At 38.3% G+C, this 111,401-nt stretch overlaps 1 protein-coding gene and 3 long non-coding RNA genes across 6 annotated transcripts in view; 2 read left to right on the forward strand and 2 right to left on the reverse strand.

Annotated features, from left to right (window-relative positions):
• Window positions 1-1,132: 1,132 nt before the first annotated feature.
• LOC111554744 lies at window positions 1,133-1,842 on the reverse strand. Its single transcript, XR_002735330.1, has 2 exons — window positions 1,762-1,842; window positions 1,133-1,428 (listed from the first exon to the last, which is right to left on the reverse strand). It is a non-coding gene; the product is annotated as an uncharacterized LOC111554744 (long non-coding RNA).
• Window positions 1,843-26,260: 24,418 nt separating this feature from the next.
• On the reverse strand, window positions 26,261-76,218 carry PPM1A (protein phosphatase, Mg2+/Mn2+ dependent 1A). 3 transcript variants are annotated; one of them, XM_023231782.3, is made up of 7 exons: window positions 75,760-75,827; window positions 74,959-75,023; window positions 41,455-42,308; window positions 39,565-39,682; window positions 35,391-35,499; window positions 33,855-33,912; window positions 26,261-32,847 (listed from the first exon to the last, which is right to left on the reverse strand). In XM_023231782.3, the coding sequence occupies exons 3-7, from the start codon at window positions 42,286-42,288 to the stop codon at window positions 32,818-32,820; spliced, it is 1,149 nt and encodes a 382-aa protein (XP_023087550.1). In that variant the 5' UTR covers window positions 42,289-42,308; window positions 74,959-75,023; window positions 75,760-75,827; the 3' UTR covers window positions 26,261-32,817. The 3 variants fall into 3 exon arrangements, with proteins under 3 accessions (XP_023087550.1, XP_023087540.1, XP_023087532.1); XM_023231772.2 differs by lacking the exon at window positions 74,959-75,023 and adding an exon at window positions 47,914-47,966 and having other exon boundaries at window positions 75,760-75,821; XM_023231764.3 differs by lacking the exon at window positions 74,959-75,023 and having other exon boundaries at window positions 75,760-76,218.
• Window positions 76,219-79,435: 3,217 nt separating this feature from the next.
• Window positions 79,436-85,262, forward strand: LOC111555563. Its single transcript, XR_002735565.2, has 2 exons — window positions 79,436-79,684; window positions 82,512-85,262. It is a non-coding gene; the product is annotated as an uncharacterized LOC111555563 (long non-coding RNA).
• A 25,515-nt stretch (window positions 85,263-110,777) lies between these two features.
• The window catches only part of LOC111554442, a 29,553-nt gene continuing 28,929 nt past the window's right edge, over window positions 110,778-111,401 (forward strand). Inside the window, exon 1 of the long non-coding RNA XR_002735252.2 lies at window positions 110,778-111,023. This is a non-coding gene — a long non-coding RNA (uncharacterized LOC111554442). The remainder of the gene's footprint in view (window positions 111,024-111,401) is intronic.

Raw genomic sequence — 111,401 nt, forward strand, 5'->3', positions numbered from 1 at the left:
AGGAAAGGAAAGGAAAAAAGAAAAGAAAGAAGAAAAGAAAAGGAAAGAAGACAGAAGAAGAGAAAAAGAAAAAGTAAGCCAGGGTGAGGAACACTGCTTTGGATGAAAATATTTAACAATAAACAGTATCTCCTTGAATTGGAAAGTATTTATAGGAGAACTTAAAAGACAGAACTTTTTCCGGACAACATTACCATCCCTATTCTCACAATTCCATTTCTTCAAGATAGCTTTAGTATTGAACAGAGTTGTCATATGTGTAGTGGGGCAGATGATCCAGTGCAGTGGCAGCTGGGATGTTAGCAGTGGCAGCTGGGGTGTTAGTGCTGCTACATCTATGCTAGTAACATTCGGTCCAAAGTAGAGCCATCTCAGAACCTGGAGGTTTCTCTGAACTCTGGATATAGTGAGAACCAGCCACTTTGTCAAGAGATTCCATTCGGCTGTCAACATGATGGGACAAGTCGGTAAAGCAAAATTAAAAAATGTTTAGACTTGAAAATGTCCACAGTAATATTTATAGTTAGCCTAAATGAAAAGGCTTTATATGTACTATCTCGTTTAATCCTTGCACTAACCTTATAGATAATTACTATTATTATCTCTATTTTACAAATAAGACAACAGAGCTCAGAGAGGGCAAGACGCTTGCCTATGTCTAGTTTGAAACTAGATTAAACTAGAAACTAATGTTTCTAGAAACTAGAAAGTGGCAGAGCCAGGATTGGAACCCATTCATTTGATTCCAGAATCCCCACATTAAGTTCAACAGTGTGATAACAAAGCTAGTTTGCCATTGGGGGTTTTCTGTCGATATTCCTGTTGCTATAAGCAGTGTGTTCATGTTTTCCTTAGTCTTTGGTCTAAATATTTTTCAAAAGCAGTCTTTTAATTTTTTAATTAGCTTGGTTCCCCAACGATAAAGCTCTTTAAAGGTCAGATGTTAACTTAATCCTCTTTGGGTTATCGTTGAAAAAGATCAGCCGAATTGACCTTGACAAAACTGTCTCCAAGACTTGGGGACAGACAGTCTCTTTGATATCAGTGAACACAGTTAACTGCTGTCATGGTAAGGGGCATTTTCTATGCCTTTGATAGCAGGCAGATTTGTTTTTCTTGACAAGACCCCGAGTAAAAGGACTTAATATCCATCTTTAATGTGAATCGAATCATGCCTTGTTGACATTAGGTCCTCAGCCCCAAGGAACACCAGGCTGGCCGCTGAGGGGCTGCATTAGGCTGATTCAATGGCCAAGAGCATGACAGGAACCAAATTGTACGGCCAGCAAGGGCGGGCTCATCACATGCTCATCTGCCGGCCTCCACGCAGAGCCAACCCAATGAAGAAGACAGCCAGGCCTATGGCTCACATGCTCTTCCGTGAGGACAGCAAGGACTGCCAAGGCAGCAACCTAAACCGCAATTTGCCTAAGAACAGAAATGTATCAGCTTTGACTCAACACTGTAACAATTAACTTTATACATAACAACCATAAAAAGGCATTGCGGTCCTGGGCCTGTACTGAGATAAAGATGAGGGTGTGCAGAACCAACCCCAGGGGAAATGCTGAGGTGAAGGGCACTCGCTGACTGATAGCTGTGCCTACGGCCTCTGGTCCAACGGGGTAGGGCAATAACAGCCACCGCCCCATCCCTCAGCCTGGCTCCCATTGGCTGGGTATATACATGACTACAGCAGAGCCAATCAGAGCCCTTCCCTAGAATTTTTAAAACTGGAAGTGAAAAAGGAATCTGTTTTACCAGGGGCAAGGGTGAAGGGATTGAGGCTTTGGAGCTGTCAGCAGCCATTTTCCCTCCCATGTGGAAGAAGCTGATCTGTACAGTGTGGCAGAAAGGAAGGACAGGGAGAGGACGGAGAGCACTCAGATGCCAGGCTCCAGTCGTTTCTGAGGCCCAGCCACATTCCTCACCAGCCACAATTTAGTTGTTCAGCCTTAGATACTCCAAACTAATAAATTCCCCGTTTACCTAACCTAATTTGAGTTAAATTTCTATCACTTGTAACCAAGAAAGTCATACAGAGGAAGTGGGTGTAATTTTATTTTAGCCCCTCCCACTTCATATTTAGTGTCCTCTAAAGTGGAAAAGTAGTATTTTCTTATAGGAGACACTTTTCTCCCATTTTAAAAACTGACCCATGATGGCTCCCTCCCCTAGGATCTGGGCCCTGGATTTCTGTCACGTGGCTTTAAGAAACAGCAAAGAATTTTTAAAAAATTCTTCCTTGGGGAAAATCTGCATTTTTTCATAACAGTGGAAAAAGAAATGCATTTCATCTCAATAAGTTTGAGACAGAGTTGGTCTTCTAGCTGTTGCTTGAATGACATCAGTGTTGATCCTAGAGGTATAGGAATGCAAAGAGTGAGCATTTACTGAACATTCATTATGTGCCTGACAATGTGTGAGGCACAGTTTCCAAAATACTGATTTTCATTAATTCTCACCATCACAGTTTAATAAGAATTGCTAGTCTATAGTTGAGAAATACTATGATTTTAACTATATTCTAATTCTTTTATTTGCGTCCTTTCTGCTACCATTCAAACATCCATGGAGACTTTCTACATGCCCTCTCTTTAGGGCACCACTAATATGCCTAGAAGAAAGAAGAAAATTCTTGGTGTTTGAGTTCAACAGTAGACTTTAAAAATCTATAGCAGATTAAGCTGATTTTCACAGGCAGGAGCTTTCTATTTTAATTCTGAAAGCTTGTTTCTAAATACTAAGGGCAAAGAGAACCTGGATCCCAACTTTATACTATTAATATAAACCAGCGGTCAGCAAACTACAACCTTTGGAGGTAAGGTTTTTTTTGTAATTAAGTTTTACTGAAGCACAGCCATATCCATTTGGCTACCTATTGTCTATAGTTACTTTTGCACTTAGAACAGTGGGCTGAGTAGTTGTAACAGAGACCGTACAGCCTGCAAAACCTAAAATATTTGCTGTTTGGCGCTTTTCAGAGTTTGTGACCGCTGCATAGGGAACACAAGAAGAGAAGAGAGATGCTTTGTCTCCCTAAACGAAATAAGCATTTGACCTGCAGCAGATAGGGAGAAATGTAAGAATGCGTGACTAGAGCTTAAAGCTTTCTGGGCCCTAGAGAATGGGTGCAGAGACCACCATACTGAGCTGAGTCAAAGAGAGGGAGTGGAAAATAGAAACCACTGATTAATTTGAAGGGAATTAGAGAATGGGGGAACTTTAACTTGGAGGCAACTAGACAGAAGGATCTGAGACCTCAATGCAGAGTAGTCTGAAACCTCAATGCAGAGTAGTCTGCAGGTGTATCCAGAAACTTTTTCTGTTCCCTGAAAAGTGCCAGAGGTGACTAAAAGGGCCAGCAGACTGAATGAAGTCTCTTAGTTATATGACATGTCAATGCCATCAACAAGTAAGCTAGACCATACATGTCAGAGACCCCAGCTGGTCCAAGGACATCAGCAGAGATGAAACCAACATCAAATGCCTACAAGAACAGAGGATGTCACATGTCCCAGAAGCTTAACCCTCAATGCCAGGACAATTATTGGAGCCCCTATTTCACCCTCAGAACTTAGATTATCTTAGAGAGAGGAAATAGAAGACAGGATCATTCACTAAGTAGTTTCCAAAAAGTGTTGAGTGAGCTGCTTGGAGGGTTTTTATTTATCTTACTGTTAACTATGTCTTTTAAATATCCCTTAGAAGTTCTGCCTCAATGAAGTGTCATCAGCATTAAGATAACAATACTGGTGTCTGAGACAGCACTGTCTAGTAGAACTTTCAGCTGTAATGGAAATGTTCTAAAGAAATACCTGAGACTGGGTGATTTATAAAGAAAAGAGGTTAAATTGGCTCATGGTTTTGCAGGCTGTACAGTAAGCATAGTGGCTTCTGCTTCTGGGAGGCCTTGGGAAATTCACAATCATGGCAGAAAGCAAAGGGGAAGCAGGTACGTCTTACATGGCTGGAGAAGTAGAAGGGGAGCTGCCATACACTTTTAAATGATCAGATCTAATGAGAATTCACTCACTATCAGAAGAACAGCACCAGGGGGGAAATCTGCCCCCATGATCCAATCACCTCCCACCAGGCCCCACCTCCAACACTGAGGATTACAATTCAACATGAGATTTGGGCAGAGACACAGATCCAAACCATCTCATTCCACCCTGGCCCCTCCCAAATCTCATGTCATTCTCACATTGCAAAATACAATCATCCCTTCCCAACAGTCCCCAAAGTCTTAACTCATTCTAGCATTAACTAAAATTTCCAAAGTCCAAAGTCTCACCTAAGACAAGGCTAGCCCTTCTGCCTATGAACCTATAAAATAAAAAACAAGTTAGTTACTTCCAGAATACAATGGGAGATAGGTATTGGGTAAATACTCCCATTCAAAAAGGGAGAAATTGGCCAAAACAAAGGGACTACAGGCCTCATGCAAGTATAAAACCCAGCAGGGCAGTCATTAAACCTTAAAGCAACAAAATAATCTCCTTTGACCCCATGTCCCACATCCAGGACACACTGGTACAAGGGGTGGTCTCCCAAAGCTTTGGGCAGCTCTGCCCTTGTGGCTTTGCAGGGTTCAGCCCCCATCACTGCTCTCACAGGCTGGTGTTGAGTGCCAGAGACTTTTCAGGCTGAGGGTGCAAACTGTCATTCTGGGCTCTGGAGGAGGGTGGCCCTCTTCTCAAAGTTCCACTAGGCAGTGCCCTCAGTGGAGACTCTGTGTGGGAGCACGAACCCCACATTTCCCCTCCGCATTGCCCTAATTGAGGTTCTCCATGAGGACTCCACCCCTGCAGCAAGCTTCTGTCTGGACATCAAGGCTTTCCCATACATCCTCTGAAATCTAGGTGGAGGCTCTCAAGCCTCAACTCTTGCATTCTATGCACCTGCAGGCTTAACACCATGTGGAAGCCACCAAGGCTTATGGCTTGCACCCTCTGAAGCAGTGGCCTGAGCTGTACCTGGGCCCCTTTTAGCCGTGGCTACAGCTGAAGTGGCTGGGATGCAGGGAGCAGTGTACTGAGGCTGTGCAGAGCAGCAGAGTCCTGGTTGTGGCCAGGGCTTGTGATGGGAGGGGCTGCTGAGAAGGTCTCTGAAATGCCTTCAGGGCCTTTCTCCCATAGTCTTGGCTATTATCACTTGGATCCTCATTACTTATGCAAATTTCTGCAGCCTGCTTGAATTCTTCCCCTGAAAATGGGATTTTCTTTTCTACCACATGGCTGGGCTGCAAATTTTTTAAACTTTTAGGCTCTATTTCATCTTTAAATATAAGTTCCAGTTTCAGGTCATTTCTTTGCTCACACATATGACAGCATAGGCTGTTAAAAGCAGCAAGGCTACATCTTGAATGCTTTGCTAGTTAGAAATTTCTTTGGCCAGATACCCTAAATCATGACTCAAAGTTCCACAGATCCTCAGGCCAGGGGGCAAAATGCCTCCAAGTTCTTTGCTAATGCATAACAAAAGTGATCTTTAATGTAGTTCCCAATAAGTTCTTCATCTCCATCTGAAGTCTCCCCAGCCTGGGCTTCCCTGTCCATATCACTACCAGTATTTTAGTAATAAGTATTCAACAAGACTCTAGGAATTTCCAAACTTTTCATCATCTTCCTGTCTGTAGAGAGTGAGCTCTACACACTCTTCCAACCTCTGCCCACTCTCCAGTTCCAAAATCACTTCTGCATTTTCAGGTATCTTTATAGCAGTACCCGACTCTCAGTACCAATTTTCTGTATTAGTCTGTTCTTGCATCACTATAAAGAAATATCTGAGACTGGGTAATTTATAAAGGAAAGAGGTTTAACTGGCTCATGCTTCTGCAGGCTGTAGAGGAAGCATAGCGGCTTCTGCTTCTGGGAAGCCTCAGAAAACTTACAATCATGGCAGAAGGTCAGGGCAAGCAGGCACGTCTTAACGTGGCCAGAGATGTAGAGGGGCTAGTGAGGTGCTACACAGTTTTAAACGACCAGATCTCATGAGAACTTACTCATTATTAGGAGAACAAAGAGGGAAATTAGCACCAAGAGGGAAATCTGCCCCATGATCCAATCACCTCCCACCAGGTCCCACCTCCAACACTGGGGATTACAAGGGATCAACATGAGATTTGGGCTAGGACACAGATCCAAATCATATCATGTCTATATCTGCACTGTTCAGTATGATAGCTGCAAGCCACATGTGGCTATTGAGCACCTGAAGTATGACTAGTGCAAATGAGGAATGAAACTTTTTTTTTTTTTTTGAGACAGGGTCTTGCTCTGTTGCCCAGGCTGGAGTGCAGTGGCACGATCTCTGCTCACTGCAAGCTCTGCCTCCTGGGTTCACGCCGTTCTCCTGCCTTAGCCTCCCAAGTAGCTGGGACTACAGGTGCCCAGGACCACGCCTGGCTAATTTTTGTATTTTTAGTAGAGACAGGGTTTCACCGTGTTAGCCAGGATGATCTCTATCTCCTGACCTTGTGATCTGCCCGCCTTGGCCTCCCAAAGTGCTGGGATTACAGGCATGAGCCACTGCACCCGGCCTAAACTTTTAATTTTATCTGATGTTCATTCATTTTAATTATAATTTAAATAGCCACAGTGCAGTCCTGAGAGATCAGATTATTTTCCAAATAAAAAATATACTAATTTCACTTCAAAATTAAAAGGAGTAACTGAAGAAGTCTAGTTTAAGGGATAGTGGACATCATGACTTCTGTTTTCTAGGGTCCTTAGTTATTGTCTCTGGAGTAAATTCTTGGAGTGTTCTGGCAGGTTTTCAGACATAATACAGATCAGAGGACCCAACTGAAGAAGCAAAACACAGATTGATTTGAGGATGTCTCAAGAGCTTTTAGTTTGATCCTCACAGTTCATCTGGTGCTGTTATGGGAAGATGGACAAAGAGATCTTTGAGATCAGGAAAAACACAGATCAAAAAAAGAAAACCAAGGTAAGGAGCAGAAGGTGGGAGTGCAAGACTGGGGTGGGATGGAAGGAGATTAAAAGTACTTGCTCTATAACATCCTTCCGCTTCCTAGTCCTCTCAAATCCCCTCTGAGCCAGTCTCCTACACCCAGCTGTATTTGGCCTGCCTTCATCCCTTCTTTCCTCCTTCATTCAAGCCTGTAATTACGGACACCAGGTGCATTGCTTCCACTCTTCTCTTGTGACTTTATCATTCACCAAGCTGTGAATGGTAATTTGCCAACCTCCATCGAAGTTTCTTTTTAAAAGCAGGATATGCTTGGTGTAATGTTACATCACTAAGAAGCCTGAAACAATAGAAAAGGAAATGGAATTTACCCAAGGAACAAAAATGTCTGCAGTTCACTTCTCTGTAGCCCTAGATTACAGTGTAGAATTCGCTGCAGGGCTCTGGGGGAATAGAGGCCGTGCCTAGAACGGGGAAGGGGCTTCCTGCAGAAGCAGCCCATGGAGTAGGTGCTTAGTAGCTGTAAATAGGGCTTATATATTATATGCCAAATAGAGATTAAGATAAGGAAGCAAAAGGCTGTAATTCATCCATTCAACAGATTGTAACTGGGGACCATAGAGTGGTTAAGGCAGACTTTCTGGGTTCAAATCCTGCCTTAACCAGTTAGTGATGGCACACCCTTGGGCAGGTCATGCACCTTCTCTGAGCCTCAGTTTTTCATCTAAGTAATGCTGATGACAATGATGATGCCTACATTATGGCGTTATTTTGAAGACTTAAATGAGATGCTACATGGGAAGCACTTAGTGTAGTACCTAGCATGGGGTAAACACAGAGTGTCAACCATGTGGTAGTATTAGTTTTATTTCCTTTGCTTAGCCCTAGGCAAACTGGCTGTGGGAGAGAGTAGCCATGTTCTTCTGGGCATATCCCTCTAAGCCTGTTATGTTCTAAGTCCTGAAGAGAATGCTGCATCTGAGGCTGGTTTTACATGTCTCTTGTTTATATGGGCCTCCATGCAAGTCTCTAGGCTTAGGAACATGCACTAAAAAAGATTGCTTCCTCCTTTCTCATCCTTACCAAGCTCAGGAAACCTACTGGCCTCAGTTGAGAGGTTGGAAGGGCCCCTCCAGTGAATTAAAAGAGACAAAAAAGGGAATCATTAGTAAATAACTTTCATCTTGGATGACAGAGAAATGAATAAATTACCTATGGTGACTCCAACACAGGGAGCCCTAAGCTCTGTGTGTTCAGGTGGGCACAGAAGTCAGCCGGAGCAGCAAAAAATCCTGTTTCCCTGGCAGGAGAAGGGTGTCCTGTCCCTTTCAGGTCAATGTATTTTCTAAGAAGCCTGTGCTGGAGGATTTAGCAACCCTGTTATAGAAATCAAGTTTCCCTGCCACCCCTCCCCACCAGTTCTTCTGTGGCCTCCACTGGTCTGAAGAGCTGGTGGGAATGCTAGTTCCCTGGCTATGTTCGTTTCTCTCTCAGAGAAGGGGCTCAAGCCAAGGATTTAGGAATAAAGTGGAGTGGTAATGTGGGGCCCCTGGGAAGGAGAGGGGCCATGAAAGAGGATCGGACGCCTTCCCTCAGAGAAGGAGTATGATGCTCAGCCACAAGACCCTTCCTTGACCAGCCTCTGCAATGGATGAAAACAGCACCCCTCCTTGATTAACAAAATAAACAATCAGCCGTGGTTTGCAAGTTAGAAATCAGGCCAAATTTAGTCACAGGGATACAATTCATCTTCACATCCCTTGAAATGAACTCTCCTGGCCAGTAGGAAGCAATTCTGAGGACGGCCACCTCTATCTAGCTCCTGGCTCCATCAGGCCTGTAAGCAGCATCGCTGGTGGGCCTGGAGACCACAGTGCTGGCTTCTGTGCGCCCCAAAGGCTTAGAACCTGCCTGGATATATTTCCAAGGTGATTTTTCAGAAGTCATGGTGATCTTTTTTGCAGTGAAAAGATTAAGTGGCCAATTGGATGTTGAGACCCAAATGAACTTTAGGAGCAGTGTCTGCTGTGCTGCATGAAATATTCCTTGCTATTCATTCAACTCGACTCACACATATCTGGGGGGATTCACAATGTCTAAGAACAGAGGGTCACCCTGCCTGCAAAGCAGTGGGTGGGGACCCCAACATGAGCTCTCCTGCTGCTCATAATAATCACAAGGCCAGCTCTATAGGGGCTAGGGACAAAGCAAACAAAGCCACTTGCTGTTCAGGAAAAAGCACTGTGGTTTATGGCTTTGAAGAAGTTGAAGGTGCCACAAAGAAGTCAGCAAGAGTTCATCCGAATCCACAAATCCCAAGACTGCCATGTGAATCAGGCCCTGTTAAAGGATGGTGCCAGTTGGTTTTGCTGACACACCAAAGGACTGGGGGCACTGGAGACGTGAAACCACTCAAAGCTTCCCCGAGTTCTTGCTCCCAGGAAGAGAGGAGGGGTCCCAGGTTGAGCCTCCCCAGGCTGCTCAGGGAAGCCTTTCGGGGAATAATTAAGAACTGTTTGGAATGACAGCAGCCCCTGTGGACCTTCCCCCTGCCCTGCTCTTCCTAACTTTACAAAAGCAGTTGAACCACCATAGATTGGCTGTGCCGTGTGCCAACCCTTCTTGATTCCGCATAACTGGGTGGGACTCAAGAATATGCCTGGGAGGCTCTGGGATGGGGTTTATCTTCTGTCTCCATAGTAACAACTATCACTTCTGCACACTCACTGTGGACGGGCCCTGAGTTAAGCAATTGACCTGCATGTTTAACTCAGGGGGGAACTAACATTCCACATCGGCTAGCTCTGCCATTCTTCCACCCTGCCGTTCATTCCCTGGCTTGCCTCCTAGCTGTACAGCATCTATCACCGTTCCTCAAAGACATGACAGGAATCAAGTCTTTCCCATATCTTTATCTCCTAAAAAGATTAGCTCAGGGACTTGTTGAAAATGTTAAGTAAAATCTTCCACTTTGGTACTGGATGTGGGATACTGAGCGCCTGCCACACTCACAGCCTCTTTTGGTGGCCTGGATGGATGATCTTGCTTTTATCCCACACGACCTTGCTGTCACAGTTGGCACATGAGTGTAAGGTAGCTGTCTCACTGGCTGGCCCAACAAGTGCACTTGCTAATGGATGTTGACTAGCCAGCTGATCAGATCTCATCTCTTGGGGAATTTGGTTAAAGATCCATGGAGGGAATCCATCAGTTGGTGGCAACAAAATAGAATTAAGTCACAAACACGGTGGAATCTTGGAAGTGAGCAGCAAGAGATGCCCATGTGTAAGAGACTGGAGCTGTTATATCCTTGAATGATATAACCCCAAGGCTGTATTTGTCTAGCTAAAATTACATACAATATTCAGAAACACATTTACTCTTCTAACCATCATCCAAATGTATAAATACTGTAAAATAGTTTGAGAACAAACCAAAATGTAAAACAGCTAAACTGCTAGTTCTTAGTTGAGCCTATTGTTTTGAAATTCAGGATGAGATCAAACACTCCCCATGGCCCGAATCCTCCTTCTCCCCAACCCTTCTTCCTTATCTACCTCCATCTTCCATGGTCCCCATTGCTGAGTGTGGAATGGGATCTCTGACCACTATATCTTTTTATTTTTATTCTTTTTTTTTTTTTTTTTTTGAGACAGGGTCATGCTTTGTCACCCAGGCTGGAGTGGAGTGGCACAATCATAGCTCACTATAACCTTGACTTCTGGGCTCAAGTGATCCTCCTGCCTTAGCCTCCCGAGTAGCTGTGGCTACGGGTGTGCACCACCATGCCTGGCTAATTTTTTTAATTATCATTTTTGTTGAGATGGGGATCACTATGTTGCCCAGGCTGGCCTCAAACTCTTGGCCTCAAGTGATCCTCCCACCTTGGTCTCCAAGAGTGCTGGGATTACAGGCATGAGCCACTGTGCCTGGCCCACAATGTCTAGACTATAAGCCCCTGTTTTGTTTTCCAGATGGGCTGTTGGTTGAGAAATCAAGGTCTTTTTGGAGAAGTTTTATCTCTAGTTGCTCAGGGAGGAGCATGTGGTCTGTCTACTACCATGCAGTACCAAACAATAGATACGTTCCAATATGTAGGTTTTTTTTTTTTTTTTTTACTCCTACTAATTTTTTTTCCAAAATACATTATCTTTTTCTATTTTCACTAAAGTTTACTTATCCCCAGTTAATGGGAAGTTGAGTATACTCAGTGAATCCACATATATTCATATATAGCTATACAAGATGGAAATGTGTTTACCTGACAGGCATTGTCAACAAATGTGACATGACAATGAACAATAATGACTATATTCTAAAAAATAAGTCTTGGGTTCAGCTTATAACATGACCAGCCTGTACAAAATTTTCCTTTTCCAAATCATTGCAGATTTGAGGACATCCGTCCTGGGTGCAGTTAGAAGAAATAAAATGTCATTGAGCTTCTAAAATTACATGTTTATATAAATGCTGCCTGGAAGACACAATGGTTCCTAAAAGTTTCTGATCACAGATCAGTGCCTTCTGGAGGGCAGCCTTCAGAAATCCCTGGTGGTTCCAGGTGGGCTAGGACCCAAAGGTGTGGTGTTGTCCAGAAACAAGGGACTTCTAATGCCACTCAGGATGGAGTGTCAGGGACCAGATTAACACTTCCACATGAAGCAACTAAGGAAACACACAAAATCTATGAAACACAGGTTTTCAAGACATTGCACAATCAGGCAGTGAGGCACAGGGATGCCTTTGAGAAAGAAAGTGTAAGCCTGATGAGTGCTTTGCTTTCCTGCTGGGGAGATGTTCCAGGTGACCACGGCACAGTGGGAGGGAAACAGATAAAGCCTAGTGGTTTGTTGAAGAGACAGACTTGTGGGTCCAGGGAAGGCCGGGCCACTCAAGTTCTCAAAACAGAGTCCTTGAGAAAGCTGAAGAGGGAAAGAGCTGTGAAAATCTGCAGAGGTTCCTGCAAGTCCTCAGCTGAGTTCCAATCAGTATCAGAGGAAACTACTTTAACCTGGGATAGGACCACCCAACACCAGGTGATGATGGAAACATGCTGCAAGTGACTTCGGTTTAACTGGGGAATTTAAACAGTATCACTCTCTACTTGATGAATAAAGAAGATCAGTTAATGATAAAACTCTCTTTTGCACTGGCTGCTACAAAGACTGAAGCCAAACGAAACTCATGTGACATGCATTTTCTATACCACCCTTATTCCAGGCTTAATCTTACTTTTGCTATCCTTGTTTCCCTTAATTCTAGTCCTGTCTCATAACAAAATTACTAGATTGTATACATTTGAAAAGTACTTTTAGAATAAGGTATAAACAAAGAGTAAAATCAGGACTCATATTTTAGGAAGAAAAATCCCAGTTTTGACCTTTGGAAAAGCCAATGAGATGAAGATTAGGAATAGAAATTTGTCTAAACCTCTCAGAACTGATGAGAAATAGTAAAAATCTACAAGATGTAAAAGAGAGGATAAAATACCTACCAGGAGAGGAACATTAATGTAATGTTCTCTCAGAGATAAAATGCTTTCAGTAGTACATTACCAACATCCACACTATTATTCTCCAGGGCTCATTGTCCAGACTCAAAGCCAAAGACAGAGTGGGGTAGACAGAGACAGGAAATTCAGATGGGTGAAGCTCAGAGATGGAGTAGGAGTCAGAATGGGAAGGCAGTGATAAACATTATTAGTGATAAACAAAATTATCTGGAATGGGGACCAACATCAGGTTGAGGCTCAGGATAGAGGAAGCCCGGGATGAGCGAAAATATGTTAGGCACATATGTTAATTTTCAAAAAGCTAAAAGTGGGCAGGGCGTGGTGGTTCACACCTGTAATTCCAGCACTTTGGGAGGCTGAGGCTGAGGCTGAGGCAGGGGGATCAGTTGGGCTCAGGAGTTCGACATCAGTCTGGGCAACATAGACCCATCTCTACAAAAAATAACAAAAATTAGCCGCAGTGGTGGCACATGCCTGTAGTGCTAGCTACTTGGGAGACTGAGGTAGGAGGATCATTTGAGCCCAGGAGGTCGAGGCTGCAGTGGGCTGAGACCAACGCCACTGCACTCCAGCCTGGTTGACAGAGCAAGACCTTGTCTCAAAAAACAAAACAAAACAAAAAACCCCAAAATCTAAACTTTGGAGAGAAAAGAGAAAGCCCTTCTTTATAGTAGAATATGGAAAGAATGGAGTCAGAAAATAAACTGATGCTAAAACTGGTGGGTGAGAGTTTAATGAAGAAGGCTATTTACACAGTCTTGAATAATCTCCCCATTAATTACATATTAATTGTAAAGAGAAAAACATTGACTTCATAGTGGAGAGAACCGGTAGGCATCACCTTAACTGAGGAAGCAAAGATAACATCATCAGTAATGGGACAAATAGATAACATGTGCCTCCTGATGTAATGTATTAAGGATGTGACGTCAGTTCCACTGGGTTCCTGCCAACGCTGAATAATCTGAAACTAATCAGAGAAAGCACTAGACAAACCCCAACTGAGAGATATGCTCAGACTAACTGGCTTCTATACCTCAAAAATATTAAATTCAATAAAGACACAGGCAGGCTGAGGAACTGCTCCAGAGTAAAGAAACTATAGAGATATTACAACAGAATACATTTGCATAATCCCAGTTTGAACCGTGGAGTGGAAAAAAATAGCTACAATAAACATTTTGAGGTAATCGATAAAATTTGAATGGATTATGGATAAGGTAACAGTATTTTATCAATGTAATATTTACTGATTGTGATAATTACACTTTGATTTTTATGTAAGAAAACACCCTTGTTCTCAGGAAATATAAATGAAGTATATTGGGATAAAGAAGCATAATGTTTCCAACTTCTCCAGTGGTTCAGAAAATTGTACATGTGTGTGTATGTGTGTGTGTGTGTATGAGAGAGAGAGTATGGGAGAAAAATTTTTAAAATGAGACAAAATAAAAACAATTGGTAAATGTAGGTAAATGGTATTGGAAATTCACTGTACTATTCTTTCACCTTTTTTGGAGGGAGGTATAGGAAAACATTACCCAAGTTAAAAGTTGAATTGTTTTAAATTGTAAAAATAAGAGAGTTTGGTGTTAAGATGGCAACACCAAAGCTCATGTGCCCTTTAGGAATCTCCAGAGCCCTATCTCTTGACCAAGCTGTTTTCAGTTTCCTTGAGGAAAACTACATGCGCTATACTGTGTTAATGATTTGTGTGTTCTGTTAATGCCAGTGACGCTTAGAAACAGAGGCAAGAGGGGGTGAATGAACTTTGGTAGAGCAACAACAGAAGGCCTTGCAGGGCCCCAATATTCAATAGAGCTGAAGAATTAAGATCAGAGACATAGCCTTATCTACCTGACTTGGATGTTTTTATACAAGTCATTTATTAAGAACCCCCTCCCCAAAACACCTAGCTCTGAGTGGGGCCTAGGTTAAGAGAAAGCTAACTTTGCTACCTGGTCTCAGAACTCAGCAGAACTAATGGATTTGGAGTGTCTGAGATGGTCAGGGTTTTGCAGCAAAACCAAGCCCTCTTTGACAAGCATCTGCTCTCATGTTACAGCATAAAGATGAGCTAATGCTCTTGGATTCACTGGTTTTATCACACATCCATCACCCAGAAGCATCTAGCCTTACAGAAAAATTGATTGGCTTATTGAAGACCAGTCCCAGGAGCAGCTGTGAGGTAGTGAGGTAGGAGGTAGTAATTGACTCAGGAGGTGGGACTCGGACACAAGGCCAAATTGAGAACCAGCTAAAACAGGGACAGGGCAAAAGCAGCTTTCCATAAGACACAGCCACCAGCATGTCATATCAGTTACCACTGCCATGGCAACATCAACATTACCGCCCCTTTTCATGGCAACAACCTGATGACCCAGAAGTTACCACACTTTTTCTAGAAATGTCTGTATAACCACCCCTTAATTTGCATATAATTAAAGTGGGTATAAATAGAACTGCCTTTGAACTGCTACTCTGGGCACACTGCCTATGGGGTAGCCCTGCTCCATAAGGAGCAGTGCCTCTGCTGCTGTACACTGCATTGCTATCTAACACCAGCTTGCCCTTGAATTATCTCCTTGGTGAAGCCCCAGTTTTACGGTTTACCTGCCCTGCATCAGGAGTACCTTAAGAATATAGGATACTATCTTACAGGATTCTATTTTTGTTCTGAACCAGTGACTGAATATGCTGCTCTTTTTTCCAAAGCAGGATATGAGAGTCTAGAACTGTGCTGTCCAATATGGTAGCCACTAGCCACATCTACCTATTTGAAAACTAAAATAAAGTTAAAAATTCAGCTCCTCACATTAGCCACACTTTTAAGTGCTCAGTAGCCACATATGGCTAATGGTTACCATATTGGATAGTATTACAGAAATTTCTTTTTTTTTTTTTTTTATTATACTTTAAGTTCTAGGGTACATGTGCATAACGTGCAGGTTTGTTACATATGTATACATGTGCCATGTTGGTGTGCTGCACCCATCAACTCGTCAGCACCCATCAATTCATCATTTATATCAGGTATAACTCCCCAATGCAATCCCTCCCCCCTCCCCCCTCCCCATGATAGGCCCCACTGTGTGATGTTCCCCTTCCCGAGTCCAAGTGAGCTCATTGTTCAGTTCCCACCTATGAGACAGAACATGCGGTGTTTGGTTTTCTCTTCTTGAGATAGTTTGCTAAGAATGATGGTTTCCAGCTGCATCCATGTCCCTATTTCTATTGGACAGTATTGGTCTAGAATCAAAGTGGTAGGTCACTTGCAAAAATTTTGCTTTCCATTCTCATGACTGCTGGTTTAGAAGCTTTAGTAATCAAAGGAGGAATGCTTACACCAAGGTAAACATACCATAGTCCCACTAGGCTGGAAGTTGACACTGCCACCTGTTTGGAGCATCTTCTTCCAGTGTGCAAAATAGAAGGCTGGGGTGGGGGTATGTGTGATTATTGGCTGATGTATTAGTCAGTAAAGACTTAATTGTGCTTTGCCAAGTGCCTCCCAGCTTTCAGTGGTTAACAAAGGTTTATTTTTCATTCACACTATTTGTCAATCATGAATCAATAGCTGCAGCTCTGCCCATGTACTCTTCATTGTGGGACCCAGGACAATGGAATGTAGACCCTGTATGGAGCAGTACCAAGCTCAGAACCATATGATTAAAGTTTCCTCATAAAAGTCACTCACATTTAATTGGCTAGAGCAAACCACATGGCCAGCCTGATAGCAGTGGGATGGAGATATATAATCTTCCCAAGGAACTGTCCCATAGAAGTGTCCTTTGGGGACAGCCAAGGACTATTTTAAACAAAATGCCACAGCTAGGATGACTGACCTAGACCATTAAGGGGAAATCATATTGCTGATACAAATAGGGGGTGCACACATCTAAATTTTCAGATAATTTATCTTATCCCCCTTCCCAAACCCCACTTGTCCACAAGCAGGTTGTCGATGAAATTCACCATTTAGTATGTAAGTTGCTGAATGGCAAGATGGGACTGTGACAGGAATAGAGCAGACATCACAGAGATATAATGGACTGGGAACAGTAACTGACAACATTTTGTGTTGTCTTCCCCTGGGGATGGGCTAATGCATTTTTGAAAACTATATTATGTGAGGCAGAGGCATTTGGGAAAGTTCATGAGTGAAAAGGATGTGGATATGGATACTGGGAAACCAACGAGTTGAATTATAGCAGACAACTTGCCAGAAATCATTACCCAGCATTCATTCCCTCTTCCTAATTGCACTCTATTTTCTTTGGGAAGTCTCATATACAGCATTAAGCATTGTCTTGGTGTTTGGTGCTTCACTAAATTTTGGTGTCTGCCACACCACAGAAGCTAAGAAGATAGCTTCTTCCTCTAATTGCCTTGGCTCCTTCCCATTTTCAACCTGGTTTTCAAGACTTTTTATACATCTGTGAGCTCCTAATGGACTTGCTGTAAATTTCACTTTTTGCTTAAGTTAGTTAGAGTCCGTATCTATTGCCTGAAAACAGTGCCCTAACTGATCCATCCACTGTGTGGTAGGCACTGTGCTAGGTGTCTTGTATACTTCGTCTCAATATTTCTCACTACCTACCAGCCTTATGGGAAAGACAGGCACGCAAGAGGCCAATTGCTAGTAAACAAGAACCACAGAACTTCTTCCTCTTGGCTAGTTACTTTACATGGGGAGTGCAAGAACCATTATTACTGTAGGAATCAGGGTTGATCCTCACCAGCCAGGTAATAGGGAGGGGAAAGAAGCAGTTGGTAAGCTGTCTCCAACCTTTGCCCAGTGTTGTGAGGCAGAAAGAGAAAACCAACAACTCAATCTATCATCATAAGTAAAGCTAGTGATCTTTTCGACAAATGGTTCTGGGAAAACTGAGCATCCACATGTTAAAGTCTAAAGTTGATACCTTACATTTCACCACATACAAAAATCAACTAACAAATGAATCCGAAAATAAGGATCAAAGCCCTAAATTTAAGAGCTAAAATTGTGTCACTCTTAGAATAAAGTATAGGTGAAAACCTTCATGACCTTGGATTAGGCAATGATTTCCTAACTATGACACTGAAAGCACAGGCAAGAAAAAAACAGATAAATTGGACTTCACCAAAATTTAAAACTTTGTGCATAAACTGATACTATCAAGAGTACAATGGAGGCCAGGCATGGTGGTTCATTCCTATAATCCTAGCACTTTGGGAGGCTGAGGCAGGCAGACTGCTTGAGCTCAGGAGTTTGAGACCAGCCTGGGCAACATGGTGAAACCTCATCTCTACAAAAAGTAAAATTAGCCAGGCATGGTAGCATGTGCCAGTAGTCCCTGTTCCTTGGGAGGCTGAGGCAGAAGGATGGCTTGAGGCCGGGAGGTCGAGGCTACAGTGAGCTGTGATTACACCAGTGTACTCCAGCTTGGACAACGGAGCAAAACCTTGTCTGAAGAAAAAAAAAGAAAAAGAGTACAAAGGCAATCCACAGAATGAAAGAAAATATTTGCACATCACGTAACTGGTAAGGGATTAATATTCAGAATATATATGAAGAACTCACAACAACACACAAACAAAACCCCAATTCAATTCAAAAATGGGCAAAGAATTTAAATAGACATTTCCCCTAAAGAAGATATACAAATGGCCAATAATGAAAAGATGCTCAATATCATTAGTCATCTGGGAAAGGCAAATCAAAACCACAATGAAATACCACCGCACACCCATTAGAATGGCTATTACTAAACAAGCAAAAAATAAGTGTTGACAAGAATGTGGAGAAACTGAAATCCTCATGTATTGCTGGTGGAAATGTAAACCAGTGCAGCCACTGTGGAAAAGAGTTAGGCAGTTTCTCAGTTAAGTTGGACGTAGAATTACCATATGACTTGGCAATTCCACTCCTAGATAGATACCTCAAAAAACTGAAAACATGCTCAAACTTATACATCAATGTTCATGGCACCATTATTCACAATAGTCAAAAGGTAGAAGAAACTCAAGAGTTCATCAATGTACAAAATAGAGAAACAGATGTACATAGGATGGAACAGATGCACATAGGATGGAATATTATTCTGCCATAAAAATTAATGAAATTCTTATACATGCTACAACATGGATAAACTTTGAAAACATTATGCTAAGTGAAATAAGCCAGACACAAAAGACCAAACAGTATACAGCAGGTCCTTAAATAACACTGTCTTTTTCAATGTCATTTTGTTATAACGTTGGTAAGAAAAAAAATGGATTCCTTGGCTGGTGCCACTGCCTGCATGGATTGTCTCCAGGCACTCCAGTTTACTCCTACCTCCCAAAGATGCACACATTAGGTGAATGGGTGTGTCTACATGGTCTCAGTCTGGGTTAGTGCAGGTATGTGTGCCCTGAGATGGGATGGCATCCTGTCCAGGGTCAGTTCCCACTTTGAGCCCTGAGCTGCTGGGAGAGGCTGTGGCCACTGCAGCCCTGAACCAGAGTCACTGAGGATATCATTACCCTATTTGTTTTTATTAATCTTAAATGTATGTATAGCTGATATAGTTTGGCTGTGTCCCCACCCAAATCTCATCTTGAATTGTAGCTTCCATAATTCCCACGTGTTATGGGAAGGACCGGGTGGGAAGTAATTGAATCACAGGGGCAGGTCTTTTCCATGTTGTTCTCATGATAGTGAATAAGTCTCATGAGAGCTGATGGTTTTATAAAGGGGAGTTCCCCTGCACATGTTCTCTTGCCTGCCACCATGGAGGGCATGACTTTGCTACTCATTTGCCTTCCGCCATGATTGTGAGGCCTCCCCAGCTGTGTGGAACTGTGAGTCAATTAAACCTATTTCCTTTATAAATTACCCAGTCTCAGGTATCTTCATGAGCAGCATGAGAACAGACTAATACAATAGCTCACAGTTATTTCAATTTGTAATAGTATTACTGTTTGGGGTCTTTATTTACAAGTTTGATGATGTTTTTGTGACCAGAAATATGCCATAGGTTATATTATATATAACTGTTATTTATATCAATTAGCCTATAGTATAACAGGTTTCTTTATATGTTGCTTTGCTGAAAGTCACAGTTTCCAAGAACCCGTCGATGATGTTAAGAGGACTTGCTGTATTATTCCATTTGCAGGGGATATGTAGACTAGGGAAATTCCTTGGGACAGAAAGAAGAATAGAGGTTACCAAGTTCTGAGGATAGGGGAGAATAGGGAGTTGCTTCACGGGTACAGTTTCTGTTTGGGATGAAAAAGCTCTCTTTATAGATAGTGGTGATGGTTACACACATTGTGAATGTACTTAATGGCACTTAACTGTACATTTAAACATGGTTAAAATGGTAAATTTTGTTATGCATTCTTTACTACAATAAAAAACTATGTAAAAAAAAAAAAGATAAAGCTGGTGCGATCTTCCTTGAGAAGCTAATTCGGGTGGCTAATGCTGATCAAAGATGTTTGGAAAAAAGGTCCTCCCACTGCCAGCTTTTATATATATACATTTTGTACAGGTTATTTTCAATTATGATGGGAGATAAATCTAGCAAATTTAAATTAATCTTCATTTTATACAATATTCGGTATCACTGATTTTTTTGTTTTGAGACAGAGGCTCACTTTATCACCCAGACTGGAGCATGAACACGGTTCACTGTAGCCTCAACATCCCAGGTGCAAGCAATCTACCCACCTCAGCTTCCCAAGTAACAGGGACTACAGGTGTGTGCCACCAGCCCAGCTCATTTTTGTATTTTTTGTAGAGACAGAATTTTGCCATGTTTCCCAGGCTGGTCTCAAATGCCTGGGCTCAAGCCATCTGCCTGCCGCAGCCTCCCAAAGTGCTGGGATTAGAGGCGTGAGCCACTACGCCTGGCCCACTTACTTTTTGTCTTTCCCATGCATCACAAGAAAATGATTGGAAATACTGTCACCAAATTTGGAGGTTTAAGGTAGTCAAACTTAAACTATAGGCTCTGTGGTAAACATAAAATCCACAATCTACTGTGGTGGTACCAGAAGCACTTCAGAGATAAGGAGTCATTATCTAGAGATGAACCCAAGGCTTGTGCCTCGGCTGATGCACAGCAGAATGCAGTAGATACAGCCAAGTTCCCCAGATGAACTGCCTGCCAAGTCTAAAGGCAGAAACTCAAGAACTGCAGGTGTGGGTGGCAATGAGGCCTTGACAGGAGCAGCTTAGGCTGTAGCATGTTTCAGGGTTAGTGACAGCAGGGGTTTATTTAAGATTGGTTAATAATTCTCCCCAGCAGCTTTGGATCGGAGCTGGAGCAGTAGCAAGATGACGCATCTAGTAGGGAGCAGAGCCCGCTGGAATGGGTTTGGTTTTTGGTGCTTACTGCTTATATTCAGAAAATTTCTGCTCCAGACTTACAGTCAGCAAGAAGACATCACTGTTTTACCTCACGTCCTAGCCACACTGGTGTAGGTTACTGTTTTAGAATGGAAGAAAGGAGAGCACATGGGGTGGAGGGAAGCTTTCTGATAAAACTAACGGTTTGGCAATATTTTTGTCCAAATTACCATATTCTGAATGAATGGACTTTGTGTAACAGCTTCAGAAGTGGCTCAAAAATAGGCACACAGATGTCTTACAGTAGTTTCATCAGAAATAAATTACTGATAAATTGGAGGAATTCCTTTACAATGTTTTAAAAATTATAAAATGTCCATTGTGAAAAACTTGAAAAACATGGAATATGACAATACCAAGTTCTTGAATGTTTTTTGCTCTAATTCCACCTTCTGAACATTAATGTTATTTTGGAGGATGGGAGGATGGTGGTAGCGTGCAGCAGCAGCACTGAAGCAAGAGCAAACAGGAAGCCTCAAACAGCCTTATGTGGCCCCAGTCTCTCTGCTCCCACGCACGCTCTCAAAGTGCACCGTTAAAATTAAACCACTTCTCCTGGCACATGCTGGCCAGATGCTAGCCAGGCCAGCTACATGGTACTCAGCTATGGTAATGAAGAATGTTTCCTACTGTGGACTTCCAGGTCTGTCAGGACCACTGCCAAGTCTCTCTACAGCCCAGAACACTCCACTCAGGTGAATTTTCCTGACTGGACAATCAGCCAAAATCATTTAAAGGCTGCTAGGTTGGGGGCATCACTGTACTGGGTGAGAGAACAACTTCTCCATGTATTATTAAAATGCCACTGGAGAGTAAAACTGATTTGAGATAAGCAGCGTTTTTCGTAACTGGGATGCCTACAAACAGTGACAGCTCTTTTCAAAAAGCAAAGGACATAAAAAGCAGGCGTTTTCTTAGGGCTGTACTTTATCTAAACCTCTCTCTTGACACCCTTAGGGAATCTAAGTGCAGAAAGTTCCTGGCAAGAACATTATCATCACTGGCCTCTGCTGCCTCTCTACTTAATGCATACCTGTTTCCTATGCTGGAAAATTCTTTCTACTTAGCTCTGCCTATGCAAATTTAACCTTACCTTTAAAGCCGGGTGTTCCCACTCCCCCACAAATGCAGGAACATGAACCTCCTCCTAATTATGAGTCCTTATAATGAGACCATTTCATGTGGTCCCAGACTCTCTGGTACCAGCACTCATCTCAAATAGCCCAGTTCAAATAAGACTATGTCTCCTGGCAAAAATAGAATGCCAATCTCATCTTCTATAGACGCACACAGATGCACAATCTTCTTCAGTCATCAAATACACATTGCACACCACAGTAGAGACTAGGCTTGTTCACAAATATTCTGATTTGTTCTTTCAGGCCCTCCTGAACTGCCAATGTGACTTGCTTTGGCCAGTGAAACAATTCAGGTAGGGGGAACAGCTAGAGCCAAGTGCCTGTAAGACCCTAGGGCTTGAGTGGGACAGGCCTGTTCTGAGGTCAGCCATAAGACCAGTACATCTAAAGCAGACTGAGGAAGGTGAGTTCAAGAGGTCACAGGGACCAGATAAGATACGGGGCTTTGCAGGCCACTATAAGGACGCTGGCTTTCTCTGAGTGGCAGGGATTTGAACAGAGGAATGACATGATCTGAGCAGGGACAGGGAGGATGCAGGGATTCACTGAGGATGAGGGGAGGGGTAATTTTCAGCTGAACCTTCCAACTTAACCTTCACTGCCAAAGGATTTTTAAAGCTTCCCAGGTCACTCTACCTTGCTGGCAGGTTGAGAACCACTAGTTCAGAGAAGCCAGGGAACTGATAACAGAAGGGAAATCTGCAATCCTTTATTTTAAACCTAGTTTTAATCGCTTTGCTAATCAAACCTATGACAGTTGACAATCAAAGCTGCATTATTTCCTCCTCCCCCTAACTCACCCCCTCTGGAGGGTAGAGTTAAAAACATAATGGGGGAATGGGGAGTAGAGAAGAGACATGACTAATTTTCCAAGCATTAGAGACTGCTATAAAACATAAGGATGATTTATAAGGTGGCTAATTTTATAAAAATATGATTTTCCTAACTTTTAGAAAACATACCTTCTTTTTCACTTTTAACACTTCTTTCTTGCCCTTAGTATTTATCTCCTTTTCTTCCCCTCTTCCACCTTCCCTTTTCCTCTTCCTCCCTTGCCAAGCAGAAAAATGCCAACTTCATTAAATGACTTTGAGTTCAAGTCGAAGAAAATCACATATGCTAAGATTAAAAAGTACATTTTCACATATTCAAATTTTTATACCCAAAGGATTTTTGAACAAAAGTGACATTCAGTCCAAGAAACTAAAATATCAAAGATGGTTCCAAGAGATTCAGAGAACTGACCACATGATCTTCAAAAATTGCTACTGTATTCTTCCTTATCTCAAATTATGGAGACTTGCCCTCCAGGAAGTTTCCTTCTTGGAACCCTGCTCCTCTTGGGATGAAGCTTTTACTGACACTGCGGTCCTGTCAGATGCCAAATCCATCTGGTCGTGAAGCAGGGAAACCTCTGAAGGTCAAGTTGAACCAATAACACTACTGACAGTCACTGTAGAGTTGACCTTGAACAAGGATATTTATACATGCATATGTAATACACTTAAAACCAGACTGTCATTCAACAGTCTGGCTTATTTGATATGTTGCAAAAATCAGGAGAGAGCACATGGCAAACAAATCCTTTATGAAATTCGAGGAGGCAGAATTTCATGACTTACTTTCCTAAGAGTACTTACAGAAGCCCTAAAACAGAATGTGGCCTGGGGACCTATACATTTAAAACAAAAACAAAGAAGGCAACAACAAAAAGCAAGCATCCTGATTTCAGACGTGAAAGTAAATTCTAAGGAAGGATACCCAGGGAGTTTCTTTTCTGTGATCTAGGCACAAAAACAGTTTCACTGGCCTTACCAAATGCTAAGACCGCTTTCATTTTATTAAGGATCATTGCAGCAGGATATGTCTGTTAAAATACACCAGGAAAGGTGAACAGTTATAAAAGTCAAACTTATACCAAGTGCATGAAGACTTATTTGCTATGCCTAATAAGTTTAAAAAGCCACTTATGTGCCTCCACTGTATCCAATTACTAGAAAATTTTTTTGTTAGGACTGTTCTGGAAACTTTTAGTTAAAAAACCCTTTCAGCATTGTTAGTAGGCAGTTAAAAGTTCAATGGCTAAAATAATTGAGAATAGCTCTGCTCTTATGATATACAGTGAATCTTCACAAAAATATTTTCGTTAAATATTAATAGAATCAAATATACATTCAAGACTGTCACAGAGAATTAGAAGAACAATCCCTGAATGGTTTCAGTATGCTAATGTAAGGTACACATCTAATCCCTTTGACCCAGAACAGTTACACTCTTCTAGCAAATGCTTTGATTTTAATACTAGATAATTTTTAGCTGTTACCAAGACAAACACAAATAGTAAAATAAAATACAAAAAATATATTTAGTAAAGGTGCAGCATGGCCATAGCCTAAGTCAGAGTTTGAGTTGACACCGAGAACAAAGTTAGAGCCCTCAGTCACCTTTAACAAAGACTGCACTTTAAAGAACAATTATTTTCAGAGAGTTACTCACTGATGTCTCCAAGTCACAGACTAAATTGGATCCACATGTCAATACCCCAATAAAATATTAGAAGTAACTCTCTACTCACCTCAATTATGTAATTCAAAGTAAATCCTTAAAATCATTTCCCCCATCTTTAGTCTTTATCATATTCCTCCCTGAACACTTCATTTCAGCAACCTTTCCTTTCCCAGTCACTGCTGGAATAACATTTCTCATACTGATGTTGACCTAATGCTAGAGCATCTGTACACATTTGATTTGTGTATTTTCAAGCCTCACATTTGGAAATTTGTCCAAATATATACAGCTTTTCTTTAAACGTCTCATCCAGTTCTTAAAAGACTTAAAATAATGAGAGAAGTACCAAATACTGACTTGCAATCTGATCATTAAAGAATAACAACTAATTTCAGAAACAAATTAAATTAGATAAAACTGCCACTTTTGTAGATCAAAAGTCAAAATATTGTAAATATTGCTAGTTCATATTGATTTCTGGAAAAACTTTCTTGTAGCTAGAGAGAAGTGCTTTGGTATGGAAGACACAAGCCTATATCTAAACTATCACAGAAACATGTCTCTAAACTATGACAGAAACAGGTCGAATGTTTAGCTAATTCACTATTCAGGCACTCTGAATCACCTTAGATAGGGTATCAGAAGAAATACACACAATGCTCATGTAAACAACAGGCAGCCAGAAGAGCAAAATCTTTTACCAACATCTGGTAAGTTGTTGGTTTTGTGGCAAGTAAGCAAAGTTCTATAGAGGGCATGCAAACCAATTTCCCAGCGTAATTCATTAAAAAATATAGTACTTTTCAACTATAATAAAATCGGACTTGATGGGAAGTTTAATTTGAGCTATTAAGTGATGGGAAATTTAATTTGAACTATTCATTGATAAAAAGGAAAAAGAGAAGGGCACTCCAATATAAGTTTCTCAGTAATAAATTAAGAAAAAAGAAATAAAACAACTTAAAGTAGCTTCGACATTCAAAAGAAAAGCTCCAAAGCGGGGTGAAGGGGGAACCCAAGCCTAAAAAAACCCATGAACAAAACTGAATGATACAATTTGACGAGCGAAGAGGTTCCACTTACATTTAAATCAAATAAAACCTTATTTGCCTTACTTAATCTTACTAAGTTCTAAGACGTTTTACCTTTGGTTATGAAGCTTCATTACTGTTCTATTACACATTTTACAATAAACAAAATGAGCTCTTGTGGCTCACAGACTTTCACTTTAATTAACAGTTCAACTCTAAAAATTCTCTAATTATGGAAGCCATAACTAGAATCAATTAAACCTGTAAGTCACTTTCAGACATGAACACAGGATATAATATAGCCAATGATCAGAATTGGTAGAGGAAATAAACACCTCCTTTCTGCATCCTACAAACACACACATTAAAGTGCCATTTTGAAGCAGGCACTATACCACAGATACTAGGTGAGGAAGTCCTTTCCCAGACCACTCCCAATTCCCATTTTCAACTCTTCAAGGGAGTAATCATCTATTAGAAGACAGACAAATGGGAATGTTCTTACTAAAAATAAATTACCCTGGCTTCTTTATTTCTGGAATGTTTCATGACAATAACCATCAACTGAAACTTTTTGGCTTTCAGTAAACTTCCTAAAATCAGGAAGGAACAAATCTAGTTGAAATTCTATCAGATTTATCTCTCAGTTGAAAAAAAATCTTTTAAGGTCTTCCAATAACTAATTTCAAATTTTCCAGGTTTCTTAGAATAAAAATGCTGCTTGCAATATTAAACAACCATAAATACACACACATTATGCAATTGCCTGTTTATTTAGTGGCACCAGTTTTGCAAACTAGAAATTATTTCTACTTTTCATCTAACATACAATCTGCAACCATTAGCAGGCTGAATGCAATTTTTCAATGAACTTGAAAATAAACAGTACATTCTTCAAGTTAGAACTGAATTCACATATTTTCTTTGGACCAGGAAATAATACATAATACAAAATATACATTTATGGAATTTCTTTAAAAGTGTGGATCACATAAACTGCAAAGTGGGTGAGTTGCTATGAAGAATTTTGTTACACACTGTAGTTAAGAAAAATATTTCTGCAATTATATTAGTCTTAACATTTATAGAGTTTAAAAAATGAATCTCTATATAATGCAACATGCTTTTAACATGTACATATCTCTCCACTCATAACGTTTATACAAATTAAGTGATATAACTCATTTCAAGAGTGAAATCAATCAGTATTGGGGCATATCACTACAAACAAGGTACTTTCCTGCAGATATGCTATTAAGTTAGTCAAGGGAGAACCAGGTAAGACAATGGTTTCTATGTTCCAGAAGTCCCACAAATGGCAATAAGCTGTAATTAAACATCTGATTTTGGCAACAAATGCAAAATTCTATGTTTGTTACATTGTACTTAGTATATTTTAGGAATCTCATTAACTCTGTGCATTGGTGGTGGTTGTCCGTGTTGGATGTTATTTTAACATCCTGAATTAGTACGTAAATAACCTAATTCCTTAGAATACAAATTGAATTAAACATTTAATGAATTCTAATACTAGAAAGCTCAAAACATTAAAACCTGGAGATCTGACAGGTAAATGTATTACTTGTTAACATAGTATATCTGCATTATGAAGGCCAAAAATGTTCCAGATACATTAAATTTGTTTTATCTCTTTTCTATTGAATTTCTAAAGTGGCAAATCTTAGAGAAAGACATTAATGTCCAAAACTTCTGAATACTGTTTTTTTCACCTTTTAATCACTTTCCCCCCAAATATAGTATTTTTAAAAAGGTGCATTTTAATGTCAGATTCTAGCCAGGCCCCCCATCTACCTCTAGAGTGAAACAATTCCTTAAAATAGACTCAAGTTATTTTCATGCCCTTGAAATATTTTGGGCTTTGCAGGAAAAGGGATGATGCCCTACTGTACTTCAGAATGGGCTCTTAGCCATGGGGTCTCCATGAACCACTACAATATTGTAAACTTTAGGGAGATATGTATGTTATATATGCATTTTCCTGGGTAAAGGAGTCCCTGGGATTCATCAGTCATAAAAGGCCTGTGACCCCAAAAGGTTAAGCATTGCTAAAATGATTTTGTGTCATTCACTGTACCTAATTAGGATATAACTAATTTTGTTCCGCAGCTACCCAATCTCTTACATCAATCTAACTTACTTTAGATAGTACCATACAAATGCACGTTACTAAATAGTCTTATACTGGATCAGGAGGACCATATAAAAGAAAAAGAAAAACTCTAAACAATTTTTCTAAACATTTAGTTTAATGAGAAAACCATTAGTTGAAAACTGGGTTTTGGAGCAATGAAAAGAAATGAAGGGTTGGGTTTTCTAGTGAAGAAACACTGTATTAATTCTTCTCAGTTGTTTCTACGGCGAAGAATCAGTAACTCTCATTAATTTCCTTGCTGGAAAAATCAATTTTTCTGAAGCAGCAAAGGTTGATTCTTGTTGGTTTATGTGACACAATCGTTCTTATAAATTTACAGCCAGGTACAAAGAAGACTTTCCTATGGCTTTTAAAACAATTAAGAGTAATTCTTCCCTAGCTATCCCACTGCCATTTCCCCATTCCTCCATCTCCCAAGTTTTCTCATTTTCAGCCAGGTTTAACACAGTATTAGCTGGCCTTGATGAAGTAACACACTAAGCTTTCTTGCTCAAGAAAATGGAATTGTCCTGTTTCTGTTTGAAAAAAAGAGAAACACCAAGAGGAAAGTAGAGGAAACCAGGGCAAAATTTCGTGCAGGATAAGGAAGAAAAAAAGTCAACATTATCAACTTAAACAATCCTTTTTCTCCATCTCATAAAAATATAAGTTGTCAACTGCAATTTCAATACCATTATAAGTTTTTCTAATTAGCACTCCTATCTGCTAGTAATATAAATAGGAAAACAGTGAGAGCAGAAGCCACTATCTTAATATACAGAACAACTGAAAGGGAATCTGTGAACAAAATTACAAAATGTTCATTTGACAATGAATTGGAACCAATGCCTCTCATCATTTCTATTGAGCGTTTTGACTATCAGTAATAACTAACATTTAACTGAGACTTATCATTTTGATCAACAAAACAATACAGTATTATACATTTTGAAAATGTATTCTTAAATATTTCAAGCATATTCCAAGGTAATATACAATTTAAAACATATATAAACCAAAACACATGGCACATAACTGAAGGAAGTAACACCAAATTAGGCTTCCAAAATTTTGAACTCTTAAGAAGGCTTCCTAATGCCTAAAAGAAAAACTAGAAGACTAGATATTGAAAAAATGGTAATCTCACTAGCAGTATCTGTGAGCAAAAGTATATAAAACTCTTTAAGGTCCCTTAGAAGAAAAACCTCAAATGAGAAACAATTATATACTAAGATATTTACACATATTTTCTAATACAAAATCCTAATACTGTACAAACAGCCAAGTTTGAACTAAAAGTATATACCATGAAATTCAAAATTAAAATAAAACAAAAAATGGAGAAAAAAAGCAGTACCCAATTTCATCAGTTCTTTCAGAAACCAAAAGTTGAACTCCAAATGAGTTTGTCCAGTAAAGATGGGCAGTGAAATTATTTTAAAATATTAAAACATAGTAATAATTTGGCTAAAATTTGACAATAACACTGGCAGTGTGTTACAAAAACACAGAGTTCTACCTAAGATAAATTTAGCTAGAGATATTTACATTTTTAAATGCCTTAAACTCAAACCCCACCTACATTTCCATGGCTGGACAATTTTCAGAAATCTATTACCTATTCCTCTGAGTTACTGCTGTCAGCAGGAAGAATAAAGGCCATTCGATAAATGCAATCAAGCATACTGAATGGGCTTAAGCCTCTTCAGTCCAATTTTATTCTTATGCTAAGCAAAATTTTCTTCTGAATGATTTTTAACTTCGGAGAGAAGAAAATAAACTGGAGAAGAGTTTTCAGGTGAGTAAAGGAAGTTTATAAACAAGCTCTTTAGGGCAGGGACCTGCCTTGATTAGCTAAGTACCTGGTAGATAACGGGTGGGCAATAGCTTTTTTTTTTGATGAGTGATCCAGTTATAATACTAACATACACTAGATGATAAATTGTCCAAATGTAAACTTGAAGCCAAGGATCTACTCATTTCTTTACAGTCCCAAGGTGCTTAGCCTAGAACAGTGTTTTACCGATAATACTCGAAACATTTTGTAAAAAAAACTAAGTTATTAGTTGAGTTAATATATGGTCGTATGAATGATCACTAAAAGTACTGCTGTAATTCAGATTACTTGAATTACATACCTAATTTATTACTTCATCCAAATTTCTTAATGTTGAGATTAGTATAAAAAACTAAGTGGCTACAGCAGTTGCATTAAGTACTCTAGAAGCAAGTTAATGCACTATAAAGTAAGTGTTTGAGATACTTCCAAAGTTGAATTAAGTATCACTTTGATTTTTTAAAGTAAGCGCTAATATTGATAACTGCTTCTATTGTCTATAAAAGTATATTCCCAAGAAAGTGGAAATTAGGAGATTCTACCCTGTTAAAACAATGAAAGAAAGGTCAGTGAAATTTTTTAATATTAGGGTAAAACAAAGCCTGCTATACAAAATGTTATTTCCTATTCATAGCAGCAAATAAGACATTTAAGTGATAAAAGTATATTTTGAGTACTGTATTATCATCACACAAGAACTTTTTCCCTCCAAAGAACAGAACACATCAAACATTTTTGAGGCATTGCCCTGAGATGCTAATTAGCACAAAAAAAGGGGATGAGGGTGAAGAATTTAAGTGGTACAAGAATGAAGTGCACAGTAGAGGTGCAAAAGTGCCTTTAAAACGTACGGTTGGTTTCCCCCACTATTACCTCCAGGAATCAGGAACAGTCTGCTGTTATAATGTATACTTCCTTCCTGTATTTTTATAGTAAAAAAATTATTAGTATGGCAGTGCTGATTCATGTGGAAAAGATTTAGTCTTCTCAGATCACTCAAATACAGTTCTCTCTTGTTTCCAAGCCTAATTTCAATACTAATAATTTTGACAGGAATATTTTAATTTTCTCTTGTTTAAAGACTCAAAAAAAAAAAAAGGCCGTAAATATGCTGTTATGGTTTGAAATATAGCTTTCCATCACATACTCTACTTACTTGTGATTTAAGTTGTGCATCTCAAAAGATTACACAGTCCAGTTCAAAGTTTTGCAATTTCTGGAACTAAAACTGTCAGTCTACTTAAAATATTAAGGAACTGGCTTGTTATCATAGGGATTTAGCTTTCAGTACCAGCATGTCTGGTAATTAAGTCTATAATACAAGCACTGATATTCATTAAATGCACATTTAGATACTTGCAAGGCCATAACTTAGAACATTATCATACTTCGCACTCTACCACAGATTTAGACATTAAGTATTTATTGTAAGTATGGAATTGGTTCTGTAATTTCAACTGATATGAATTCCTAAATATAAATAGTACTTCAGTTTTTCTTCATTCATGCTGGAATAAGATATAAATTAAATACAATTAAGTTACATTTAATCACCTCACAAAATAAGAGGGATAATGAAAAAATTTTGCTGGTATTTAACTACTTAAATCTGAGACATTTCACATTACTTTCCCCACTACTCCCCTAACTTTACATTAATTTTAAGGCTATATATACAAATATGTATATTTCCAAGTTAGGGAAAAAACAAATATAACAAAATGGACTATAATGGTTTTTATACACAAAGTTTTGATTTTGTATTCAATGTTGTATTTTAGTCTTACATTTTAATAGTTTTCGAGTGGGAATCTGCCTACTGAATGATTACATGGTGATAAATACAATATTCAACCTAAAGAGACAAAAATACAGAAGGGCACGGAACAGTAATCTTTTCAATGTGACAGATTTTAAAACTTACTTTCACATGCTTAATCAGAGGAATTTAAGCCTAAATTAAATTAGGTTATTTTTACATCTACAATTCCTTAAGCTTTGAAAGTTATTTGTAAAGGCCAACGGCTAAATATTATCAACATGCTATATTTCAAATCACAAATACATCTTAACCACTTTGATTCTAAAGACATGGGCCAATTAAAAATCACGGGCAAACACACAAACACACACACACACCCCTACCATAGAGTGTTAAGATTGTCAAACTTTGACAATTATTTTAATTAAACTGAGGCTAATCCAAGCTGATACACATCTTAATGAAAAATAAGCAGCCTGAAAGAAACTATTTAAAAAACAGATTAAGGTACAACCAAAAATTAAATCTTTTAGTCTTTCTAATGGAAGGAAACACTTTCATCTATGCCTTGAGTAACAGTGTTGACCAATTAAAAGAGACTAACATCTTTCCCTATGAGAAACGTCTCATTACAATGGCACAGTGTTTTAAAAGGCCGGGGTAAAAGAGGAATTACACATACATGATTAAATTTCTTGTTTGTTAAATCAAGCTTTATTGATAAAATGGAATTCAGAATATCTTACTAGGAACAGCAGCAGGCCCAGCCAATCATGATAGCAAAAATGTGGCAGTTTCCTACTATATGTAGGAAGCTGCTGCTTATCAATTAGTAATTAAATGTAAGGACTTGTAAAAGAGGTGCAAAGAAACAAGGCATTTAGCCCCAAGATTGAGATTCTTACGAACACACTGTATTATTACCTGCAATACTCATGGAAACAACGAAGGAACATCCTGAAAGACAGTTAAATGAAGGGACTGGCTTTATCAACAATGCCAACTCCCCTACCAAGAACATTTAAGATAGTTTTCAATAACTCCTTGGATGTTCAGCTTTGTAAGATTTTGAGATTATTTTCCATAATCATCTGCACATTTGAGCGTCTAGCTGACATGGCTGCTGCTCTCCCTGTTCCAACTCCAAGTCCAAACACAACATGACTTGAAACGGCTATATATCTGTTGCATCACACAATAAGCCAAACATTTCTTGTAACTTTGATAGTGATTTAAAGCAGTTCATAATTAAATATGAGCATTTTGTACAAGGACAATTACACTTTACAAAAAAACAAAATCATACAACAAAAATTGCTGGAGTCTGATTTACAACATGAATTATGGTTTGAAATCACGTTTACATAAGTCTCAAATTTACAAAAAAAAAAAATCAGTTCTGGGCTAGCTGTTGTACTGCTGAAGTTCTCTGATGTAATCATTCTCACCCATGTCATATCCCCTTCCTTAAAGTTGAGGATGGATGTTAAAAGGTTCAACAAAGTTGAGCTGTACTCTCCTTTGGAGGTGAAGGTAAACTCCATGACTAGATGAGCAGTTTTACCACATATCATCTGTTGATGTAGAGTCCTTTATAAAAGGAAGCAAAACAAGGAACAACGTTAAAATTTAGCAGTGCCAAAATACACCATACTTTCTGAATAATGGAGAAAGATAATGTTCTGTAAAGATGACTTTTAGAATATAAATGTTTTTTAAAGTATATAAGTATATATGTGTATATATGAAATATCAATGTTTAATATGTTCAAAGAATTGTTAATCCTTTGTTTTGTTTTTGGAAAATATTTGAAATATGGTTTTATGGTGAGGCTGACCAAATGTATTACTAAATCAATAAATCTATTAAAAATAACTTTTTCTTTAGTGAAATCCAATACAGTTTTAGAATGCCACTTTTATAAACCTTTATTGCATCAGAAAAGATTAAGAACTCAAGATGAGATGTGAAGAAGCTTCATAATGCAATACATAAAATATTTCAGAGCTGTGCCCACATGATTTCTACGTTATCACTTTTCTATAAACATCATACAACAGAATTGCAATAGAACACTTAACTGGAGAGTATGGCATTCTAATGTTTATTTATGCAAACAATTCTGTAATATTTAAGTGAAGTGTATACTTCGGCATTCCTGACAAAGGTAATTCCAACCATATAAACTATTTAGTGGAGACAAACATTCTGAAGTTCTGCTGCAGCTGCTTACAAAACTCAGAATAAGATAAGATTCTGAGTAGAGACAGTCCCAACTTCGAAAAAAAAAAAAAAACCATTTAGTGGAGGCAAAGCAAACCTTCTGAAGTTGACTGCTTGTAAAGACTTAAAAAATCCAGAATAATTCAAAAGGACTTTCTTCTTTTTTGAGAGAAGTGGCCACTCACCATGATTATGTCCTCAATCACTAGAACTGTGGTGCAGGAGAGATCAGAGCAAGCAGAGTTCAAAGCAATCAATCAGGGGTGTGTGTAAGAGAATGGGTACAGTGAACAGCTCTGCAAAAACAGGTAGGAAGGATATGCATTTAGAGTGGAGGGGAAGGGAAAGCAAAGGGAGCTAAAATGCTACTTACAGTGTCATCATTTTTGTAAGGATTCAGTCTATTGTAAACGGCTTCAATAACATTCCTCCTAAGTGTAAAAAAATGCAGAAAATTAATTCTTCAGAAAGTAAAACACTGCTTAGTAACTCATAGCCAGGTGTTTATTAAAATTTCTAAGATAATCTTACACTCAGAAATTATTTTAGTTCTATTTCTTGCTGTCAACAGTGACCCTCACTTTAAGATATTTGGGCCCCTATGTTAAGTAGAGGTGAGTTCACTCTAAAACGTCTTATAACACTCTACCAACCCAGTTAATAGAAGGCTAAAAATTACACATTTTAAAAAAAAAGTCTATATAGTCTATCTCCATTTGAACTGGTTTAAATGGTTATGAGTCATCAATGGCAATGCCATTCTTAAGATATAATACTAACATAAGCTAGGTAAGAGTCACATTGTAGTTTTGAAGAATCAGAGTATACTTTATATTAAAGCTTCTACTTTTCTTAATGCCCTTTTTAATAGTTCTATTAAAACTGAAATGTCAAATAAGACATTTCCATGACAAGCCTGGGAATTCGTTTTGAGTAACACTTTATTAAAAATCTGTAGTGTATTTACAAGTTATAGTCTCCCTACTTCCAAAGTTGATTTGATGTAATTTGATAGATCGTTTCATAGAAAGCCATATGGAAAAAAAGTTTCCAAGAAATAAAAGCTTCAAACGGGAAGTTCTACAATCACTATTTAGTGATTACAAAGAACATGGTCACACTTGCAAAACACGGTAGAGAATCGAGAAAATTAGTCAATAATGTATCTTCACTGTAAGTACAAGAAGTCTTCACTTGTAGTTTTAGCACATTTACTCTATATCCAAATTCAAGCCAAAGGTATTTGCAAGTTTTATGTTTGTAAGTCAATTATATGGATATTTGAGGTAAAAATGTTTTAAGCCTTGGAACTGCTTGAATTTTCCACTTTATTATGTAAAGATGTAAGCTTAATATTTAACACAAAGTAGTCCAATTCTATGAACTGAAGTGGAAAGGGAAAAGAAAAGAAATATATTCTTCTTCCCTGACACATAAAACCAACTAACCAACAATCAACAACCAAAAACACTGGGAAAATCAGACATAGAAACATCGTCCATAAGAGGAAAAGGAATTTTCAGGGTGTTAAGTTACTCAGGGATTGACCAAATCAAATTATACTACTACTAACGATGACACTTAGAATTTTGTAAATTTTTAATGTAGTGCTATGTAATTTAGTTTAAGAATTCTTTCAGTATATTATCTTGTTTATGCTCTATGAGGAAATCAGTGCCAACCAAACTTCCAATAAAGACAACCCTCACTACAATTAGTTACAATGATACTGATATCTAAGTCTAAACAAGCTCTACATAGTCTAACACTAAAAAAAAATTGAAATCACAGGTTAAAACACAGATAAATGCATCACTTCAGAAATTAGGTAAACACACATTTTATCAATAAATACCTAACATTTTCATACACTGACATAAAGCGTAAGAGTGTACAGAATGTAACTTACTTGCTTGCCAATTCACCCCCTGGTGGGAGGCTGGGGATGTTCTCACTCGCTAATGTGCGCATCACATGGACTAAGTCGGGGACGCCTTCCCCCTGCTTCTTTATGATTTCTGGGAATCAGAAGTACTTTCTTTGTAAGTGTTATCCAAATTTAATTAAAAAGAAAACCGAAATAAAGATAACCTAGCTTTTTAAAGATGGCATTTACCACATCTGAGATATTTCTAATCTGGTATTATTAAAAAAAAAAAAAAAAATCAGGTTGACCTTTGAAGATTTATGACAAAAAATGCATAAAATGACACATAAGATTAACTTCAAATCAAAACTAAAATATGAAAAAATATTTCATGTTAAATCAGCATATTATATAATCAAGGATATGTGTGCACAAGTGAGAATATCTTTTCTTAAGATGTCAACTAGTTACTTCTTACATCACTTCTCTCTTTAGACTGGAAACATGTTTCCTGAACTTTGCCCTATATAATATACTGCGTGGAATTTTAAAAAACAAACAATTTCAAGATTTGAAAATAATAACCCTTAATTATAGGGGAATTTATAGATTATACACTAACTCAATTATTTTATGTATATATTTATATTTGTAAAATGATACTTAAATAGCATCCAGATTATGTACTTGAACATCACTGTCTCAGTTTAATTCTTCTCTAAAGTATCTTTAAACAATATACTGTATAGATATATAATACCATTTCCTTCATTGATTACTTGAACAAAGCCTTGAATAGAAAAGGCCTAAATTTCCTTACACAACACTTAAAAAGAGAACCATTTGATAAACCATACAACTGCATTTAAAACAATTTTAAAATATCCAGTTATTAAAAGGGCACAGCAATATGATCTGTAGTGCTGCTGTGCAGATGCATACTGTTATTCACATCACAGAATATAAAAAATTATGAACAAAGAACCTTACAAAGGACTCTAAAACTATTCCTCTAAGTATAAAAAGTCTTCACTTGCAGTTTTAGCACACATACTCCACATGCAAATTCAAGTCAGAACTATTTGTAAGTTATATGTTCAAGTTTTGTTGAGTTTTTGTTTTTCAATGTTTACAGTAAGAAATGGTATTTTCTTCGTCATTAGTGGAGCAAGAAATCATCATTCTGCTTCTCAATTTGTAAACACCTTTGAAAATAACAATGCATATAAAGATTCATCCTTCAATCAGGCCTCAAAATTTTTAAAGAAGACATGGCTACCCATAATATTTCTTTAAATGGTTCAAACTGTCCTTTTAGAATAAAGGCCAAATTTTTACCATCTATTACTTTTTTGCCTTAAAAAAAAAAAACAGTCTTAAATCTGAACAAAAAGCAAGGATCTCAGATTTGGTTTGCCAAGTTCCTTTATTGTGTAATCTTTAACATCTAGTATATTTGTTCTACATGGTTCTAATGCTGGAAATCTGCTGTACAAAAATAAAGGGATTTGATGTTTACCTAAACTGCACAATTTCACAATCTAAAACTAATACACTTAACATACAGTCTCCACTAAGCCAATACAATTATTTGGATAGATAACTAGATACAACAGAAATAAACACTGATGATAAGTTGAATCAATAATGGTTTCAGGTCTAAAAAAACATTACCTTGAATCATCTATACTTGATGTATCTTACATCTCTTTTGTTAAAATAGAAATTAGGATATTTTAACTGTGAAGAAAATTACAGGAAAACAAATTCTTGTAAAAAAATAATGTAAAGTTTTAAAAACAGTTAATATCTCCTATTCCACGTGGGACAACACATTTAAACTACCTGACCATTCATACTATACTAGCCTTGCTTCTGTCTGCTTTCAAAAAAGAAAAAGAAATGAATTTTAAGAAATATTCCTTTAATTTCTGTTATCTATACGTTTTACTTAGAATTGTAAAGACTGAACGCTTCTTCTAAAGAATATTTATGTATAGAAGATCCATGTTTCACATACATATACACAAACACATTCTGCTCCTTTCCACTCCCCTCCACCAAGCTTCAGGGATTCTATCAGTTATCTCCAAATTAGCAACTTTAAAGCTAAGGTAGTCAGTAGCAAAGATTTTGAAAATATATACATAAAAGTATAATTTTAAATTGGCTTAGAAGGACCACAAAATTAATAGTAGTATAAATTATGAGCTGAATCTTTTCACACCCCCAGAGAGTCAAGTATTTAGAAGGGAACAAATAAGAGAAAAGGAGAGCTGGAAGGCCTTTCCTTTTCTATATTGTGGACAGAGAAGCCAAAAATGTTCCAAGCAAATAAAATGAGGTTTAGTAGGTCACAGCAATCTAGTGAAGGCATGTATTTAAAGAAAGAGAGAGAGAGAAAAGAAAAAGGCATTCGGGTGCCTGCTTTGGAAGCTGAAGGCAGTATTTTTCACTGAGGACATACAACAACTTTTACAATACAAACAGTTACATTCTATGTTTTAAAATAGCAGCAATTTTAACGTAGTATTTAATCTCTAGTTGCAGTCTCATCAAATCTGAGTAAAAAATACCATATTTAATTTATGACAATCTCCAACTGAATGGTACAAGTATAATAACACTTTAACATATCAAAAATATTGAGTATCAATGTAAATTCTGTCCAGGTGGCAACTCTTGCTTGATAAGAAATATGAAACTTATTATTGTAACAAAATTACGTAAAGTATTTCATAATTCCATCTAAAACTTAAAGAGTACACATTAAAGAAAAAAGCAGCAATTCATTTCTAAAATTGGATCCCATTTCATAGTAAAAATATTAAAATACTTATTATTTCTTTAAACCAATAAGAAAACATATGTGCCCAAGTTAAAGTGCCAATACATTAAATATCAACTTATCCCTATACACATTATTCTTACGAATTTATATTTTCCCACTAATCAACAGTTTGAACCAATGATTGTAGCATTCTAAATATTTTAAAATGTTACTATAATACCTATAATTTATATTGAATGATTCAAAATATAAAAATTCCAAAACCCTTGGTAACAGTAAGGAGACAAATTCGTTGAACAGTACGTCCAATGAATGCAATACTAAATAGTACAAACACATACTAGATGTATGACTATCAAGTGGTGGACGGCAATAAAAACAAAATAGTAGCCCCTAGACAGTACTAAAGAACAAAACCAATCATGATTCTAGTATCAGACTGATTATGATTGGTATCAAACAGTAAAAAGGGAAAAAACAAAATTAAAGTGAATAGTAATTTTAATAATGCAGGCACAGTGGGATGTAGGTGTGGCAGGTCAATGTTTGCATGCGATTAGAGAGGTCTTTAATGTGCAAATTAACGACATTAGGAACCTAAAATGCATTTTAATGCTACTTTTTAAATTTAATTTTTTTCTTACTTTTTTCCTATCCCAGCTCACCAGCATTTTCACATTTTAACACTATAAAAGTCATGTCAAGTTTTTCTGCTTAGAGAAACTGCATAATATATACACTTACTGCATATATGCAATAAACTGGAAGTCTCTGCAGAATTATGAGAAATATACTGCAGAAATGCCCAACTTATTTCTTAATCTTTCTCGGCAGTTACTTTTCTGCCAGGTGGAGAAATATTATGTCTTTTATTGAGGTCTATCTTGTTTAGGTGAGACAGTTTATGACTTAGGTAAGAGGCTCTGAAACAGTTTAAAGCAAGTTTTTTAAAGTTGTGTATATAAAGTTGCTAATGACAAGTCTGTGATTTTCAAGTTATAGAAAAAAGGCCCTAGAGATTAAAAATTAATATACACAGCTTTTCATAGAAAGATGGTATTCAAATTATCACCATCACAATCTCTTTGTAATTAAATAAACCACAAATCAGATTTTCCTGGCATAAAATTACTCATGCCAGTGAATTAAGAATTTTAGAGCACATAAACATTTTAGCCTTTTAAAACAAAAATATCCTGAACAGAATGTAAGTTACTTTCCACGCTAGTTGTTATTTCTAATATAACTGTGATAGGACAACTGCATACATCTTAACAGTTACTACAGAAATGTCCTTTTCCACTTTCGTACACTAGACACTAGATGTCAAAGACACATAAAAATCTAAAAACTAAAATGTTAAAGTTTGATTGTGTTGAAGATTTTTCTTTAATAAAGCTACTTATTTTTTGTTAAATGATCCACCTTCTACTCTGCATTCCAGGTACTTGTCCAACTCTGCCTCCTTCTTCACTGCTTCTGGCGATACTTTGGGTGCATTTGGAAAACAGATCAAAATCACACTCATGTTGTCTCGACTTCCCTGGGAAGAAAAAAATTTGAGAAATCTGAGTTTTCTTTTTGCTCTTCAAAGCCTTGAGAACCTTTACAGCTGTGCCAATTAGCTATACTTGTTCTAGTGAAAATGTTACTTTTAGGGAGAAAAGTTATATATATGTACGTGCACGCGCACGCGTGTGTGTGTGTGCAATGACTCCCACTCCCCCGAACAGTATAGAGAGAATACAGTATAACCAATACTCCAAAAGACAGGAGAGAAACATTACAGGTTAATCACACTGTAATAATAATTTTTTATAATTCTATAAAACAATACTATTTGTAAACATTTACTGGTGACTTAATTTGAAGTGATACCTACTACAAACATACATGTACACACACATTCATTTCATACAACATGACAGAAAATTTTAACGGCATTGTTTACAATAGGATTTGACCTGCAGTTACACATACCTGATAAAATTACATTTAAAACAAATTATAAATTGTGGGGCTAATACATTTGCTTCATAAGTAGAAATATGAAGTAAGAGGTAAAACTACATATAAGGTTTATAAACTAGCTTTTAACTTGTATAATTAAAAAAACTGACAACTTTTAGGAACTACATTCATTTTTAAAGACATCTAAGTATTCAAATGCTGTAATTAAAATATTTGAGTATCAAATATATCTAAGAATTTTAAAAAGTCAACATTTGTTTCAAAAAAAATCAAAGAATAAGTTAATAAGCATTATTGACAAAACAGAAGAGAGTGTGGCAGAAAAAACACTGAATCCAAGTCAAGGGCTTGATTTTCTAGTCTTAATGCTGCTACCAATGTATAAAACCTTGTACAAGTCATTTATAATATCTCTAGGAAAGGGTGTAGCATGTATTATATGCTAAACTAGGCATTATATATATATATACACACACACACACATATATGCTTATTAATTCCTCAACAGTCCTATAAGATGCTATTATCTCCATTTTAAAGCTGAGAGAGATTGAACAATTTCTTCAGGAATGTAGAGTACAAAAGTAATAGAGGTAAGCTTTGGTCTCAAGTCTGTCTGACTCGTTAAAGTTTGTAGAACCTTCTCTGGCTTCAGCTTCCTCATTTGTAAAATAAAGGGGCTGAGCTAGCTCACCTATGAATATTATCCCATTTGATCCTCCTGACAACCCCATCAGACAACATAATAATGTCTTACCCTTTTTATGATGAAAAAAACTGATTATTCAGAGTTTAAATAGCTTACCTAAAACCATACATTCTCATATTAAGTTCTTCTGACTCCATGTACAAGGCTACTTCTATTACATCACATCTAATGATCACTACATTCCTCTTTTAAGTGCTACAGACCCATTAAACCTTAGTTTCAAAGTATTAGGATATCATAAATGTACTGAGATATCACATGGTCAAAATACTAAAACTCTAAAATGCTTTTCATTTATAGACACTGAGGCCTAACCCTCCCCACACTCTTTCTTTCAAAACATGCATTCTGATAAAATCTTTTTACCTTTGATAATCTTCCACATTATTACAAAGCTCAAGTAGTAAGACTAAACATTCAGCTTATAACTCTTGCAGATATGGTAACTGGGTAATTTATTTCTGCATAGTGTTCCTATGATATATTTTCGTAACTGGTGAACAGTATCCTACAGAATCCTACAATTGTGCCAAAAATTTAGTTTTCAGAATTATAGATTCTAAGATGATTAAATACTAGAGTAGTGATTAATATGACATAAAATCATTTTATGTTTTTTTAAAAAGTCTAGCTACCTTATACAAACAGGTGTCGACTACTTCATTGCAAACTTTCTCAAGGTCATCAGTGACTTCAAGTCTGGATCTTACAAAATCACAGAGCTCTTCATTTCCCATAACATCCCAGATACCATCACATGCAAGGATAATGAACTGATCATCTTCTTCAGATCTTTCAATATCATGGACTTCAGGCTCTGGTGAGACAAGCTGCTCGGTAGGACCTTTTCCATGGACACATTTGTAATCAAAATCCCCAAGGGCCCTTGATACAGCCAGAGAGCCATTCACACGCTGAATCATTACAGAGCCACCTGCATTTTGAATTCGTTCTTTTTCCAGCGGATTACTTGGTTTGTGATCTTGTGTGAAGAAATGAACTTTCCTGTTCCTACAAAGTAAACCTCTTGAGTCTCCACAGTTAATGAAATAAGTATGTTGGGGAGAAATTAAGACACCTACAGCTGTTGACCCACTTCTATCTGCACCATGTTTCTTCTCTGACATAACTCTCATGTGTTCATCAATCTCCAGAAAACCTGTTCTGATTCCATTCTTTACATTTTCCACAGAAGGTGCTCCTGCAGACCCTTTAAAATCCTGGTTATTGGTGATGTGATCTAACAAATGCTCACAGCAGTATTTGGCAACCTGAGAACCAGCATGCCCATCATACACAGCAAAGAATGACCACGATTCAAGTCCACTTGGCAAACCGATCACAGCCGTATGCGCATCCTCCATTTCAACACGCCAACCTTGCATGCTGCTTAGCCCATATCGCAACCCATTACCCTGCCCCTGGGCATTATGCTTTTCCATCTTTGGCTTGTCTAAAAATGCTCCCATTATGTCTTGATCCTCTAGGTCTGCAAAGGAAGAGAAACAGGAAAGTCAATAACTGTCTTATCAACAAAATATGTACCAAACAATCTTTTTAATAAGTGAAAGAGATATGCAGGAATTCAAAACTCTTGTATTAAGCAGACATTCATTGTATTGCCGACTTGGAATCTGGAGATTAACAAGGAAGAACTGGGGGAAAGCCTGATGAAGCACAGAGCACAACAAACAAAAAGGCAGAAAAAAACTAAAGCACTGGGATAAAGGGGAGAAGGCAGAAAGGAGACCTGGCAGTCGCCATCAACTTAAACGAACCAGGTCAAGTGTTTAAAGATACAATGAACATGTGTAAGCTAAGGATTAAGTTGTACATGTATCAATCAAGAGAAGCCAAACGAATTCATGACATACCCAAAAAACCTTCTAATTCAAATATCTTGGTTGAACATTCAGGGATTTTCAAGCTTGATTCCAAACTCCCTAGTTTTACTGTCACTGCATGAACTCTGAAAACCTAAAAAATAATCTACTCACAATACTCCAAATTTGCATGCTCCTTCAAGCCTTTGCTCATGTCAGTTTCCTTAACTGGAAACTCTTGCCTCATCCTTTCTATTTATAGAAAAAAGTACACCTATCCTTTTAAGTCTAGCTTACATTCTACCTTTTCCATGAGGTTTTTCAGTCTTTGATAAAGTCAGTAAGTTATTAAATTACTATAAATGCTCTAGCCTCAAATTTCAAGTTGCAAGCAATTATATATACAGATAACAAAGTGTACTATATACATATATAACACAATTACTACTAGTAATCTATTAATCAAATAGTAATAACATGTACCATTATTATTATACTCTATGACCATTAGGTATATAAAGAAAATCAAAGGGTCTAGTGACAGCCCTGCTGACAAGCCTGAAGGCTCAGCTAGCTAATCGAATCCTTTCCCAATACTCAAAATTTAACACTCCCTGGTCTAGAATGGGCCCACACAAGGCAAAAAGACAGCTGGTCAGAATTTACCTTGGCCCTTACCTGAACAATGGCTTAGAAATGTAGAGACCTGGGTTCAAACAATCAAGTAAGTCACAATTGAACTAAAGGCAATCCGAAAGAAGGATAGCATGACGAACAGAAATTTAATGGAGGTGAAGAGGAGTTAGGTAGTAGGGAATAATGGTGGAGAAAAGTATCTAGGTAAATCACTATGCAGCTTTGGGACTAGGGTATTGATGATGCCAATGATACTCAGCTCAGAGAGGAAACTTTGAGACAAAGGGCAAGAAGAAAATCCTCCTAGGAAGGAAAGAAAAACATTTGTTTTCCCCTTCATTTTCCGTGTAGGTCCAAACTGATACATAAGCAGAAAAGACTGGTTGATTGGTATGATAAAACCATCTGCCTCTGCCTCCTAGTACAGTTCAACTAATGGAAGGTAAGTAATGAAAACTAGCTATCATTCATCCTTTATGGTGATATTTATCAGATTATTTTTCTGACATCAAGTTGATACACATTGCAAAGGCAAGTATTTTGATTGGATAAAGGATAACGTAATAATGACACCTTATTAGCAGGCAATGTTTAAGAAGTAGTCTAAGTCCCTCTGGTAAGTGTTTTACAAGCATTACTTCATTTAATCTCTTCAACAACTCTCTAAGGTAGGTAATAATATTATCTCCAATTTACAGATGAAGAACCTTAGCCAAGAATAAATAACTTGGCCAAGATCACTCAATTAATAAGTTTAATGGCATCAGGGCTCTGCTTCAAGTCTGTGTGACTCTAAAGCATCATTAACCCCTAAGAAAATGGGTCTCTACCATGGCTGTGCAACAGAAAAATAAATATTTCCAAATCAGAATTTCCTGGGTACGGTTGGAACCTAGGTATCTATGATTTTTAAATTTCCATATGTGATTCTGAGACACAGTAAGACTGCAAACTGCTGGAAAAGATTAGATGCAATGCCTAAGGCAGAAGATGGGGGCACGTTAAGGGCCAACAAGAAATAATCAACCAAAATTGCAGTAATCAAGACCACTATCCTAGGTTACAAGACCACTATCCTAGACTAGAAACAAGGTGAAGCTTTACAGAGGAAAGACCCCACTATCTTGAGAAAAGGTAAGAAAAAAAGAGATGTGAGTGAAACCCAAAAACTTAAACACATTTAAGAGACAAACCAACAGAAGAGAACAGTAATGACAAACTTTCTTCCTCTAAGAATTCACCAATAGCATGAAGTACTGAAGAAAATAAGTTATAAAATTAGACTAACGTGAGTTTAAATTCTGGCTCTACTACTTAGTAATAGTGTGACTATTGAACCTTTCTGAATCTCTTTCTCCATCTGTTCCTCTATAAAATGTATATAAGAAGGTGGCCGGTTGTGGTGGCTCACGCCTGTAATCCCACCACTTTGGGAGGCCGAGGTGAGCAGATCACAAAGTCAGGAATTCTAGGCCAGCCTGGCCAATATGGTGAAGCCCCGTCTCTACTAAAAATACAAAAATTATCCAGGCATGGTGGCGCATGCCCGTAATGCCAGCTACCTGGGAGGCTGAGGCAGAAGAATGGCTTGAACCTGGGAGACAGAGGTTGCAGTGAGCCAAGCTGAAATCGCATCACTGCACTACCGCCCGGGTGACAGAGCGAGATTCCATCTCCAAAAACAAAAAATAGTATATAAGAAGGCACTAACCTTACAAGATTCTTATGAGGATTAAATGAAATAATGTATACAGTGCACAAATTATAGTGTCTAGCACATTATAAATAATATAGACATTATATGATTATTACACCATTTTTTCTGCCAGAGGAGGCAATCAATCACAACATTTCCTCCTTGCTGCCAGCTCTGATTACCATTAAATTAAACTTCTACATGATATACTTTAAAAGACACTTTAAACACTTCATTAGTAAATAGGGGAAGGCACATTTAAAACAAATGCCATTTCTCATCCATCTGGCAATATCAAGAGTTGATCAGAATGTGGAGAAACAGGAACTCTCCCCTAGAGTGCTGACAGGAGTTTAAATTGGTTCAACCACTCTGAAATGCAACTGGCAACAGCTAGTTGAAGAAGCTGAAGATACACTTAAGCAAATACTCAGCAATTCCACTTCTAATTGTAGATCTCAAAACAATGTTTTAAAAATAATGAACATGGGTGATAAAACCAGTTTAATCAGTATGAGTTACACACAACCCAATCAGTTGGGTTGCGTGTAAACTGCATTTTAAAAAGATAAAATAGGCCGGGCGCGGTGGCTCAAGCCTGTAATCCCAGCACTTTGGGAGGCCGAGACGGGCGGATCACGAGGTCAGGAGATCGAGACCATCCTGGCTAACACGGTGAAACCCCGTCTCTACTAAAAATACAAAAAAAAAAAACTAGCCGGGCGAGGTGGCGGGCGCCTGTAGTCCCAGCTACTCCGGAGGCTGAGGTAGGAGAATGGCGTAAACCTGGGAGGCGGAGCTTGCAGTGAGCTGAGATCCGGCCACTGCACTCCAGCCCGGGCAACAGAGCAAGACTCCGTCTCAAAAAAAAAAAAAAAAAAAGATAAAATAGGCCGGGCACTGTGGCTCACGCCTGTAATCTCAGCACTTTGGGAGGCTGAGGTGGGTGGATTAATTGAGGTCAGGAGTTTGAGACCAGCCTGGCCAACACGCTGAAACCCTGTCTCTACTAATACAAAAAATGAGCTGGGTGTGGTGGCAGACGCCTATAATCCCAACTACTCAGGAGGCTGAGGCAGGAGAACTGTTTGAACCTGGGAGGTAGAGGTTGCAGTGAGCCAAGATCATGCCATTGCACTCCAGCCTGAGCAGCAAGAGTGAAACAATGTCTCAAGAAAACAAAACAAAACAAAATAGAGTGCATCCCAGGTGATAAAAGTAAGTAAATACCGTTTCTCGAAGTCTTTTTCCAAGTGTATATTTGTATTTACTAAGCTGAGGTGTATATAATTCTTACTGTGGTCACAATAAAAAGTATGAAACATGCTGTCTTGAAGAAACTCTCCCATCCATCCATCCAAGGTGACATGTTCAATGATCTTTTTGGAGAACCATAATAGTCAATGCTGGAAATAACCTGACTGCTCATTAGAAGGTAGAATGAATAAATAACAGAATACAATTTATCAAAAACAGATCTAATTACATAAACATAGCTATTCCTAAAAAACAAAAGAAGACAATATGCTGAACAAGACAGCAGAACAATTCTATACACATATTTGGTGAAAGTATAAAAACAAGGATAGGACGAATACAGACAAACTTCAGAATACTGGCTGTAAGCTCCATGAGAGCAGGGACTTTTTGTTTTATTCACTGGTGTCTTCCCAGCACTTGGAGCACAGCCTAACTAACACACAGAAGAAGTTCAGTCTTTGTTGAATGACTAGTTTCTCTCTGGGAAGACAAAGAAAAGAGAATGGCTTCAGGAAAGGATCTAACACAACGGGATACAACTGTATCTGCAACTGGTGTTTCCCGGACTTTGAAGCAGTAACGGGGAATTTAGGAACACAGTATCTGCTTTAGTTTTTCTAAATTATCTCTGCTTTTAGCTTTTCTTTGGTTCATCTAAGGTAAGCTGAATTCCTTCAAAAGTTACCTGTACTAAGAAGTCAAAAAAAAAAAAAAGAAAAAAGAAAAGAAAAGAAAAAAAGAAACTGGGAGCCAAAGAAAAGCAGACCATGAAATCTTTTAAAAGCACATAGGATTGTCTTAACTAAGATTCACTTCTATATTAGATTAGGAGCCTGGCTTTCTTCCTTATTCTTTTCTATAGCCTACATTTTTATCTCTGAACAATTACATGAGATAACCGGTGGTCACAGGCTTAATAATAACATCTAACATTGATGGAGAGATTACTACTGGTCAAGCACTGTTCTAAAGTTTTGTATATCTATTAACTTATTTAATCTTCACACCAATCCTAAAAGATAGGTACCCTGTTTTACTCATGAAGAAACTGAGCCACAGATGAAACTGAGCCATCTGTTGAAGGTCAACAGCAAATTGCCTTATCTCTGTGTCTCAATTCCCTTAACTAGGATGAGGGAGGGAGGCTGAGGAGGGAGGTACTATGCTTCAGACACTTGACACCTACTAGTAAAGTATTCCTCAACTTCCTCATCTGTACAGTGGGCATATTAATACTTTCCTCTGAATGCTGCTGTAAGGTTTAAATGAGGCAATGCTTTGCAAGGCACCCATACAGAGCCTGGCAAAAATGAGGCATTCAGCAAACAGACACTGTTTAATTACTAATTCCTACATACACAGCCACATCTAGATTCCAACCTCAACTAGGGACCTTACTCTCACTTTTATAAAGAAGTACAGTAGTTATTTTTCAGATACACACAGGAAACTACCAAATGATTAAGTCTTTAAAGATAGAATATGCTTTCTAAAAGCAAACCCCAGACTTTAAAAAATATATACAGTATATTAGAATATAAAAATGTAACAAACCAAGTAACCATCTGATAAAATTTTACGTTTAGTTCCATAGCAACTGTAAAACATAGTCAAGGGTAAATTAATAGTTCTGTGGTTGGACTTTTACATACTGAAAATAGGCAATATAAAAATCTTACCTCCTTGGGTTCTGAATAATTTGTAGAGTCCTGGTGAAGCAGCCAACTATAAGCTACATGGATACAAGAGCTGATTATATAAATATGATACCAAAAAATACTTACTTGCAAATACTATGTTTACACAGTCATCTTCGTAAGTGGACTACTAAAGAATATTTTATTTAGTCCAATAATTAAATTGGCATATATCCATAAACAGTAAATCCCAAGGGAATTCAATTTGTCCATGAAAGTTTTTAGTTTCTGAGAGAAATTTTAGTTGTCACCTAGTCATAAATCTATTCTTGACTACAAGCTGAGTCTCATCACAGCACTACTATTATCGGTTGATCTGAACTTTTCAAAACAAAGTACTATGACAAAAAATAAGACTGAATTAATATTTGACATAATCAGAAAATTTCGTGAATATTTTGTGCCTTTTAAAACCAAACTAATCTCTAAATTGAAAAATTCTAAGGCTGGGCCAAGAAGTCATCAATTAATGTTCAGCTGCTGCCTTTTACTAAGCGAAGCTGAACTCATAGTAGAGTCTTGAACCTGGTCATTTGGTTTAATCCACTCAGAATTATAGTGAATAATAGTAATTTTTTAAATGCTCGATATATTTTGTTGTTAAAATCCCTAAACAACATGTTACCCCAAAGTAACAAGAGTTATTCAACAACAATTTGAGCAGAATCCTTAAAAAGTTGAGTAATAAAACCTACATTATATTTTTCTATTTACCTAGGGACACATAGCCTAATAGAGAACCCCTCCAGGCTCTATAAACAAAGGACATAGATACATAAAACGTGGAGAAAATTATATTCTCTTAGCAAATAATACCACAGTGATTCTTACTAATATAACAAAAGAACACTACTAAACAGGCATTCCAAGAAGGGTGGATGCTGGTAACTAGAGGACCTTAGATGACCACTGAGATAATAGGTTTGGTTTTAAACATTTGGGAGAAAAATCTAGAGTAGACTTGCATTAGAGGTAAGAAATCTAAAGGCTGAAGGGAAATCCAAAGAGAAAAAAATGTATAGTAAGAGACTACAAGCTCCTTGGGGAAGGTGGGGAAAAGGAACGTTAACAAACAGCACAGGTCACAGTGTATAATATGGCAATATTCAAATTATTTGCAGTGAGATGTAGAGCATAAACTCTCTACTGCTACCAAATCTTTATATTCTACATTGCTCACTAATGCTTACATATGTATGGACTTTGTCCTCAAAGATAAGGACAAATGGTCAGCTGATTTCTGGAATGCACATTTATTGAACAATAGAGTATTAAGCAATATACTGCATACCTGGGGTTCAAAGAAGAAATGCATAACCCTTGCAGCTACATCTCTATGAAGGAAAATTTAGGCTACATAAACTACACTTAATTTCCCAAGCTATGTGAAATAGTAATAAATTCTAGTTTGTAATCCAAGGCAGCCATCTCAAAGTTATCTATGGTAATGAGAAATAAGCACATTAACAAAACTGTAGAAAATCTGGGGGAAAAAAAGGCTAATCTTTGGAAATTTTTCTCCCATTTGGAGCTGAAATTTCCCACTGATTGTTGCTTTAAAAATGATTAGAACCATGGTGGCACATGCCTGCAGTACCAGTGCTTTGAGAGACTGAGGCGGGAGGACCACTTGAGGGCAGTTCAAGACCAGCCTGGCCAACACAGCGTGACCCTGTCTCTAAAAAAAATAATTTTAAAAAAGATAAGCAGGGCATAGTGCTGAATGCCTGTAGTCCTAGTTACTCAGAAGGCTAAGGAAGGAGGACTGCCTGGGCCCACAAATTTGAGGCTACAGTGATTTATAATGGTGCCACTACACTCCAGCCTGGGCAACAGAGTAAGACACCGTCTCTAAAAAATAAAAATAATAAAAAATTACTCATATATATAGTTACAAATTTGATTTTGATAATGTGTGTAATTAATCAGAGCCAAAATGTAGAAATAACTTGTCTAAACCTATTTTACAAATGAGAAGGTGCAGAGAAATAGAATAATTTCCCCAAGGTTACAAAGCTGGTTCAGCAGTAAGGTTAAGAATAAGACTTAGGTTTCTAGACTTAGAAGCCAATTCTCCTACATGTGCTATCCTGTATACTTGCAAATGAGATAATGAAAATCTAAATGTGTAGGCTTTTTAAAGACAATGTACAAGATAAGGAAGACTGTCACAGAACAAAACTAAAACTTCCCTCGGCGCCATATCTTCTTCTGCCTACAAGTCTATGTATTTTCTTTTCTAAATCTCTAACACTGCCAAAGATAAATGACCTTTAAAAAAAAAAAAAAAGGAAGAAGAGAAAAGAAATCTTAAAATTTTTCTTTTCTGTCTGGGACTGAAAGATAACAACAGTGAACTAATTACAATTTCTAGCAAAGCCAATTTCAGATACTTAGGCTAAATAAAGTGTAAAAATGAACAGAGAAAAATAAGATGACTTTTTTTTAATGCAGAAGTTAAAAAGAGGGAGACTCAGTATTCATTAGCTCAAAATTAGAAACTACCCACCAAGATATGAGATGACACTGAATGAATAAAACAATTGCAGACTGTCAATTAAAAAAGAGGCACTCTGAAAATAGTTTCATGGACATGAAAAGCAATTTACTGAATTGAAAATTGCAATAGAGACAATGAATGGCAGATTGGATGCTACAGGAAAAAAAAGGATCAATAAATGAGTGAATCATTTCAATGAATTCTTTCAGAACCCTCTCCTCCTACTTCTTCTGCTGTCATAGGACTCTCCTCTCAATGATGATAAATCCTCTACTAGACTACCGTTGGCGCCCATGTTTCAAAGGAGTCTTAAATGACTTACAGTTTTTTCAGGGATCTTACACTATTTTCCTTTTTCTCCTTTGTATCAACCTTTCTCAGCTGGAGTGTGACTTTTAAAGCCACAAGTGTCACCCATGTTACCCATTTAAAATAAGTTTTCATGTGACTTATTCCGCTCGAGCTACCCACCTGCCTCTCATCTCTTTACAGTTAAACTTCCTAAAAAAAATGTTGATGGTCCAAAAGGCTGTCTGGCCATTCTACCAAATCAAGTTCCTCCAAGTCACTTAATCTATGGGACACTTTTAGCCCTCCTCTAACTGGTTGCTCACAGAAGCATTCAACTTTAAACACTCCCTCCACAAACACTCTTCCCATTGGCCTTTCAAGATGCTACACACACTCCCAGCTTTCTTCCTACCCGTAAGCTTTTTTGTAGTCTCCTATGCAGGCTCTTTTTCATCTCCCAAGCCATTAAACATTGGCATTCCTCATGGCTTACATGTAGACCCTTTTCCCATTCTGTGCTGCCTCCCTGAGCACTCTCACATATCTGCAGCTTTTACCAGTGAATGGCACCATCATCCACCAAGGTGAATACAAACCAAGAACATTCACTGGGTGCGGTGTTGCATACTTGTAGTCCCAACTACTTGGAGGCTGGGGTGGGACGACTGATTGAATTCAGGAGTTCAAGACCAGCCTACGCAATATAGCAAGACCCCAATTCAGAAAAAGAAACAGAAACTAAGGATATATTTGATACCTCTCTCTACCTCATCTCCCATCTGTCCATCATCAAATCCCACGGGTTATATGCTTCCTAAACATTCTCAACTCTGTCTACTTTTTTTCTACCAATGCCCTGGTCTCAAGCTACCATCATTCTCACTGCAGAATACTAGCTTCTTTAGTCTCTTCACATGGATCTTGGCATCCCTCTAATTCATTCTCCAAACTGCAGCCTAAGGAAATCTTTCAAAATGCAAATTTCACCATATCACTTCTGTATTAAAAGTTTCTCCATGGCTTTCCACTGCTGGGGGTAGGAGGTGGATAAAGAACTGCTTAATATGGCTCACATGAAGGCCCTGGATAGTCAAGTCCCTACCTACCTTCTCCAGCCTCATCTCACTTCATACTATCCCTTCCCCTACATTCTCTACTCCAACCACAAGGGCTTTCTTACAGTACCTCGTACTCATCATACCTCCTTCCTCCAAATATATAAACAAATGCTACTTTCCCTACCTTAACAGCTATTCTCTCATGTCTTAGTTAATTCCTACTCATTCTTGAGATCTCAACTAAAGCATCAGTTCTTCAAAGGAGCCTCCTTTGAGTTCCCTAGGTCAACTCCCCTAGCACAGAGTATACAGTAGATTATTAATAAATATTTGCTGAATAAACTCAAAGAAAAATCAGATGCAAATAAAAATTCAGTAACAAGGAGAGTGCACCCAAAAAGTAAATATGCACATAAAAAACAAGACTTTCTGAAGGAGAAACAGAGAAGCTATCATCAAAGAAATGAGAAGAAAAGTGTTCCTCAGTTGAAGCCTTTTCAAAATTAACAAGCTCACTGAATTAACTGTTCAAAACCCACTCCTAGTTGTTCACAACTATAGAAATGCAAGGAAAAGAAAAAGAAATACTGCAATGCAAGGTTCTAGACAAAAACATGAGCAATCATAAAAGGAAAGAATATCAAATTGGTTTTATCAAATATCAAATTTTAGCCATCTCAACTGCAAAACTGAATCCAAAAGGTATTAGAGAATAAACCAAGTTCTAAGAGTAAAGGTTCATGAAACTAGAATAACATATCACCAAACTGATAATGGGTATGGATATAAAGAGCATATGAATGTATACTTTGTGTCCTCTGTGTCCTTTTTTTTTTTTTTTTTGAGACAGAGTCTCACTCTGTCGCCCAGGCTGGGGTGTGGCGGCACGATCTTGGCTCCTGGATTCAAGTGATTCTGTGCCTCAGCCTCCCAAGTACCTGCGATTACAGGCATGCGTCATCACGCCCAGTTAATTTTTTGTATTTTTAGCAGAGATGGGGATTCATCATGTTGGCCACGCTGGTCTCAAACTCCTGACCTCAAGTGATCCCCCTGCCTTGGCCTCTCAAAGTGCTGAAATTATAGGCATGAGCTACCACCGCCAGCCTCCTGTATGTCTTAAAATGTCTTCCACCCTCATCCCCCCAACACTCCCACTAGTGTACACACATTCCTGGATATAAAGTATACACTCATAACATCTTTACAAAAAATCTGTGAGAAAAAATTCCAGCCAAGCAAATATCTACTCATTGTATTTCAAAACCAATTTCATCTCTATATGACTTTTCATTAGTTTAACTCTAATAACATGATAAAAAAAGAAGAAACTTGAATTCATAAAAATAACACATCTAGAAAAACAAAATCATGAACATAAAGTAAAAAGAACTTAGACTTGCCCAATTATCCAATAATTGGGAGACACTTCATGTCACATGACACATCAACATCAAAACACATATGAAACATAAAAAAATGGAAATACCTGTCATCACAAGATTAAAGTTAAAAGTTATAGGTCTAACCAATATGTGATGCTGGACAAGTCCTTTGGCTTAATGTCTAACTTTCCTCATCAACAAATAAGCAACTTTGATTATCTGTCAATTACCTTGTTCTGAGAAATGTATAAAACGTTAAATGAGAAGACTAAAGTTCTAGGAACACCTAAGTAAACATCATTAGTAAAGTAATACTTTAAAATCATGTGGATGGAATTCCCATTAAAAAAACTCTTATTCTCAATATCAAGATTATAAGAGACACACAAAATTATTTCACTACAGCAAGACCAGCTTGTAAGAAATGCAAAGAAAAAAAAAGCAGCTACAAACTAGGACTACAAGCTGATAACCTGAATTTGACCTTCACATATTTCCTCTCCCCAGAACAACATGCATTCTCCATACTCCCTAGCACTCCTTATTGACCACATCCAATTCAATTCATGTACTTTTCCACCATGGCATCAGAGTTTGCATCATTCGGTAAAGAGGACAATATCTGTGATTCTAACAAACAGCAGAATCTATGAGGCTTTACTCTAATCCAATTTTTGACTAATATGTCTGCCTCACTCTAAAGTAGCAAAACAAAATGATACCTAGTAGGCTGAATAATGACTCCCAAAGATATCAGTCCTAATCCTATAAATGTTACCTTATTTGGAAAAAAAGGTCTTTGCAGATGTGATTAAGAATCTTGAGATGGAGAGAGAATCCTGGATTATCCAGAGACCTCTAAATGAACTCACATGTCCTTAGAAGAGAGAGTCAGGGGAAGATCTGAAACACACTGAGAAGGTGATGTGAAGACAGAACAGACAGAGATTTGAAGACGCTGGTCTTGAAGATTGGAGGGATGTGGCTACCAAGCAAGTGATGAGGCTGACAGCCACTGGAAAGTGAAAAAAAAGCAAGAAACAGATTCCTCCTTAAAGCCTCAGGAGTGAGCACATTCTTGGTGAGACCTTGATTTTGGCCCCGTGAAAATGATTTTGAACTTGTGGCCTCCAGAACTGTAAGAGAATAAATTTGTATTGTTTTAAGCCACCCAGTTGGTGATAATTTGTTATAGCAGCCATGGAAATTAGCACAATGCCCAATAGTCAAGTTCCTCTGTTGAGAAAGAAAACCCGCCAAACTTGTAAAGATGAAAATGTGCAGTAATTTCAACAAGCATCACGAGAAAAATCAAGAGAGACAAAAGTTTCTTACCTGTAACAGGTTAATAGAACCAAATCCCTATCATTTCTCTAAAAAATTCCAAGGGGGAAAGAGGTAATGGTATCCTAGTATACTGACAGAACAGGCAAGGAGTATCTAGTTATACTATTTTTGGGCAAACAACAGAGGAAACTGCCACCCTTTAAGTAAAAAAACAGAAACAAAATTTATGGAACTCATACAAAAATTCTGAAATAAAAAAGTACTCAAGAACATGATGTCACAGTCTAGAAGATTTGCCTTAGAAAACTAGGTGACAACTTACATATAAGAAAACTTTAAAAAACCTAATTTGTGAAATAGGAATGAAAAGAATCAAGAATATAAAAAGTATCAACAGAGGTTCAAAAAAAGATATTTGAGAGAAAAAATATCATTGCAATATTTTAAATGTCATGAAAAGTAATAATGAGGAATGAAGACTCTAGAGCAAATAATCTGCAAGGGGCAAAAATGAACAGGACAAAAACCATCGAGTATGCAAGTAAGCATAAAGAAACAAAAGCAAGTAGACTGGAGAAATGATACACACAATGCAGATCCAACAGCTTAATTAGCACACTGTAAATAAGAATACCAAATAATGGAGGAAAAATTAAATTTCAAAGACAGAAGAAATAAATCATAAACTAAGGACTGAACTTGTTGATTGAATGGCATTTATCTAGTACTAGATACATTTAGCAGAAACTGACCAATACCAAAGCATAATCTGAAGATTATGAATTTTAAGAATACAATTCAGACAAAATAAACATGCCATCGGCTGGGCACGATGGCTCACGTCTGTAATCCCGGCACTTTGGGAGGCCGAGGCAGGAGGATCACCTGAGGTCAGGAGTTCGAGATCAGCCTGGCCAACGTGACAAAACCCCATCTCTACTAAAAATATAAAAATTAGCGGGGCGTGATAATGAACACCTGTAATCCCAGCTACTCGGGAAGTAGAGGTAGGAGAATCGCTTGAACCCAGGAGGTGGAGGTTGCAGTGAGCCTAGTCACACTATTGCATTCCAGTCTGGGTGACAGAGTAAGACTCCGTCTCAAATTAAAAAAATAAAATAAACATGCCAAAAAAGAGAAAAAAGAGAAATCAGGCTGGCCCCAGACTTCTTTGCAACATCAGATGATAGGCAACGAAGTAATGCCTATAAACGTTGAGGATAAAGAGGTTTTATTCCAAGAATACTATGACCAGCAAGGTTGTCATTTATATGTAAAGGCCATAGGAAGACATTATCAAATATGCCAGCCCTAAAGTAATGTTATCCAAATTTCATACCTAAAAAAAAAGAAAAACTATTTAAAGATAGATTCATGCAATCAAGAGACTAATCAAAACCAAGAAACTCAAAAATAAAGATGTCAGTATAAAACTACTTCGCTGTGGTCAAAATACAATAGGCAAAAAAGATACCAAGAATTGCAATTTCAATTTCAGACAAAGTAAATCACAAGGAATAAAGCAATAAACAGAATAAGAGCCATGTTTTAAACTGGTAAAAGATGTGGTCCAAAATTTCAAGACTATATATTCTGTTCAAACACACTTAAAACATTAATTGAAAAATCAAACATTTATTGGATTATATGTTGGAAAGAAAAGCTTATAGATTTCTAACACACTCCCCCATCCTACCCCACAGACAAAAAAAAAAAAAAAAAAAAGAAAATGAAATGACACATCTGACTTAATACATTAACATTGATATTGTTAATGTTATTGTTAATAGATATTGATAATGTGTAAAGAAAGAAGAAAACCTCAAATATCTGGAAATTGCTTTAAAAGTAAGCTTTGCATTGAGTTTATACATTTCTCCAGTTTGCATTGAGTTTATATATTTCTACAATTATAGAATATTTAGAAACAATAATGAGAAAAATCCCCTATCAAATTCTGAGATGTGACCAAACCTTATTAAGAAAACTCACATTTAAGCCAGCAATAGTGTGCTGAAAAATAGGAAAAAAAAATTCATACTTAGTTTAAAAAAATCAGTATACTAAAGAGTATCAGTATACAAAATATTCAACCTAAAAAGAAAAATGAACCACATACACATACAAAATAAAATAAAAGCTGGACGAATATATTATGTAAAATTACAGAACATGTTATATGTGAAAAAAATAAAATAGGTAAGCAACTAAATAGTCTAACTAAAAAAATTATTTAAGCCGGGCGCGGTGGCTCAAGCCTGCAATCCCAGCACTTTGGGAGGCCGAGACGGGCGGATCACGAGGTCAGGAGATCGAGACCATCCTGGCTAATACGGTGAAACCCCGTCTCTACTAAAAAATACAAAAAACTAGCCGGGGGAGGTGGCGGGCGCCTGTAATCCCAGCTACTCAGGAGGCTGAGGCAGGAGAATGGCGTAAACCCGGGAGGCGGAGCTTGCAGTGAGCTGAGATCCTGCCACTGCACTCCAGCCTGGGCGACAGAGCGAGACTCTGTCTCAAAAAAAAAAAAAAAAAAAAAAAATTATTTAAAATTAGAAGCCAAACAGGCTATACTCACCTCACAAACAGAATTTTATTGTTGTAAAATAAATCACACTGTACAATTCTGTTAATAAATTTGAAAATATGGAGGAAAGTAACAGTTCTTGGAAAACAACTTTTTGTTTTCAATTAGTGCTAGAGTGAAGACCAGAAACTTGGAACAATATGAGAAAGTTTTTAAAGAACTATCCCTCAAAAAACCCCAGAGTTCCTGAAAAACAAAATGCAGAAAGACTAAAGAACCACTCCAGGTTAATGGAGACCAAGGAGATCAAAACAAACTGTAATATGTGATTATGGACTGGCTTGGATGAAGGCAGAGGGTGAAGGAGTGCGGTGGGGAAGATTGTTATAAAGGACATTACTGGGACAACTGATAAAATCTGACTATGGGTTGTATATTAGATAATAGTATTGTATGACTGTTAAGTTTCCTAAATTTGATAATTGAACTATAGTTATGTAAGAGAAAGTTATAGTTCTTGTTCTTAGGGGACACACATTTAAATATTTAAGAGTAAAGGTTCATGATGTCTGTACTGAGTCTTAAATGGTTCAGCAAAAGTAAAAAATAACAAAATGTGTGTGTGCATGCCAAGAGAATATGAATACATACATGCACATACACAGGGGAAAAAGTTTGTAAAACAAATGTGGAAAAATGTTAATAACTGGCCATTTCAATAAATATGGAAGTTCATTGTATTATTTTTGCAAATTTTAAATTTGGATTGTTCTCAAAATAAGCTATTAAAAATAAAAGTGCATCAGGCAAGATTATTTCAAAACAGGACCTTTCAAGCCCTAAGGAAACATGTAACTCTCAAATTAAATTATCTAGAGATTACAGGAAAAAAATTCCGATTCTTTTTACAAACCTATCACAATCCTTCTATAAAATTTGACAAAGACAGCACTAAAAAAATAAAACCACAGTCCAAACATACTCATTAATACATACGCAAAAACACAAGTAAAATATATATTACAAATCACCAAATAGGGTTCATTTTAGGAACATAACAATGAGCCAACATTAGGCAGCTGACTAATATAAATCATCTTTGTAAAAGTTTAAAAAAATTCATATGATCATCTCATCATATTCTAAAAGAGATTTGATAAAATGTATTCCTTAATACATCAAGCCAAAGAGGAAAAACCTCAGTACTAGAACAATTCCCAGGAAAGAAAAAAGAACAAGCACACCAACTCTTATCCCTGTAACTTAGCAATGTCTAGAAATAATGGTTATTGAGATAAGCCAAGGCTAACAAAAAGAGGCATAAAATTATAAGATCAAATTATTATTTGCAGTTAATGACTACATGATGGCAAACTCAAAACCTGAAATGATAGGGAAAAAATACTCAATAAGATTATCTGACTATAGAAAATCATATATGAAAATGATTAACAGTAATCACTTAAAAAGTTAAGAGAAAACAAATAAAAGTATATCTAAATAAATAACAAGAAATAGAACCTTTTTAAGAAGAGGGCTTCAGAATAAAACACGCTTCTTTTTCTTGGAGAGGAAGATTCAAAATTGTGAAGATGATTATCCTCCCTTTATTAATCTATAAATTCAATATAATCACAACTGGACCTTTTTGTTCCCAGACCTTGATTAAATTATTTCAAAATACATATGAATAAATGTGAATAGCCAAAACAATCTTAAAATCATGAGCATCTGCAATACCTGATACTTAAACTGTAATTTCAAAATTACAGTATTTAAGAGGCAATACTAATGCAGGAATAAACTGATGAGTGAAACAGAACTGAGAATCCAGAAAGAGCTCTCTGGGAACAGAGATTCAATAATGGGTGTCCGAAAGCTGATCTTTTCCACTTCTGCCCTCCAGTGGTGGGTAGCTGAATCCCTACAACATCACACCTTAAAATAAATACCAAGAGATTAAAAGAATGAAGTCTGAAATATTAATAATAAAATGATACCAGTAGATGTAGGCAAATATTTCTGTAATCTTACAGTAGGAAAGGACTTTCTAAGGATGACAAGAAAAGACTGACTTCAAAGGAATAAGAAAAAGTGACTCGAGAAAAAAACTTCTACACTATAAAATAAAGCTCATTAACCTGAAAAGCAAATGTCTTTTAAGTATCCGCGATATATACGTAAAAGTTACTATTACTACAATATACAAACAGCAATTTTAGAAGACAATAAAAATGAACACTTTAAAGGAAAAGAAATGGGCAATGAATGTGAACAGGCAATTAAACAAACAAAAGAATATAAATGGCTAATAAATACATGGCGCAATGATCAATCCTGCTAGCTATTAAACACAAATTTTTTATACATTACCTTATCAAAGATTAAAGAATTGTAACACCCAATATTGGCAAAGGAATTAAAAAATATACCTCTTATAAGTAGGAGAGTAAACTAGTATCTTTCTGAAGGGTATATAGGATATACATTGATTTTAAACGTTGACTTCTGCTATGATTTGAATGTCACCTCCAAAACTCATGTTGAAATTGAATTGCCATTGTGACAGTAATAATCAGTAAGTCCATAAAAAGTAACTGGGTGATGAAGGCTCTGCCCTCAAATGCCCTTATCTTAGGAGTGAGTTCCTGGTAAAATGAAGTCTGGCCCCATTTTGCCCTTGTTTGCTCTTGTGCTCTCTTGCATTCCACCACAGGATGATAGAGCAAAAAGGCCCTCACCAGATGCAGCCCCTCAATCTTAGACTTAAACCAGCCTCCAGAACCGAGAGCTTTATAAACTTCTATTATTAATAAATTACCCAGTCTGTGATCTTCTGCGATAGCAACACAAAAATGGACTAAGACAACTAACTTCCATCCAAATGGATCTGTATATTCACTTTCGAAATGTACTTCTGTTCCAAACATTTTAATATATGTTAAATATATATTAACTATACAAACAAAATACTAAAAAAGACCAAGCCACTGAACTCTTTAAATACAAAGCAGTTTATGAAGCTCCAACTGTGAGCCTTCTGGGCTCAAGCAACAGAGATGGCCAAAAGTCCACATCTTGTAGGGATAGTAACAGGCACTAAAAAGGTACCCACGCACGGCTGGGATAGAAGAACCTCAGGCTCACTGCTTGAAACCAATACCTAAGGTGGAGAGGCTCTTCCAACCTATGAAAGGAGCCAGAAAAAGCTACTACTAACCACTGCATGGGGCTATGGTTTAGATGAAACTATGTGTCCAGTGAAAAGAAATATAGATCTTAGTTTGTGTCTTATTCTTGGAAAGAGAAGCCTCATCCTGATGTTACCAAGAATCAAGGGAACCAAGCCTCCAACATAAAGATGTGGTTTTAGCTGGAGATGTAGGTGCATGTAAAAACACTGGATAAGAAGAGTGAAAAAGAGGCCGGGCGCGGTGGCTCAAGCCTGTAATCCCAGCACTTTGGGAGGCCGAGACGGGCGGATCACGAGGTCAGGAGATCGAGACCATCCTGGCGAACACGGTGAAACCCCGTCTCTCCTAAAAAAAAAAAAAAATACAAAAAACTAGCCGGGCGAGGTGGCGGGCGCTTGTAGTCCCAGCTACTTGGGAGGCTGAGGCAGGAGAATGGCGTAAACCCGGGAGGCGGAGCTTGCAGTGAGCTGAGATCCGGCCACTGCACTCCAGCCTGGGTGACAGAGCAAGACTCCGTCTCAAAAAAAAAAAAAAAAAAAAGAAGAGTGAAAAAGAAAACAAAACAAAGAACTTTCCAGTCAACAGGAGACTGCAAAAGCAAACTCAAAACACACGAAGAAAACTAAACTAAGATGAACAGCCAATAAAATCAACAACTGTAATTCATTCTAGAAGAAAAAATGACAATCTGAAAATCATTTCAAATGTTAAAAGGAAGCCACAATAGCCACTAAGGGGAGAAAAATTAAAAACAGGCAGAAATCAAACCAGAATAGGTGGCTACTAGAGAGACAGCCTGAATATTTTTTTAAAATTCACTGAGAAATAAAAACTGAAGCCACATAAACTCTAGCTGGACAAAGTCAAAGTGTGAATTAGTAAATTAGAAAATGATACTGAGGATCCACCTAGAACATAATACAGAGACTAAGAAGGAATATTGGAAAACAAATATTCAAAGATATGAAGGCTAAGGAATTTTCTAGAAACAAAGAAAGGTATGAGTCTTCCCATCAACAATATATTTCAAAGAGGAGCTATAGATAAAACAACATAGTTAAGCATAATTTAGAAATGTGTTTGGAATATCAAGTATGTGGCAAAACAAACATTAACATGTCACACTTATAATATGCAAGGCTCTGTTCTAAGTGCTTTAAAACTTAATCCTCATTACAACCCTATGACACAGATACAATTTTATCTCCATTTTGAACTTGCCCAAGGTCACACAGTAAGTAGTGGTGAAAAAATAAAGAAATGCAATCTTTTAAAAAACTACCAGAAAAAAAAAAAAAATTACATACAGAAGCATAACAATTAGGCACAGACCAGACTTCTCAGAGATTCAAGTTTGCCAAGTTTCACAAGACAAAGAAACAACATACTGAGGGTGCTGATGGGAGGAACCCTATCAACCAAGAATTCTCTATCCAGCTGAAAAACAAAGTAATGCATATAACATACTTTCACACAAAAACTAAGGACATTTACAAGCCAGCCTCTTACTAAAAGGATTACTAAAGGAAGTACTTCAGCAAGAAGAAAAGTGGATTCAGAGAACATGCAAGGAGCAATAAGTACAGAAACTGGTAAAATACTGGCTAATTAAACAATTTATTGAGTACAAAAAGGAAAATGAAACTTTTATGCTAAAAAAAAAAGTGGAAATTAAATTGTAAGCAATTATACAGAGGATGGAGAAATGTTCAGTTTAATCAAATATTAGCTGATAAAAAAAATCACCAAATACAGAAACAAACTACCATAAGTACAACTTCCTAAGGACTTCTGATATTGGAATTAGCAAATATAAGATATTATATCTATGGACAAAATGCCCGACAAGGTATTTTTTGAAAAATAAGAAACTATAAAAAAATTATCATGCAGACCGAGAAAGAAATATTACTTTCAGAAATAAAAACAATTGGGTGGGAGAGGGTGAGGGCTGAAAAAGTACCTATTGGGTACAACCTTCACTATTTGGGTGATGGGTACACTAGAAGCCCAACCTCCACCATTATACATGCAATACCCATGTAGCCCAACCTCCACCATTATACATGCAATACCCATGTAACAAGCATATGCACACTTCTGAATCTAAAAAAATAAATTTTAAAATGTTGATATTAAAAACTCAAAGGGTGAGTTACACAGATTAGATACAAATGAAGTAAACTAGGCAACTGAGTTGAAGAAATAAAATAATGAAGTTGCCATTTGGGAAGTGCTCAATAAAAAAGTAAATACATAAAAGTATGTTCACTTCAAAAAACCTACAAAGGCTAAGGGAAAGGGGAAGATAAAAAAGAAAATCAAATTCTCCAACACCACATAAATGGTCCATAAAAGTAGGCTCTAAGAATTTAAGACCTGCACATTAGAGTGCCCTTGAAGCCCAGGAACTTTTTTTTTTTGAGATGGAGTCTCCCTCTGTCACCCAGGCTGGATTGGAGTGGCGCCATCTTGGCTTACTGCAACCTCCACCTCCCAGATTCAAGCAATTCTCCTGCCTCGGCCTCCTGAGTAGCTGGGACTGACTACAGGTGTGCACCACCACATTCGGCTCATTTTTAAGATTTTTATTAGAGATCGGGTTTCGCCATGTTGGCCAGGCTGGTCTTGAACTCCTGATCTGCCCACCTAAGCCTCCCTGGCATTACAGGCATGAGTCACCACACCCAGCCAAAACCCAGGAACTATTAACTTCTCTCTCCATTCATGTCAATTCCCTGCAACTTGGCTAAGGTAGTAGTAAAGTTTAACATTTATTGCACTACGAGAATCAGAAAACATCAGCAAAATGATAGTGCCTAAGTAGCAGAGCTTACGTTTGTTTAACAAATACTCTTCTGTTACCTCATATTTTATATATTTATGATTTATATTTAAATCATAGCAATCTTTAAATCCCCACATCTTTAAAGATAGAAGGATTTTGTTTTGTTTGTTTGAGGCAGAGTGTTGCTCTGTCACCCAGGTTATAGTGCAGTGGCACGATCACAACTCAAAATTATAGCCTGGAGCTCCTGGGCTCAGGTGATCCTCTCACCTTAGCCTCCCAAGTAGCTGGGAGTATAGGTGTGCCACTACGTCCAGCTAATTTTAAAGTATTTTTTTGTAGAGACAACGTATCACTATGTTGCCCTGGCTGGTCTCAAACTCCTGGGCTTGAGCAATCCTCCCGCCTCGGATTCCCAAAATGCTGGGATTACAGGCTTGAGCCACCATGCCTGGCCAAAAGTTTTCTATTAGTTTGCGGTTCTAGAAAGTCCCTCCAATTTCCCTCAGCACTAAAAATATTTTCACAGACTTCTATGTTTAAATACTCCTCTAATAATACTCAGTCCTGTAGATTAGCCAGTTAAATCAACAAATACTCTTGTTTCTCCTATAATACAGATCATCTATAAAACAGGAAGATTTACATAGAAGAAATCTTTTATAAAGAAACAAAAACAAATTATATATACACATTTTGTAAACTTGGTTTCTGCTACTATGAACATTCAGATAACACATTTTATCTATTAAATAATGAATATCAATTACTCTGAAGAAAATATAACCTATCTTTATCACCTGTTCCTTAAAAAATTAAGTATAAGATATTGTAGGCAGTATTTCTGATAAGAAACTGAATATAGAATTTAAAATATATCATCCTAGTAGTCAAATAGAGGTACCAACAGTCTAACAACGTGTATTCCCCTCCCACTAAATTTCCAGTCTGCTTATTAAAGGACTTTATTGACTTTACACCTATATGTGATTTATCACTCTTCTTGGGGCACTTTAACTGAATGTCCCTAAAATCTCAGTAACAATCCTGATCTAATCAGAAAGCCTTTGACCTATAAAATCAAGGTATGACTTTCTTTGGAAGCTGCGATTTCTCACTGAGCTCCATTTTCTGGCTAAAAAGTGAACAACGCAGCCCACTGAATCTGACAGCACCTAAAATAGGATTCTTCCCCTCCTACCTGGACCCGAGGGGGATGGTGCCATTTAATCCTCTGGAAGATTTATCTGAAAAATAATCCCAAGGTGATATGGGTATCCTACTCTGTACTGGTTCCAATCTGAAGATGTTAGAACAAACCAAAGAGAACACATCATTATCGTTCAGCTTCAAAATTCCTACAACAAGGTTCTAGAAAGAAAGTATCCTAAGGGTACTAAAGCGCATCAGAAAAGGATGCTATCCTTTGTGCTTCACTGACACATGCCTAAAATTCAAAATTCAGTACTAAAAGTTTTAAATATTTTACCTATGTTTTACAACATCTTTGTCTTTTATTCCTTCCCTCTAGGTTTTATTCTCTCTTAAAACAGCCTCCAAGTTTTATTCTGATGCCCACAAACTCAGTATCCTTGAATTTTTAATGTCCCTTTTTAATCCTGCTCTTATCACTTTGCCCCTCCTCAGCCTGAGCAATCTCTTCTTCTATATCTCCTTTCTTGCTTTTAATTCTTTCTCATTCTTGGACTTAGTAGGAGATTAAGAAGGTAGACTCTAGGCAAGCCAGATGCAAAGGTAAACATATCTCAGTAAACTCATGCAAGTCTGAGTTTAAGACTTAACTGGTATTTACGGGAAACTGAGAGGCTGCTGAACAATTCACAGTGAAAAGCACCACTAGGAGTAAGGGCTAATGGTACACATTCTTTTGAGTAATACTAGTAAGGAGTCTGGTTCTTGGTTTAAACTGGGATGCAGTCTCTCAATTACTTAATACTTTTTCCCAGTCAGACAAGAATTGTTATTTAAGTTGTAAAAGGCTAACTTAATCATAGCTATCTCATGAGGCATACAACACACATGTAAGTGAAAAATCACTAATAAAGTTACCTGTATTCCATTTATATAAAATATCTAAACTAGACAAATCTATAGACAGAAAGTAGATTAATGGCTGATAAGGGCTGACAGACTGGTGAATGGGGGGTGACTGCTAATGAGTACAGTGTATCTTTTGAAGGTGATGAAAACATTCTAAAATTAAATTGTGTTAATGGTTGCATAAGTCTGAATATACTAAAGACTACTGAACTGTAAACTTTAAATGGATGAATGTTATGCTATGTGAAGTATAAAGCAATTTTAAAAGATTACTATGATTGTATGGTTTTTTAATCAATATTTTACATAAAAAGGTTAAAAAACATAACTATGGATTATACATAGCAGCATAAAAAATACTCATGCTGTAGTAAATTTTTTTTCAAAGGTTAAAAAAGTTATCTGAAAATTTCTCAGCTGACAAATATTTCACCTTATAGCCTTGAATATTTACTTCACTTTTTCGGTTAAATATTTACTTACCCTCCTCCAACAATAAACTTCACCCAAATGAATTCTAATGCAAATGAACTGTAACTGAGTTCAATGTGCCCCAAATTAAGACAATACAAAATTTCAAAAAGCAAACCAAAATCAACCAACTGAACCAACTAAAGTAAACCGGGTAAAGCTCTTCTATGCTAAAGACCATTTTTTTTTACCCCAAAATTCTTCAAAAAATAATTAGTCTTTGCTAAATCAGTTAAAATATAAAAGTACTCAAACCATACTCTGCACAGATACTGGCAGCAGTTTCAATCTCACAAAGTGCAAGTGAACACACCATGTTACTTCTGATGTTCTTCATAGGTTTCCTGATTTTTTATCTAATGTATCTAATGTATGAACATCTTCTAGTTGTGCTGTGATCTGAAGTACATAATCCATAAGCAGTCTTCTTAAATTTCTATAAAGGCATGTATTACACAAGTTTTTAAAAGTAAACTTTGTAAGTATATAGTTGCTAGAAAAATATCTAAGCTAAATTTAGTTGGAGGGCCCTAGTGACTATAAAAATTAGATACTGACCTATTTTCACTACAATTATAGTACAAGCAAAATACTAAAAAGACTTAATGGCATAGAACTATTTAGTTTTTAAAGTTTTTAAGAATGCTTTAGCATTTACAATCTCAATTTGCCTCATCTGTTAACTAATTCAGATTTATCAGTTTCGGATAACTTGTCTTACTAGTTTTGGATAACCTGTCTTATTCAAGCTATCCAAAACTGAAGAGGATTCAATTCCTAGTTTGCTACTTCTTTTAAATCCCTGCATAGTTGAGGATTTGGACTCAGACTAACCCAGAAAACAATAACTGACTTCCTGATCCAATCTAACCTTTTTTCTCTCGCTTAAAACTAATAAACAAAACCCCTCACATAGAGCATTTACAAATGTTTGCTGGTAACCTTATATACTTAAGTTGAAAGAAAGGAAAAATATAACTTATTAAACATTTAAGATGGTAAAACGTTCATTTATATACAAATACATGGGGATTCTAAATATTTTACATATATGAAATGTCCCTGCTGAAAAAAATGACCAAAAGCATTTGCCTCTAACAGACTTCTATTGATATAATCTAACATTTTTCAAAATAGTCACTGAGTTCATGAATTGTGACATGAGATGCTTTTTGTGTAGGGAGATAGATGCTGAGGAAAGTAAGAAAAAAACCTTTTCAAATGAAAGTTCTATTTAATAGCTTAAAAAATGTGTAACCACCTACCTCCTATACTTGAATAGCCACACCCCAAATCACATGGCCCAAAATGAACTTCTCAACTCCTGCCACTTCTTAGTTTCATATCTCAGGAAACAGATCTATCCTTAGTCATAAGCTCAAAGAATCCTCTATTTCCCTTATTGCAGCACTTACCTGGTGAATTATCTCTCACTATAAATTTTAAGATCCAGGAGGAGGAAAGAGATCATGTCTTTTTTGTTCATATTTAGCACATGACACTTGACGAATACATGAGACAAATGAGTAACAGCCATTATACCCTGGCTTCTCCCTTGTCAACACTGATTATCGTCTATCCAGGAAAAGGTATTTTCAGAGAAGCTGGCCTAACAAACTGTATCCTATCATTTTCCATCTACAGAACACATGGTTGTCTTTTATCCCTACAAAAATAGCATAATGGATTTCTAAAAAGAAAATATTGGACCCTAAAAGAAATCCATGGCTTAATCAAAACTTGATTTTCAGACTACTGCTCATCAATGACTTTAAAAAGTTTATCAACATCATTAGAGACACACTCCTATTATTGAAAAATGCCACATAACGAAGGGAACACAAGAGAAAAAACGTAGTTATGACACATTTTCTTTCCCTGAGCTATTTATTTATTCATCTGCTCATTCATTCAACATTCTTTGATGGATTTTTTCTAAAGTTTTCTCTACACAAGAAGCCAAGTATAAAGTAATTCAGACACAAACAAATTTCTTGGAGCTGGGAAATCCACTTTCAATGTATTCTAGCCAAAAATATCTCTAACTTAATCTTGGAGTTTTACTACATAAAACAAGTAATACTATTTACACTTACAGAGCTACTTATTTTACTGACTGTAGCAAACCAAAAAAGATCACACTAGATGGCTGACTAGCTGAAACACCTGCTTACTGTATCAAGCAGCATTTATGCAGAAAGAGAAAATGAAGATGGCAGATATGGACTAACAGGGTAAGCTGTGGGTTGGTCACAAAACAAAAGCTGCCACTTCTAAGATTGGCCCTTTGGCATCCAAAAGGGCCTTACAGGCTCTCAGAAAGGATAATACCCTACTGCTTCACAAAAAATGAAAATTTTATTTACTATCTACTTAACATTCTGAGGCATGATGGTATACTGCAAAGATGTTTTTCTACAGCCTGGTAAGTTACAAGATTCTGTTTGGAAAACGAAAACAAAAAAATATATAGCCATACCTTACCTTTTATCATTCACATTTTCATTTCTGAATTTTGGTAATAAAGGTAAGCATACTTCATCTTTATACACACAGTACCAAATTTGATGTGATCCTACCAGTCACGCTAAAGAAAAAGGTAGTACTAAGAATCCAAGACATTCAAAGTTGGTAATGAATTATATTCTTATTCTTTGAAACAGTACAATACACAATTATTAAATAACATATTCTTTAAAATAATTAAGCCACCTGAAGTATAATTAAAAAAAAGAATGTTTACTTACATCCCTGCCTGAGGTGGTCATATCATAGATGAATACAAAACACCAGCCTAAATTTAAAGTGAATTATACATGACCCATGCTTTCTCATAGTCTGTTATATTTCCAGCTCACATTCAATTTTCTGTCATGTGTTCATCAGAAAATGAACAGGGAGACTACAAAAATTTAACAGTCATATATTGATAATCTCTTTAAAATGAATGAAAAAAGACCTGTTTTTAAGAAATTTATTTTCAATAAACACTGAAGTTTCCATTTATAGTATAATCTCTATTGTAAACTCAGGTATCTTGTGTTTAAGACTATCTTAGACTCACTATTTCATCTGAATAAAGGATCAGTGAAATAATTTATATTAGTGGGTTACAAAGTAGTAAACATGAATAAATTTTAAGTCGTAAGAAAGAAGCGTGTATGGCTTGTAGAACTAATTGTATTACGGCCATATGACATACTTTTTAATATTAAAAAATGTGATAGCTCTTCTTGGGGAAAATTTTTAAAGGGAGGTAACATATGATAATATACTTTTCAAACTTAGTGTACATTGCCACCTCAAATCCCAACTCAATCACAAGATTCACTCTCTGGGTACAATGGAACAATAGTCATATCCTTCATGTACAAAGATTTTCTGACCCATCCCAATGGCCAAGAGACTTACTTTCAGCAGTAGCAATGAAACTGCATGGATCAACCAATTATTTTTGAAAAGTCCAAGGACATGTATTAGGCTTCTGTTACTAGCTCTGAAACTCTTGGCAAATAACTGCTCTGTTTCAATTTCCTCATCTGCTAAGATATAGGTAGTAACAGCATCTAGCTCATAGGGCTGCTGTGAAGATTTAATGAGATAATAATTGAAAATTTATTATAAAAGTCCCTGGCACATAAGTGCTCAATAATGACAGTTATCATTGTTAGTTGCCAATGTCAAGGTTAGGAAAACATAAGAGGCACACAAAGAATCAAGAGGTCTCATTAGCACTGTTCTCCAACAAATGGATCTAAGCAGGCACTGACTGAGTATATGAAATTATCCATTTAAAAAGCCAATAAATTTTACTATGTATTTTCTTTATTTTTTCTTTTTTTGAGATGGTGTCTTGCTCTGTTGCCAGGCTAGAATGCAGTGATGCGATCTCAGCTCACTGCAACCTGTGCCTCCCGGGTTCAAGCAATTCCCCTGCCTCAGCCTCCTGGGTAGCTAGGACTACAGGCACATGGCCACCATGCCCGCGCCACCACGCCAGGATGGTCTCGATTTCCTGACCTTGTGATTCACCTGCCTTGGCCTCGCAAAGTGCTGGGATTACAGGCGTGAGCCACCACACCCGGCTTGTATTTTCCAAACACTGAAAATAGTCTAGCATTTTGATAAGCTTGAAAGTCTAGTTTAGAGGTTTATTTGAACACAGAGTATGCATATTATTAGATACTTGTTGGGTTCAAATTAAGTCAGCTGATAGTTATCTCTCTTTAACACATCATCTAATTCCTGTGATTCCAAAATTCCTCTCTGGTTAAAAGGACACAAAGTTCATGATAATATTTGCAAATGTAAAATACTCTGAAAAGAGATATGTGATTATAAATGTCCTGTTAACCCTCAAAGCCAAAATGCAGAAAGTTAAAATGATGCCTGCAGGTCCAGAATCAGTCACCCTAGTCTTCTACATCAATATAAGAACACTGCCACACTTCAGATTCGTATTATCTTCACACTTAAATATCCAGGTTCGGAAAAAACAACATACAGGAAGCGAGTCAGAAACGTCTGCTACAATAAAGCTTGTAACTACCCTACCTCCTCCTACAACAATCACTTCCACTCCAGGTAGATTTTGCTTAATATTTACCAAATATATGAATGTCTACTATCCATAAAGCACTGTGATAGCCGCTAGCCTTTGGGTAAGGTAAAAATTTATTTTTCCCTTTAGAATTAACTAAATGCAATTATAATTTAAACACAAATACCTAAAGGTAAAACATATGACAGAAATAATACACAGACATTGCTTTAAGTACAGAGAAAGGAGAGATTAAACACTCTGGGGGTCAGAGACGACTTTGTGGAAGAAGAAATACTAGAAATGAGCTTTGCTTAAAGAGAAAACCAAAGCTGGAGAAAGAAAGAAAAGAATTCCAGACTGCACATTAGTAACAACAAAGATCCATGGAGAGAAAAGAGTGTGTTCCAGAGATAGCAAGTGTATTAGTTTGGTTAAAACAGATTAGTCTTGAGGTCCAATCATGGAAAGTGTCAAAAGCCAAACCAAAAATTCTGAACTTTATTCCAGAGGTAAAAGGGAGTCATTGAAGTATACTGAGAGAAACAATATAATGAAAAACCATATTTTAGAAAGAATGTTGATGGTTAATAGAATGGGGGAGGAGATGCAGTACAAGATGGTAGCAGGAAAGAGACCAGCTGGAATGCTAATATCTTGGTTTGGGTCTGCAGTAGTAAGACCTGCACTATTCCAAGACAATTTTTCAAACTTAACCTAGGACTCACATATAAAGTCTTAATGCCTTTTATAAAGACTCCATTTTTAAAAAATGGTAATAAATGAGTTAATCAGAATGATTTAGTTTCCTTACTCTCTTGCATCCTTTCCTGTAGCAATGGTATCTTCCTGCTCATTTCGCACCATAAACTGTAACTCCTCTTCAAGATACCAATCCTTGTCCTTCCTTACTGACTGATCATTCTAGGCTGAACATTCACCTTTGCTTTATTACTGTTACTCTTTATCCGCAATTTAACCATCTATTCCCACCTAATCATTAACTCCAAACCCTTGACGTCCTGCCAGCTTTGCAGAGCCAAATAAAGCTACTCATACTCAACCTTCTCTTTCTTCTATTACCTCTTAACTTTTAGTCCATTCAAATGCAAGTGCTCTAAATTCCCAGAGTTTACAATGTCTTCTAAATTTTCTACTCAATCTCTAGTTTGGCTTCCAGGCTCACTGCAAAAGCTATACTGAAAGACAACCCTCTCATACTAAGCAAGTCTCTATACTCCTAAGTATCTCAAGATTTCATATACTCAATAATAACAGCTACCATTTATTTGGCACTTTCTTCATAGTAGAAAATATCTCAAGTGATTTATATAATTATTTTTTAAATCTTTAGGATAACCTTACGACACAAGTATTTCCATTTGACATAAAAAATAAACAAACAAACAAAAACAGGTTTAAAGAAATCAAGTAGCTTACCCAGGAACACCTGGCTAGGAAGTAGGAGAACAGGGACTCAATCTCTGTCCTAACTTTCAAAGGTTAGTTTTATCACCATGTCCACCATGGGGCCCTTCAATGTGGCTCTACTGATTATATCTGTTCAGAAACATTTCCCTAGATCCTTCATTAAGGATATCAACCACTGGAGAATTAACATGGATTCCATTCCTTAATCTAAACAATGGTAGCTGAAGACATAAAATGTTCAGCTTTGTTAACTTCTGAAACTTTGGGAGTGAGAAAATGAACTTAATTTCTTAAATCTTTTCTGAATGTTTTAGAAGAAAACACTAAAGTCTTGCACTGGAAGACTTTACATAAACTTACATGGACTTGCTTAACTCTAGGAATCTATGAATCGTAAGTGTTAATGTTTAGCTTTTGAAATTTTGGTTCCTGGTAATAAGGAGGTTCATCTAATTGTGAAAAATCCACTCAGTAATATCTTGAAAAATACTTTTATATCTACCCAGATCTGATCCTGGCATGTTGTTTAGGGTCTCTGACCCTGTATTTCCTTATTTAGAAAATGAAGATAACATCATATATTTTAGAGGGTTATGGCAAAAAAATTAAAGCCTAACACAAATAAAAGACCAAGAAAGTATGGCTCTCATTACTTTCTTCTGTATCTAAAGGCAGTTTAGTCTCAAAAGATTTTAATTTTAAATCTTATCAGCCACAAAAACTAATAGTGTTTAATCCAGATTTTAAATATGGATACTACATACACTTGGTCAATGGATTCCAAATGAACATATTAAGAATTATAAAAACTAAAGATCCCTCTTTTATCACACATTTACTCAAGGAAAGCTTAAAACAAAACATCTCTAATATTATAAAAACAGTATCAGAGTCTAGTTTATTGATACACATTAAAAGCCTGTACCTTTCCTCAGTTTCTTAAAAAATTATAAAGTCTATTACATTTCAGACAAAGGTATACAGAAACTTGCCTCTCTCAATTGTTTACTTTCTCTAGCTCTGACCTGCCACAGCAAAAGAAAAGCCAGGTTACGAGATTATCTAGGTAGTACATGGATAGCTAGGACATTCAAAGGTCAAAATCATCAAAGAATATATTCTGGAGACTCAGAATGAAGCATAAAATCGTTATGTAATATGGAGAACATAAGACATTAGAAAGAGTGAAGAGTAAAGAATATAATCTTTTGATTTTGATATAGGTTAACCCAAGTTTATTTCATATATGAATGGCTAATAATCCCGGGTCAGTTAATTTATGTATCTTGGCTAATAGCAAAATAATAAACACAACTTAATTTTAAAATTTGTTATTTGAGATGAAGACAGGACACATTGTGACATAAAATTACTACCCAACATAGAAGACGACACAACTCTTACCCAGTTGCCTCCCCATACCTTCTCCCCTTCTCCAAGGTTTATATATTTCACAGGGCCATGCCTTGTTTTATCTTCTTGCTTAACTCTTACAAAACCCTGCCAGGGTCAATTTTCTTACATGACTGTCTCTTTCTCCTGATTTGATTAAGGATGGAAAGTATTCAAGAGTATACTGACTCAGAGTCAGGTGCCCAGGCAAGAGTTAGATAACCATTTGAGAGGATCATCAAAATACCACCTTGTTACATTATTTCTACATGACCACAGATTTACATCTTAAAAAATTAATCCAGTTCTCACGGGCATTTCAGAGATAACAAGTTCCTTGTGGATATATGCCACTCTTTGATTAAAAATCACAAATAAGCACACACACAATTAAAGCAAAATCAGCTGTACATTCTAGTAGCTATTAGAGTAAACAAATGGCCTAGGTATAATCTGAACAAACTCAAAGACTATAGGTATTTAGTAACTGCTTAGCAATATTTACCACATGACAAAATGATGTTGCCATAGATGTCTTTCAAAAACAAATGAGGTATTACAGAATTTTCAAAGGTTTAACAAGATAAGACCCAGCTTGAAGTGACAGAAAAAACCTTCATAATGTGTTTTTATAATGTCCTTCACATCAGACTACCAAGGGTCCTGTGCTTGTTCAAACCTGTAGTCTCAACCACCCTTTGTCTCCCATGAAATCTCCATCCTCCTCCCTCAAGAGTTTCTCTACACATCCCAATCCCAAAAGAAAAATCAAGAATAGCTTACAAGAATACAAGAATAGCTTTTCTAAACAACCATCACCAACTTAGAATTTGTTAAATAAAACAGAACTGAGAAAGAAATCCAGCCTTAGAACACTGAAACATCTAAGTGCCTGACACATAACAGGTATTTATTTGGCAAAGGTATGTTGACTAGTCACACAATATTGATAAGAAAATTTAAAAATGTAATAACTGGACAGTACATGTGATAATCTAATCTGCCCAACTGGCTTTACTGATTTGAAAGCTGAAACTCAAAAGGTTAAAGGACTTGTCCATGGACACAGATATTTTGGAGCATAGCCATGACTAAACAATCCTTGTCTCCTACTGCACTGTTCCCTTCAACAGGTCATATACCTCAGTCCTTCATGTAAAAATATACAATATGTACACAAAATACATAAAAAGATACAAACAAAATAAAAAGTAATTTGATAACTATTATTTCTCAAATATAATCGAGGTAGCTAACTTCAAACATTATCAGTTTTAATATACCTTTCCCATAATGTAATTACTTCACTGATCTAAAAATGTTTTATGATATCAAATTAAAATGTCTTAAGCAACTGCCATGTGGTGCAGGAAGTTCATTATAGTTTCAATAATGTGGTACTGCTGTAAACTTCCAGGTTAAAAGTAATCATCCTTACATGATTGAAAGTTTAATCAGATACATGTAAGTTACACATAACAAGAACAAAACTGTAACACTTGGAAATGTTACTTTGTGCTTCAAATTATTTATTGGTAAAGAAAGCATTAAGTCAATAAAAGTAACATCTAAGAACAGAAAATCTCCTTATTTTCAATTTTCTCATTTGTAAAATAAGGAGTTACAGAAATACAATCTTTGGAAAAGGCCCAATATGTAGCAAGATAAAAGTATAAAAGTGAAGTATTCAAAGAGAGTTGGGGACCAAGCTCTGCTAAATTCCTGAGTGCTCTGGAACCCTAAGTCTCAGCAGAGTGATGTTTCAATAAATCCCTCCATTTTTCGGAGCGAAACACACTTAGTAAAGTGGTTGTGTTTAAAACCCCAACGTGCAAGTTTGAAAAGGCTGTTTTACACAACAATGTTTAAAAATTTCTAATTTCTCTCAATAATGTCAAAATCACTTCCTTTGAGAAAATGATACCTATCTCTCACACTCTTCCAACCACTTCTTGAAACACATTCAGCTCATTATTCCAATTAGCAGGAAACTCGGGGTGAGGCGGGGGTAGCACACAGATCCCATGGCTTGGACAACTGAAGCATGACCTTTGTGGATTTGTAAGCACCATGTAGTGTTTGAGGAGAGAGAAGAAAAATACCTCCGGTGATGAAATTTTCAAAACGTATCTAAAACTGCAGTTGGTAGAAAGCTCTCCACAGCCAGCTGTCTTTCAAGAAAAGGATCCAAGTTTAATTAAAATCCACAAGCAGAACAGAACCATACCTCAACCAAGCTCTAACATCAAGAAGTTTTACCCAATTTACGTAGTTAAAAGGATGAGAAATCCGAATTTGCTTCAATGGATTTGTTCGATGCCTTAATAATGAATGAACTGGAGGCATCACTCACTGACTTGAGTTCTGAAGGAGCTTCTGAGCCCTGCTCCCTGTTAAACCCTTAAGCAATTTCTACAGAATTAGGTTTTTCGAGGCTAAGCCCGATTCAAAAGAAATCTCCCCGCCTCCCTCCCAGGGGCCAAAGCCCAGGACAGAAGGGGCGGCGCGCCCGGGAGGGTAGGGGCGGGAGGACGCCCCCTCCCCGCTCGGGAAAAGTTCCGCAGGCCGCTCTCCGGCCAGGCCGGCCCGCGGCCCTCGCCCGCTCCGCCGCCACAAACACCCCTCCCGGCCGCGGACGGCCAGGGGGTCGCGCCCCCTCCCTGCGCCGCCGCCACAAACACCCCGCCCCCGCCTCACCGCCACCGCCCTCGCCGAGCGTTAACCCCTCGCCGCCCGCCGCCCGGCTCGGGGGAGGAGGCCAGCCAGGGGGTGGAGTTGTCGCGTCTCCTCCCGGGAGCGCCCGGGCAGACGCCCGGCTTGTTTACAGGCCCCAGGCCTGCCCGCCGCCGCCGCTGCGCAGGCCCGCACCGCCCGCCCGCCGTCGGCCCAAGCGCCGCACTTACCCGGAGCAGCCGCAGGCGGGCAGGTCCCTGGTCGGCCGAGGCGGCGGCGGCGGCAGCCGGGGAGGGGGTCACCGCGGCGGCGGCGGCGGCAGCCGGGGAGGGGGTCACCGCAGCAGCGGCGGGCCAGGTCAGGCCGGGGAGGGGGCGGAGGAGGGGAGGAGCCGGGTTGCGTCCGGGCCCCCGGCTCTCGGCGCCCTCGCGGCTCAGATCATCCGGGCGTTGGAGAGGGAGGCAGAGAGCGGGTCCCGTAGGAGAAGGAGGAAGAGCCGAGGACTCATCGCTTTCGCGCCTCACCTGTCTAGCGTCCCCCCACCCCCCCCTCCCCAACCACCCGTTCCGGAGCAGCAGCCGCCTGAGAACCCGAAGCTGCGGGCCGGACCGGCGCCCAGACCACTGCTCTCTAGCTCCCGCGCGCGCTCCCGTCCCTAGCGCCGCCGCCGCCGCCGCCTCTAGCGCGGCCCCGCGCAGGCGCGCTCACGACCGCGTCGCCCCTCCCCCACCCCTCTGCTCGCCCCGCCCCGCTGGCTCCGCCGCCGCTACAGCTGCGGCGCGGCGAGCCGCTACAGAGACCCGGATGTCGTTGGGCAGGAACTGCGGCGAAGGCTGGCGGGCGGGGGAGGGGCCGCCACAAATGACGTCACTGCCCTACCCAGCCTCTTTCTCCGCTGCTGCCGCCGCTGTCGCCTTGCGGCCCGGAACACCAGGCTGAAGCCGAAGGGAGCGTCCGGATCCCGGATAGCAGCGAAGACTCGGGCCTTCACGTTCTGGCGCCAGGGACTGGACAGAATGTGCGACAATTCGGTGCCCAGTAGATGGACAGCCCCTCCATGCCTGGCCCTTGGCCAAGTAGGGACTTGGATGCTACCCCTACGGCGTCCGCGCCGCGAGCCTTCTACTGCCTGCAGATACAAACCCCACTCCCTGCGAAGATGGTGCACACGCAGCCCCGATCACAGAGCCGGAGCTGTCCACCCTTCTTGGGCGCCGTCGCGGTCTGGCCGCTGCCCTTCGAACCCATGATGGATCCCAGGCAGCTGCCGGACCCCCCTACCCCAGAGTCCCACGCCTCCAGAGCCTTCCTCTCCCAGTGACCCCAGGAAGCCCAAGCAGGTGCCACGACCACACACCTCGCGTCCCGAAGGGCAGAGACACGCACACTACCACCGCCCACCCACGTGCGAGTGCAACTGATTCACGCACGGGGCACATGCTCTTTCTGGCAGGTTTTCCCTCTGTAGCTCAGGGGATTCCACATTGTATTTATTTGCACATGTTAGATAATCATGTGATTCTGTCCCAGGGGACCTCCAACGACCTCCAATGAGGTAGGTGAAGAACATAGGATTTTTCAAAATCAAGAGAATAATCAGAAACATAACAGCTGCTTCTATTAAGAGGTAGAGATGAGCTAAAGTTAATAGAAACTGCACGTGCCGGCTGCCAAAATCCAGTTCAGCTAGCTAGAAAACCCGACCCACGCTGCTTGCAGACGCCGGGTATAGAATGACAAACCCTAGGCAGCCAATGAATCGCAGCCTAGGAGCAGTACATCACCAGCATGGGTTCCCATTGGCTGGGGTGCCCTTCCCTCTCGTCAGCGGCTTAACCAGTTCACAAATTTAACCTACACATTCACAAGCAAAGAAGTTATAAGAAAAGTCCGTATTTTAAAAAGATGTTCTGATGCACACACAAAACAAAGACTTCACTGTAGAAGGCAGGTTCTTCTACTGGCCAAATTGAGTTCTGGCCAGTAAAAAAGGTAAATTTATGTTGAAGGCCTCTCTGTTTTACTTGAGGAACTTACTACAGCAATTTGCACCCTACTACTTTCTATCTCCTAAACCATTTTGTTGCCCCAACTCTTAGATCAAAAGCAAACTATTCATTCTTTCTGGCATTCAGCAAGCATTTAGCTGCTTTTAAAGTTGTAAAAAGCCATCTCCAATTTTCTCAACATGACTTTGGGGAAGGTTCTGTTTCCTTCACTTTTAGACCTAGAACCTAACAACAGGATCAAATATATAATCGCCAGTCACTGGCAAACCAAATCTTCAAGGAACGCAAAAATTAGTATCTTTGGGGTTAGAATTTCTTAGAAGAAGATGAACATGGATCATTTCCAGATATACAAAATAAAAATAAAATTCACTATGCATTTGGTCTCAGTATCATCTGAGGATACATTTCCTAATTCTCCACATACCTCCCCACCGCCCCCCCCAAAAAAAGAAATTAGATCAAAGATCTTTGAAACGCTACCTTCTTGGAATCCTTAATAGTCCAGACAAGTAACAGCATGAGTAGCGTGCTGGTGGACTCATTAACATTCTGAACTACAAAAGCTCATGTGGCAACCATTTGGAGCACTCTTAAAAGACAAATTTTCTTATTTGTAAGCAGAAGCTGGGTCACTAGTGACAGTAGTGGACCGTAGAAAACTTGAAAAGCCTGCCTATCTTTCTGCTTCCTTCCTTTAGGCTTCCACACCTTTCTTCTCTCTGTTCTGCACTTGGAGAATCTGGGTCAATTGTAGCAGAAGAGGGAGAGAAATAGAAAATATGAACAGAAAGAGATTTGTAAGGAGTCTACACAGTGTACAGTCTGCCGATGAAGCGGCACCTTCCTACTACTTTTTATTTCTGAATACAGCTTGCTGGGACATTTTGGTATGAACTGGGAAACTCATGGGCAACAAGATTAACATTTTAAAATTTGAAACAAAGATATGAATATTGTCTGATTATCTATGTTTAATATCATCATATCCCCTTTTATTAAACCTTATGCTAAGGTCGGGGGACTAATAGAAGGGAAAAAGAACATTGAAAAAACAGGATTGAAAGTTCTCTTCTGAACTGTAAGACTTTGCCAGGCCTCCTACACATATTTGGGATGTTCATAGTAAGATTTTAGTGGGAATATATTGCCATGATGATAATATTTTAGTAATTTTTATAGGTATATTATAAAATTATCCTTCTCTGCTTTGGAAATCTGTTTTATTTCAATTAACAAAGAAAAATATTATCTACAAGACTGGCTTTAAAGTCCTGAATTTAGCGTGTGTTGATAGCCTAATAATTGGGATGCTTGGGGTGAGGACAGGGGTTGTAGTGTGGAGTCTAAAGTTCAATCTGGTCAGCAATACTTTCTTTCCCTTTTCTCCATAATTGTGACTTAAAAAAAAAAAAAAAAAAAAAGGTTTACATTCCTGCTCCCAAATTACTCTCCAGGAGAGTCACCCTTGAGGCAGACTTACCTGGACCTCTCAAAATATATTTCAGTAATGTGAGTGACTCCCTCAGGAGGCTAGTATTTGAGAATACCCCTCACTATCCTTTTACACTGAAGCCAGTCACTACTTGAGAGTTAGAAAGCCAACCAGAATATAGGTTCAACAATTCCTTCCTCCCTCACTACCTGTTTTGTATTTTTTTCTCTCACACATCCTCTTCATTTGGTTTCTTCTTTTCTCATTTCTCCTTCTCTCTCTTCTCTTTTTCTTCTCTTCTCTTTTTGCCTTCTTCGTCCTTCTCTTCCCCATTCTTGTCTTCTCTCTTTTCATTAGCTTAGTACAAATTGTAGCTTCTGCTACCCATTTTGTCCCAGAGCAGAACATGCAAGCAGACAGTGCCCCAAATGAATTTCATTCAGGGAGAGGGTGTACCCCCTACCTCGGCCCTCCTTCCTCCCTCCCCTACATCATAATATGTTATGAGAAACTTAGCTGCGTAGAGGACTGTTACAGAATGAAAAGGATTAGAGAATCCTGTCCTGTGTGACATCACTGGGGCAGCCCCGTTAGGGCGGGGCAGAGGGGAGCAGCCACCAGTCTTAGGCTACCACTGTGGCTCTTCCTGGGGCCTGAGAGAAACCTGGGCAACTGTGAACACCACAGGCCAAGCCTTGGATAGTCTTTAGGGTAGGCTTTTACTTCCAGATAGCCGTATATGGCCACAGCCTTACAATACTAGCGTGGATCTTGTCAGATAAGTTCATCTGTTCATCAGACAGCTATTATGCACCAAGCACTATGTGGGACACTGGAGGTAGATAATGACATCAATGGGCAAGACCTGCCCACAAAGAGCCGCCATAATAATAAGAGGCATAGACAAATAAGTCAACAGATAGGCAGGAAATTACATACTGTGATCCACGCTGTGAAGAAAATAAATAAGGAAACAGATTGGGGAGATGACTTGAGACAGGTGTTCAGTGCAAACCTTTCTAAGAAGGCAGCATTTGATCTAAAGGATGAGAAGGAGTCAGCTTCCTAATCAGGGGAGAACTTTCCAGGTAGAGGGGTCAGCATGGGCAAAGGGTCTGATGTGGAAAAGAGCTTGGCAGAGAAGAGTTTTCTATAGCCCAAAGACAGGTTCAGCAAACTCAAGGCAAATAGTTTATAGTTATTTAAGTTTCGAGAGTGTTTCAATGTGGACATTAGGGATATTTAATTTATAATCAGGAAACCACATTTTATGGAGGGGTATAATCCATAGCAAATAACTTGGTGAGTTGATCTGGTACAAAAAGCAAAGCAACTTTTAAAAAAATAAAAATTAAAAATAGTCTGGGTGCAGTGGCTCACACCTGTAATCCCAGGACTTTGGGAGGCCAAAGCAAGTGGATCACTTGAGGCCAGGAGTTCAAGACCAGCCTGGCCAACATGGGGAACCCCCGTCTCTACTGAAAATACAAAATTAGCCAGGCCTGGTGGTGCACACCTGTAATCCCAGCTATTTGGGAGGCTGAGGCAGGAGAATCACAGGCAGGAGAATCGCTGGAACTTGGGAGGTGGAGGTTGCAGTGGGCTGAGATCACACCCCTGGACCCTGGACCCCAGGCTGGGTGACAGAAAAAAAAGCACCTTTATTCAACTATTGAAATTGAGAAGCGCCGGGCGCGGTGGCTCAAGCCTGTAATCCCAGCACTTTGGGAGGCCGAGACGGGCGGATCACGAGGTCAGGAGATGGAGACCATCCTGGCTAACACGGTGAAACCCCGTCTCTACTAAAAAAATATATATTAAAAAAAAAAAAAAAGAAATTGAGAAGCATTCCATAACCCCAGGGAAGACCCGTCAGACAATCCAGCAGCAGCTAGAAAAGAGTGAATTATAAGCTTCAAATAAAGAGTTTTCCTCGCAACATAGGTAGCTGTTTGTATTAAGTAAAGACTGGCACAAATTTGAGTGGGCTTCTTCAGAACAATTCTTCTGGGTGTTTTCTGTCTATTCTGGGCATTACAGAAGATGTCAATCTAAATCATACCTTTGAAAGTAGCCACACACTGCATCCTTAACAATGGTGGCCTGGTTGAAAACAGTGATGAAATGGTCATCATAATAAAGCCTTTTATCTGTACCTGACTCTGCAGTTTACAAAGCACTATCATACAGACTAACCAGTTTAATCCTCTCAAAAACCCTTGCAGGTAGACAAGGCAAGGACTCTTAATCTCCTCCTTTACAGAAGAGAAAACAGGTCACAGAAATTCATGACAGGTACCCAGGTTTGTCCCCTGTATGATACTGAGCATCATCACTTTTACATGCTGGTAGTAAAGGCAGCAGGAGTGGAAAGAGTGCTGAACTTAGTTCCGGTCAGTGGTATGGAGAGCTGGTCTGTACTGGCTCATGACAGCAGATTATTAAATTTTTCAGGAATTTTTCCTGCTGTTTGTTAAATACTCTTTATTAAAAATTAAATGATATAGGCTGGGTGCAGTGGCTCATGCCTATAATCCCAGCATTTTGGGAGGCTGAGGTGGGCAGATCACCTGAGGTCTGGAGTTTGAGATCAGCCTGGCCAACATGGTGAAACCCCATCTCTACTAAAAATACAAAAATTAGCCAGGCGTGGTGGCAGGAGCCTGTAATCCCAGCTACTTGGTAGGCTGAGGCAGGATAATTGCTTGAACCCAGGAGGCAGAGGTTGCAGTGAGCTGAGATTGTGCCATCACACTCCAGCCTGGGCGACAGAGTGAGACCCTGTCTCAAAAATAAATAAATAAATAAAAATAAAAGTAGAAATAAAAATTAAATTATATAAACTTCCAATGAAATAAATTTTAAACAAAGGTAGTATGTGATAAAAACATCACTTCCAAATTATGTTAATACATTTTACTATTGTCTTTGTTCTTTAGGCAATTTACATGCATTGTGTCTGCATGGTAGAAATTCCCTATAATATGTGATTGTACATCTCTTCCCAATACCACATTTAGTGAATTTCTTTGGGTAGCTTGATCAGCAGACACCACAGATGAGGGCTTCACTTATTGCTTTGTTGGTTGTGGGCTAGACCAGGGGTGTCCAACTTTTGCTTCCCTTGGCCATATTGGCAGAAGAAAAGTAGTCCTGGGCCACACATAGGATACACTAACATTAATGATACCTGGTGAGCTAATACAAAACAAAACGAAACAAAATCACACACACACACAAAATCTCATAATGTTTTAAGAAAATTTACGAATTTGTGTTGGGTTGCATTCAAAGCCATCCTGGACTGTATGCGGCCCACAGTCCCAGAGTTGGACAAGCTTGGTCTAGGCTTAAGTGACAGAGAAAATGTTTTATGAAGATTAAATGTTAAAGACATGTTGTGTCTGTAACTGTTACATTGTGAATAGCACAAAAACATTCAATTTAGCACTGAAGTCACTCACATCATTGACTAATAAGCTCTAACATACATATTTGTTATTTTATTTTTATCTTAAATGAAAATATTAACCAATAGCCGTGTTGGAACTACATTTGGAAGGTGGTTGTTAAACATTTCCCAGCACACAACTGGATCTACATCTGCTGTGTCAATTGAACCACTCACTGGTTCTGTGACCTCAGGCAAGTCATTTAAATTATTAGCCTTGGTTTTATCCTCCACGAAATACTTCCTCCTAAACTGTGTTGTGAAAATTAGAATAGATGAGGCACCCTTGGAAAGATGACTGACGCGGTTGGTTGCCCCACCACTTCCTACTACTTGGCAGAGCCTCCTCGTTTGCAGATCCTTCTCACACTACAGCCTGGATATGGATGCATGCCCTCTCACCCTGCTTTGTAGCTTAGAGCAGAGCATACCAATCTATGTGCCAGCATACCCTGGTATATCTCAGATGGGTCATAGATGTGATAAGGTATTGATCCCTTAAGCCCTTGGGACATTCAAGTGAGGCTGAGCTGCTAAAGCCATGGGATGGTATGAATGGCCACAAGCAGCATTACCCAGGTACCCCTCTGTGTCACAAAAACTTTATCTTTCTATTTGTGTCATGGTGTAAAAAAACTGAGAAGCACTGCCTGTGGACATAGAGAGGTAGCCCAATTCTGGATAAAAGGACTTGAGAAGTCTTGAGGGGATAGAGGGGTTTTCTTCCCTGATAAGAAGAATCACAGGAGAGAAAATGCCTTCCTCAGCCATGTGTTGTTACTTCTCTATGTAAGCCTGGAATTTCAGAGTTATCTTGCAAAGAACCAAGGTAATGTAGAGAAAAGAATTGATAGCAAGTGGCTGGGTCTTTCACATTGTAAAGCCATTGAGCCATCACTGCAATTGCCCACCTTGGGAATTTATTTTTAAGAGTGGTAATAAATGCTCCTCATTGTTTAAACTACTTTGATTTTTGTATTTGGTTATTCATAATTAAAAACACCCAAATACAATAGAAGAACTGGTACATCCCTGACACCTAATGAGTGCTCAGTGTGGTTAGTTAATCACCAAATTAGATCTTTTGCCTTTAGAAAAGCTGCCATGGTCAAATGTGTGTTGATCTTATTTTTCTTAAATATTTAAAAAATGTGTTCAGTAACTAGATTAACTTTTAATATTTATCTTGATTCTCTTCTAAATGTGTTTTTACTGTATAATAAAAGCAATAATTGAACAATGACATCATTTTAAGCCTAAGAGCAACTAGATACAAAGATGTTGATATGCATTTTCTCTTCTTGAAGGATCTAGACAAACTGGAGCACCATTACATGGAAAAGGTTAAAGAATCAATGTTCTGCAGAATAGAACTGGAATCAACTCATGGGAATTGATCCAGAGAAGATCATTTTAGTTCAATATAAAAAGAGGGCCTAGAATGTGCCAAGCTCCATACAATGTCCCTCATGAGTGTTATTTAATTCTCACAACAACTTTGCAAAAAAGAAACTATTTTCCCCCCATTTTACAAAGGAGGAAGCTAAAGCTGTGAAAAAGAGCTATTTTGCAAGCCTAGGACCATCTGATTCCAAAATTCCCACTCTTTCTGTTGCAAATTCTGGCTAAGCTTTCCAGAGATGACTTGCTTTCCCCTTGAGGCCCTTTCAGTGCATTGTCCCATGGAAAACAAAAAGCCCAACAATGACATCTTTACCAAAGATGCCTTGGGGAGATGGGAGAAGAGTTATAATGCACATTACACAGCAAAATATTTCTTAAGCTCCATGTAAAATTGTTTTTTTCTTAGAGTTTTGCTTCCAGCAGTCACTTCCTCCATTCTCCTGCTCTCTTCACATAAAGAAAATTTCTATCCTGCCTTCTCCTAATACACTTTCCTGCTTTTTTTTTCGTGCACATTTCTTAAAAATCCCACAGAAGGCAAAAGCTAAGGCAATATCCATCCACACCTCCACCCCCACCGCATGTCGGTGGAGAGCATCAAGTCATCCTGCCACTGGTAGAAACACGGCAGAGGCCTCTTTGTAGAGAAGTGGCAGGTAGAATTCAGGTTAGCACCAGAATCTAAAAACTCCAGCTCCTTTGGTAGGTAGGGGCCAGGCTGGTAATATAAATGTTAGATCAGGCTGGGTCTGACACAATAGGGATCAGTAGAGCATACTTGTCACATTTGAAGGCATTCAGAAAAATAATAACCTTAAAACATTTTAAACATGTTGGAGTCAAAGAGGATACCGCTTGACCACTGCATGAATTTGAGTTCAAAGACCATCTCTCTTTTGCCTAGGCTGTGGGCTAGTTATTTAGCCTCTCTCAGACTTGATTTCCTCTTCTGGAACAGGGAATATCAACTACCCTGCAGTAATAAATGAGATCCTGTACACAATGCCCCTACCACATTGCCTGACCCAATAATGTGTACATAAATAAGAAAATGTTCATGCCCTTTGCCCACTTAAAATTTTTTTTTTTCTTGTAAATTTGTTTAAGTTCTTTGTAGACTCTGGAATAGAGCTGGAAGCTGTCATCCTCAGCACACTAACGCAGGAACAGAAAATCAAACACTGCATGTTCCCATTTATAAGTGGGAGCTGAACGATGAGAACACATGGACATATGAAGGGGAACAACACACTGGGGCCTGTGGGGTGCGGGGAGAACATCAAGAAGAACAGCTAATGGGTGCTGGGCTTAATACCTGGGCGATGGGTTGATCTGTACAGCAAACCACCATGGCCACACATTTACCTATGTAGCAAACCTGGACATCCTGCACATGTACCCTGGAACTTAAAAATAAAAGTTGACAGAAAGAAAACATAACTACTTTTAAGCACATAGTGTAATTTTTTTTTTTTTTTTTTTTAGACGGAGTCTCCTTCTGTCGCCAGGCTGGAGTGCAGTGGCGTGATCTCGGCTCACTGCAACCTCCGCCTCTCGGATTCAAGCGATTTTCCTGCCTCAGCCTCCCCAGTAGCTCGGATTATAGGTGCCCACCACCACTCCCCGGCTACGTTTTGTATTTTTTTAGTACAGACGGGGTTTCATGATGTTGGCCAGGATGGTCTCAATCTCCTGACCTCATAATCCGCTCGCCTTGGCCTCCCAAAATGCTGGGATTACAGACATGAGCCACTGCCCCCGGTCCATGTATTTTTAATAATACATTATAAATGATTTGACATTATCCATCCCATGTTTTATACAGGCTTAGTTATAGATTCACTCTAGAATTGCTGGTTATAGGGCAAAAACTCATTGTTTTCAAGACTTGTTTTAACTTCTACTCCTTCAGTTTTGTGAGTGGAATATGTACATATGACCTATAAGGGATCTAGGGAAGACAAGGATCCTCTGCTGGAAAGATCTGCCTCCCTTAGCATTGCTCGACCCCTTTTGTGTGAGTTTTCTCCTTCATGCCATCTGTACCAGAGGTGACCATTTGGTTCTGAATCCAAACTCTAGATTGTTCTTCCTATAGTGGTTCAAAAGAAAGACTGTAAGCCCTATTTCTATATTTTATACAGTATTTATAATTTTATGTTCTAGAACTTGAGTCACCATGTATTTTATTCGTTCAGTAGATGTTGAGCCTCTGGAATATGCCAGGCACAGCTGTAGATGCGGGAGACACTGTGGTGAAGAGGAGAGGCAGCTTTCATGGTATTTACCTGAGATCAACAGAAAGCAAACAAGGTCAATACAGAGAGGGATAAGTACTGTAAAGATTGCAAAGCAGAGTATGACATGGGTGGGCAGCGTGAGAGAGGGGCTGAAGGAGAGGTTACTTTAGATGCTCAGGGAAAGCCTATGAGAGGAGGTGGCAGCTGGGCAGACCTGAATGACAGGAAGAAGCCACCTTAGAGTATCTGGGGGAAGAATGTCCCAGGCAGAGGCCCTGTGGTGGAAGTGAGCTTGGCATGTCCAGGAAAGACAATTCTGAGATATCTGGGCATGCTGAGGAAAGGAGGGTACGATATAGGCAGGGTGCCTATAGGCCACAGTAAGGATTTTAAAAAACCTTATTCTAAGTGTGATGGAGGTTTTTATGCAAAGTAATGACATGATCCGATCTGTGCATTGCTCTTGCTGCACTGTAAAGAAGAGATTTTAGGAAAGCAAAAGTGGAGGCAGAAAAATCCTTTCATGTCAGTTTAATATATCCTTAAAGAGAAGGCAAAATTTGCTTTTAGCTTTAAATGACATAGAGAGATTACATTTTGGTGGTAGGAATGTGGTCTTTTACAGAGCTTTTGTTACTGGGGTTCATGTTTCCATTTTCTGGGAACTATTAACATATATGGATATTTTTGCCTGTAACTCAAGTAACCTTGGTTGGTAAATTTCGTAAAATGTTGCAAGAAGTATCTTGTGGGAAGGCCGGGTTAAGTGTAGGTAAAACAGAAGCTCACTTAAGTAGTTCAATTTCAGGTCAATACTTGTTACCCCCCAAAATATTCTCCAGGAACCACTCAGTACTCTCTCAACCACATCTAATATTCCATAAATTAATTTATGCCTTGTGCTATCCAGTAAAGATGATAGGTGCCTTTACCTAAGGCAGATATTTTCATCTTGATATAAAAGTCTTGAGATCCTTTGCAGGGACAAGTTTTCATAGCTGGGAAGCAAGCTGCCTTGACATGTATTGATGAGATGGGGTAAAATAAATTAAGAAAGGATTTAGTAAAGACCTCAATAATGCCAAAGATGAATTCAGCTTCTTACACACTGTGTTCAGATTTGTTGTTGCTCATGGACCTATGGAACAAATACATACACTTCATATGTTGAGTCTTTGTTGCTATTATATATTTTTTTTTTTGGGGGGGGATGGAATCTCACTGTTGTCAGCCCAGGCTGGAGTGCAATGGCACGATCTTGGCTCACTGCAGCCTCTACCTCCCAGGTTCCAGCAATTCTCCTGCCTCAGCCTCCCGAGTAGCTGAGATTATAGGCGCCCACCACCACACCCTGCTAATTTTTTTGTATTTTTAGTAGAGACGGGGTTTCGCCATGTAGGCCATGCTGGTCTCAAACTCCTGACCTCAGGTGATCCACCCGCCTCGGCCTCCCAAAGTAGTGGGATTACAGGCATGAGCCACTGCTCCCAGCCTAGATTTTCTTTATTTCATTTAATGGTCTTAGTCAGGGTTCTCTAGAGGGACAGAACTAATGGAACAGATATACACATAAAGGGGAGTTTATTAAGTATTAACTCACACTATCACAAGGTCCCACAATAGGCCATCTGCAGGCTGAGGAGCAAGGAGAGCCAGTATGAGTTTCAAAACTGAAGAACTTGGAGTCCGACGTTTGAGGGCAGAAAGCATCCAGCATGGGAGAAAGATGTAGGCTGGGAGGTTAGGTCAGTCTCTCTTTTCACATTTTTCTCCCTGCTTATATTCTAGCTGCGTCAGCAGCTGATTAGATGGTGCCCACCCAGATTAAGGGTAGGTCTGCCTTTCACAGCCCACTGACTCAAATGTTAATCTCCTTTGGCAACACTCTCACAGACACACCCAGCACGCCCAGGATCAATACTTTGTATCCTTCAATCCAATCAAGTTGACAGTATTAACCATCACAGTCTATATTGGTAGTCTTCAAAGTAAACCCAGAATAGCCCTTTGGAAAAGAGCTATAACTAATTTTATTTTTAATTTTATAACTAGTACATTTTAGCCACCCAATAAATATTTCATAATAAAAAGTATTATGGCCATTATATTACAGCTGCAGAATCTGTAGACTCTATATGAATGAACCAAAACAGCAACTTTCATAACACTGTCAAATTCAGCCTATGCATTAGATGGTGTAAATCATAAGCCACCAGAAAGAATAATCCATCAAACCAAGTATTAGTTAAGAATCTACTATGTGTCAGTGGGCGTGGTGGCTCATGCTTGTCATCCCAGCACTTTGGGAGGCTGAGGTGGGCGGATCACTTGAAGTAAGGAGTTCGAGACCAACCTGGCCAACGTGGTGAAACCCCATCTCTACTTAAAAAAAAAAAAAAAAAAAAAAAAAATAGCCGGGTATGGTGATGGGCACCTGTAATCCCAGATACCTGGGAGGCTGAGGCAGGAGAATCACTTGAATCCAGGAAGTGGAGGTTGCAGTGAGCTGAGATCATGCCAGTGCACTCAAGCCTGGGTCACAGAGCAAAACTCCATCTCAAAAGAAAAATAAAAAAGAATCTACTATGTGTCAAACATCATCAAACATAGATGGGAATGTAAAAAATAGACAGTAGTGCCCCCTTTATCTGCAGGGATGTGTTCCAAGACCCTCAGTGGATGTTTGAAACCGTGGATAGTACTGAACCTTATAGGAACTATGTTTTTACCTATATATACATACCTATAACAAAGTTTAATTTACAAATTAAGCATAGTAAGAGATTAACAACAGTAACATAAGAAAGTCGAACATTTATAACAACATCCTGTAATAAAAGCTATATGAATTTGGTCTCTCTCTCTCCCTGTCTCTCAAAATATCACATTGTACTGTACTCACCGTTCTCTTGTGATGATGTGAGATGATAAAATGCCTACATGAGAAGATGAAGTGAGGTGAATAACACAGCATTAGGCTACTATTGACCTTCTCATGATACATTAGAAGGAGGATCGTCTGTTTTGGATGATTCTAAATCATCAAGCTATGAAACGTCAATGGTTGAATATCAGGAGCCGATGATGTCTGGAAATTTCTCTTTAATATTTTTGAACCACAGTTGACCACAAGTAACAGAAACTATGGAAAATGAAACTCCAAAGGGGGGACTACTATATTGCAAACTATTTACCAGGCTCTAATATATATCATATAAATGCTATTATAAATATCTGTTGGAAATAATTTGTTGTTCAAATGATACTTTATGACCATTCTAGGTTCTTAAAAGAAATAATAAGATATATGCATCTGAACTTTTAAAGAACTGTATGTACATTTCTTGGGGGACATAAAAGTACTGACCTTTGTTCAAGTAGGCAAGATACACAAAACTCTCTTGTGTTGTCAGTCACAATAAAAGCATGGAAAGGTTAAAGGGAACAATGTGAGTACTTGAAACATGCGATGCCAAAAGAAAAATCTTGGCTTGATATAAAATACCAGTGATTTATATGGCCTGGTGAGTCATGTGTATCATATCTGGGTTATGTACCCATAAATATTGGCTTAAAGGCAGTCAGACTATTTAGACTGTCATCACTAAAATCATCATCACATGTCAGTTCTGCCTAAATTGAAAAGCAAAAACTGAAATACAGTAGCACAGTGAATTGACAACATACAAAATTTCTGCTGTCCTACACTTAAATTCCCAAAGGTAATGTTACAAGAGGGTGTTTAAAAGCCCATGAAGTACTCCTTGTAATTCTATCTCATTTGGATGTATCTTTCTTAGTTATTTAAGGTTAGTTGGAAACCTCTAGGGGCAAGAATTTTCACTGACTTCTCAATACAATTCTTTAGATGATGTAAATCATAACCCACCACATCTGAAAAGAGCCAAGTTAATCAAATACCACATATACAAAGAAAACGTAGTGTGTCAAACCCTATTATAAATGGCAAGAAATGTAAATAATAGCTACAATTTATTAACCAATTGCCATTTCCTAGAATCTTTATCAATCCTGACGATATCCCTTCAAGGTAGGTGTTATTGCCTATATTTTACAGATGAGAAACAAAAGCTCACAGAGGTTAAGCCACCTGTCCAAATTTGTAGAGAAAATGAGTAGATAGAATTTGAACCCTGTCTGATACAATTTTTGCTGTTTTTTAATAAATATATAAAGCAGATAAGATTTTAGAGGTTCTTTAGAGTTGGGAATTTTGCCTATGGGAGAGTTGTAAATTATTATGGCTAGAGGGAAGACTGTGACAAACTTATTTTCTCAAAATAGCCACAACAATATTTCTAGTCCTGTATGCTCTTCTAGAACACATGTGTTCTAGAACATACATGTTCTAGAAGAGCAATTCCATTTCCCTATGATGAATTGGAATAGATGCCCATTTTCCTTAAAGTTAGGTATGCATTTGTAACTGCTTTAACGATAGAATAAGGCAGAAGTGGCACTACAGGACAACTGAGGTTAGGTGTTAGAAGGTGTTAACTAACAGAAGACAGAGAAAATTGCAGACTAAGGACGTTAGAAAATCTGCTTCATAAAAGCTATTAGAACACTGGCAAAAATGGTCACAATCAGGTTTTTTTCAGAACTCTGAAAATTAGATTATGGGCTTGTGGCAATATCAGAAACATTTATTCAAGAAAAATCATTGAATAATGGTAAGAACAGTGTGTTTTAACTTGCCTTATTTCCGTACTCCGCACACTCCCTCTCCCAGTTTCATGGTATGCTTAAAAATGAGCAGCCTGCAATTACAGCAAAAATTAGCAGCCTGACAACCACTGGAAGATGCAGAATAGGAATGGGCCTCCTTCAAAGCCCCATCTCCAGAGAATTGTCATTGTTTGACCTGCCTGGTGGTTCCCTAGAAGACCCCATTCTCAAGGCTGCCTTTATTGACATGACTCAGAGCTTGCTCAGCACAAACAGCCTTTACCTTCCAAATATTTATCAAAAATTCAACGATTGTTTAATGTCATGGAAACCTGAAGCAATGGATAACAGCTGAAGCAAACAATAGGCTAACCAAAAAGCTTAAAAATAAACGTTGGAGAATAATGTGTCCATAGGGGACTTTGAAAAGTGCCAGGCATATTCCTGAGAATCTAGAAGGCTATGTGAATGTTTAAAGCTGTGTGTATGCCCAGGGATGTGTACATGGTCGTGAAAGACCTGAGAAAGCCCTAAGCTGTCACCTCTGGCTAACTTTAAGGGTCTACACAAGCAGGCAATAAAACCTAAGGCAGAGGTGTATACTGCCTGATTGAGTGTGTCCCAATATGTACACAGAGCTCCTTAACAAGCACCGGGAGACTTATTGTTTCTGAGTGTTCAAGGAAGTTTCTGTCCCAGGATTAGCACTACTAAGCTAACTAAGCAGAGACTTCAGTAGTCACACATGACAAAGAATGCAGACTTTATAGAATTTGTTCAGAGAAGTTGCTAAACAAACAACAATAACAAACCCCTGGGAAGAGAAGAGAATCTGATTCCTAGAGTTGCCATGTTACATTATTTAAAACATTTATTTTCAACAAAACGTTACAAGACATGGTGTATTAGGGTTTTCCAGAGAAACAACCAATAGGACGTGTGTGTGTGTGTGTGTGTGTGTGTGTGTGTGTGTGTGTGTGTTTAGCCTAAGAAAATGGCTCATGCTATGATGCAGGCTGAGAAATCCCATGATTTCTGCCATCTACAAGCTGGAGGTCCAGGAAAGCTGATGCTGTAGCTCCAGTCTGAGTCCAAAGGCCTAGTAGTACTGATGGTGTAAGTCCCAATTTGAAAACAGCAGAAGACCAATGTTCTAGCTCAAGCAGTCAATCAGAGAGAAAACACTCTCTTCATCTGTCTTTTTGTTCTATTCAGGGCCTTGACAGATTGGATGATGCCTACCCATATCAAGAAGGCAATGTACTTTACTCAGTCTACTGATTCAAATGCTAACCTTATCCAGAAATATCCTCACAGACACACCCAGAAATAATGTTTACTAAATACCTGAGCATCTCATGATCCAGTCAAGTTGATGCATAAAATTAACCATCACCTATGAAATAAAACCAGAAGGTATAATTCATACATCAGAAGAAAAAACTGCAGATAGAAACTATCCTGAGGGAAAATCAGGTATTGGACTTACTAGACAAAGGCTTTAAATCAGCTCTTTAAAATATGTTCAAAGAATCAAGGAAACTCATGTCTAAAGAACTGAAAGAAAGCATGAGAACAATGATTCACCGAAAAAAGAATATTAATGGAGTTAGTGATTATAAAAAAAGAAACAAATTGAAATCCTGGAGTTGAAAGTATAGTAGTTGAAATTAAAAATTGACTGGAGGGCTCCAGCAGTATATTTGAGAATCAGTGAATTTGAAGATAAATCAATTGATATCACCCAGTCTAAGGAACAGAAATAAAATAGAGTAAAGATAAATAAATAGAGCCTCAGAGATCTATAGGACACCATCAAGTGGACCAGTACATTCTTAATAAAAGTCCCATTAAAAAATGAGAGAAAAGTATGAAAGAACATTTGAAAAAAAGCCTAAAACCTCCAAAATTTGATGAAAAACTTTAATGTTCACAGTTAATAAGATTAATAAACTCCAAGTAGAAAAAAACTCAGAGAGAGACGCAACATAATCAAACTGCCAAAAACCAAAAGCAAAGAAGGACTATTGAGAGCAGCAAGACAGAAATGACTTACCACATACAGAAATGCTCAATAAGATTTACTGCTGATTTCTTTTCTAAAAATATACAAGCCAGAAGTCAGTGGGATGGCATGTTCAAAGTGCTGAAAGGAAAAGATTGTTAACCAAGAGTTCTATATCCAGCAAAACCGTACTTCAAAAATAAAGGAAAAACGAAGGCATTCTCAGATAAAAAGAAACAAAACTTGAGAGAATTTTTTGCTAGAAAACCATCTCTACAAGAAATGCTAAAGGGAGTTCTTCAGACTGAAACAAAAGGACACTAGAAAGTAACTTGAGTCCATGTGAAGGAATAAACAGCATGAGTACCTGTAAAAGTAACTGCATAAGTAAATATAAAAGACAGTATAAATGTATTTTTTGCATATAATGCTTTTTATCCTATCTGATTTGAAGAACAATCGCATAATGCAATAATTATGAGCCAGTGCTGATCAGAATACAATGTATAAGGATTTGATTTGTATGATAATAACAGTGCAAAGGAGAAAGGGTAAATCACTGTCTTCCACTATGGTTGAACTAATGTAAATTAGTGTAAAAGTGTTTCTATTCCTCCACAGCCTCACCAGCATCTATTGTTTCTTGACTTTTTAATAACCACCATTCTGACTGGCATGAGATGGTATCTCATTGTGATTTTGATTTGCCTTTCTCTAATGATTGGTGATGCTGAGCCTTTTTTCACATGTTTGTTGGCTGCATAAATGTCTTCTTTTGGGAAGTGTCTGTTCATATCCTTTGCCCACTTTATCATGGGGTTGTTTGTTCTTTTTCTTGTAAATTTGTTTACATTCCTTGTAGATTCTGGATATTCGACCTTTGCCAGATGGGTAGATTGCAAATTTTTTTTTCCCATTTTGTAGGTTGCCTGTTCATTCTGATGATAGTTTCTTTTGTTGTGCAGAAGCTCTTTAGTTTAATTAGATCCCATTTGTCGATTTTAGCTTTCATTGCAATGAAGCAAAGATTTTCTATACAATTAAAAGTGGGATGCTATTAATCTGAATCAGATTGTTATAATTAAGATCTCAGTTGTAACTTCTGAGACGATCACTAAGAAAATAACTCAAATAACATATGTGGTAAATGAAATGACAAAGGAATCAAAATAGTATACTAGAAAGTATCTCTTTAATATTAAAGAAGGCAATGATGAAGGAATAGAGAAATAAAACAGACATAAGACATGTAGGAACCAAATAGCAAAATGGTTGGCATAAATCCCATCTTTTCAGTAATTACATTAAATAAGGCAGAGATTAGTAGCATGGGTAAAAACCAACAGAATCAAATCGTATTCACTTAGCAAGAGAGACATCTAAGATTCAAAGACATGAAGAATGTTGAAGTTAAAGAGATGGAAAAAGGTATACTGTTCAATCAGTAAGGAAATGAGACTTGGGGAGGGTATATTAATATCAGAGAAAATAGACTTTAAGACAAAGATTATTATTGAGACAAAGGAACATTTTATAATGATAAAAGAGTCAATTTATCAATAGGATATAACAGTTATAAACATATTTTCACTTAACAACAAATCCCTAAAATATATGAAGGAAAAACAGACAGAATGTAAGGGGAAAATTAACAGTTCAACAGTAATATTTGGGTACTTCAATACTCCACTTCCAATAATGCATAAAACAATTAGACAGAAGATCATTCAAATAAACGTAAATAACACTATAAATTAAGCCTAGAAGACTTGAACAAGAAGATAAACCAAGTAGACTCAACAAATATTTATAGAACACCCTACCCAACAATGGAAAAATAGACATTCTTCTCAAGTGCACATGAAACATTGTCGAGGATAGAACATATGTTAGGCCATAAAGCAGTCCAATAAGTTTAAAAGGATTGAAATCATGCAAAGGATGTTCTCTGACCACAATATAATGAAATTAGGGGTCAATAACAGAAGAAAATATTAAAAAATTTCAAATATGTAGAACTCAAACAACATGCTGTTAGTCAATGGTTCAAATAATAAATCACAAGATAAATTATAAAATACTTTGAGATTATTGAAAACAAAAATACAACATGTCAAAGCTTATGGGATACAGCTCAAGCAGTGCTTAGAAATTTGTAGCTCGAAGCCTATATTAAAAATTAAGAAAAATCTCAAATCAATAACCTCCTTTTCCTCTTAAGACTCTAAAATGAGAAGAGTAAACAAAGCCACAAACAAGCAGAAGTAAGGAAATACAAACACTAGAATGGAAATCAGTGAAGAGGGAATAGAAGAACAAAGAAGAAAAATTTTTTTAAAACCTAAAAATGGTTCATCAAAGAGATCAACAAAATTGAAAACCTTTAGCTTGACTGGCAAAAAAAAAAAGAGAAGACTCAAATTACTAAAATCTGAAATGAAATAGAGGACATTACTAGCAATTCTACAGAAATAAAGAGGATTATAAAGGAACACTATAAACATTTGTATGCCAACAAATTAAGTAGTTTAGATGAAATGGGCAAATTTTTAGAAAAATGTAAACTATTGAAACTTATCTATGGAGAAATATGAAATCTGAATAGATCTAGATCGAATGAAAATATTGATTTAGCAATCAAAAAACATCCTATACAGAAAAACCTAAGAACCAATGACTTCAAGGTTGAATTCTACCAAATATTTAAGTAAGAATTAACACCAATCACTCACAAACTCTTCCAAAATGTAGAACATTTGGAACACTTTTTTCCAAGTCATTCCATAAGCCAGTATCACTGTGATACCAAAACCAGACAAATATATCACAAGGAAAGAAAATTACAAACATATATTCCTTATGAATGAAGATGTAAAAACCCTAAAAAATACAGCCATGTGCCGCCTAACAATGTTTCTATCAACAATGGACTGCATATATGACCGTGGTCTTAGCTGAAAAATTGTTATTGCCTAGAGACCATGTAGCCATCATAATGTAGTACAATGCATTACTCACATGTTTGTGGTGATGCTGGTGCAAACAAACCTATCGTGCAGCCAGTCATATAAAAGTATACCACATGTATACTATACAATAATTGATAATGATAATTGTTACTGGTTTATGTATTTACTATACTATAAGTTTTATCATTATTTTGGAGTGCTCTCTTTCTACTCATAAAAAAAAAAAATGACAAAGTTAGCTATGAAAACAGCCTCAGGCAGGTCCTTCAGGAGGGATTCCAAAAGAAGGCATTGTTATCATAGGAGACAACAGCTCCATGCATGTTATTGCCCCTGAAGACCTTCCAGTGGGACAAGATATGGAGGTGGAAGACAGTAATATTGATGATCCTGTGTAGGCCCAGGCTAACGTGTGTGTTTGTGTCTTAGTTTTTAACAACAACCAAAAAGTGTAAAAGTAAAAAATAAAAGAATTTAAAAATAGGAAAAAGCTTACAGAATAAGGATATAAAGAGAAAACATTTTTGTCTGTACGATGTGTCTGTGTTTTAAGCTAAGCATTATTACAAAATAGTCAAAAAGTCAAAAAAATTTATAATGTAAAAATGTTACAGCAAGCTAAGGTTAATTTATTATTAAAGAAACACAAATATTTTAAAATAAATTTAGTATGGCCTAAGTGTACAGTGTTTATAATCTACAGTACTGTATAGTAATGTCCTAGGCTTTCACACTCACCCACCACTCACTCATTGACTCACCCAGAGCAACTTCCAGTCCTGCAAACTCCATTCATAACAAATGCCCTATACAGGTGTACAATTTTTTGTCTCTTACTGTATTTTTGCTATACCTTTTCTATGTTTACATATGTGTAGATGCTTACAGTTGTGTTACAGTTACCTACAGTATTCAGTACAGTAACATGTTGTACAAGTTTGTAGCCTACGAATAATGGACTATTTCATATACCCTAGGCGTGCAGTAGGCTATGCCGTCTAGGTTTGTATGTGTATACTCTATGATGTTCACACAACTAGGAAATCGCCGAATGATGCATTTCTCAGAACATATCCCTGTTGCTGAGTGACACGTGACCGTGCTAACAAGCCAAATCCAGCAGCATGCAAAAATGGTTAGAGTCATAATCATTACAGCTATAATTATTTGGAAGTTATCAGAGGAATGCAAGTTTGTTTTAACGTCTTAAAACCCATCAATGTATGACACCATGTGAATAGATTAAAGGACCAGAATCATATGGATTTTATTCATTTGTTTGTTCAGTCATTTGGTCACAAATATTTATTGAATTCCTACCATATGTCAAGACCAGAAAACAATCAAGAACAAGACAGACATGGTTCTAGCCCAAAAGAGTTTACAATTTAATGTAGCGCTTTTCAAACTTTCTTTACTGTAACCTAGCCCAAACAAATATGTTTGGTGGTGGGAGGGGGGGGAATTGCTTCACTTTACACATACATAATATTTTATATATTAATTTATATATTTATATGCTTATATACACAAAAAGTTGAAAATGAAACTACATAGACATCCTTACTACATGGTATACACTCTCCTGTTTTATATTATTTCACTCTTTTTAAAACTTTTCATTATAATTTACAGTTTGATTTTACAACTCACTAACAAGTCACAACCCACAGTTTGAAGAACTCTTCTGTAGAGGAGAAACTGATGAATCCATGAGCAATTACAATGTAGTGTGATGAGACGAGAAAGAGTCGAGTGCTAAGAGAGCATTGTGAAGTAAACATACAGAATCCTCCGAGATCAGAATAAGTCAAACAGTCACAAAGCATACAATTATTATATAAAGTCCTATGATATAAATATGCATATATGATTTTGAATTGAATCAAAGTTAACAGGGAGGAGAAAGTTGGTGCTTGTGTCCGCGCATAGATTTCAAGCAGAAACAGCATATTGTACAAAGGATTGGGAAAGAACTTATGAAGTCCCAGAGCAACTTCAAATAACTCAATAATCCCTTGTTATTTTATGTGGGAATGGGAGGTAAAGTAATAAGACAGGTGGGCCTTAGTAACTGAGATTCTTGCTTGCCATGTCAAGGTTTTACTGAAGACAGTCAATAGGTTATTTCAAGAGTAAACCAGGAAATGATAGAATTAGATAGGCATTTTAGAAAGATTACACTCATGGAAATGTGGATTTGGACTAGAAGGCAGCAGTCATAGAGGCATAACATTGTGCACACAGTAGGAATTCATTGCAGAGTATATCAGCATCTAAAAACGTATTAGAAATGACAGGGTCAGAAAGCTAGCTGCATCCATTCCTGTAGCAATAATGACAAACCCAGTGTGATGGACAGCTAGAATTTAGGAAAAAGAGGGGAAAGTGTCATGAAGTAATAGAATGGGAGGCGCCCAAGAGGTCGTCTGGAGTAGACACTTGCCTTTCTATTTAGCATCTGTAGTAGACAGTTTTCTAAGATGGCCACAACTATCCTCACCTCCTGGTATTCACATCTTTGTGTAATTCCCCTCCGCACTGAGTGTGTACTGGACTTAGTGACTCCTTTCTAACAGATAGAATATTGTGAACATGATGGTACATTACCTCCAAGATTAGATTACAAAAGACTGTGGTTTCTGTGTTGCTGAAACTCTCTCTGCCCTCTAGCTTGTTTGCACTGATGAAGCAAGCAGGCATGGTGTGAACTGTCCTATGGAGAGGTCCATTTGGCAAGAACTAAGGGTCGCCTCTGGCTAACAGCCCGTGAGAAACCCGGCGCTTGGTGTAACAACATGGGAGAAACGGAAGCCTGCCAACAACCACCTGAATGAGCTTAGAAGTGGATCCATCCCCAGTCGAGCCTTGAGATGACTGTAAGCAGTGGCCAACACCTTGATTGCAGTTTCATGAGAGCTCTGGAGGCAGAGGAGCAAGCTAAGCCACACCCAGATTCCTGACGCATAGAAACTGTGACCTAAGACATGTTTGCTTGGCAATATTATAACATATTGATGCTTGAAAATTTTTTTGCAACACAGTTCTTGCTACCCCCAAAATATATAAGTAAAAATAAGTTTCATCATAATATATTTTGAAAATTTAACAGCATCCTTTGAAATAGTTAGAAAATTCCTGTAGCGTTCGAAACTCAGGTTCTGTAATTCTGAAAACAAAAAAGGACTAAAAGATTCTGCTCTCTTCTTTTCCAAAGACATCCAAATACTAGTAAGTTTATTTCAAAATCATTACTTTAAAAATGCTAGTTCTTAATTGAAAATTAGAGAAGTAGAGAGGATGGGCCTATAAATGACCAAAAGCCCAAGAGTTCAGAATTGCAAAAAGGATGTAAACCTCAAAACAACAGTAATCCTTCTTTAACTCAAAAAAATAAAAAAATTTAAAAAACAACTTTCTTGTACCATGGTAAACAGAATAATGATCCCACCTAAATATTCTCATTCTAATCCCTGGAACCCGTAAATATGTTACCTTATATGGCAAAAGGAATTTTGCACATGTCGTGAAGTTAAGGATATTGAGACAGGAAGATTATAATGGATTGTCTGGGTGGGCCCAAGATAATCACAAGTGTCCTTATAAGATGAAGGCAGGAGGATCAGAGTCAGAGAAGGAGGCATAACGATGGAAGCAGAGGTCGGAGAAATTTCGGGGTTGTGGGCTAGTCAAAAGCCAAGGAGTGCAGGGGGCCTCTAGCAGCTGGAAAAAGCAAAGAAGTTGATTCCTCCCTAAAAGAGCAGAATCTTTTAGTCCATTTTTGTTTTCAGAAGCCTCACAGGAACAGAGTGCTGCAGACAGATACTACTTCTTCCATCCTCTGGAACTGTAAGATAATAAATTTCTGTTGTTTTAAGCCACTAAATTTGTGGTCATTTGTGATAGCAGCAATAGGAAACGAATCCATACACTTTAGTTCTCGAGGGTCTTGGTTTGCTGTTTATTGCAATCAGGTGATATTTTCAAATGTAATTAAATAATGTTATTTTTATTCTAGAAAACCAGCTGATCGTGAAAATCACTTGCTTTCTAAAAAGACATTTTCCTGAGCTTCATTCCTGAATATTCTACATTGAGAATTATTGCTCCAGAGTAAGCACCGATAGAAGGGAGAGCCCACTCTGAAAAGGTGGACCATTAAAGCACAAATGGCAACTTTAAGCTCACTTCTGAGTAAGGTATATTTTTAATTAGATCATTATAATCAGATTGATCTTTTTAAAACCTAGGATTTGGACTTCTCCAGCACACATGAATTTCCATTTTGAGGACCTTTCTCTGCTCAATAAAGTTGGATGAAAGAAAGGGTCATAGAGGGCAGCTGATTGCAGTGGTAAAACTTCGGTGGATCTGTGAGTAGGCACTGACATCACCAGTGCCACACTGAGTAGGGGATTGTATTAGCCCACTGCAGCAGCTATAACAAAGTACTGCAAGCTAGGTGACATAAACAACAAAAATTTGTTGTATCACAGTTCTGGAGGCCTCATTTTAACCTAACTAATTACATTTGCAAAGACCTTATTTCCAAATAAGGTCACATTCTGAGGTGGGAATTAGGGCTTTAACAAATAAATTTTGAGGGGCACAATTTAACCTACAATGTGGATCCAACTTGACCTGGAGACTAAAAGCAAGGCTTGTCAAGGGCATGGGTGGGGTAATAATAATAACAGTTACCTTTTATTCTTGTAGGGACTGTCCAAGGTAGGTGTTTTTATCCCCACCTGACAGATGAGGAAATGGAAGTTGAGAGGGGTTAAGCGATTTCTCCAAGTTCACACAATTAAGAAGTGGCAGAGCTGAGTGCACACTCAGGTTTGTCTGGCTCCAAAGCCCAAGCTTTCAACCACTTTGCTCTGCCACCTCCAGGAATAGTCAAAAGAACAGAAGACCTGGTTCATCCACATAATAAACATGAGACATTCAACAAATCATTTAGGTTCTCTAGGGCTTAATTTTCTCTCCAGTAAAATGAGCCTAATAATAATATATGAGCAAGTACAAGTACTTCATAAACCACAAAGCACCCTGGCACCATAAGGAATGTTATTAAGAGCAACATCAGCATAAAGCAAAGACAATTAACATACTCAGTGGAGAATGACAATATATTTGTGCTCCCTAGGTTTTTTAGGAGTTTGTGTCCCTCCACTTTCCATGCGTGGATCTCTCATCAGTCCACACACCTATCTTCTGATCTTTCCCCCAATTCAAATCTCCTGCCCTGGGTGGACACATGACTTTTGGGTTACCTTTAAATTTTTAGAAAATTCAGTTTCCTAAGTTAAAACCATTGTTTTATTGAGACAGTTCTTTGGGTCGTTGTGAAAAAGGTACAGCAAATCTTCCCTTTCCTTTGCCAGTTGAAGATCTATTGCTGAACTGTGAAAAGCAAACATGCAACTAAAAAAAAACCAATTAGTCCACTTGACAGTTTCAGATAAATCTATTTTTTCTAATATAGCTTTTGTTTACTTTCTTGATAAAGGTAAAAAAATACATGTTCATTATGGAGGATTAGGAGATACAAAATAATTATAAAGAAAATAAAACTTACCAGTATACCCATATTCAAGAGAAAGCGACCATCAGCATTTTGGTTATTTATGAAAAATTAGATGATTGTTGAACATTTTCCTCTTTAATTTAATATCATATGAGTATGTTAACATGTCTTTTAGTATCCTTTAAGAACAAGCTTTTAATCTATATAATATTCCGTATTATAATCCTTTTAATCAATTTCTTATAGGACATTCAGATTTTTTCCTTGTTCTTGCTGCTCTGAACAGGGTTTTGAAAAATATCCTTTTATTTAAACATGCACATTTCACACTATTCAGGGAATGGGTACACTAAAAGCCCAGACCTCACTATGATACAATTCATCCATGCAACCAAAAACCACTTGTACTTCTAAATCTACTGAAATAAAAATAAAAATAAATGTGTACATTTCTAATGATTTATGTAGGATACATCCCAAGAAGTAAAATTACTAGGTTGGAGAGCTTTCTCTTTATATTGCTTTATCAATCAAGCAACAGAAACCACCACAAGAATTTATTTATGCAAGGTGTTGGGCAGCCCACAGGTTTGTCAAGAAAGCTAGAGCCTCAGGCTTAGAAAATGGCAGGAACATGGGAAGGCTGTGCAGCCAGAGCCCCAGTCAAGTCTTTGCTGCAGATCCAGTTCAGCGAGGACTCCTCTGCCATTGCCACTGAGGCCTAACGAGAGCCTGACACTGCTGGCACTGGGCCTGGTTATTGGACACTGGACACCATACACCACGCTGGCAGCTCTGCCCTGGCAGCTCCTGGAAACTGGATGTTGCTGCTGCAGACAGAAAGAATTCTGCTGTCTTCTAGTTTCTTGGCATGACTAGCAATAGACACACAATCTTAGGTTGTCACATCTGAGTACCCAAGCCCAGGAGGTGGGAAAGAAAGTATCTGGTGTTTGTCCCTCCAGGGACATGAGGCCTGTCTATCTTACCACCAAGACTCACAAGGTAGGAAAGCCCACTCACTGCTGGTTTGATAGGCAAAACTAGTGCCTTATTCTTACTTTAATTTGCATGTATTTGTTTGCTAGAGAGGATGAACATTTTGCATAGGCCTATTGGTAATTTGTGATTCTTTTGTAAATTACCTAATCATATATTAGAATGACTTTCCTATTGGAATAGTGAGCTTTCTATTGGGGCATTTATCTTTATATTTTTGGTAAGAGCTCTTTTAACAGTAAGGCTAGAAACAGTTTGACAGATATATATGTTTCATCTTTTCCCCAATTTGACCTTTAACTTCACGTAAGGATTTTTAATTTTGGCCTGCAGAAGTTTACCTATTACAAAATAGGTAAGCTTAATGTTTTCTCATTTTGCTTTTAAAATTAGGCCTTCTCTAGTCTGAAGTTAGATAAATAAACACCTAGATTTTCTGACTAATCTAGATAAATCTAATCTTCTAATCTTCAGGTGAACTGATTAAATGGTCATAAAGTTGCAGAAGGAAGATCTACATCCTAAAAAATGGGAGGAATCCACCACAGTTCAGTTGATGCAACACAGGAAGGATGTTCTTTTTCCTTCATGGCTCCTGAGATCATGTTAAGGCCTACTGCGGAAACTGAACATTAGAGGTAGATTGATCAGGCCAGGTGCGGTGGCTCATGCCTGTAATCCCAGCACTTTGGGAGGCTGAGGTGGGTGGATCACCTGAGGTCAGGAGTTTGAAACCAGCCTGGTCAACATGGTGAAACCCCGTCTCTACTAAAAATACAAAAATTTAACAAGGCATGGTGGAATGCGCCTGTAGTTCCAGCTACTGGGGAGGCTGAGGCCGGAGAATCGCCTGAACCTGGGAAGTGGAGGTTGCAGTGAGCTGAGATTGCACCACTGCACTCCAACTTGGGCAACAAGAGCGAGACTCCGTCTCAAAAAAAAGAAAAAAAAAAAAGAAGTAGATCGACCAGTTGGTAATGTACTCTACCATGAGCACATTTTAGTCAGCTTAAGTGTTGCAAGAAAGTGAAAAAAAGTAAGTGGCCTTTCAGAGTAGTGGTTTTTTGTTTTTGTTTTTGTTTTTGTTAAGAGCTACTACTAGCTGACTATCCTTTTGACGGACAGTTGAGTCTCCACAGCAAAAACTCCCTTTACTCTCAGAATATGTGTGGATAACCCTCAGAGTGACAGGGTAAATCAATAAAATATTAAAGAGGACTTGGAGAACATTAATGTTGCTAGGGAAGGAAAGTGAAATCATTTTTTTTTTTTTTTTTTTTTTTTTTTACAGACATTGAAGAAGTTGTTTCTGAAGCTTCCCCTCGCTGTCAGTGTTGGTAGAGTAAGAGGTGGTGGTCACCTGCTAAGTGTGAAGAACTAGAGGTGGGAAAGTATGGGACATGCAGCACCTAGCACTCCAGAAGGGCAGCAGAAGCAGTGAAAAATCTGCAGGGAGCAGGTGCAGTTTAGGGGTGCTAAAGAAGGGGCACAAGAACTAATACCCACAGGATTCACTTTAGGAACAGTGTTTTAATTGCCTCCTCCTCACCTCATTGACGAGGGAGGGTTTTTTGCTCTAGGATCGTGGGAATGAGAAACACCCAACCCCCAACACTGGCCCGATGAGATCAACAGCAGTGTGTTAGTCACATATGCTTACAGCCCGGGAGGACACCTAATGCCATGCAGGGCCGCATGGGGGTTGCACTTGGGAGTGGAGTGAACAGAGAGGGGCTGTTGGAGGCAAGCTTTGTAGGATCAAGAGGATGTAGTGCCTCCAGATTCCCACAGGAGGACATGATTGGCTTTCTTGAATACTGTGGACTGAACCCCACTACTCAGGGATAAGCAGCAATGGTTCTTGGTCATTTTAACCAAGGTTGTTTAGATAGGAGACTTCATCTACAAGAGCAGAGTGAGGAGGGGAACTTGCAGTTAGGCCATTCGAGGACCTCCAGATTTTACAGGATGTCAAGGTAGAACATAATATCGAGTGCCTTGATTTTTGGCCTTGTACTACCATCACACTTAAGGGATTGGCTTATGCTTGGTTTCAGGGGCTGTAAGGAGAGAAACTCAGGTCTTGGGCAGAAGTAACTTTCTTCCTCCAGAAACCAGGGATCTCAAAACAAAATGGCAGAGGCAAAATAGATGATTAAGACAAGTTCGTGTTCGAAGAATTGCTCTGAGAAGGATCCTGCCAACAGTAGCTGTCAAGAGACTACTTATTGTCCCAGATCTATACCCGGTCGATTGAGTAAATAGAGACACCACCTATCTGCTATTTAACTCACCCTCTATAAAAAGTATTTTTTCAGCCAATGTTGTACATGTTGCACTGCAAGGAAAACGAAAAGAGAAAGTAAATCCCATGAGCCTTGTCTCTAGAGACCCACATATCCTGTCACTTAGGTAATGGGAGTGGGAAGTTACCTTGGTAAGCAGAAAGAGAAACTTGGTAAGCAGCCAGAGAAACTTTTGGGGGCTTCCCAGGGTTATTTTGTCACAGTGTGGAGAAAGGTGCTGGGGTGGTATCTTCTAAACAATCCAGCCCTATCTTGGATCTAGGTTTAGCATGATAAAGTACAAGATTCCACGATATTTAATATTTCATCACGTGTTTGATGAGTACCTTCCAAATACTCAGAATGCTGTATAAGTTTGCATCAGGACTGATCCCTTCCCTCAAGGAGCTCCCAATCTCCTCAGAGAAATAACATCATTTTATATAAAATGGCGATGTGTAAATATGTTTCAAGATGAAGAGCATGGAAAAAGAATGTTGTAATAGAAGTCAGTATATTTTCCTTATAATTGTATTGCTTACATTTTATGCTTTAAATAACTTACTGTACAAAACACATTACAGGGCAAAACACTTTCTTGACCTATGAGCTGAATCTCTTATGTACCCACAAACTAAATAGTGGTTAAAGTTTCTTTCTGCTTTAAAATGTGCCCATTTTAGTGCAAGTACTTGCAGATATCAGTTAAGGTGTGTGTGGGGGTACAGGAGGGAAGTCTCCTCATTCACTCTTCACTACGTTTGACACTGTTTGACAGCCCCTGAGTCTGAGGGTACATAGTCTCTCTAATCCTTCAGCCAATCTCTCTGTGGTCTTTCTCCCTCTTTCATTTCAAGTCACTTAGGAGATACCTGGGGGTGACAATTGGAGGAATAAATTAAAGTGTGATCATTTGGAGAAGTCAGACAAATGCAGAAAGTCTAAGCTATTTGGAGATTTTCCTAATAAACTTTCCTAAGTGGGACATTTCCCACTTTAGCCAAACTTCTATTTAAGCCTACAGTTTGAATCAGGTTATGTTTCTGTCCCTGCCATCATAGAACTTGGTCATATTAGAGTTAGCCCTGGAGAGTTCTGCCCCAACTCCAGGTCATTCTTGGTCCATAATCTGGTGGTGGGCAGTCTTGGCTTGTCAGTTAAAACTGTGGGGCTTTTAACTCTACAAGTTCAGGTCCTGTCCCTCAGAAATTCTAATTTAGGGATCTGGAGTTTGTCCTATGAAATCCACTGTGTCAAGGTTGAAATGAACTGATACCGATTTAATGTAAAGGGAAAACCTTAAACAATTATAACTGAATAACAATGTAATCACCTTTCTGTGAATTCATTGTTGCTGGAAGTTTTCCAGCAGAAGCTACACTTTTTAACTATCAGTCCTCTTTCTCCAGCAAAAACATAACTATACCCTAAGCACCCTTTCTACATTATCTCATTAATCTGTACACATTTCCTGTAGGGAGGATGTCATTACTATTCTCATTTTACAAATGAGAAAAGTGAGATGCAGAGTGTAAATGATTTGCCTAAGATCAAACAGCCAAGAAAAGATGAAGACAGGACTACCGTGAAGATAATTGCTGATCTACTACCCCATGTGTTCTCAATCCTGTAGATATGCCCTGGCCCAAGGAGATGGCAGAAAGCCTAGGCCACTTGTCAGTTTATTCGAGGACCCTTAGATTTGATTGTACATCAGGATGGGAAGGGGTGGGGTGGCCAGAGCCAGAGATTACACTGCTGCAGGTTTTCCTGCTAGTCCCACCTGCTTATGTACCTTGAGCCCGTGAGTTCTGCTGGGCAATCTATATAGAAATAACTGCTATTATTTACTGAGAGTTTACCATGTGCCCAGCACTGTGTGAACTGCTTTACTTGTCAGAGCTTATTTAGTTGCTGCAGCAACCCTATGAAGAGGGAATTAGATCTTCATTTTGTAGATGTGGAAACTGAGGCTGAATGTCTTGCCAGGGTCATACAGCAAGGCCATGAATCAAACTCAGGTATATGTGTGCTCAAAGCCTGTGCCCTACAAAGGGACTGTTTTGGAGACAGTGATGTTCTGAAGGGCAGGGAGGACCTACTGAGATTAGTTGTCCCCTCGGAGTCTCTCAGTGTAGACCAGTGAATATTCACTTGGTTAGCCTGAGAACGTACCCTGGGAGCTATTTCAGCCCCGCAAATGACATTTCACTGGGACGTAGCCACTCCGAACCGTTATCAGATATAAGAGACTCCAGGATTTCTGAAATGAAGACACAAGTTATAATATGCTTTGTGTGGAGATGGAAATAATACTATGTGTGTGTTGTGTGTGTGTGTGGACACCTGTGTGTATGCACGTGTACATACACACATGTAAGTGCATGGTATAGAGAATGTCAGGGGAATGGGGTTCTAGCCCTGTCTGCCACTCTATATTCAAGGAAGTCCAGAGAGGAAGTAGGGCAGACCTAGGGCTTTTTGAGGACATGCTTTCACTCTGCACATGAAACAGGCTGCCAGACTCTAAGAGCTTCTAAAAGGCCTTGAAACCAACTCCCAGGCTTCCAACCTCCAGCTCAAGTACTCTTTGGCAGCTGTGAATTTCTCAGGCCTCATTGGTATCACCAACCCATCTCCCTGGGGGTCCCGGAACTTCTCAGGAGTCTGGGGTCTGGGGTGCTGGCACAGAGGCCCATGGGAGTCACAGGCTTGTGCTCCTGGGGTATCTAAAATCCACTACAGCATCTCAGGACTCAGAGCCCCAGGAAACCAGGACTTCCAAAGGCCGCGCTGGCTTTCCCTGCTGTGCTTAGGACAACAGGCTAGTTTAAAGCATGAAAAGGATAATTGTGTCCACACTTGGTACTCAGAATGGCTACCTTTTTGTCCTACTGTTATACTTTCTGACACAGAACATTACACCTGCGTCTTTCATTTCCCTGCTACACCCTCCACCAGGGTCTGGAATCCCACAGAAGCTCTAGGAACCAGGTGCTTTGGGGAGGGAATGGGTAATGGCAGACAGCAGTCTTCAGCAGCTTGTTAGTTTGGCACATGACTTTGGACTCAGACAGACTTGATTTTAAATCCTGACTGTGCCTTGGAGGAGCTTGATGGTCTTGGCAGGCCACATGCTTCCTTGACCTTTGTTTCCTCCTCTGAAAACCAAAGGCACTAATGCCTGTCTGTGTAGTGACCTGGCACAGCCCCTACATTGGCCATGGCAAGTGCCCAACACACAGACTTGCTGCAATTTCAGCCACAGTGAGAAAGGACCCTTGGGCCAAAACAAATCCTTACCCCACAATTTTCTGACATGATCTGGCTTTTATGCACCTCTTTAGCCTCAAACAGGAATGATGCCTGCACTCTGCTTCCTTGAGTACTACCGTGATCTTTGTCACTGCTGTTCCCTCTTCCTAGAATGCTGTTCCCCTCAGACCTCCACTCTGTTCATCTAGTTAGCACTGGCTTCCAGGTCTCCTCAGTCACCTGGAAGAGAATCTTTAAGGGCTCCCACGGCTCAGCTTTGTCCTCACTTGTATGATTATTTTAATGACGTTTGTTAATTAATTAAACGACAAACTGGATGAAACAAACGTTAAACAATGTAAACTCCATGAAGGTGCCTGTTTTACTCACCAGCGCCTGGTACATACTAGGTCTCAGTAACTATTTGTTTAAAGAATGAATGGATGAGAAATGCAATCATTTAACTGAAAGGAATACAGTTGTCACAATGGTAGTGCTCCTTCAAAATGTTAGTAGTTATTCTGAGGTCAAAAAGAGGTCCATGGTCAAATTGGACACTTTGGGTAAAGCAAAGTTAGACAGTTTTCTTCTCAGTAGAACTTCTCAACATCTTAATATGCTAACGTGCATTATGAATTTCTAGTGGGAGGAGGCTTAACACCAAACAAGGAACCTCCTTTGTCATTTGCACCTTACTGTGAATGAGTTTAATCAAAGCTTAGCCAGAGAGTAAGTGATGGGGAAGTAGAAGTTCCAGGCTCTGAAGGTGAAGAACTCTGCCTGTTTTCAGCCTGCCCCCAAATGCAGAGCCTCTGGGCTTCTGGGAGCAAAATCCACTTGAATACATGAGGCAGCTGGCCTGCTCACAACTCACCCCCACAACTGAATCTTGGCACAACAGTCTAAACCTGGACCTAAGTTGTCCTTACTGCTATTTTTACCAAAAGACCTCTTTCTTACATCAGCCATGGAGGGATTTAATCTAAAAAAAAAAAAATTTTGCTGTTTATCTTCTTCAATAAAAAGTGACTTTGAGAATGTGGTGTAAGGTTGATGTGTCCCAAGAAACAGACCTGTTCCCTGTCTGGATTTGTTTTCTTTTATTGCTTTTTAAACCCAGCATTCCTCTTTTCATTTCTGGCTTAGGCTACAGGGCAGTACTGGTTTTGCTCAAGTGGAGTCTCTATTTGGAGTTGATTGAAAAAACAAAACTGGCTGAAAGAAGGATCAGGACAGTCCTAAATATAATTAAAATAGAAATAAAAGGGAGACACATAAACCAGATGGGTATCCAAACCTGGATGGTTTCTGTGTTTCAAACATTGACTTCTGAGAAGCTGTATTTGAATGCAAGAATGGAGCAATGCCTGATGCCTCACAATGGATGGAGCATATGAATGAGGTTGGATAGAACAGAGCTGACATGTTGACTGCTGTGATTCATGGTGCTTCCAAGATGGCGCCACTGTAACAGAGTTAGTATGTACAGGCAGGGCAAACTGCAAAGCAGGGAGAGTTTATGTCTAGTTCTTCTTTCTCCAGGTTCAGCAGGGAAACTCAGATTGCCCTCTCACTTAGGGTGCTGTTGCTATCTCTCGGTTTTCTTTGGCCTAGCATGTCAATTTTTCCATCTCACTCGTTCGAGATCCTGATCATCCTGATCCTGGTTTTAAAACTAATCCAATAAACCAATTCACTAGCTAATGGATGATGGTTTAAAAATGTGACTTCCTCCTTTTGCCTAAGATATTTGTATTTCAACGTGGGTCATCTGGTTGATATCAAACAAGGCACTCTAATGGTGAAAAGTCAGGCAGTAGGGAGATGCCACGTAGATTGCCCTGCAGTTCCCTTCAAGTTCTACAGAGAGGCAGCTGTCTGCTCTGGCTAGGTAGGGTTGGCTCTGTTACAGATCTTTGCTGTGCAGTAAAGGTAGGTTAAAGGGCAGCACCAAATGGAACGAGAATAGAAAACAGCACATGGAGATGGTATTTTGTCCATGGATTGGGGATTACTATCCTAAGCAGCCAGGATTTTTCCAGTAGAGTTTTATACAATAAAATAAATGTGTTCTGCACTTTTAGTGTTTAAATAAACATGGAGGATTTATTTCTAGCTGTAATGTAAATTGGTGATGTAGAAAGTTATGAAAAGAGAATGCATCCAAAAACTTGAGACCTCCTGGTTTCTGTCACTGCTCTGTGAGCTTAAACAACACTGATTTCTACATAAATAACTCACCCCTTATAAAATATATGTAAAATAATTTACCGTAAGAATTTTCCCCTTAAGAAAGTACGTTTAGTGTGAACAAAAGTTTATGTAAACTAGCATGAGTAAACCAAGAGCAAAGGGCAATATATGTATGTATAAATATATAATATATTCTCTGGATCTTCTAATTTTCTATATTTGTGTTTGAAATTATAATCAAAGGCCATGACCCAAGATAGCCATTCCTATAATATACCCTGAAATGTGGCTTTCCAACCTTCTTCTACTTTGACCTGCAGTAATAAATCCATTTTACCTTGTGATCCAATACACACACACACCCTGAAATAAAAATTTCATAAAACAAAGCTAATGCTTGTTACATGCAATAGCTCTGGTATTTTTATTCTATCTTCTTCAATTTCTTTTATCCTTCTTGTTTTCTTAAAAATTGATATTACTAGTTCACCAGCAAATTGGTACCCACAGTTTGAAAAGCACTGCCCCAGAAACTCTCACACACATAAAATGTGTATAGCAGCACTGTTCGAAATAGCAAAGAAGTGGGGAAATGTGTATGGCTAATGATAAACATTGCGTATCAAAATGGAGTATGACTTGGATTGGGAGGTTAGAAAAGGACTTTTGAGGAAATGACACTTACATTTAGACTAGAGGGTAAAGCCTGGCAAAGAGTATTGGACACTGAGCAGGCTTTGAGTAAGCAAAACCTTGGCACCCTGCAGGAACTGAAGAAGGCTAACGCGGTGGGGCCGTAGCCAAGGAGAGAGATATGTCATAAGATTGGGATAGTGGGAATAAATTGTGCAATGTTTTGTAGGCAATATTAAGGATGGAAGATTTTTATTTATCTAAGTGCAGTGGGTAATCATCGAGGGGTTTTAAGCTGGGAAATAACACAATCAAATTTATCTTTTTAACCATTGCCCTGGCTCCTATGTGAAGAATGGATTCACATCGAATGGAAGGAAAAGGATCAAGGGACCAGGTACAGTGGCTTCTGACTGTAATCCCAGCACTTTGGGAGGCTGAGGTGGGAGGATCACTTGAGCCTGGGTGTTCAAGACCAGCCTGGTCAACATAGTGAGACTCTGTCTCTCCAAAAAAATTAAAATATTTCCCGGGTGTGGTGGTGTGCACCTGTAGTCCCCTTTACTCCAGATGCTGAGGCAGGAGGAGTGTTTGAGTCCAGAAGTTTGAGATTATGGTGAGTTATGATCATGCCACTGTATACCAACCTGGTTGACAGAGCAAGACCCTGTGAAAGAAAGAAAGAAAGAAAGAAAGAAAGAAAGAAAGAAAGAAAGAAAGAAAGAAAGAAAGAAAGAAAGAAAGAAAGAAAGAAAGAAAGAAAGAAAGAAAGAAA

This window comes from Piliocolobus tephrosceles, chromosome 6 (genome assembly GCF_002776525.5).
Source record: "Piliocolobus tephrosceles isolate RC106 chromosome 6, ASM277652v3, whole genome shotgun sequence".
In the NCBI taxonomy this organism is placed as follows: domain Eukaryota; kingdom Metazoa; phylum Chordata; class Mammalia; order Primates; family Cercopithecidae; genus Piliocolobus; species Piliocolobus tephrosceles.

Bases quoted from the DNA above. Each gene is read 5' to 3' on its own strand.
- PPM1A (XM_023231764.3), bottom strand. From the start codon at position 42,288: ATGGGAGCATTTTTAGACAAGCCAAAGATGGAAAAGCATAATGCCCAG. The intron at 35,500-39,564 runs GTGGATCATTTA...TCTGATTCCCAG, and splicing joins CCTGGAATGCAGAGTAGAAG to AAATCATAAAGAAGCAGGGG. The intron at 33,913-35,390 runs GTAAGTTACATT...TTTTACACTTAG, and splicing joins GGGGGTGAATTGGCAAGCAA to GAGGAATGTTATTGAAGCCG.